The sequence below is a fragment of the Schistocerca americana genome, chromosome 3, assembly GCF_021461395.2.
Source record: "Schistocerca americana isolate TAMUIC-IGC-003095 chromosome 3, iqSchAmer2.1, whole genome shotgun sequence".
Lineage (NCBI taxonomy): Eukaryota > Metazoa > Arthropoda > Insecta > Orthoptera > Acrididae > Schistocerca > Schistocerca americana.
This window is the reverse complement of record NC_060121.1, coordinates 854062129-854206307: the sequence shown is the minus strand read 5'-3', so window position 1 is coordinate 854206307 and position 144179 is coordinate 854062129.

Sequence of the window (144179 nt, the reverse complement as noted above, 5' to 3'; positions counted from 1 at the left end):
CATCTCGTCTCTTACTCTTACCCTACTCTTTCTCGCTCTTCCTCCGATCACGCAATTTCTTATCCTCATTTGTCCTTCCGTACGGGTGTCACACATTTATGATGGATGTTATTACTCACGTTCCATAAGAATGGAATCGGAAAATTAATTAACACAATATTGGTAAGATGGAAATTTTCCGCATTGCACATATATTCATTACAATATACAGGGCGCTCAAAAATTCAGTACCCAAACTAACAGGAATGATGACAGAGACAGCCGGCCGGAGTGGCCGAGCGGTTCTAGGCGCTTCAGTCTGGAACAGCGCGACCGCTACAGTCGCAGGTTCGAATCCTGCCTCGGGCATGGATATGTGTGATGTCCTTAGGTTAGTTAGGTTTAAGTAGTTCTGAGTTCTAGGGGACTGATGACCTCCGTTAAGTCCCATAGTGCTCAGAGCCATTTGAACCATTTTTTTGACAGAGACAAAAACAATTGTCACGATGTGATCGAAAGTACGTTTTTCACATTACGTACATTGTGTTGCAACCTTCTGCCAGGTACTCCATATCAGCGACCTCAGTAGTCATTAGACATCGTGAGAGAGCAGAGTGATGCGCTCCGCGGAACTCACGGACGGGGAGTCCCATGTTTCCTGGAAAATGCGAGGTGTGCGAAACGCCATGAGGCACAGTTGTGGTGATGGACAGGGAATAGAACCCAGTACCTATTGAACTGTTAACTAAGCACAATCAGATGTCAGATATTAAGTATGTTCACAGCTATCGTGATACTGGAACCTGAAATGGCGATACAATGATTTTTTCCTGGTGGGGATTTGAATCCGACTCCTTTCGCTGTCTTATAGCTAAGAATATACATGAAATAGTTGAAACAGTTCTTATTCTTTCAACAATTGCGAGATGTGCGCATGTTCAGCTAGAGGCAACGCAGCGAATAGTTCTGTGCTGCCTTTGACACCAACTCCGCGCATATCGCCATTGTTGACCCCACACGAGGAGGTGTCAACTGTCAAATTCTCTTACACTGGTAGTTAGGATCGCGCCGTTTACCGGGATCTGGAGGAGTTCGCATCGTGATGAAGAAACGAAATGTTCCATCTAGAAGGGTTCGAATCTGGAGAAAAATTGGAATGGGAGCTTGAATCCTGGTCCAGCGCAAATATTTTCAAAATCTCAAGGTCACTTAACATAACGATTGTTTCGTGAATTAAAATAACATTACTAGAGTATGAAAAGTTAGTCGAGACAGAGTTGTGCAAAAAAAGATAACCGCCTCTGAAACCCAAAATTAATCCAACTCTCTTCCGGTCAGTAGCAAATGGTCATGTTTGAAGTTGATCTGGAACCACGATACAGTCCTGCGTTCTTTATTTGGTATTACTGGAGGTGGAGAAGCTGTGTTTGAGGCTGAAGAATATAGCATCCGCAGCAGGAATCGAGCCCACATCTTAACCATCACAAGCTAGCCTCAACTAACGAATTTCACATGTGTTAGCATTATGTTTCTTGTCATAAAGGGGTACGCAGTACGCGGTACGAGAAGTGTTGACTTCCATTTGAGCTGTTGTTGTGAGTAACCTATTCGTCGTATAGTAGTCAACGTCATACTGTGCGAAAGCAAAGTCGTAACATCAAACCCATCCTTTTCCATTGTTTTTTAAGCCGTATTCTGTCATTCTACTAAGAGTCTGATAGAAGGTCAGAGACAGTTTCGTTCATTTTATAACCAGCCAGTCATAGAAAAAACCTTGCGAAAACATGTTTTTGAAGGACTTGTGGGTGCCTTGCCATGGTAAGACCAATTTCAGCGCCATCAGCCAGCGGCCGCTTGAACCCACCGCCGTCCACCCAAGTGATCGCAACGCATCGGGCATAGAACCTATGCCGGCTTTTCTGCGCTCGAATTAGCGAGTACAACATTATGAAAGATTGGGTATTTTATGATACTATTTTTCGGTATGCTGGTGACGATTTCGTATGGCATGCTGCTATAAGCGTATTTAACTATGGGTTTATTTTGTTCAAGTTCCTAGTATAGCTCGTGCCATGACAAACTGTATGATTCTCATTTTTGACGCTTCGAGGAGCGTCGTTTATGCACTAAAAACGGAGTCCAAAACGGTGTAATGTCGTATAACATTTGTGACATTTTTTAAAAAAGGATGAAAGCAGTGGAGGCAATTCGGAACTCCCGGCCCTGTATGGAGTTAGTGCTATGATGAAAGTCAAGTTGTATCATTTCAAGTACGATAGTTTTGAGATAAATTAAAGACCATTTTCAGGAAAACAAATACCCCTTGACGAAGGACGTTCCTGCGATTTACTGTTATGGTCATTGGCAGTGTGTTCGATAACTGTCAAGTGGGATGACGAATTAACCTTCGAGCGACACTCGCATTCAGTAGTCATATTGAGGTTAAAAGAGAGGAAGGCGGATTACGATACGACGTTTCGTGAAAAACGAGATTAGACGCGAGGTAGAATCTATAACTGGGAAGGATGGGGAAGAAAGTCATCTGTGCCCTTTCAAAGAAATGTGCTTCGTATTTGCCGTAATAGATTGAAGGAGATCATTGTAAACCTAAATCAGTGCTATCTGAAGTACCGTACGGTAACTTCATAGGGAAAAAATGGTGGGTAAGCCATAACAAACATCTGAAGCAGTAAGTACTCCACGACGGAAATTAAGTTCTGCTGAGGCACATACGTTACATCGCAATAATACACGATTACGATGTAATTCAGAACTAAGTGTTTCGTAAAAGGTTCACAGAATCGCTTCAATTTTTCGACCTTCCACTCAAGTACAAAGCTCGAGAAAAAAGAACACCAAAATCTTTATGCGCGAGCTCTAATTTCTACTACGTTATTACAGCTGTAATGTCATCCTGTCATCCTTGCTATGGCGCTGGCAACGAAATCTGTTTGCATTCGGAGGAGAAAGATGGTGGTTGAAATGTCGTGGAAATGATGTGCCGCAGTGAAAAACCGTTTGTTTTGTTGTTACGTCCCCAGCTCGTCTCCTTGCCCCCTCTCACTCCAACGTCAAGAAAAAAAAGAAAAACATCTGCGACACTCTCTCCCCTAATTCGATGTACTAAAATCAGCTGCCTTCTTTCAACGTTTTCGATGTCCTCCGTCAATCCCGTAAGATAATGGTCGCCTTGTGGTCAGCAATATTTTAGAAGAGTTTGAACAACCGTAGTCCTGGCAGTCTCTTTAGCAAACTTCTTGGGTGTGCTAAGGATTGTGTCAATAACTTAACATTTGTTTCACCTTTCCTACAACATGTGATGTTTCCCACTTCCGTTGTTTATGTCTGTAACCCCTAGAACTATCATTAATTCTACAAACTTCAAACTTGTTTTACTTATCTATTTCCCTAAGCTTGAGGAAACCTTCTTAGTAATCATGTGGAGAATCTCACTAATTTTATTATTTAGAGTCAGTTGTCACGTTTTGCACCGCGAAGATACGTTTTAATTATTTATTAGCGAATCCCCTTTGCTCTTCTTTGGATTTTACTAGATGGCAGCATTACTTGCCACAAATCTAAGAGAAACTTTCTGACTGTCTGCTAAATAGTTAGCAGAAAGCCCGTATCACTTTACTTGAGGAATCAAACTAATCACTTCCGTTTCACTAGATGACGTCCCTTCAGTTACTGTGAACTGTGATCTCCCAGACAGGAGATCGCGAATCCAGTCGTAGTCGGGTAAAGTTACATGAGTATGACAAAAGACTTCACATTTAATTGAGATAGCCATTCGTTGTATGGTATTATGATGAGACACCAGTGGTATTAGTGTAGTGCGTATTAATAGCGTTTCGCTTTGGGTTATTGAACAAAATAGACGTAAATATTACAGAAATTGTCAATATTTCTCCCCGTTATCGAGAACCGTCTGATGATGCACATCTAGTTTTTCGATTCCACGCATGTAGTGTCTTGCTGATTCTGAATTAAGCAAAAGTAAAGCACAATCTCCAAAACAAAACAAGAAACAAACAAAAGAAAAATAAATCTAATTTCTTAGTGGCGAGAAAGGCAAACACACGCGGGTGCCAGATTAGAAGACGTGCGGCAGGCATGTTTGCCAACGAAGCTCCTGCTTCAAATAGTTCTGAGCGCTATGGGACTTAACTTCTAAGGTCATCAGTCCCCTAGAACTTAGAACTACTTAAACCTAACTAGCCTAAGGACATCACACACATCCGTGCCCGAGACAGGATTCGAACCTGCGACCGGAGAGGTCGCGCGGTTCCAGACTGCAGCGCCTAGAACCGCTCGGACACCCAGGCCGGCACCAAGCTCTTGGCTGCTATCTTCCAGGTCGCATTTGTTATTCAGCGATTGCAAGGGATCGAACTTCAAATCGCCATCAGGCCGCACTGATTTAGGTATACGATGATCTCCATAAATCTGTTACGGTAAATGCCAAGATCAGTCCCTTGAAAGGGCACAGACAACTTCCTTCCCCATCCTTCCCAGTTCTAGATTCTGCTTCGTGTCTAATCTCTTTCCTTTCTTTTAACATCAGTATTACTGCTAAAGGTAACTATCGTACGAAGGTTAACTGGTCAACCACTTGCTAATTATCAGATACACTGTCATCGATCTTAGTAGGAAATCGCAAAGACGTTCGTCATCAATGCCTATTTGTCTTCTTGAATATGATAGTTAATTTATCTCACAGAGCAATGTTAAATGTATCGTCATTTATTTCCAGGTTAGGACATTCGGTGTTGTAAACTGATACTGGTGAACATTTCGATATTTGACGTCTCTTTATTCCTAATCGAGTCTCGATCAGACACTCGAGCCATCTGGACTGACTGGCACAAAGAGCAGTGTTCTCTAGTGGTCTGTTGTGGTAACCACTGTGTATAGTCAAACGACTGGGTTTAGAAGTCCTGCTACACATCTATGCTATGTAAGTCGGATACAGTCAGTTGTGGCCTATACATTGGAATTTCTAGGGTGGCCCGCATTTTGTGCAGTCGCGTATACACAGTATTCATGGAAGTTTACCTGCCGACGTTATTGAAGGAGGTAAGCCTTGATGTCAGGAGGAAGAGGAGGATAAAAGCGCACCAGCGTCCTTTGAAGAACCAAATCAAGCCGTAATAACCAGTACTTTTGGCAATATACACTCCTGGAAATGGAAAAAAGGACACATTGACACCGGTGTGTCAGACCCACCATACTTGCTCCGGACACTGCGAGATGGCTGTACAAGCAATGATCACACGCACGGCACAGCGGACACACCAGGAACCGCGGTGTTGGCCGTCGAATGGCGCTAGCTGCGCAGCATTTGTGCACCGCCGCCGTCAGTGTCAGCCAGTTTGCCGTGGCATACGGAGCTCCATCGCAGTCTTTAACACTGGTAGCATGCCGCGACAGCGTGGACGTGAACCGTATGTGCAGTTGACGGACTTTGAGCGAGGGCGTATAGTAGGCATGCGGGAGGCCGGGTGGACGTACCGCCGAATTGCTCAACACGTGGGGCGTGAGGTCTCCACAGTACATCGATGTTGTCGCCAGTGGTCGGCGGAAGGTGCACGTGCCCGTCGACCTGGGACCGGACCGCAGCGACGCACGGATGCACGCCAAGACCGTAGGATCCTACGCAGTGCCGTAGGGGACCTCACCGCCACTTCCCAGCAAATTAGGGACACTGTTGCTCCTGGGGTATCGGCGAGGACCATTCGCAACCGTCTCCATGAAGCTGGGCTACGGTCCCGCACACCGTTAGGCCGTCTTCCGCTCAGGCCCCAACATCGTGCAGCCCGCCTCCAGTGGTGTCGCGACAGGCGTGAATGGAGGGACGAATGGAGACGTGTCGTCTTCAGCGATGAGAGTCGCTTCTGCCTTGGTACCAATGATGGTCGTATGCGTGTTTGGCGCCGTGCAGGTGAGCGCCACAATCAGGACTGCATACGACCGAGGCACACAGGGCCAACACCCGGCATCATGGTGTGGGGAGCGATCTCCTACACTGGCCGTACACCACTGGTGATCGTCGAGGGGACACTGAATAGTGCACGGTACATCCAAACCGTCATCGAACCCATCGTTCTACCATTCCTAGACCGGCAAGGGAACTTGCTGTTCCAACAGGACAATGCACGTCCGCATGTATCCCGTGCCACCCAACGTGCTCTAGAAGGTGTAAGTCAACTACCCTGGCCAGCAAGATCTCCGGATCTGTCCCCCATTGAGCATGTTTGGGACTGGATGAAGCGTCGTCTCACGCGGTCTGCACGTCCAGCACGAACGCTGGTCCAACTGAGGCGCCAGGTGGAAATGGCATGGCAAGCCGTTCCACAGGACTACATCCAGCATCTCTACGATCGTCTCCATGGGAGAATAGCAGCCTGCATTGCTGCGAAAGGTGGATATACACTGTACTAGTGCCGACATTGTGCATGCTCTGTTGCCTGTGTCTATGTGCCTGTGGTTCTGTCAGTGTGATCATGTGATGTATCTGACCCCAGGAATGTGTGAATAAAGTTTCTCCTTCCTGAGACAATGAATTCACGGTGTTCTTATTTCAATTTCCAGGAGTGTACTTGTCGGCTGGGGAAGACCTCTAAATTGATCTGCAAGATCTCCTGGCCTCATCCCATCAGACTTTTTTCTTTGGGGCTACATTAAAGCCGAGGTGTGTCCTACTCTGTTGACTGTATCATGGTATTAAATTAAATCTGGAGTGACTGCCATAATGAGCAGTGGTTACCATTGTGTATAGTCAAACAACAGTACCCCACCGGGTTCCGGCGTTTAGAGAACCTGCAACACAGCTCTGTTATGTTCGTTGCACTCAGCAGTGGCCCAATGTTTTTGCTCTGAAGTGTGCATTGGCTGCCTGAGAAGTGCAGGGCTCAAGTAAGGCCCAAGTATGTAGTCGCCCACGACATCAGCAGATACGCAAAACGTCAGTATAATACGTGTACACATGCTCGCTGCTAGTGTGATATCGGTCTCCGACGTATGGCCACTTTACGAAATATATTTGTTTTTGTCTCTTGTTAGTTGGGGCGCTGAATTTTCGAACATTATGAATATCGTCTTAATAATAATAATAACGCCTGGATTTCCTTCCCCGTGCTTCCCCAATTCGCCTTGCCTGCATTTATAATGATCTCGACATCTACGTGACGTTAAACTCTAGATTTCCTTCCTTTCTACGAATTGTTGTTTCTATGATGTAAATAGTAGGGCAGGCAAACTAGACCGCCATGTACAAGCACCTCGAACTCTTTCAGCTGATCTAACCCCAACTGCGAACATGTAGAAGGTATTGTGCACGAGACAACTGTCCAGACTGAAGAGGATCTCCTACCAAGCATTCCTCTGTCTGTGACATAGTTCGTGTAACACTGATGTTGGAGTATGTAAATTTGGACGCAAGTGACATCACTGTATAGAAGTTGGGGGATGCCAATCTGAAAAATTTCTGTGATTGCTGTACATTGTGCAATTAAATAAAACATTGCTTGTACGGGGCCAAACCAAAGTTCACAGGGAAAATGTCGGAGGTTGTTTGAGGACAGGTTCTCAGTATTTTGGTATAAGGTACCCGCCGACTCTGGCAGCTCGTTAGAGAGCACTCGGGTGTCGTTTGACTTCTTATCCTCTTCTATTTTTTTATTTTTATTGCAACGAAAATAGCTCTGCAATACTGCAAATGTGGACGGTATGCGCTGTGAAAAATGTCAAATCGGACACCTTTCAGCCGTCTAAATTTTCAGATAGTTATTTTATTGGGCTTCCAGTTGCGGCGATGTATTACGCTATTTTCACGCCGCTGGCCGACGTGTAGGATTCCCACTTCCGGTCCTGTCAAAATAGCGGCTAACATTCAGTGAATGAAAGATGTTTGACTTGACATTTGGTGCATTTGGTGCTAAACAGACGAGATACCGCTACCATCTGTGAGAAGATGGATATACTGCTGTGTGTTTGGAAACAAACTTGTTCCATTCACTCACAGTATCTACTATTGGCAATAGTAGTGGCTAATGTACTCTTCAACCTAATGATTCCATTGAGTACTGTTCGGTTCTCTCTCCGATATGTTTCCAGCACTTTTAATAGCACATTAACAGTGATAGACAACGATTCGCTTCCAGTTTTTCCATAATTTCCAAAGCTGTGCCGGAACAAAACCACAACCAGTAACGAGATCCACAATATGTATAATATTGGGTATATTTTTGTCAACCACGCAGATGAGTGTAAAATAGTGACAATAATCAACTAGCTTTGTGCAAAGTCAATGGAAGCATGGCATACAGCTACTGTGAAAAGGAAACCCCAAAACCAAATACAATCCCATGACATAGCAACACAGTTAGACAAAAAGCAGCAATCACATGTTTGTCATTTACAAAGAAACGACAGAAATAATCATATTTTATACGTGCCACATTAATCCACGCACAAATCCATAAACTAAGATTATCTAATACGTCGCGGACTCACTGAACAAACTTCCGTTTAATATTAAAAACCATGAAAAATAAATAAAGAAAGTATACTCAGAAACAATAATTGCATCGCGCACATATTGCGAAAACTCAGCACCAGGACTTAACTATAAAAAAAGGCGAAGGTAACCGGATCATGAAGCGCACCTTACATAGACGTACGACACAAACAAGAACAGAAAACAGAAACAGGTTCCTGTCTGTTGTTTGTTGGGGGACTTCCAGAATCCTCTGTTGCCGATATGGACCAGGACAGGTCCTCTCGATGGTTTCACCCATTAATGGCCTGAATTTTGGTGTTATTAAGCAGTTACGCTGTTGTATATATTACGAGAATCGTGTGGCGAGTGTCTAGTGTCATATTAGTAATTGATGCTGAAAATATATAACCTGGAACTGTATTTAAAATGGATAGCCGTTGACCGACGCTCCGGTCAAAAACCGGGAACTGTAGCGGCACTTCCTGGCATCCCCGGCGCCGCGGACCTCATGAAGCCTGAGGTGAATGCCGTGCCCCAGGCAAAGGACGCGCTCGGGCTCGTCGTACGGACCATCATTGATGCCGTTACTGCAGCAGCGACCGCCGAAGTACGGGTGACTCTGGAGACGAATGCGAACGAGGTCCGTGCGCTGAAACAAAACAGGGCACGATTGCTAGAACAGAAGCCGATCGAGGAATCAGACGAGCTTGAAGAATATCAAGACGAAGTGATCTCAGATTGCTCGGGATTCCTAAGAACATCAGCGAGAACACCGAGAAGTTAGTGATTCTTGCCCTAGAGAATCTAAGCCTGCGAGTAAACACTGAATGTTATAGAGAAAAGTCATAGAATGGGGCTACGGCGCCAACACCTTCAAAACATAGAACAAAGAATAGTGTAATTTGTAGCGTACAGGAAAACATCTGAAACCTTTAGAGCGAAGAGGAATCTCCCGAAATCAGGTCTGACGATACGCCAGAATCTCATTTCTGAAAGACTACCTATTTTGAACAGCGAGATCTCGTGATTTGGGCAACAAAACGCGTGGGCGATGGCAGGATAATGGTGAAGAGTGAAAATGGGAAAATATGTCTGCAGATGAACTCTAAATGCTAAAAACATGTGAATTCTCGCTGTCTCTAGTCTATATGTTTATTATTGTGTCTTTATTTCATAAAGAAACAATTTATATTTGTAAGACTTTCCTGAAAATGATTTCTTGTTACTAACATTAGTTTTTTAGCTCTGCCTGTAGTACTAATTATAAATTATCTGCCGGCCCTGGTGGCCGAGCGGTTCTAGGTGCTACAGTCTGGAACCGCGTGACCGCTACGGTCGCAGGTTCGAATCCTGCCTCGGGCATGGATGTGTGTGATGTCCATAGGTTAGTTAGGTTTAAGTAGTTCTAAGTTCTAGGGGACTGATGACCTCAGAAGTTAAGTCCCATAGTGCTCAGAGCCATTTGAACCATTTGAACCATAAATTATCTGTTCAATTTTGACACTTCCAATACCAATATAGTTCGTTATCTCACTATTACCTCACAACTCTCACAGCGCTCTGATTCCATTTTATTTAGCAGCTTACTTTCACATTACTGTTGTTACTCATCATTAGAACAATTAACAGTACTCTCTATTCTATCTTGCCTTTAATACTGATGTGTCAAGATTACTCTAGCTCTCCTTAGCGAGTTCTTCTTCAGTCGGCTGGTCGTGGCCACAAAACCTCTCTTCTCCCTTTTACTTTTGGATATACCACTCCCCTACCTCAAAGTGCCCCAGGATGCATTATTCCCCCCACCCTCGGTGGCCCAGTGTCACTGATATCCTAAGTGCCATCCTTGCAAGATTTGCATATGAGCGTACTAAGCTCCATATTACACACACAAATGTCTAGTTTATGCCAGCAAATCTCGACGACTTCTGTCATTGTTTCAAGATGTAGATACCCATGTAATACTTCTGTCGTAGATCTGGCTCAAACCAAGTATTCCTATAAGACTGGTAAGCCTAGAAGGCTGTATCTTGCCAAGACACGACAGATGTAATCGATGGAGGATGGGGCATGGGTTTAGAGCACACATATGTTCTCATTTGTCACCTACTGAGCTACACGCATCCAACAATAATGAAGATAAACAAGTGGAATATATGAAACTTCCTGGCAGATTAAAACTGTGTGCCAGACCGAGACTCGAACTCGGGACCTTTGCCTTTCGCGGGCAAGTGCTCTACCAACTGAGCTACCCAAGCACGACTCACGCCCCGTCCTCACAGCTTTACTTCTGCCAGTACCTTCTTCCAGGAGAGCTTCTGTAAAGTTTGGAAGGTAGGAGACGAAGCACTGGCAGAAGTAAAGCTGTGAGGACGGGGCGTGAGTCGTGCTTGGGTAGCTCAATTGATAGAGCACTTGCCCGCGAAAGGCAAAGGTCCCGAGTTCGAGTCTCGGTCTGGCACACAGTTTTAATCTGCCAGGAAGTTTCATACCAGCGCACACTACGCTGCAGAGTGAAAATCTCATTCTGGAAGTGGAATATATTTTCATAGAGATCAAATCCCTTGCGGGGACTAGTACGTGAATAACTGTTCAAAAAATCGATTTTTAATTTTTGTCTTAAAAATACCCTGTAGTTTTCTGAAAGAGAAAAAGTTTACTTCCAGGAAAATGGACCACAGGAAGAACCAAAATTAGAGGAATTTAAAAGTGGCTGCACACACCACGACGTTCCCATGGCACGCAGTCAGCTGTGTTAAAAATAAAGTTTTGCTCTCATTTGTTTCATTTTTATGACGTTTTAGTCCCTTAAGTTGGCTAACCTGCGAAAGCTTTACAGTTGCTCATATTTTGTTTATACAGAGAGTTTACTCGTTATCTGCTGGTGTTTTGGTGCGAATTTTTGTTTACAGCGAAGTAACTGTGTGTATGAGTTTCTTATTGAGTGCGTGAGTTTCTTATTCCACTTGAAAACAATGGGAAGAATTAAGAAGCTCGGTGTTAAACAACGTAAATTTTATCGAAATCGGTTCACCGAACGGATTAACACTGCTAATACTCAAATAGAACATGATACAACACTTGAATCAGCTTCAACTAGTCCAAGTGCTTCGAAGCTAAAACTGAAATATTTGGACAATGGGATTGACAGTATTAATGCTAATAATACTGAGACGCCAACTATTGATTCAGGCTGAGTTATTGGTGAACTCTCTGCTCTATCTGAACTAACTTTACATGGTAGGACTCAGAATCGAAATGAAAGTTTCAACAATTGTATGTGGGAACGGATTCCTAAAACTTTGAAAATAGGTGTGCTAGATGCTGTTCTATATTTCAGTGACGGTGCAGTGTCAAGTCTTAATGTTATGTAACTGATGGAAATGCCTGGTGGACTAAATATGCAAAGAGCTCTAACAGCCATTGACCGAAGGAGACTGCTTGAAGCAGAAAAATCATTGTTGGAAGCCACCAAAGAAGCAATAAGAAGAAGAAGAAGCGTGGAAAAGAGAAGGGAGCAAGAACAACACAGGAAACAAGATGAATATGGACCTGGGATGCATTAGTGCCAAGCAAGTTTGACAGAAAAAGCAAGTTTTAACTTTAACTTGAATTTCCCGAAAGTTAAATTATTTCATGTTCTGGCACACTTTGGCTAAAAAATATTAAAGATAGAGAGCTGAAATTTTGTATACTGTCTTCAAATAAAAAGTAGACAACTCCTGTGACTTAACTTCGAAAGTAAAATTCTTTTTTTGAGGAAAAACCCTGAATTCATTTCCAAAATTTTTGATAATCATACTTAACATTTTTCGTACCACAGTTTATGACAGCACCATCTTTTCAATAGTCTGCTTTAAAGATAAGAGGGTAAAGAACTTACAGGAAGAAATAAACCTTCTACTTTGTTTGAATTTTGAATAATGTGTACCTATGATGTACATAAATAATTAGTACGATTTACATCATTTGCAACGAAAAAATACAATTAAAAAAAAAGTTAGAGCTACAGCTGCGGTTCACACGTAAAAATGTTCCCAAAATATGTCTTTAAAAAATGGTAAGTATTATATGGGCTTACAAACCTTATTATTTGAGTTACACTGTTTAGAAAACTGACAATTTTTTCAAGTTTTCCCCTGGTATTCACGGACCAGTCCCCTTAACAGGACGTGCCTGTGTCATCTACAAACCTTCTGCGGTAGTTGGATTTGCCTGCTTCGAAATGGCTCTTTCAAGTATAGAATCGACCATCGAGCATATAACTGTACCTGGTGACGCCGACACATGTTTTCTGTACAACTGTCCTTCCAGTGTGTAATTTAAGTTGATGCTTTCTTCTTCAAAGCATGTCACCACGTCAGCTTGTTCCTTCCTACCACACGAACAGTAGTCACACTCTCATATATATATATATATATATATATATATATATATATATATATATATATATATATATATATCTGCAATGAAATCCCCAAACAGAGTAATTCGTGCCTCTGAAGTATCTGCTCCTGCTCACAACGAAAAGCTTCATGGATTCACTAACAAACTTATTCAGCTATATACTATAATAAGCTTCCGTAGCTCATGAAACTGAGATGCTGCATATTAGGCATACTAGCTAGCTACACCCCACATCTGAAAACCGTATTGTTTACAATCAGAAGCGGAACATAGTTAAGCTGTGGGAAATGAATAACTCAGGCATGCTCATACATCAACCGACAACAGAAATGAATGATGAAGCTTATTATTAACTCACTACTGCCCACTATCACATATATTTTCAACCCCTCCTTAACCAAAAGTGTTTTACCTGAGCCCATGGAACAGGGACTAGTTAAATCATTACCTAATAACATCGTTGTCACAGCCCCTCTGATTACCGACCTATCGGCGTTCTTCCTGCACTGTCCAAGGCCCTAGAATATATAGCCCACGACCATCTAACAAACTACCTACCTACACGCGTCCCACTAGACGAATATCTATCAAGTATCCATAAACATCGCAGCACAACATCTGGCCTAATAAACTTAACAGATTATCTGAGCTTGCCATGGATGCACAAGAGGCTACTATTATAGGCATCTTTGACTTCAGCGAAGTCTTTGACATTGTCGACTTGGACATTTTACTTGCCAAATTTAGTAGCTTAAATTTCTCGCCAAGTGCAATGGAGTTGTTTCGCTAATACCTGACGTTGTAATGTCCCCGCAGAAAATACCCTCTACCACGCACTAATTACTCATTTTCAATCAAACCATCCACATTCATTCACTTTGGAAAAGTTATCTGATCTGATTTTCTCGCAATATATGCGGCGACAGCTCGACGACGCCAAAGTATTTTCTAGTGCGTTTATTCTTTGAAATAACAGAGATGTATATATCCATTCTCCATGATTGTTAGAGTGGTAACTAGGACAGCTTCTGGAGCATCTGTTGAGGGATTGACGTGTTTCTGAGAGATACATATTCTGCTTTTCTTCTCGCTGAGGCGAGCCAACTAACATTTGTGCCGCTAGCGGTTTGTTTGAAGAGAAAGAGACTGTAAACGGAAAATAATTAAGACGTGGAATCACCGGAGATCTGGACAGTAATGGAGATGGATTTAACACACGATTTCCTTCATATATAAGGTTTGTGACTTTTTTGTTCAGGAGTGAATGAACGAATGAGTTTTTTCTGAATCATTTGATGATCACGTTGGCCCTGTAATTAGTGGGGAAGTTTCAGCTGTGTCGAAGAGAGCCTGCAATCACTGAGTCTGTGTTAAATCGTCCAAAAAGGCTTCGTACACATCTGGAATTCGCAATCTTTCGTAAAAGGAACAAATTGTCCACACGATTGATTCTCCCGACTGAATGCAGTGTTTAACAGTAATAATAAATGTAAAGATCTCTTACAGCAAGCCAGCCGCTGATTACCAAGACGAAGGACTCCACCAAAGATTATATTTGGCTGATTTCACGTAATGAAATATTATATTAAAAACTGTACATAGATAAAGGAGAGAAAGAGAGAGAGCGAATGAAAATAGAGATAATACTAATAATCCTCCATTAGTCTAACTTTTCGCCTGTCTTATCACGGATCAGCCAAGAAATGGGAGGCCCTTACTTTACTGTATAGATTTATGTGTGAAGGTGAAGGGATCTTAAAGGCAACAGATACACGTCTATACAGACAAGACAATACACAGAGTTAGTGGCTAGCTGCATTCATCATCTATTCTTAGATGAAGAGACGGCAACTTATTATCCGAACATTTAAAAATGTTAAAATGGCGACCGTGACAGGACACGTTTTTGGACGTTGCTAAAATAATTTTGTTCTCTGTTTCATGTCAACTACGACGAGCTAACCTAACTGACGCTTGGAAAAGACTGGAAAGACTCGCAGGTGATATAATTGGATCTACGAATAAAGCCGAAAGGCAGCACACTGGGTGCAGAGAAAAGGCCAGATCTACTTTTTATTATTAAAGCTTGCTAGTACAGTTGACGTATATGCTTTCCTGTTTAGTGTTATTTGTTATTTGGACATAAGTACTCTTGTGTGAAGGGAGTTATATAAAGTGACAGTAGAACATTTATATGGTTTTGACCAGGGCAATGTTTAGGATGAGTCAAGCAGAGCAAAGCAGCACGCAACAGCCTTCAGCTGTTAGCACTGATAATAATGATGCAGTAAGAAGTGTTGCAGGACCGATGGCTACAGATAGCGCAACAGAACGCTCTGTAGACACGGCTGGAGGTGTAACAGTAAGTACGCAGCAGGGATTAGATCCATTGGTAATTATCATGAGACAGATGCAGATGATAACTGAGAGCATGAATACTTCGAAAACCGACATTAACGCGAAATTAGCCTCAGCTACTGAAGGGCAGGAAAATCTGAAAACCGATATTAAAGCACAATCAGTGACAGTCACTCAAACTCAAGACGAGATGAAATTAGTCCAGACTGAGATTAAGCAGCAGTTACAAGACAGTTTTTCCGAATTAGAGCAGCGGATAGAGGCGAAGACCAAGGAACTCAAAGATCAGGCCGAAGAGACGGAACGAAAATTAACTGCACAAATAGAAATGGTGAAAGCACAATGTGAGGAATCTACTCACCGCGTACTTGTCGAAATGAAGGAGTATGTGAATATTAAGATAGATACTGTATGGGAACAAGTGGAAATGATTCCGCAATTAGTACAAAAGCAAGACGCCATGTCATGTGCAATTGCGCAACTTCCTGAATTGGCACGTACACAGACTAACCTAAAGGAAAGCGTTGAACATCTGACAGAACGTCAAGACGTTATAGACCACCAAATTAACGTATTAACGGGTAAATTATCCGAAATCACATTAGAAAACAAAAGGCTAATGTGTGAAAACGTTGAGCAAAATGTTAAGGCAGCATTCCAGAGTTTATCTGGCAAACAGGAAGAGAATTTGTTTGCGAAAGGACTTGAGGAGGTGCGACAGCAGTTAGGTGCTGATTTGGAGCATTGGAAACAAACGATAGAAGAGTCGACGCGCGCTTCACAACAAAGCTCAGAACAAATGAATGCAGGGAAGCAGCAGAAGTTGGCAGCGACTATAGAGCCAGTTACTGCCCATTCGCACACAATACCGACTTGTGCAAGTAATTCAAACATTAAATTGCCACGAGCTGGTTGTTCGCGTGAATTCTTATCTAACGGAGATTACGAAAGCCTTTGCCATGCTGAAGAAAAAATGATAAAGCATCGGCAATTCCAGATTTTTAACCCTGACAAAAGGGGGGGGGGTCCATCCAATTGTTTTTATTCGTAGTTTCAGAGGAGTGCTACCCAGAAATTGGTCGGAGCGGCAGAAGATCAGTTTTGTTACAGGATATATACAAGGTTCGGGGGCGATCTGGGCCTCGGACATGACTTCTGTTTGCCCGACATATGACGATTTTGAGAAGGCGTTTTTAGCAAAGTTCTGGTCAGAAGGGGTACAGGAACGCCTAAGGCAGGAGGTGCTCTACCGAGAACCTTTCTCCTTTTCGAAGGGAAGCCTTAGAAGGTATTTCGAAAAATATATAAATAAAACGAGATACTGGGACAGACCTATGCCCTTGCCAGACATAATAAACATACTTAAGGCAAGACTACCAACTAGCATCCGGAATCAATTGATTTACGGCAACGGCAACGATTTTGGAGTCGTTCCTCACGACGTTAGACCATATAGATATTATCGAAGAGAACAACCAGAAAGCCCGTGATAACAGATTCCAATATAGGGCGATAGAACCTCCGCCAAACGGTAGGAAAGGTGTAAGTATGTGTTATACCAATGGCGATCAATCGACACTTAGAAGGAATGAACAGAGATCGTTAAAAAATGGAGGAACCCCTCACAATCTCAATAGTAATCCCGGCAATGGCCTTGCGAGGGGCTATTCAAGGACAACAGGAACGGGAAAAGATACAACCCCGTGTGGGGGAACGAAAGAAATTTCAGACCCCAAGCCTGGAATAATAACAAAAATTGAAATTGGAATCAACCGGGAGGAATGAATTCAAATAGCCAACATCAGTGGGGACGGACATCCACGAATCAACCGGTAATTACCGAAGTGACGGATGATGTCAACCAGCAGACAAATCAAAATCCAACAAACTTGTAAGGACCCACTCGTGCCCCGGAGAAGCGGTCAACAATTGGTTGAGGGGCAACAGGATATGTGTACCCATGCTAACGTATAATGATGGACGATTACTGGCAGATGAACTGACCGAGGACCTAGAACCACAAGATGAGGATAAGGAACAGGTGGCAGTAGCCGAAGTGCAAGTCATTATGGAGACCGTACCTATAGTGGCGGTTTTAGACACAGCTGCAACCACAAATGTTATTTCGGAGGCACTATTCAACAGGATCAGAAATATAAGACGAGTGCCAATTTTTCCAGTTCAAAACTGCAGAATAATAGGCGCCGTTGGGGCTCGATCGGCTAATGTAAAGGTGCAGTCACTACTTGGTGTGGAATTCGGAAATGTAGCAATATTAAGCACATTCCTTGTGAAAGATTTGGTAGTAGATTGCATTATCGGAGTCGACAGCCTACGTCAATACGGATGCAGAATAGATTTTAAAACAGGAAAAATTTGGTTGAACGTTAATAAACAAAAAATTGAGTTGGAGTTGTTGAAAAAAAAAAAGCCTTACGAGAAATATAATTGTGGGATCAGTGTGCAAGTAATCAGGACGGCCCAAAATTCTAAAGAGCACGTAATTAATGAGTTCGAAGTCAAAGACGATTTCGGTCAATTAGTGTTTGAAAAGTTAAATGAATCCGGTTGCATTATCGAAGATCAGAAGAAGCAGCTCAATGAATTATTATTAATGTATGAAAACGTTTTTGATGAAAGGCCATCTCTACGTTAAGCCGCACGAAACGTATTGTAGAACTTTCAATCCTGTTCCCTGGAGGTTAAAGGCTCAAGTTCAAAAGGAAATATTGAGCAGATATACAACAACATGCCCCACTCCTCCACTGGATATACACCTGATGAATTGATGTTCGAGGAAAAAGAAGAAAACTTCTGGACTGAACATATGCCCAAAACTCAGGAAACTGAGATGCGTTGGGAAGAAAAAATAAGACAAGTCATCATAAATATGACGCAAAAGGCTGATCATAGAAAACAACAATATGACAAATTAATCAAGAGGGTACAGGCGTACCACGTCAGAGAGAAGGTACTAGTTAAAAGACATACCAAATCATCCTTAATAAAGAAGAGTATAAAGAAATGGGAGTTATTATATACTGGCCCATACATCATTCTACAAATTCCGAACCCTGGGGCTTATCTGTTAGCCTACGCGGGATCTAACAGAATTAATGGGTTATTTTCCCATAACGACTTGAAAAAATTTAATGAAGATTAGAAGATAGGGAGGAATGGTGTTGCGAGTGCCAGAGATGAACGCTCGTAAAAACATAACAATAAACTGTGTGTGTTTAGTGTTAGAAAACTTTAAACTGAAATAATTAATCAGTGCCACAGATTGTAGAAATAGTGACTAACTATTACTATCGAGTGCTGCAAAGAAGATAGTGGAGATAGGCTTCACCAAGTGTTTGGGTAAACATAGAACTTTAGCATTGCTAATGTCATCAAGAATTATAAAGGATCTGAATGACCTTCAAGAAGAAAGAAATATTTCCCGAAAATGGCGCCGCATAATCAAAAGAGGTTCCCAGTGAAGGTTCATATATAATTTCAAGTGCACGCTTAGATGTGTAAACGTGTGAAGTGAAGTTTTGTGGTTAAGTAGTGAACCATGAGTGACGGTTAACGCCGCAAAGATAATTTCCCGCGCAAAACAATTGACGTCGGCGCGAGAGTTAGAATCGATATAGACGACACAGATATGCTTTGTAAGAGACTCGCATCAAACGCGAGGGGAAACTGATTGATGTTGAACTTCAAAAAAAGTGTCATAATTAGAGGTTAAGGGTTCTTGATTTATTGTTGAAAGTCAAAAGAAATTAATATTCATAGAATTAGTAGTTATTTAATGGGTCTTGTTCACTTTGGAATTTTGTTTGAAAATCCATTTCCATATATGTGCATGTATGAATGCCAGATGAATCAGAGAATAAATGAAAGAAGTGAATCCACATTCCTCACTACTAACAACTTTTACATTACAGCAATCAAGCAGAGAAATATATGTATTTAGGATAAAATTTTTATAAGTATAGATAAATGATATGACTTTGCAAGGAAATGATGGATTATGTCTCTGGATAAAATGAACCACACTTTCCATTATTCGATGATTTGAATCCAAAATCTACTGCAAGTTGCATGAATCCTTTAAATTACAAAGAATAAATCATTGACAGAATATATGTCGGAATTTTTGGACTTTAAGCACAAGTGGTGATGCGAAGTCCGAAAGAAAATTCAAACTAGAGTAAATATTATGATGTTTTCGGCAACAGCATTAGTCAATGGATAAATGGAAACCAAAGTCAATGGCTAAATTCCTTGCAGTACATCGTAAGAAAAAGGATGCACGAAGCCATAGGGATTTTGTTTTCAAAAGGAGAATCTTGGACGGTGCAACCTAACCAGTTCTTTTACAGGAAGAGTTTCCCTTTCGGTCATTACTAATTCTTTTGGAATGAATGTTGCATGTAAAATCTGGTATACCTGTCCCTTCTACTCTTCCCATTGTGGGCCGCGTAGAAGACCGACTACAAATGTGGACGTCGGGGACATGCAAGATCCGGGGGAGTTTCAGATATTGTCCTGGGAACAAGATTGTAAACAAAAAACTCGTGTTATTGATTGTAAAATTTTTTTTTAGCTAGAGGCACAAATCACTCTTCTCCAAATCGTTATATAAATCGATCCCTATCTTTCATTTAGAGATCAATTTCAAAATTACTTTTACTCTTCTGTAGGCTTTCCTATCTTCTATGTACCGTAGGCTGGGGGTCTAGGCTTAAGAGGTTTTCCAAGGTTTCCCTGCTTAAGAAAGTTCCCGAATGGGTAGACCCTGATAACAGTTTCATGAAATATCATCTTCCTTGGTTGTGCACAGCAGACATAACACCTTGATGCACGTAAAAGCAATACAGCCGCGGTACCTGTCTCCTCATTTCTATTGCTATTTTTTTTCAGTCGGAGGACTGACACACATCACTTCCGGGTTACCCACACTAATAGATAGCTCGCGAAGTGTGTTCGGTAAATCAAAATTAGGCTCGCAAACTTCGCTCGCTGCGAGGGGATTGTAATGTCCCCACAGAAAATACCCTCTAACACGCACTAATTAATCATTTTCAATCAAACCATCCACATTCATTCACTTTGGAAAAGTTATCTGATCTGATTTTCTCGCAATATATGCGGCGACAGCTCGACGACGCCAAAGTATTTTCTAGTGCGTTTATTCTTTGAAATAACAGAGATGCATATATCCATTCTCCATGATTGTTAGAGTGGTAACTAGGACAGCTTCTGGAGCATCTGTTGAGGGATTGACGTGTTTCTGAGAGATACATATTCTGCTTTTCTTCTCGCTGAGGCGAGCCAACTAACATTTGTGCCGCTAGCGGTTTGTTTGAAGAGAAAGAGACTGTAAACGGAAAATAATTAAGACGTGGAATCACCGGAGATCTGGACAGTAATGGAGATGGATTTAACACACGATTTCCTTCATATATAAGGTTTGTGACTTTTTTGTTCTGGAGTGAATGAACGAATGAGTTTTTTCTGAATCATTTGATGATCACGTTGGCCCTGTAATTAGTGGGGAAGTTTCAGCTGTGTCGAAGAGAGCCTGCAATCACTGAGTCTGTGTTAAATCGTCCAAAAAGGCTTCGTACACATCTGGAATTCGCAATCTTTCGTAAAAGGAACAAATTGTCCACACGATTGATTCTCCCGACTGAATGCAGTGTTTAACAGTAATAATAAATGTAAAGATCTCTTACAGCAAGCCAGCCGCTGATTACCAAGACGAAGGACTCCACCAAAGATTATATTTGGCTGATTTCACGTAATGAAATATTATATTAAAAACTGTACATAGATAAAGGAGAGAAAGAGAGAGAGCGAATGAAAATAGAGATAATACTAATAATCCTCCATTAGTCTAACTTTTCGCCTGTCTTATCACGGATCAGCCAAGAAATGGGAGGCCCTTACTTTACTGTATAGATTTATGTGTGAAGGTGAAGGGATCTTAAAGGCAACAGATACACATCTATACAGACAAGACAATACACAGAGTTAGTGGCTAGCTGCATTCATCATCTATTCTTAGATGAAGAGACGGCAACTTATTATCCGAACATTTAAAAATGTTAAAAGGTCTCGCCACCAATGCGCCATGAACAACACCATAAACCACAGTGGAGGCTTCTTGTGTCAGGCGTCCCCCAGGGTTCGGTATTAGGCCCTATACTCTTTTCGTTGTATATAAACAATGTGTCATCAGTTTAGTTCTACTGCAAATACCGCATGTACGCTGATGGCCCTCGGCTATATGCAAGTGCAAAACCAATAAGTCTGAAGACAACCATCAAGAATGTCAGTACAGACCGGTGTGCATTATCAAAATGGGTGCAGCATGTAGGGTTAAGTTCAACCCATCCAGAACCCGAGAGGTACTGTTGGTCATTACAGGCTCAATAGCCCGACATATCGGGAATCCCCACAATATTTGACCCACTAATGGGTCAAACATCAACTTCTCTCCTTCAGCAAAGAGTCTAGGAGTAATAACAGATGAAAGTATAAATTGGAGTGAGCACTTAAATGCAGTGTGGAAGAAGGCATCAGCACCTCTCCATGTCCAACAAAACTATCAAAACTATAAAAGACTCTTCCCTCTTAACCTGAAAATGAAACTTATACAAACTCTTATACTTGCAATTATTGATTACAGTTATGTTATTCTCGAAGGCCTTTTTCAGGGAAGCACGCGGCTCTTGGAACTTGTTATGAGTGCCTGTGTACGATATATCTGAAACGTTCGACTGCTTGATCATATTTCGCCATACTATGTACCTGTCCTGGCTGTGTGCGCCCAAGCGCATAGATTTCCATACCGTATGTCTTCTCTACTGTCTTATCAACGAACACTATCCCTCAAATCTCTTCCCTACTTTAACACTCTTCTCTGAACAACATCCATTCCTATCAGAGGAAAATCCTTTCTGTCCCACCCGTTGTTCAGTCGCTTGACTGAAGCCCTTGTCAGTAGCGGGAATCCGACTCTGGAATAACCTCCCGCGTTGTACTAGATAATTGAATAACATCTCCTGATTCAGAAGACAGTTAATTACATGTCTACTGAAGCATCAATAATGACTACCACTGTCCCTGTATGCACTCCTTGTCTTTATACATACTTCTTTCTAACCAAATCGTCGTCATTTCCCAATATTCCTGGCTGATGTAGTCTCCTTAAATTTCGTTTCCCCAGAACTCGCTGTACCAGAAAACATCTATTTTATATAGCTACAAATCCTTTTTATGTCTTCCAATATAATTAATGTAATTATTGTAATTCTTATTATGATTATTATTATTATTATTGTCACTACTAGTGGCAGCAGCTGCAGTGATAAAAGTACTGCCAGTATTAACTCTATTAGTTCATAGTGGGTATTAGTTGCTCACATTGCCGCTTCAGGCACTCAAATCCTTTTAATACTATTTGTCGTATTAAAAGCGTTATTTCTTAGGTACTTATGATGTAAAAAAAAAGGCACTGTATTTGTGGAGTCCTGGTCCGATGTAAGAGAGGACCTGATGGCCCTAATGAAATCAGGTTAAATAAAAAAAAAAATATCTAACAAGGTACATGTTTTCATGTGAAGCTAAATTTTTGAAAGAAAAGTTTTTGTCTATAGAGTCATTTTATCAAGACGGAAAATATGGAAAAAATTATAAGAAATCAATTCAAAAACATATTTATTCTCGTGACAATGGAAAACGTGAAATATGCACACACACTGTGAAAATAGAATTTGAAGGTAGCTTTCACATATCACACACAACCATTTTATATACTCTATGAATCTGTTGGAGCAAGTATGTCCACTAAATACAGTTCATGAACAAACCAGTAGAATTACTGAGGCGAGTAGTCTATGATGTAAAATAAGACACAGTTACTTCAGAGTTTCCTGGAACGGAGGAGATGGTGATTTGAAATGATTTATGGGGAAAACACGCACTGTGCCACGTACAAACGCAAGCCCCTCACTTGATAGCTCATATATTTTATATTTACACCTCAAGGGCCGTAATATTTCTCTGCAAGTCCGAAAGCTTCTTGCTAGATAGTGTGAAATATTTAAATAATCGACTGTTGGTTAGTGAAGCTAAGTCGATCATGACATCTAGCAACACACTATTTGACTCTAACCTAAACTGATATTCGGTTTCTTATACATAAGACATGTTTATAACAACGGCAAAATATTTCTGACTGCCTGTCGACACAGTAGATAGTATACACTCCATCTGCAATTGTGTTTTAGGATTCCTGTAAGAAATCTATATTTCAAATATTGAGACCAGTTAAACTTTTCACGCTATATTTTGCTCCCATGACGGATCTATAACACAGTTCCATTGGAGGAACCACTAATTTCGCTGGTTTCAAAATGGTATCAAGTTTCAACGAAGGAAGTTGTAGTTCAATACCGAAATTCAATTAAACGACTGTGCTAAAAAGTAATATTCATAGTAAAGGACAAAAGATAGTGATGACAACTTACTGCTGTAACCAAAAAGCATTAAGTAAATAAATATTTAATAAAATATTAATCTTAATAATTCTCCATAACTTTCGAAATATTACAGACTCGTAAAATCTAAAAGCAGTTTCGGAATCAGCATAAAAATTCCTTTAAGATGAGTTCTTTTACACTTCTTTTCGTAGTCATTTTAAATTTCGTATAAAGCACATTTATTTTATTCGCTGAGATGGTAGAACGAGTAACGAAAAGAGTGGTTGACTCAAATATGGATGCTGCAACATTACTATACTTTCCGAATTATTTATTACACAAGGAAAAACTCTTTTGACTTAAAAATAATATAACTTGAAACTGCGCTAGCCATCAAGCAGTTTAATTCTACTCCCTTTTTGTGACTTCACATCTTTTAAACAGTTGACTAGAGGCATGTCTACAAACAAGTGGTTTAGGAATGCCAAAAGGCATTTCATGGTGAGCTGATGTTGAAACAGGCCACAGAAACCAATTGTACTTGTATTCCTATGGATGCTTTCCAGAGGTAGGTTGGCAACAGTGGGAAACCTTGGCCGACGACTCTTATTACTGTGAGCTTCTATCGAGAGCTGTGTTGGTTGGTAGGCGAGGTCATTGAAACAATACTGGCGTTCTACGGATCGAAGGGTGGAATGTCAGATCCCTTAATCGGGCAGATAGGTTAGAAAATTTAAAAAGGGAAATGGATAGGTTTAAGTTAAGTGTAGTAGGAATTAGTGAAGTTTGATGGCAGTAGGAACAGGACTTCTGGTCAGGTGAATACAGGGTGAGAAATACAAAATCAAATAGGGGTAGAGCAGGAGTAGGTTTAATAATGAGTAAAAAAAAAAAAAAATAGAAACGCGGATAAGCTACTGTGAACAGCGTACTGAATGCATTATTGTAGCCAAGATAGACACGAAGCCCACACCCGCCGCAGTAGTACAGGTTTATATGTCAACTACCTCCGCAAATGAGGAGTAGATTGAGGAAATGCATGATGAGAAAAAAGAAATTATTCAGATAGTTATGGGACACGAAAATTTATAATCATCTGGTGTTGAAATTCGATAGTAGGAAAAGGAAGAGAAAGAAAAATAGTAGGTGAATATGGACTGGGGGAAAGAAATGAAAGAGGAAGCCCCCTGGTAGAATTTTGCACAGAGAATAATTTAATCATAGCTAACACTTGGTTTAAACATCATGAGAGAAGGTTGTATACGTGGAAGAAGCATGGAGACACCAGAAGGTTTCAGATTGATTATATAATGGTTAGACGAGATTTAGGAAACAGATTATAAATTGTAAGACATTTCCAGGAGCAGATATTGACTCTGAACACAATTTCTTGGTTATGAATTGCAGATTAAAATTGCAGAAACTGCAAAAAAGCAGGAATTTAAGGATATGGGACCTGGATAAACTGAAAGAACCAGAGGATGTAGAGTAATGAAGTAGTGAAGGCAGAAGAGGATCAAGTAATTAAAAAGACGAGGGCTAGTAGAAATCCTTGGGTAACACAAGAGATATTGAATTTAATCGATGAAAGGAGAAAATATAAAAATTTAGTAAATGAAACAGGCGAAAGGGAATAGAAATGATAAAAATGAAACTGACAGGAAGAGCAAAATGACTAAGCAGGAATGGCTGGAGGACAAATGTAAGGATGTAGAAGCATATATAACTAAGCGTAACATAGATACTGCCTACAAAAAAATTAGAGAGACCTTTGGAGAAAAGAGAACCACTTGCATCAGTATACAGTATGTGGAGGGTCTATACAATTTACGAATATGGAAGAGGACGTAGAGAAAGATGAGAAGGAATGTATGATACTGCGTGAAGAATTTGACAAAACACTGAAAGACATAAGTCGAAACAAGGCCCCGGGAGTAGATAACTACAGATAACCTTGGGAGAGCGAGCCTTGAGAGAGCGAGCCAAGACAAAACTCTTCCATTTGGTGAGCAAGATGTATGAGACAGGCGAATTACCTTCAGATCTCAAGAACACTATAATAATTCGAATCCCAAAAAAACAGGTGTTGACAGGTGTCAAAATTACCGTGCTATCGGTTTAATAAGGCATGGTTGTAAAATACTAACACCAATTTTTTACAATCGAATGGAAATACTGGTAGAAGCCGACCTCGCGGAAGATCAGTTTGGATTATGTAGAAATGTTGGAACACGCAAAGCAACACTGACCCTACAACTTATCTTAGAAGATGGGTTAAGGAAAGGCAAACCTACGTTTCTAGCACTTGCAGACTTAGAAACAGCTTTTGACGATGCTGACTGGAATACCCTCTTTTAAATTCTGAAGGTGTCAGGTGTAAAATGCAGGGATCAAAAGGCTCTTTACAATTTGTACAGAAACCAGATGGCAGTTATAAGAGTCGAGGGTCATGAAAGGTAAGCAGTGGTTGAGAAGGAGTGAGACAAGGTTGTAGCCTATCCCCGATGTTATTGAGTCTGTATATTGAGCAAGCAGTAAAGGAAACAAAAGAAAAATATGGAGTAGGAATTAAAATCCATGGAGAAGAAATAAAAACTTCGAGTTTTGCGATGTCATTGTAATTCTGTCAGACACAGCAAAGGACCTGGAAGAGGAGCTGAACGGAATGGACAGCCTCTTGAAAGGAGGATGTAAGATGAACATCAACAAAAGCAAAACGAGGGTAATGGAATGTAATCGAATTAAATCAGGTGAAACTGAAGGAATTAGATTATGAAATGAGACACTAAAAGTAGTAAATGAGTTTTGCTATTTGGGAAGAAAAATAACTGATGACGGTCGAAGTAGAGAGGATATAAAATGTAGACTGGCTATGGCAAGGAAAGCGGTTCTGAAGAAGATAAATTTGTTAATATCGAGTATAGATTTAAATGTCAGGAAGTCCTTTCTGGAAGCATTTGTATAGGCATGTATGGAAGTGAAACATGGACGGACGATAAACAGTTTAGACATGAAGAGAATAGAAACTTTTGAAATGTGGTGCTACGGAAGAATGCTAAAGATTAGATGGATAGATTACGTAACTCGTGAGGAGGTACTGAATAGAATTGGGTAGAAGAAGAATTTGTGGAACAACCTGATTAGAAGAAGGACCGGTGTGTAGGACACGTTCTGAGACATTAAGAGATCACCAATTTAGTATTGTAGGGAAGCGTGAAGGTTAAAAATCGTAGAGGGAGACCAAGAGATGAATACACTAAGCAGCTTCAGAAGGATGTAGGCTGTAGTAGGTACTGGGAGATGAAGAGGTTGCACAGGATAGAGTAGCATGGAGAGCTGCATCAAACCCGTCTCTGGACTGAAGATCACAGCAACAACAAGTTGGATTAATGACGTCAGTTTAATGGAGACTATTTTTTGTTGACGTCAAGCTAGTATACGACACTAGTGGCGCTGAACAGATATGGGATGTAATGTCACAACGCACAAAACTGCATATTACTTTAGTGGGGCAATATGTCCCACCAGCCACGAAAGGGTGCACGGATGTACACTACCAATTTTATACAAGCACCCTTGCGATGTTCAATACTGTAGCAGACGGTTGGCACGTAGGCGTTACTTCAGAAGTCTGGCAGAGGCAATAGGGGCCTTCGATTAGCCATCCTTTAGGAGCGGAAAGATAGGTGGAGGCAGACACGGGACGGAGCGATCTTGGTGTAGTGTGGTGGGGATGGGGGGGAGAGGAAGCAAATGCAGCCACTCCACAGGGGGCGGGGGCAGGCGCGAGCCCAGAATAGGGAAGCTGTTAAATGAAAGATTGGGAACACGATACACGTCATCACGCCTGTAATGAGCGTGCCCAGAACAGAAGCACATGGCGCTGAGCCTATGCACAATGACTAGCCACTTCTTTTATTTTGCTCCTCGCCGCGGACAGGTCCGGGCTTATCTCGCTATATTAACCTTTTGTCAGCGCAGACAGGCAGTTCCGCCGCGCGGCCTAGAGCCACATACTTGGCCACTCCTGACGAGGGGACACCGCCTCCCCGGGATTCGCCCATATGATACGCTCGTTATAATTGTTTATTGTGCGCGGAAATTGATTCTCAGAAACCGCGCGCAGGCCTGTGGGAAAGTCGCGTGCGGGTGTCTGCCCGCAGGTGACGGAGATGCGCCGGGGATAACAACACACTGTCCAATTCAGTGTCAGCCAAGGACAGGTATGAATTTCTCCAGTTTTACGTAGCGGAACGAACTATTTTATTTTGATACACGTCTTAAACTCTTTTCATGATTAATGCTTATAACGACCATAGAGCCAGACACGACACCAGCTTTGCCAGATGGGAGCTATATATTTCCACTGTTTGTGTAGAAAGTGACGAAACATTAAATCAGCGTGTTTTGGAGACATCTCTGTATAATCCCTTAACATGTTTTTAACCTTTGAATGATGAGCAGGTGGAAGTGCTAAAATGCAAGATATAGGTCTGTTAGATTCCTAATTTAAAACTGACCAAAACGCTAGCAATGAAACACTTTTAACGAATATGACGACAGAATGTACAAAAAAGTACTTACTACACTACTGGCCATTAAAATTGCTACACCACGAAGATGATGTGCTACAGACGCGAAATTTAACCGACAGGAAGAAGATGCTGTGATATGCAAATGATTAGCTTTTCGGAGCATTCACACAAGGTTGGCGCCGGAGGCGACACCTACAACGTGCTGACATGAGGAAAGTTTCCAACCGATTTTTCATACACACACAGCAGTTGACCGGCGTTGCCTGGTGAAACGCTGTTGTGATGCCTCGTGTAAGGAGGAGAAATGCATACCATCACGTTTCCGACTTTGATGAAGGTCGGATTGTAGCCTATCGCGATTGCGCTTTATAGTATCGCGATACTGCTGCTCGCGTTGCTTGAGATCCAATGACTGTTAGCAGAATATGGAATCGGTGGGTTCAGGGGGGTAACACGGAACTCCGTGCTGGATCCCAACGGCCTGGTAACACTAGCAGTCGAGATGACAGGCATCTTATCCGCATCGCTGTAACGGATCGTGCAGCCACGTCTCGATCCCTGAGTCAACAGATGAGGACGTTTGCAAGACAACAACCATCTGCACGAACAGTTCGACAACGTTTGCAGCAGCATGGACTATCAGCTCGGAGACCGTGGCTGCGGTTACCCTTGACGCTGCATCACAGACAGGAGCGCCTACGATGGTGTACTCAACGACGAACCTGCGTGCACGAATGGCAAAACGTCATTTTTTCCGATGAATCCAGGTTCTGTTCACAGCATAACGATGGTCGCATCCGTGTTTGGCGACCTCGCGGTGAACGCACATTGGAAGCGTGTATTCGTCATCGCCATACTGGCATATCACCCCGTCTGATGGTATGGGGTGCCATTGGTTACACGTCTCGGTCACCTCTTGTTCGCATGACGGCACTTTGAACAGTGGACGTTACATTTCATATGTGTTACGACCCGTAGCTCTACCCTTCATTCAATCCCTGTGAAACCCTACATTTCAGCAGGATAATGCACGACCGCATGTTGCCGAACCTGTACGGGCCTTTCTGGATACAGAAAATTGTTCGACTGCTGCCCTGGCCAGCACTTTCTCCAGATCTCTCACCAATTGAAAACGTCTGGTCAATGGTGGCCGAGCAACTGGCTCGTCACAATACGCCAGTCACTACTCTTGATGAACTGTGGGAACTGTGGTATCGTGTAGAAACTGCATGGGCAGCTGTACCTGTACACGCCATCCAAGCTCTGTTTGACTCAATGACCAGGCGTATCACGGCCGGTATTACGGCCAGAGGTGGTTGTTCTGGGTTCTGATTTCTCAGGATCTATGCACTCAAATTGTGTGAAAATGTAATCACTTGTCAGTTCTAGTATAATAAATTTGTCCAATGAATATCCTTTTATGATCTGCATTTCTTCTTGGTGTAGCAATTTTAATGGCCAGTTGTGTATGATAATGTGGTCTTCACTTTAACATAACATAAAGAAATCTTAAATGACGCTATAATTTTCCTGATATTAAAGAGCAAACTTCAAAGTTGGCCGTTAATATTTCTTGGGAAACTTGGCCACTGATTCTGCTGTGGTGTGGATACACAAACTCTGAGATATTATTATCGCGAGTAGTAGCGGGCGAACAATTGTTGAGAAGGGTCGGAAGTGGTCGGACGCATGGTGAGTTGGAGAGAAGCCACGCGACATGAGAGGTCGCAGCCTGCCGTGATCGTGCTAGTAACGTCGAAGGAGACTTTGGTATTAATTTGAGGATATTTTGGTAATTTGCCTTTTTGCCATACGTAGCTCTTGCTTGCTTGCGTACAGGAGGAATTTTCTCAGATTTGTGTATGCACACATTGAGAGTAATATTCACATCTTTGTTGTGACCAGATATGTGAGTATCGATTATAGACATTGTGGAATAATTAAAGTTGTTGTTAATCAAATTGTCGAAGAAAAGGAAAGTCCGAGTAAAGTTTGTCAGTGTTTAAATTGTCAGTTTTCAAAATATGGTAAATTAGACGCTTTTATTGGTTTATTTCATTTTTTGTACCACTGAAGGCTTGTTGGACCATTCTCTCCTGATCATTTTGTTTCTATATACATATATAAATGGGAGTAGTTGTGTCTGTAGTTGTGACCATGCATTGCACTCTGCATGGATCTCAGTATTTCTTTTGAATTATTTTAGCATGTTGCTGGATGCAGAATATTCACGCTGTTGCAGCGGCAAGACGGGGCAGGTTGTCTGTTGCGTGCAGCATTATTGTATTAATTGTTAGGAGTTGTTAGAAAATATTTCTACAATCGCTGTCAGATACAATAACAAATTTTTGCTGTTTTTCAATCAGAATACTAATATTGTCAGAGATTGAGCTTTACACATTTACGCACGTCTTTCACCAGAACAATAATAATTACAAATATATAAAGTAAACGATTTCACAACTTCAAAGTTTACTAGGTCCACAAATTGCTCTCAAGAAGACACACTGTTTACACACTTTACAGAGACTTACACTGTTACTTTGCAAATATATTTTTGTGCACTGCAGTATGCCTGACCACTTTTTCTATTCAAATCATATATTTCTGAAAAAATACTAAATATAAACTATGTGATCAAAAGTATCCGGACACCTGGCTGGAAGTGACTTACAAGGTCGTGGCGCCCTCCATCGGTAATGCTGGAATTCAATATGGTATTGGCTCACCATTAGCCTTGATGACAGCTTCCACTCACAGGCATGCGTTCAGTCAGGTACTGGGGGGTTTCTTGGGGAACGACAACCCATTCTTCAAGGAGTGCTGCACTGAGGACAGGTACCGTTGTCGGTCAATGAGGCCTGGAACGAAGTCCGCGTTCCAAACATCGCAAAGGCGTTTTATAGGATTCAGGTCAGGATTCTGTGCAGGCCAATCCATTACAGGGATGTTACTGTCGTGTAACCACTCTGCCACAGGCCGTGCATTATGAACAGGTGCTCGATCGTGTTGAAAGATGTAATTGCCGTCCCCGAATTGCTCTTTAACAGTGGGAAGCAAGAAACTGCTTAAAACTTCAATGTAGACCTGTGCTGTGATAGTGCCACGCAAAACAACATGGGGTGCAAGCCCCCTCCAGGAAAAAACACGACCGCACTATAACACCACCGCCTCCGAATTTTACTGTTAGCACTACACTCGCTGGCAGATGACGTTCACAGGGCATTCGTCCTGCTGTCGGTTCGACACATTGTGTACCGTGATTCGTCACTCCACATAACGTTTTTCCACTGTTCAGTCGTCCAATGTTTACGCTCCTTACATCAAGTGAGGCGTCATTTGCCATTTAACGGCGTGATATTTGGCTTATGAGCAGCCGCTCGACCGTGAAATCCAAGTTTTCTCACCTCCCGCATAACTGTCATAGTACCTGCAGTGGATCCTAATGCAGTTTATAATTACTGTGTAATGATCTGGATAGAAGACTGCCTATTACACATTATCACGCTCTTCAACTGTCGGTGGTCTCTGTCAGTCAACAGACGAGATCGACCTGTACACGTTTGTGCCGTACGTGTCCCTTCATGTTACCACTTCACTATGACATCGGAAACAGTGGCCTAGGGCTGTTTAGGAGTGTGGAAATCTCGCGTGCAGACGTATGACACAAATGACACCCAGCCACCTGACTACGTTCGAAGTCCGTGAGTTCCGCGGAGTCTGTTCTCTCACGGTGTCTAATGACTATTCAGTCTGGAACCGCGCGACCGCTGCGGTCGCAGGTTCGGATCCTGCTTCGGGCATGGATGTGTGTGATGTCCTTAGGTTAGTTAGGTTTAAATAGTTTTAAGTTCTAGGGGACTGATGACCTCAGATGCTAAGTCCCATAGTGCTCAGAGCCACTTGAACTATTTCACTAATGATTACTGAGGTCGCTGATATGGAGTACCTGGCAGTGTGTGGCAGTACAATGCACCTAATATGAAAAAGTATATTTTTTGGGGATGTCCGAATACTTTTGATCACTTAGTGTATATGAAACAGCCTCTGAAGGGGGGAAGTTGTTCACCTGTTTTTAAAATAAAATTAGGATGCATCCGTTGTCAGCAGTTTTCTGCGAAAACTTCCCAAACGTAGCAAACTGGTGCATTATTCTGACTTTCGTTCCTCATGTCTCTGGTCTATTTGTCATCGAAGGTCAGGACTCGTAACAAACCTTCCAATCACTTAATTGAAACTGTGGTCAGTTAGGTAAGGCCGGTAAAGCTGCAGTGAAATAGCTCTGATTTGCACGTTCCAGTTTCCACCATTACTAGCATTAATCACGAGTCCAGAAATGCTTTCATTTCCTAACAGGTAACACTGTACCATTTTTTCCCTTTTACTAGCAACACACCTAGCATCAAAATCAGAACGAACGACGTATGATTTTTTATGACATTCTTTTTCTAGGCGCTACAGTCTGGAACCGCGTGACCGCTACGGTCGCAGGTTCGAATCCTGGCTCGGGCATGGATGTGTGTGATGTCCTTAGGTTAGTTAGGTTTAAGTAATTCTAAGTTCTAGGGGACTGATGACCTCAGCAACTAAGTCCCCTAGTGCTCAGAGCCATTTGAACCAATCCCTTGCTTCCTTAGAGGAGACAGTTATGCGCACAGTCCTATTTAATGGATCAGTTGAAATTTACGTGATATTGTCTACTAGAAACCGCTCAATGGTGGAGGCGTTTTACTGAACTGAGTTCCATCATGACCGGTAAGGAAATCAGCACTTATATAGTCTGTTTCACAGAATTGTCCACTGCTTTCTTCACATGGCACACTGGTAGAGTCAGTATCCTAGGAACCATCAGAGTCTGAATCACTGTTGTCTTCCTGCTCAAAGGAAGATTTAGCTGCAAAGCGTTCAGAAACTCTTGCTTCAAAACTCCTGTCGCTTGTGCCAGACTTCATATGACGTTTCCTGTCTCTTGCACGAAATGTTGTGTTCATTCTGTAAATGACAAAAGTGTCTGGCGTAATTATCCTGTTCATGGAACTTGACTTTTGTTAATCTCAACCTATTTCAGCATTAAGAAGCACACTTGCCTTACAAAAGAATATTTGGATATGGTTTGCGCAGTGCTTCTGGTTCTACAACAATTATTGAAGCTTTACGAAACTGCTAATTGTTGTCAAAAGTCTCGGCAACATAGTTTGCTACTTAGATTAATGATAAATAACGTGTTCGATCGCCCACCTTGACGTTATGAAGTTCAAGAGACCCTTGTCATTGGTTACTTGAAGGATTACATAATTAATAAATAAAAATAAATAATTTAATATGCTTGAATGAACTTTTTCCTGTAGAACGTCAATTGTTTTTCCAAGGATTAGGCAGAACGTAAACGAAAATAAAGTAATTTTAAGGGAGTTAATCGAGAAAATGAAAGGTAGCTGGATACAAAAGACCACCATTATCCGTACATAGGTTAAGAAAGCGTATTCAGTTGAATTCTCTGAAAGTTTTCTGATTACACGATTTAATAAATAGAAAAAAAATTATTTCACTAAAATTTTAATGGGTAACGCACTATCACGATCGTGCAGATCAAGTGTCATTTCAGCTTAATTTACCTCTTATTTACTATAAACGTGTCTAATATTATGAGGAGCAGAAACAGATGAAAGCTTTTTCTTATATTACTTTTAACTGATACAAATCTTATCAAAATATTACACAATTTACAACTCCTATTTTAGGGCATAAAATGTAATGATCTCAACAAATTTATAATTTTTGTAGTACAAAGACTTGGTTAACAGTCCGCTTCACTCTTTATGGAAGAGTTTGAAACAATCCTTTCTCTTTGTAGGAGAGAGGCACGGTTCACATTTTGTGCGCTATTAGTTTTGTTACTGCACCGATCACATTGACATATTTGCGTTGACAAAATGTTATCGACTGCGGATCAGAGATCATACTCAGCGTATCGCTTGTCCAGGCCTGGTTTTTGTTGAGGATTGTGTATTTTCACCTTTTTTGGGATGTGTAACTCATCCACATAACTCATCCACACTCTTCCGCCTCCCGGTCCCCCCCCCCCCCCCCCCGCCCTCCCTCCTTCTGTCTGGACAGGCCAAAAGAGCCTCTCTCTGCGAGATACACTTAAAATTGAAGAAACTCAATAAAGCTCGTCTTCGCATTCTGGGTTTCACGGCAGTGCTCTCTGTACGGAAACCAGCATCTGACAACCGGAAGATCTACGCAGTGCAGTAAACACTGACGGAAGAGCACTTAATCACAATCCTGTAATACACAACAGATCTTCCCTTCTATTAGACCAGCATATAACAACGCTGATGTGCCTGAAAATTCTCGCATAAAGAAATGTAAAATAAGCAGCACACAACCATGTCACTTCATGGCTAGTCACCTATTAAATATCTAACCCACACAGCCGTGCTAACAGAAATTTGTAGAAAAATTACTAAGCATAGACTTGAGTCGATACTACAGTATATACCGATCTGGTGGTGGCATGGTGCCTTCGTCTGGACAAAACTACCATATACCATAACATATATTGGCCAGACCCTTAGGAGCATGAAGGACCGGTGTACTGAGCATAAGCTTCACACATGCTTACAAAACCCGAACAAATCTGCTATGGCAGAACATTGTCTTGGAATCGGTCATCCTACGAAATATAGCAATACGGAGATTGTGGAATGTACTTCCAGCTATTGGTATAGTGTTATTAAGGAATCAATTCAAATGAAATTACCAAGTGACCTTATACGTAGATGTGGACATTTTTGGTTAAATTCTGCGTGGAATCTTGCTCTCCCTTCGTCAAAACAGAGTGTGTCAGAGTTAATACTAGCTCAGTCGTTGGTTATTATTTCCCACCATCGATAAATTCCAACGTCGGTCATCTTTGGTTGTGTGGTGATTCTAGCGTTTACGGTGTGTGTGTGTGTGTGTGTGTTATCTTTCCGCATATGCTCTGCAAACAGAGGTTTTAAATTCCCTTGCACGGCGCTTCCTTGCTACATGTTTCCCTTGAAAATGACAGCATGTGCGCCTGTCGAAATGTAGGCGGTTATCGAAGTCCTCTCCGGTTCAAATGGCTCAAATGGCTCTGAGCACGATGGGACTTAACTTCTGAGGTCATCAGTCCCCTAGAACGTAGAACTACTTAAATATAACTAACCTAAGGACATCACACACATCCATGCCCAAGGCAGGATTCGAACCAGCGACCGTAGCGGTCGCGCGGTTCCAGACTGTAGCGCCTAGAACCGCTCGGCCACTCCGGCCGGCCAAGATCTCTCCGGGCTGCATTCCCGGAAGTTATTTGAATAAAGTAGGTTGTGTTTCAGACTAGTAGTTTTCCTGTATGACTTCTGATCTTCAGAAATCAACTTCTTTACCTGAAGGAACATCATAATATTCGATTTTAGTATGTGCTATAGCTTCCTATAAAATTACGTACTATGGCAAAATCTGTAACTCTGTGCCTCCATTCTTTTAGAGTTTTTGTGAACAGAAATGCCTTGCGACCATTTCCAGTTTTACGGGTGTGTTCACTGGAAGAGAAGTTCTCGATAAATAAGAACTAGGAAAGAGGCAAATTCTTCAGAATAATCAATGTAAAATGCTGAAAAATTTTGTCGGGTTTTGTTACCTTACTCTTCTTTAGAAGTCTTAATATTTCTTCTTTGGATTGTGGTAGTGTTGCATAACCGCTTGACGCTTATTCACTGAGATTAGACCAGTGTCTAGTGGCATAAACGGTAAACAGTGAAAGAATTTCTAGCTCGTGTTTTAAATCCTAGTGCTCGGCATGAGCTACATGGGTTGCAAAACACGTTGAAGTTAGAGGCCGTATATTTTTAATATGAATTTTCAAAGAAAACCTGTGATAAAGGAAGAGAATAAACACCGTGTATTTTCCCAGTATGTAGTAGTTTTTAAATAATTTATTTACGTAACTTCGTCGAATGTAGCAAGTGTTTATCTCGAGTCATAAAAGAAAGGAACAAATACCTTGTATTGTCCCAGTATGTAGTAGTTTTTACATAATTTACTTAGAAAACTGCGTCGAATATAGCAAGTGTTTGTCTCATGTTTTCCCTTCATAATCGCTACGTTACCACTTTTGAATGTGCAGTAAGATTGTTCCAATAAATACGTAAACTTTCTATGCTGTTGCATGGTGGGTTCGATTGCATGTAAATACCGGAAACTATATACAGCTCCCAGTTCGTTGTCTGTTTCGAATGGACTGTCTGGAAGTGCTATATAACCTGCAGAGCTGCTACAGGGCTGAAGGTACTCCTTCGGTTCTCAATCCTAACGGAAAACGTTCATCTTATGCGTAGAGACAGCTGTTTCCCACCGGGAATCGTGTTAGTTGGTAGTCCCGGCGAGAATGGAGGCATACTGCGAACGGCGTCGAGAACAAAAGCTCGTCCACGGATCCCAATCACAGCCGTAACAATAGCCGAAGGGAATTTATAAAAATAGAAGGGTACAGATCCCCGGGGGTGTTAACAATGGCGTGATGAGCTCGCTCGGGTTTTTATGTCCGCCTGATTGCGAACCAACAGTAGTAGATGTAGTAGCATATATTGTTGTCGAGAGATGGATGTTGGGTTAGCGCCGTTGAGTTTCCATAATTAATCACCTTCGCCGCACGGAGCGAGCGGGGAGGAGTAGGATCGTCAGGAATTGAAAAATTAATCAAAGTGTAACAAGACAGGTGGGGCTAATGAATGTTCACAGGGTGCTCATCGTGACACAGCCAGCGGGCGGGCAGACAATGCCTGCCCGCTGCTGCCGCCTCCTGCCTCCTGCCGCCTCCCCGTTCATACCTGGGACACCCGCCCCCAGCCCCCGGCGCTCTGGGCCACTGACTCCGGTGCAAGCGCAAGGTCGCCAGCCACTTGCTGACGTCCGGACCGCAGTGGCAGCGAGAATCGCCTCCAGTCCCTGCCATTTCGTTTTGGAGGGGCGCCGTCCTCATGTAACCAAAGTAGTGAGGCAGATGCGCCTACGACCTCCCTACATGAGACCCATCTCTGCAGCCGAATTCTCTCAGGCCGCACTCAGACGGGTCGAGGCACTTAGCGGTGACGTGGACGAGGTCGAGGAATCTAGTTTCAACAGAAAAAAACGTCCGCGTCACATGAGACGTACTACTCATAGTTCTTTGCGACTGTGGCGCTCGCCATCGGCAACTGTCGGCCGTATCTCGCTCCCAAACCACACAGATTGTTTATGAAAATGGACGCACGTAAAATTTCTACCTTGAAGAACTTCAGTAACCAAGAACATGATACGAGGTCTGTTCAAAAAACTTCGGAACATTCGTAATCTCGCGGCAATGGTGTGTTGGAGCGAAATGCAGTTGGCATTTCTGCACACGCCTATGTTTAATGTGCCGGAACTTTCGTTGTTGTATGTCTCTTGGTTATTGTTCAGGACCGTATTGAGTAAAACGTTGTGTCGTACAGTCTGCGAATTTCGAGATGGCAGAGTTAGAGGTTCAAATGGTTCAAATGGCTCTGAGCACTATGGGACTTAACTTCTAACGTCATCAGTCCCCTAGAACTTAGAACTACTGAAACCTAACTAACCTAAGGACATCACACACATCCATGCCCGAGGTAGGATTCGAATCTGCGACCGTAGCGGTCAGGCGGTTCCAGACTGTAGCGCCTAGAACCGCTCGGCCACCAACGGCCGGCTAGAGTTAGAGGAGTAACGCATCTGCATTAAATTTTGGTTACTCTCTACAAAGCTTTTACAGAGGCACACCAAATGATGCAGGAAGCCTACGGTGATGAGTGCTTCAACCGTACTCGGTGTTACGAATGGTTCATACGGTTTAAAAATGACCGGACGGATGTAACATTCCAGTTGGAAGATGTCATTAAATCCTGACACAGCATCTTGGAATGCATCGTGTTTCTGACAAGTCCGTCCTACGAATCATGAGTCGAGATCTGAAAGACCTTCGCCTCGCAATCCGTGAAGAGCTTTTGCATAGCGCAAATGAGAACGAGATGTTCCTTAAGAGATTCGTAACTATGATGAGACTTAGTTCTACGGTTACGATGTTGTTGTTGTTGATGTTGTTGTCTTCAGTCCTGAGACTGGTTTGATGCAGCTCTCCATGCTACTCTATCCTGTGCAAGCTTCTTCATCTTCCAGTACTTACTGCAACCTACATCCTTCTGAATCTGCTTAGTGTATTCATCTCTTGGTCTCCCTCTACGATTTTTACCTTCCACGCTGCCCTCCAATGCTAAATTTGTGATCCCTTGATGCCTCAGAACATGTCCTACCAACCGGTCCCTTCTTCTTGTCAAGTTGTGCCACAAACTCCTCTTCTCCCCAATTCTGTTCAATACCTCTTCATTAGTTATGTGATCTACCCATCTAATCTTCAGCAGTCTTCTGTAGCACCACATTTCGAAAGCTTCTATTCTCTTCTTGTTCAAACTATTTATCGTCCATGTTTCACTTCCATACGTGGCTACACTCCACACAAATACTTTCAGAAACGACTTCCTGACACTTAAATCCATACTCGATGTTAACAAATTTCTCTTCTTCAGAAACGCTTTCCTTGCCATTGCCATTCTACATTTTATATCTTCTCTACTTCGACCATCATCAGTTACTTTGCTCCCCAAATAGCAAAACTCCTTTGCTACTTTAAGTGTCTCATTTCCTAATCTAATTCCCTCAGCATCACCCGACTTAATTCGACTACATTCCATTATCCTCGTTTTGCTTTTGTTGATTTTCATCTTATATCCTCCTTTCAAGACACTATCCATGCCGTTCAACTGCTTTTCCAAGTCCTTCGCTGTCTCTGACAGAATTACAGTGTCATCGGCGCACCTCAACGTTTTTATTCCTTCTCCATGGACTTTAATACCTACTCCGAATTTTTCTTTTGTTTCCTTTAGTGCTTGCTCAATATACAGATTGAATAACATCGGGGACAGGATGTTAAGACGTTCAATCTTCACAATGGGTCAGGAAAGGTTCTCACAGACGAAAAAAAGTTCGTCAGCTCAGGTCGAATGTCAAAGCCATGCTGATAGTTTTCTTTGAGTTTGAAGGATTAGTTCATGACGAATTCGTGCTACAGTAGAAACTGTTAATTAATGGTACTATCGGGGCGTGTTGCGACGCCTGCGAGAAAATGTGAGAAGAAAATCGCTTGCAATGTAGCGAGACATTTTATGGCCAATGCATTACGATAACGCGCCCGCACTTTCATCCTTGTTGGCGCGGACTATTGCGCAAATAATGAAATCACTGTGCTGGCCTCATCCTTCGTACCCTCCAAACCTAGCCCCTGCGGACGTTAATTTGATTTCCAAAGTTGAAAATCCAATTGAAAGGACGAAGATTTGCAATGATAGAGGAGATAAAAGAAAATTATAAGACGGTGCTTCGCTTGATCCAGCAAGAGGTGTAACAAGACTGCTTCTGGAAGTGGAAACGGCGTTGGGAGCGGTGTATCAATTGTGGAGGGGAGTATTTCGAAGGAGACCATGCACAATAAGTGAAAGGTAAGCGTAGAAAATTTTTGTGGACAAAGTTCCGCCTCGTATAAGCCAAGGAAGAAAGTTCCACGCCCAGTAAATAAGGGCATTGACTTATAAAACTTCACAAAATCGGACAGACTCACTCCTGGAAGAGAGCGCACGTGTATTTACGTAACATCGAACATTACGGAAAATATTTCTACTAACATAGGGAATTCCTATAACCTCTCAGAAAACTCGAAAGTGGAAAAAAATTGATACAGGAAGACACGAACCCGCTACACTTAGTCTGGTGACTCAGCATCTTTACCAATTACACTACACTGAACTTCTGCAACAGATGACATAGTATCTTAGTCACGATCTTCTGAAATCTGTAATCGGCGATTTGTTCTTAACTGACATTATAGGATAACAAATCCTACCAGGAACGACGCGTTTTTGATGATTCTTCAATGTGCCGTCACCTTAAAACGGCCTTCGCGAGCTATAATACGAAAATAACGAAATATGAAATTTGCTTAGCAACAAATATGACTGTCCCGTCATTTTATTACGACAAATCGTACTAATAACGACGTGCTTTCGAGATATCCTCAACGATTTGGTGCTTAGAAACAGCGTATAACCGCTAGATGTAAGTTGTAATGTAAAATCCACCAAATACGAGGCTGAGCTGAAAAAGTCAAATACGCAAGTTCTGTCTGTGAAGTAGAGTGCTTTCTTTCCTCTTATTGAGTCAGTCTTCCGTAGCATGTTACCGAAATACCTCAAAACTTAAGTTTCACACTGTGGTATGGAGGGAGCGGGAGGGGTGGATTTAATATCGTCACCGTTTTACAAGAAAGCGGAAAACTATTTTTGCGGTCAGCCAGCAAACGCTGGAGAATATTCTGACCTTTATTTCCAGTCTGGAAGTCCACATTATTCTTGTGCTCACTGTCTACTCAGCGGGATCAGGAACTATGACTATAAATAAAAGTTTTGAGTTCTGATTGATATATTCATACACACAAACATAATAATATTTCTGATGATAATCATAGTGTCCCTATCAGAAACAACACTATTAGTAGTTCAGAGGCGACCATTACGGTAAGTTCCTAGTAAAACGGTCTATCGCTCTGACTTCTAATCATCAAAGTTAACTGCCCGCCACAAAAATGGAAAATAATCTCACCACTTGCCACGTGGTTTTGTCGACATTATGGGCAACACATAGACAGTTACATTCGTGAAAACTAAGCAACGCAGGACGGTGTAGAGTCATCGTGAGTTCACTTCCTACATTTACCGAAAAACTGCGTTTGGAAGGTGCCTAGCTCTGACGTCATCCGAGGCGCGGTTTGTACCGCCTTTTGACGCCGACAATTGATAGCTTGGTGCGAAGTGTCTCTTTCCACTGCCTCTGGGGCTGTATTTATATGTGCGCAGCGGACCGCCGAACGCAACATCTGCTATCAACCGCCCTAGGCTCAGGTATCAGACTTAACAATCTTTATATAATTAAAGTTAAGCTTGCTTTAGTTAGTGGAAAACTTTTAGCTCGACTGCATTTAAACTTTACGGCTAGAATTTTTAGAGCGGAAACGAAGGTAAAACATAACCACTGAACTACATCTTTAAGAGTCCTTGTATTGATTGTTGCTTACACTAAAGCCTTGAAACTTGGTACACCTGTATTATTTAATGAATGTAATGAAGTGGGGCAATGAGAACTTTCTATCATAAATGCACATGATACCTAATCTATTTCGAATACGGACATTTATGTTCCAAATTTGGTTTTTAGTAAATAACTAATAGAGGTAGCTTAATGGAATCACACAGTTAATGTTTTTATATCAAACTGATGCTACAAACGAATTTTCATTTTTCTGAGCCGAATATTTAGCGTCTTCAGTTTTTCGTAAAAAAAAACGATTTTCACCAAAATACTGCTCCAATCAAGTTGGGACCAGTAACTATTGATTGTGACATACATTTGCACGTTCTGAACAATTTTTTGCTTCCTAGCTGCATTATTTAGTGCCACTTATTTTTTTCTTAAAATAATATATTTAGCGGAACTTATTCATTTGATCATTCTGAGATTTAACAATTTTAACCTTAATAGAGTGAAGCATACACTGACATAGTTTGGAAAAGTTACTTTTATTTTCAACTTCATTCTTAGATAATGGAATAATACTTTCTATGTCATGCAGAGGCGCGTTATGATGACATGGCGCGAGTGCCAGTCCTCACACACTCGCTCGCCTCTGTATCTCTCACAATGATACAGTGCGTGTTTCGCCACAGCAGAGGCAATGGCTCCTCAATGTGAAGTAATGTGAACCGACACAGAATTCGTACAGCTCCACGTCGACATTAGCTAACTTATGTCTTACGAGAGTGGTATAAGTCTTATTGTTTCGTTGCCGCTCACTTGTAGAGTTGGCCGTTATAATACTATTGTAGTAACATACAGCTGCAGGAAACCTTGTAGATAGGGCAACCGTGCCTTATCATCTTGGGTATTAAGAAAACACTTCAGCTGCATTAATCTTTTTTTATCGTCAGATCACAGCTAAGGGAACGGCCTTATCGCAGTGGCTACACCGGTTCCCGGGAGATCACCGAAGTTAGGCGCTGTCGGGCGTGGTCGGCACTTGGATGGGTGACCATCGAGGCCTCCACGCGCAGTTGGCATTTTTCGGGGTGCACTCAGCCTCGTGATGCCAATTGAGGAGCTACTCGACCGAATAGTAGCGGCTTCGGTCAAGAATACGATCATAACGACCGGGAGAGCGGTGTGCTGACCCCACGCCCCTCCTAACCGCATCCTCACTGAGGATTACACGGCGGTCGGATGGTCCCGGTAGGCCACTCGTGGCCTGACGACGGAGATCACAGCTAGTTTCGTGGCACTAAAACCTCATTATCAGGTGACAATAACCAAGTCATAAGAGCCAAGTAGCCCAGAACATGGAACCCAACATTCGTTCTCAGAACAAATTGTTTTTGGTTCATTGACATATTGCCATTTAGCGGTTTATTACTTTGGTTTGACAACAAATGTTGTGTTCCATGCTCCAGGCTGCTTGGCTCCTATGACTTAGTTACACGTCACCTGAGGGTGTGCTTTTCAATACTACTAAATCGATTATTATCTGATAGCTAAATACAACTGAAACGACTTCTTAAAACCAGAGACAGCATGTAACTTCTGGGCTACAGCCGTCGGTTTGTGCTGGTCGCTGTTATACGAGGGCTATTCGGAAAGTGCGGAACGATCAGTCGCGAAATTGAAACCAGTGTTAAAATCCGATGAAGCTTTTCACAGATGTTTGGGGCAGTGTCTCTAGTATGCCCGTCGATCGCATCAAGACACTCATTTTCAGTTGTGAACGCACTGTGAGTGAGTAAAGGTGCCTAGAACAACAATGTCTCCCGCCAAGTAGGAGGCCCCGCTGAGAGGCTTCGCCTCAATGAATGCAGCCCGCCTAACACAACTGCCACGCTCTTCCTTCTTCATGGCAATTCTCAACCGCGCTCTGCAGGGCAGTGAAGACGCTCCTGCAGCCTTTTAACTGGGAAGTGTTCGATCACTCACAACACAGCCCTAATTGGGTCGTTCTGAGTATCATCTCTGTTCACATGAAACGCTGGATACGAAGAGAACACGAGCTATAGCCCAGCGTAGAGAATTATCTGCAAGCACAGGCGGCTGCCTTCTGTGACGATAGTGTTGGAAATTTGGTATAACGCTCCGACAAATGTCTAAGTCGGAGCGGCGACCATGTAGAGAAGTACCTGAAAGGTGAAGCTAAGTGTGTGGTTTCCATTTCGCGACCGATCGTTCCTTACTTTCCGAACAACCGTCGTAAATAGAAGCGCTGGTTTTCGAGTTTAACGTGACGGGGGCCTGTTCTCCAGCCTGTGGCACAAGCTTCCTTTTTCGCCTCGGTACTAGAAGCGGGAGGGTGGCCGGCCCACCGCTCCGGCCGCCTTTTTTCTAGCTCCCTCTAGTAACACGGAAATCATTCCCTGATATCTTAACACGTGTTCTAACATCCTGTCCCTTCATATTTTCAGTGTTTTCCATGTACTCCTTTCCTCGCCGATTCTGCAGTGAATCTCCTCATTCCTTACCTGATCAGTTCAACTAATTTTCAACTGTTATATTGTAACAAATAAGCCCTCGGTCACAAATATTAAGTCAAAATTGACCTGGTTTCGACGCTACTATGAGCGTCGTCTTCAGAATTAGACTAACTGTACTAAAACATTAGGAATATAGTACATTAATAAAATTAAAGTTTTTACTGACTCGAAAAGATGCAGTACTTACAAGTCACATATTAAAAAAGATCTAACAAGTGTTCATGACGTCGCCTTTCCGCCTTAGATCTTTTTTAATATGTGATTTATAAGTACGTGTTTCATTGCCATTCAGTGCTGTGCTACAGAAAGTACATTCTCAGAAACTTATTCCTCAAATTAAGGCCTATCTACCATACTGCTATTGGCCAGGAATGCCCATTTTGACAGTGCTAGTCTACTTTTTATGTCCTCCTTGTTCCGTCCTTCATGAATTATTTTGCTGCCTAGGTATCAGAATTCGTTAACTTCATCTACATCGTGATCACCAATTCTGATGTTAAGTTTCTTAGTATTATCATTATGCTCCTCCTGATCACTTTCGTCTTTCTTTGATTTACGCTCAATATATATTCTGTACTCTTTATACGGTTCATTTCATTCAACAGATCCGGTAATTCTTCTTCAATTTCACTGAGGATAGCAATGTTATCAGCAAACCTTAACGTTGATATCCTTTCACACTGAATTTTAATCCCACCCTTAAACATTTTCATAATTCCGTCACTGATTTTTCGATGTATAGATTGAGCAGTTGGTGCGAAAGACTGCATCCATTTCTTACACAGTTTTTAATTCGAGCGCTTCGTTCTTGGTCTTCCCGCCTTATTGTTCCTTCCTGATGCTGGTACATATTGCAAACGCTGAGGTGACAAAAAAATGGTTCAAATGGCTCTGAGCACTATGGGACTCAACTGCGGAGGTTATTAGTCCCCTAGAACTTAGAACTAGTTAAACCTAACTAACCTAAGGACATCACAAACATCCATGCCCGAGGCAGGATTCGAACCTGCGACCGTAGCGGTCTTGCGGTTCCAGACTGTAGCGCCTTTAACCGCACGGCCACTTCGGCCGGCGAGGTGACAAAAGTCATGGGATGCGCCCCAGTGTCGTTTCGGACCCCCTTTGCGCGGCGTAGTACAGGAGCTCGACGCAGCATGGACTCAGAAAGTCGTCAGAAGTCCACTGTAGAAATATTGAGTCATGCTTTCTTTATAGCGGTCCATAATTGTGAAATTGTTGCCCTGCAGGATATTGTGCACGCACTGACCTTTCGATTATGTCCCATATATTTTCGATGGGATTCAAAAAGAAGGTGGCGAAACCATTCCCTCGAATTGTCCAGGACGTTCTTCAAACATGGCGCACTATCAATCGTGAAAATTCCATAATTTTTATTTTAAGTCTATTAATGGCTACTAGTGATCTCCAAGTAGCTGAAAATAATCATTTCCACTCAAAGAGCGATTCAGTTGGACCAGAAGACCCAGCCCATTCCATGTAAACACAGCCCACGCCATTGTGGAGCCATCACCGGCCAGCACAGTGCCTTGTTTAGAAGTTGGGATCATGGCTTCGTGCGGTTTGCGTCACTCTCGGACCCCACCATCAGCTCTTAACATCTGCAATCAGGATTCGTCTGACCAGGCCAGAGTTGTGCAGTCGTCTAGGGTCCAGCCGACATGGTCACTATCCCAGGAGAGGCGCTGCAGGCTATGTCGTACTGTTAGCAAAGTCACTCGCGTCGGTCGTCTGCTGCCATAGCCTATTAACGCCAGATTTCGATGCACTGTCCTACGGATACGTTTGTCGTACGTCTGAGATCATGTCACGCGGTGCTGCTTGTCTGTCAGCATTGACAACCCTACGCAATCGTCACTGCTTTGAGTCGTTATGTGAAGCCACTAAGTTGTCCGTGTTGACAGATAATGGCTGAAAATTCTTGGCACACTCGTGACACTGTTGATCTCTGGAATACTGAATTCCCTCACGATTTCCGAAATGGAATGTTCCATACTTCTAGGTAGAACTACCATTCTGCGTCCGAAGTCTGCTAATTCACGTAGTGTGGCCATAACCACATTGGAAACATTTTCACATGAATCATCTGAGTACAGATGATAGCTCCGCCAATTCACCGGCTTTTTATACCTTGTGCACGCGACATTAACGTCATCTATAAAAGTGGATATCGCTATCCCATGAGTTTTGTCACCTCAGTGTATCATTCCTCTGTCCCTATGGGGTGGGTCACCTACTTTCCTCATAATTTCGAACGTCTTGCACCATTTTACATTGTCTAACGCTTTTTGCAGGTCGAAAAATCCTATGAAAGTGTTTTGATTTCTCTACAGTCATGCTTCCAGTATCAACTGCAACATCACAACTGCTTTTCTGGCTCCTTTAAATTTCTTAAAACCAAACTGTTCGTCATGTAACAGGTCCTTAATTTTCTTTGTCATTCTTCTGTATATCATTCTTGTCAGCAGCTTGGATGCATGAACTGTTAATCAGTTTGTGCGATAATTCTTGCACTTCTTGGCTCTTTCAACCTTCGGAACTGCGTGGAAGATATTTTTCCGAAAGTCTAATGGTATATCGCTAGTTTCATACATCTACACATCAACGTGAATAGTCGTTTGATTACTATTTCCTACAATGATTTTAGAAATTACGATGGAATTTTATCTATCCCTTCTGCCTTATTTTATCTAAAGTCTTCCAGAGCTCTTTTACATTTTGACTAATATTGGATCCCCTATCTCTTCCCTAGAGACTACTGTTTCTTCTTCTATCACGTCATCTATCGGTTTCGCTCCCTCACTGCACCCTTTCCACCCATCCGCTCTCTCCTCTGCAGTTAACAGAGAAATTTCCGTTGCGCTCTTAATGTTGCCGCGTTTGATTTTAATTTCACCGAACTTTGTTTTGACTTGTCTATGTGCTGAGTCAGTCATTGCGACAATCATTTATTTTTCGATTTATTCACTTTTTCAATCAGCCATTCATCTTAATTTCCCTGTGTAATCTTACCCTCCCACACATCACCATTAAAGTTCTCATTCACTACACAAATTCTGGAAACTTCGAGAGGAGTAAGACTACAAAAGAAGAACTTTTTTGCTTACCTTGATTATCTCGTTGTTGTTGTTGTTGTTGTTATTGCTATCTCTAAATCTTGTTGTGTGTATGAGTACATTGTTGCTACCGAAAATTTTGATTTAACGTTGCGGGTTCTTGAAGACAAAATAACTAATGAAGAGTTGCCTGTTGCTATGAATATTATTCTTTATTTTATCCCATTCTTCTAAATCACACCGACCATATAATTTCCACATTAAAAAAAACCAATAACACAAGTCAACAGCCATTTTGCATCTGGTATGTGATACAGCAACTAGTATGTATTTTGGTGTGTAGAATCCGAATATACCTTTCAAAATGTTCTTGCACGTACCATTTCTGAGTTTTTATAGGTTTTTTATTTTTCGTATTCAGTATTACGCTTTTTGATGTTCTTCTGTTTTGAAGTTTAATTGTTTGTTTTTGATTTGCAGAGAAGAGCTAGAAGATGTACAAATCGTCGGTAAGTGGTTGGTATGGTAATCCAGTGTTGTGAGAGAGATCTTCAGTGGGTGTTTTCTGTGAAAGATAGTCCAAACTTTTTGTGTTTAAAACTTACACTAATAAAAATGCCAACTAGTAAATCTCGTTGCTTTCTAAACCACCTTAACAACTTTTGTTATGTATATGGGTAATTCACACGAAAATCCCAAAGAAAACCAATCACTGATTTGTTTAAGAAAGCATATAAATTGTATTTTGATTGTTCTGCTGGTGATCAAGATAAAAATTCTGCACCTCATATTGTCTGTATAACCTGTACTACAGTCTTAACCGAGAGGTTGAAACGAAAACTCTGAGCCATGCCATTCGCTGTTCCGATGGTGTGGCGTGAGCCCAATGACTATTATTCAGACTGTTAAGTCGGTCTTACAAATATTTCGGGACATTCAAGCAAAACTAGACATAAAATAAAGTGTCCAAATGTATCTTCAGTGCATTTGCCTGTGCCCCATGATGAGGGGTTGCCTGTTCCTGTCTGTAACTTTAAAGCCACGAAACCAGACACCATGTCAAGTGAATCAGAAAGTATGTGTGTATGTAGAGATGTCAGTGGTCTGATGATGCAGCTAGTTGTACAACATTATCCACGGGAGTGGGGGCTATTTATTGACTCCAGTAAAACCAGCTTGAAAGCAGTACTACCGCATAATGGTAACGCATTTCCATCAGTACCGTTGGCTTACGCAGTAGACATGAAAGAAACTTGTGAAAACATGGCTTTGCTGCTAGAGGCAATCAGACACAAGGATCATGAATGGCAGCTCTACTGCGATTTCAAAGTTGTAGCACTCCTTACAGATTTACAGATTTCACGAAGTACTGCTGCGCTTTGTGCCTTTTGGACAGCCGTGACATCAAGAACCACTGTACAGTCAAGGAGTGACCTATAAGGAAGTCATATGTTCCTGGAAACGTAAATGTGAACAACGCCCCATTGGTTGAGCCCGATGAAATCATTTTGCCTCCCCTTCATATAAAGTTGGATCTTATCAAGAACTTTGTAAAAGCTCTGGATAAAGAAGGTGAGGCCTTCAATCAGTTAAAAGAAAAGTTTCTTGTTGGACCACAAATAAGAACATTGTTGAAAGATCCAATCTTTGATACCAAACTCACACATATACAATTAGCAGTTTGGTCTTCTATTAAAGCAATTGTGAAAGGCTTTTTGGGTAAAAGAAAAGACAAAAACTATGGTGCCATTGTGAATGATCTGTTGGACAACTATAAGAACATGGGGTGTAAAATGTCGCTTAAAATTCACTTTTTACATTCTCACTTTGATTTCTTCCCGGAAAATTTGGGAGCCGTAAGCGATGAACATGGTGAACGCTTTCACCAAGTCATTCTTACCATGTAACACCGTTACCAAGGCCATTGGAACCCTTCGATGATGGGTGACTACTGCTGGGATCTTGTTAGGGAGAGTGATAAGACGGCAAACAAAAGAAGAGCTCTGTCGTCGCATTTTTCAAAAACCAATCACGATTAAAGGAGAAAATATCTTCTGAAATAATTTGTACCTTTCATTGGAATCATGCCGATATAAACATACAAAATGGTATTGATTCAAACGTTCTGAATGTGTATTTTTGTTTGACTTGAGTATGTCAGTTTTCGCTGTTACCATTTTTTATTCTGCTGTGTATCTAGGAAATGTGGCGTCATAGAGAAAAACTGATTTTACCAGTGTATTCAGCACCCAAAAACTAGGTAAATACACCCACTTACAAAACCAGATGCAGAAAAAAGTTTGAATCTGTTGACTAATGTAATTACATTGTTGGTGACAAACTTATAAATACGTCTACTTCCTTCTGAGGCATGCTTCCTCCTACTTACATTTTGCGGCACTCACAATTTCCAACGAGCTTACAAAGCAAAAGAGTTTACAAAATTTCTCGACAGGAGAAGAATCTTTTCCAAATTATATCATTATTTCATAAATAAATCCAGAAACAAATTTAATAATTAACATTTGATTGCGCAACTAATAATATGAAATTTAAGTATGACATAAATTTTGTAATTTTAATTATTCTTAAAAGAAGAGTAATTTTAACTGTTAGTACATATCGATTATAAAACACTAATTTCTTTTTTATACATTTTAGCCTGAAATATAATACATCGTATACAAAATCATATGAATTCTTTTAGTGAAACAGCTGAGATAAATTTAACCTATGCAAAAACGATAGTATATATGGTATCGGTTATTTCTATAAAAAAAGGTAATGTTCGAGGAGGATGATTCATTATACCTGGCACTTCCTATTTATTTCATTCCTAAGAGACTTGTATGTCTGTATTACTGAATTTCACTGAGCATTTTAGTTCTCCCTTGTTTCGTCGATCAACTGAAGTATTTCTTGTGTTAGCCATGAATTCCTCGGAGTTGCCTTCTTTGTACCTATGTTTTTCTTTCCAACTTGAGTAATTGCTCTTTTTAGATATGTCTATTCCTCATCAACTGAACAGTCTAATGAGTTATTCATTATTACAGTAGCTGTAGGCTCAGAGAACTTAAAGAGTATCCCTCCATTCCTTAGTATTTCCATATCCCACTTCTTTACACACTGATTCTTCCTGACTAGTCTCTTAAACTTCAGCCTGCTCTTCATCATTACTAAAATGTAAACTAAGTCTATATCTGCTCCTGAGTCGCCTTACAATCCCATATCTGACTGCAGAATCTCTGCCTGACCATGTTTGAAATCTTCCCGTATCTCCCATCCTTTCCCTCTTCCTCTTGCGATTCTTGAACAGAATATTCGCTGTTACTAGCTGAAATTTATAGCTGAACTCAATTAGTCTTTCTCTTCTCTCATTCCTAGAACCAAGGTCATATTCTCCCGTTACCCTTTTATCTACTCCTTCCCCCATCACCGCATTCCAGCCCCCCACCATGACTATCAGATTTTCGTCTCACTTTACGTGCTGAATTACCCGGTCAGTATTCTTACGCACTTTTTTCTCTCTCTTCATCTTATGCTTGCGACGTCGGCATGTATACCTGAACTAAGGTTGTCCCAGCCGGTTTACTGTCGATTCTGATGAGAACAACCCTATCACTGAACTGTTCACAGTAACACACTCTCTGCCCTACGTTCCTATTCATAACGAATCCTACTCCCGTTATACCATTTTTTGCTGCCATTGATATTACCCTATATTCATCTGACCAGAAATTCTTGTCTTCTTCCCATTTCACTTCACTGAATCTCACTGTATCTAGATTGAGCCTTAGCATTTCCCTTTTCAGATTTTCTAGCTTCCCTAGCACGTTCAGACTTCCGACGCTCCACACCCAGACTCTTAGAAAGTTATCCTTTCATTGGTTATTCTCATGGTCACGTCCATAACAATGCCCAACAACTTTTACGAAAGCCTAATAACTCAGCAGTGGTCATCCGAGGCCATTATGCAACAATTTCCAGACAAAGCATCGTCTGCTCCGTCCGAGTGCTCCTCTTCCATTGCTGCCTACGGACTTTGTCCTCTCCTTCCCGCTCGCTCTACAGGTGGCGCGCCAAAAACCCAAGCCACCTTTTACGCTTCCCACAATAACTTCCAACTGTACACAAGCACTACATCGTTTACATAACACAGATCCTACACATTGTCCCTAATCGTTTATCATTTTGTACAAATGACACCTTGGACAAATATATAAAATTACATACACGAACATTTTCATTTCATTAATCCATGAGAAAATATTATTTAGTAACTTATGAATTTCATATGTTTTTTACGTAAGTTACAAACAAGCATTAGCAGGGCACTCTAACATCATATACTCTAAAGAGCCAAATAAACTGGCACAACTGCCTTATATCGTGTAGGGCCCCCGCGAGCACGCAGAAGTGCCGCAACACGACGTGGCATGCACTCGAGTAATATCTGAAGTGCTGCTGGAGGGAACTGACACCATGAATCCTGCAGGGCTGTCCATAAGTCCGTAAGGATACGAGGGGTGGAGATCTCTTCTGAACAGCATCCCAGATATGCTCAATAATATTCATGTCTGGGGAGTTTGGTGGCAAGCGGAGGTGTTTAAACTCAGAAGAGTGTTCCTGGAGCAACTATGTATCAATTCCGGATGTGTGGGATGTCACATTGTCCTGCTGGAATAGCCAAAGTCCGTCGGAATGCACAATGAACATGAATGCATGCAGGTGATCAGACAGGATACTTACGTACGTGTCACCTATCAAAGTCGTATCTAGACGTATCAGGGGTCCCATATCACTCCAATTGCACACGCCCCATATCATTACAGAGCCTTCACCAGCTTGAACAGTCCCCCGCTGATATTCAGGGTCCGTGGATTCATGAAGTTTTCACCATACCGTGCGTGTCTATCCGCTCGGTACAATTTGAAACGAGACTCGTCCGATCAGGCAACATGTTTCCCGTCATTAACAGCCCAATGTCGGTGTTGACGGGCCCAGGCAAGGTTAAAGCTTTGTGTCGTGCAATCATCAAGGGTATATGAGTGGGCCTTCGGCTCCGAAAGCCCACATCGATGATGTTTCTTTGAACGGTTCGCGCGCTGATGCTTTTTGATGGTCTAGGACTGAAATCTGCAGCAATTTGCGGAAGGGTTGCACTTCTGTCACGTTGAACGATTCAATTCAGCCGTCGTTGGTCTTGTTCTTCCAGGATCTTTTTCCGGCCGCAGCGGTGACGGAGATTTGATGTTTTACCCAATTCCTGATAATCATGGTACACTCGTGAAATTGTAGTATAGGAAAATCCCCACTTCATCTCTACCTCGGAGATGCTGTGTCCCATCGCTCGTACGCTGACTATAACACCACGTTCAGACTCACTAAAATGTTGATAACTTGCCAGTGTAGCAGTAGTAACCGACCTAACAACTGCGCGAGACACTTGTCGTCTTATATAGGCGTTGCCGACCGCAGCGCCGTGTTCTGCCTGTTTACTTATCTGTGTATTTGAGTACGCATGCCTATACCAGTTTCTTGGGCGTTTCCGTGTGTATCACACTTTCCACGTAGTCTTTGCATATCACAGTTATATTATGAGAAATTTTAAAGGCAAAAATTTTCAATAAAGTGGGTAACTGATTGAAAGAGTTATAAGCCCGGGAGCTCCGGGGCAGGACACAAGCGCTCTGTCCGCTAGATCCCCATGGCCAACAGGTCTTCCCGTAATCTGGGTAAACGTTCGTTGTCTGAAAGGAGCATAACGCTTTCAAAGTATGGCACGTGTATCCTAATACCTCTTGGAAAAGAAACTTCTCAGACGATTGGGAGGAAGCAGAACTGTGTTGTTGCATCGAATGATGGCATATGTCACATGCTTCTGTTTCTGAGCAGTCGTGAGGAAATGGAGCGCCCATTGTGCACACATCATCTTGATTTTCAAATGGCCATGGATTGTGATGAGGAAGGTTCCCCGTGATAGATCTGTTGCTTTCTCTAGTTCATCATCATGATTCGCCTGCGTCTCATTATCAAATCGTTGGCACGCTGGGCATTGTTAGATTTGCGTGAAGTTGTTGGACGCCCGGTGCTTCTGCACGTTTCACCACTGCCCCTGCTGCCTCTGAACTGTGACACCCAACTGAACATGGATTTGCGATTTGGTGCTGTTTTAGCATATATGGCTACCAAACTCTTGTGGATGTCTCAAGCTGTCACTCCTTCCGTCCAGAGAATTCACTCTGTCCAACGTTGCCGATCCGGCTTTTCGATGTTCACATACGTACTCGCAAGCCAGAAAAAGTGCTGGTGCAATGCGCCACCTATAGAATGCAGCAACACCAACTGGTGGCAGTAGAGAGTACTATAGTCTATGATTACGCGTGATTTGACATACATTTAAAACTGCTACTTTGCAGGAGTTATAGCAGGAGTACCAATCAGTACTGAACGAATGTATAAGTTCGCCATATAAAGTCGGAAGCTCCTTAAAGTTGTTACCTAATGATGTTTGGCTGGTTGGTTGATATGGGAGAGGGGACCAAACAGCGAAGTTATCAGTCCCATCGGGTTAGGGAAGGAAGTCGGCCGTGCACTTTCAAAGGAATCATCCCACCATTTGCCTGAAGTGGTTTTGGAAAATAACGAAAAACCTAAATAGGGAAGGGCTGAATCGGGTCTGAACCGACATCCTCCCCAATGGAAGACCAGTGTGCTAACCACTGCGCCACCTCTCTCGGTCGCTAATAATGCTCTTTTTATTATATGTAAATAAGGTCTGTCTTAAGAGCCGCCAGGTGCATTTTTCTGGCGTTTCGGCAGATATTTGCAATTTCGATTTTGATGGGGTGTACCTGTTGTCAGCGCAAACAAATCCTGCACAACACGTCTTTCATACGATGCCCAGCATCGACTGAGTGGGTCGCTCGGTTTGCTCTTTTAAACGAAACGACTTTTAAATCGTGATTGTATGTGCACATCCCATAGAGCTGTACCAGATTAGTATAGTGAGGTATTCGTTCCACCGATATGCATTAACAGGGACAGTAAAACACGAGAAATAACGAGTACTCCAGCAGTGACAGGACCGCCCTAACCCGTGCTAATTACTACTAACTACTACCGCAATGCAATAGCGTGCTGCCCAGTTGCTACTAGAGTAGTGGTTATTCTTGATATTTCACTGTTCCTTTTAACACATATCGATAAAACAAATATCCCAGTAGACTAATCTGGTGTCAATATATGGAATGGGCATCTATAATTACGGTATGAAAATCATTTTGTTTGAGAGAGGGAACCAAACGACGCATTCAGTCGACTCTGGGAATCGTATGAAAGATGTGCTGCGCAGGATTTGTTTGCGCTGACAACAGCGACACGTTGCAAATATTTACCGAAACATCAGAGAAAATGCGCCTCACGACCCAGAGACGCCCGATATATGGTAAAGCAACTAATATACTAGTTCGGATTAACGGGACTCTACTGTGAACTCATTGGGACCGGACCTTGTTCGGATTAACGATTTGTTCGGATTAGCCGGAATTACGGTGACGAATTTCTCGAGTGAACTATACCAAGCAGATAAGCACGTACACCATGGTAACAAATGGGAACAAGTGTGGGAACAATGACTCACTCTCACTCCCTGTCCTTGTTGTTGTGCGTTGTTGAGACCTTTGTAGTGTCTGAGGTCAGTGCACTGCCAGTTGGCTCGCAAAGCGCATAGTTATGTTAGTTATCTATCGCTGGCACTCGTAACAGTTGTATTCGTTCGGGTGTAGTGGTGTACGTATTTTCGTCATAAGTAAACGGAGACCATGGCGCAACTATGGGTCATATAACAGTCTTCATTAAACCAAAAAACGATGACTGAGTTGTTGTCATCTAAAAAGTAGGGATAAAATGTCCGCTTTATTTTAGTAAGTTTGACCGCTTTTCTTTCATTCTTATGCATTGTTTAAACCTAATTCTTTCTTGCCAATGTTTCTCATACATGTTTACTGTACTGTGTAAATTAAAACAGCTTGTATGTACAGCAGTTTAACGCACAGTTTTCCATACTTAGACTAACATTCTTCATGTTCGGATTAGCGGGACTCTACTATATATATATATATATGAGGGTTATTCGGAAAGTAAGAAACAATCAGTCGCGAAATGGAAAGCACAGCGAAAATCTGAAGAAGTTTTGCACAGGTGTGTTGGGCAGTGTCTCTAGTATGCCAGTCGATCGCGCTACGTCGTTCTTTTTAGTTCTGAGCACACAGGAAGCACATAAAGACACCTTGAACAATAGTGTCTCCCGCGAAGTACGAGGTCCTGGTGAGAAATTTCGCCTGAAGCTATACAGCCAACATTACATAGCTGTCGTGCGTTTTCTTCTTCAAGACAGTTCTCAGTCGCTTTCTGCAGGGACAACGAAGATGCACCTGTATCTGTTTCAGTTAGAAATGTTTGTTTACCCACAATATAGCTCGTAGTTGTCTCCGTCTGAGTTTCATCTCTGCTCACATGAACCGCTGGTTATGAAGACAACATTTTGGCACAGACAACGAGCTGTAGGCCAGCTTAGATAATTGGCGGAAAGCACTGGCGGCTGCCTTCTATAATGAGGGTATTGGAAACTTCGTTCAAAGCTACGATAAACGTCTAAGTCGGATCGGCGACTATGGAGATAAGAACTTGGAAGTTGTAGCTAACTGTTGCAAATAAAACAGTTTTGATTTTCACTGTGGTTTCCATTTCATGACCTATCGTTCCTTACTTTCCGAATAGCCCTCGTATATATGGTGCGTCACGTAGGTCATAACACGCCTCTTATTTCGTGAACGGTTACACATATCGAAGCGCGGTTTCTGGAAATTTCTTTACAGCTGGTAACAACGGCGATACTGAAGCAAGTACGATTTCTTTTTTAAATGCAACCGTGTACTTATTATAACTGCATTCGATAGCTCTTGAGATGATAAGTGAATTGATATAGTGTTTGTTGATGTTGACGTCGAAACCTCTCGTAAAATAATTCGAGAAAAGCCCTAGAATTTGAAAGAACGATGGTCGGAATCGGCATTAGCGGTGCAAGCAGACACGTATACTAATGAGAAGGAGTGCTAAATACAATTTTTATATGGTTAACGTTAAATAAATGCCGTAAAGGCAGTACAGCGTTATAGGGCTATCTATACGGGTCACCAATGTCCGACGCCAGGTAATTGATGAATTATTAAGGCGCTTGTGCGGACAGGCTGCCTGAATGTCAAAAAGAGGACAGAAGAAGACTGCAATTGCCAGAGAAGACAAAGAAACTGTTCTCACTACGACGTTAATGAATCAGATCGGTGGTACGAGACTTATTGTCAAGGGCCACGCGGAGAGGCGCCGTGTCACGGTTTGCGCGGCCCCTCCCGCTGGAGGTTTGAATCCTCCATCGCGTGAGACTGAAATGTGTGAGGAAAATTTAATTGTATCAGATCTGTAGGTCACCTGCGCCTGAGATACAGGCAGGATGTCTCCATTACTTCAAACGCTGATGTGTTGTTCCTATACAGGAGAGCCTCGGCAACAGTGACCATCTACGAAGGGGAAAATAAGCTTAAGATGTGCGTTGAAGTTTGTGTTAGGGAGGGCATTGGACTACCTAGGGCAGTCCGTGCAGGTAGGTTAGTTACAGTTACAACTTAAAGTGGAACGAACACATAGAAAATGTTGTGGGGAAGGCTAACCAAGGACTGCGTTTTATTGGCAGGACACTTAGAAAATGTAACAGATCTACTAAGGAGACTGCCTACACTACGCTTGTCCGTCCTCTTTTAGAATACTGCTGCGCGGTGTGGGATCCTTACCAAATAGGACTGACGGAGTGCATCGAAAAAGTTCAAAGAAAGGCAGCACGTTTTGTATTATCGCGAAATATGGGAGAGAATGTCACAGAAATGATACAGGATTTGGGCTGGACATCATTAAAAGAAAGGCGTTTTTCGTTGTCACGGAATTTGGTCACGAAATTCCAATCACCAACTTTCTCCTCAGAATGCGAAAATATTTTGTTGACACCGACCTACATAGGGAGAAACGATCACCACGATAAAATAAGGGCAATCAGAGCTCGTACGGAAAGATACAGGTGTTCGTTCTTTCCGCGCGCTATACGAGATTGCGATAATTGTGAAGGTGGTTCGATGAACCCTCTGCCAGGCACTTAAGTGTGATTTACGGAGTATCCATATAGATGTAGGTGTAGATGCTGTGGTGTAATGGCCAGCATTCCTGCCTGATAAGGAAAGAGACCTCCGTTCAAATCTCAGCTGTGGCACGAATTTTAGTTCATTTCTTCAGGTTCCATCATTGTCGTAGAAAATATCGTTGTTGTTCACCTACACTACTAGCCATTAATAACTGTAAGGAGTTAGAACCATAAGATGCACTGCCTGCCGCGAAAAGTGAAGGAGCCAGAAGACATGAACCGGTGTCAATGTAACTTCGTAAACATAATCGGTTGCTATGTAATCGATCAGAATACCAATTCTCTGTGACAGCAGAACTATCAAAAGAGTACATTAGTGTTGTTACCGATTGTGGTAGGGTATATAAGAGGCGTAAGAAGAGTCAGAAGTTGAGTGATCACTGTGAGGGATATGGAGATATTGCATACTCGTGTGTGACAGTATTATTATAACTTGATAGACCAGACAGCCTCATGGTGAGTTTTCATTGGTCTGGCTGGTCGAATCGTGCTACAGCCATATTTGTGGGCATTCTGATGTATCAGTGGTCCAATGTTGGACTGCGTGGGAACGTGACGGTAGGCATATTTGTCGTGAACGTTTCGGTCTACCACATCTGACCAGCATAAGGCAGAAACGCCGAATTACGCATCAAGCACACGTCAGCGCCTGCCGTCCGAGAGCGAGTAATGAACTGTTCGTGACATCCTTTATCATTCAGCACTATTAGTCATTGGCTACCAACAGCCAGTCTGAGGAATAACCTTCCCATGCGTAGGTTCAAAAAATGGCTCCAAGCACTATGGGACTTAACATCTGAGGTCATCAGTCCCCTAGACTTAGAACTACTTAAACCTAACTAACCTAAGGACATCACACACATCCATGCCCGAGGCAGGATTCGAACCTGCGACCATAGCAGCAGCGCGGTTCCGAACTGAAGCGCCTAGAACCGCTCGGCCACATCGGCCGGTCCATGCGTAGGCTGCTGTTAACACACCACCACACAAACGGCTGCGTTTAGAATGGTTCCGTAACTGGGACACAAGGACCGCTGACAAATGGCTAGTTGCGTTGTTTTGACTCATATACGCTGCAGCCAGTGTTTGCAAAGAAATGTTTAAATGTGTGTGAATTCTTAAGGGACCAAACTGCTGAGGTCATCGGTCCATAGCCTTAAACACTACTTAAACTAACCTATGCTAAGAACAACACGCACACCCATGCCCGAGTGAGGACTCGAACCTCCAGCGGGAGGTGCCACGCAGTCCGTGACATGACGCCTCAAGCGGTTCCGCCCCCAGTGTTTGCAAGTTATGGCCTATTCGTGTAGCATCTCTTACGCAGTTTCGTTAAGTGGGAACTGATAGTGAAAAAGTTTTAACTACAGTGGAAACATACCCCTGGAAGAATGCTGTGGAACTGGAATTCGCCAAAGATAACGAGGGGCCAACAGCTCTCGAAGACCATGAAACAGTAACTACCTACATGGAATTAACTGAGATGAAGTAAACAACGTGCAACTTAATACTAACAAGTCGACGTACTATTTCAAATTTTGCTCCCACTTAGTGTACGAGCGATTAATCCGTAAGTGTACCAGTATCTTTTAAGTTAAATTAGCAATAAGTTCTGTCCCTAAGTTTGCCGTTAGACCAGTCGAAGACAACATGACAAATATGCGTGCATTTAACATTTCCATAAAAGTTCCAAACGGAGTCATAAATATCAAACTGTAAACCTATGGATATGATCGTACAATTCTGAACGAGGTTAAGGGTGGATTTTTATCGGTTCCCCGACCCAGTCGGCCGCCGTGGACGAGCGGTTCTAGGCACTTCAGTCCGGAACCATGCGGCTGCTACGGTCGCAGGTTCGAATCCTGCCTCGGGCATGAAAGGTTTAACTAGTTCTAAGTCTAGGGGACTGATGATCTCAGATGTTAACTCCCATGGTGCTCAGAGCCATTTGAACCATCCCCGACCCAGTCGGAATAATATCTAATTGGAAACAGAAGTTAAAAATCGATCGCTTCCGTAATAAGTACTGGGACCTGTCGCACATATATTGGTTGGTTGGTTGATTTGGGGGAAGGGATCTAACAGGGAGGTCATTGGTCCCATCGGATTAGGAAAGGATGGGGAAGGAAGTCGGCCGTGCCGTTTCAAAGGAACCATCCCGGCATCTACATGAAGCGATTTAGGGAAATCACGGAAAACCTAAATCAGGATGGCTGGATGCGGGTTTGAACCGTCATCCTCCCGAATGCGAGTCCAGTGTGCTAACCACTGCGCCACCTCACTTCGTACATATACTGCATACGTGGGGCAGCTACTACCACGTTTCGCATGTAACAGAGCGCGTTGAACAGGACTGTCACAGAAGAAAATTCCAACTCTGGCTCAAACCAAATAAACGTAAATTTTTATTTTCCGGCCTCATTGCAAGAATGTGTTGGGAACCGGTAGCAAACTGTGCCACACTAGCTGAAAGTAATTCAGCTGCTGTACCTTATACCGAAACTGTAAGCAATAAGCCTGAACACAACAGTGATGTTGCAGATGAACATCCATTTACGTCTTCAGGCCTGTGTTTCTGCACGCACGGTATGTCCACCCCAAGCATCTGCAAATTCCCCAGCTGTAACAACAGAACGATCACAGATGGACACAGATACGTCTGCGGGCACAGAAAAGGCGAGTCTGGTTTCGACTGACAAGTATAGGAGGAAAATTTTTGCAAGTAATAAAGAAGAGTGGCGAACCGATGTAAACTGAGAACGTTCAACACCTTCCATCAGTGACCTAGACAGGAGAGAGATTGAAAACGTACGATCTCTGTCTTGTAAGTGAACTTTCATGCTGAACTCCAATTCTCTGCGGACAGTCGTAATGGTGGAAGGAAAGTACAGAAGCTGGGTATTGTAAGTTCAAATAGAACGAAAGAGGAATTTAGAAAATGAGATGCGGTGCCTATTCTCAGCCCAACATACAGATCAGTTACCTAATCAGGAACAACAAGTATAGACAACGGAATTTGAGAAAAAGCTATTCACAACCATAAAGTACATTAATGGACTATAAAAAATTATAAAATTTTTACTTTAATTATTAATTGAATATCAAATAATGTAAAACTGAAATGTCTTCAAGGGTTCTCACACGTTGCCAAAATTAAGACAGCATTATTTCAGAATGTTAAAACTAACAATCGAGATGAAATTGGAGGATATCACGTAATTCTCAACAGGCACAGTGATATTAACGAAACACGATATTCAAGTGGTAGAAACTGGGATCTTTAAGTGGCAGAGGAATATCAGAACAGATATAAAAGACAGTCTTTGTAAATGGGTATGTTGCATCTGGAAGCATCCGCAAAGTGACCAAGAGTTACTGTTCCAAACAGGAAAGTATATTCGTTTTACCAACTACATGGAGCGCCGGCCGAAGTGGCCGTGCGGTTCTAGGCGCTGCAGTCTGGAACCGCGAGACCGCTACGGTCGCAGGTTCGAATCCTGCCTCGGGCATGGATGTGTGTGGTGTCGTTAGGTTAGTTAGGTTTAACTAGTTCTAAGTTCTAGGGGACTAATGACCTCAGAAGTTGAGTCCCATAGTGCTCAGAGCCATTTGAACTACACTCCTGGAAATGGAAAAAAGAACACATTGACACCGGTGTGTCAGACCCACCATACTTGCTCCGGACACTGCGAGAGGGCTGTACAAGCAATGATCACATGCACGGCACAGCGGACACACCAGGAACCGCGGTGTTGGCCGTCGAATGGCGCTAGCTGCGCAGCATTTGTGCACCGCCGCCGTCAGTGTCAGCCAGTTTGCCGTGGCATACGGAGCTCCATCGCAGTCTTTAACACTGGTAGCATGCCGCGACAGCGTGGACGTGAACCGTATGTGCAGTTGACGGACTTTGAGCGAGGGCGTATAGTGGGCATGCGGGAGGCCGGGTGGACGTACCGCCGAATTGCTCAACACGTGGGGCGTGAGGTCTCCACAGTACATCGATGTTGTCGCCAGTGGTCGGCGGAAGGTGCACGTGCCCGTCGACCTGGGACCGGACCGCAGCGACGCACGGATGCACGCCAAGACCGTAGGATCCTACGCAGTGCCGTAGGGGACCGCACTGCCACTTCCCAGCAAATTAGGGACACTGTTGCTCCTGGGGTATCGGCGAGGACCATTCGCAACCGTCTCCATGAAGCTGAGCTACGGTCCCGCACACCGTTAGGCCGTCTTCCGCTCAGGCCCCAACATCGTGCAGCCCGCCTCCAGTGGTGTCGCGACAGGCGTGAATGGAGGGACGAATGGAGACGTGTCGTCTTCAGCGATGAGAGTCGCTTCTGCCTTGGTGCCAACGATGGTCGTATGCGTGTTTGGCGCCGTGCAGGTGAGCGCCACAATCAGGACTGCATACGACCGAGGCACACAGGGCCAACACCCGGCATCATGGTGTGGGGAGCGATCTCCTACACTGGCCGTACACCACTGGTGATCGTCGAGGGGACACTGAATAGTGCACGGTACATCCAAACCGTCATCGAACCCATCGTTCTACCATTCCTAGACCGGCAAGGGAACTTGCAGTTCCAACAGGACAATGCACGTCCACATGTATCCCGTGCCACCCAACGTGCTCTAGAAGGTGTAAGTCAACTACCCTGGCCAGCAAGATCTCCGGATCTGTCCCCCATTGAGCATGTTTGGGACTGGATGAAGCGTCGTCTCACGCGGTCTGCACGTCCAGCACGAACGCTGGTCCAACTGAGGGGCCAGGTGGAAATGGCATGGCAAGCCGTTCCACAGGACTACATCCAGCATCTCTACGATCGTCTCCATGGGAGAATAGCAGCCTGCATTGCTGCGAAAGGTGGATATACACTGTACTAGTGCCGACATTGTGCATGCTCTGTTGCCTGTGTCTATGTGCCTGTGGTTCTGTCAGTGTGATCATGTGATGTATCTGACCCCAGGAATGTGTCAATAAAGTTTCCCCTTCCTGGGACAATGAATTCACGGTGTTCTTATTTCAATTTCCAGGAGTGTGCATGGAGCAAAGTCGCAACTGGTGATGATTTTAACTCTGTTATTATCTAGAAAAACCAAAATACGAATTTCAGTAGGTGCGTGTAACTGAAATACATGACCAGGAGTTTAAATATGATTGACACATGGGAGGCAACAGACGCAGACTCATTTTTGTAAACCTACTCTGGGGCATAGTAACCCGGATTTACATCTCACGAGATTTAGAATGTGAAAAATTACATTTGAATCTGGCCTATATATTTTTACGATAATTGTGCTTATTTTACCAGACTAAACTTAAATAAGCAAACGACTTTCCATGGAAAAGGGTACTCGAAATTAAATTCTTCCTTACATAGAAATGAGGAATTAAGAATGATGCTGCTGGGTAAATGGAAGGCTTGCGCCAATAACGCAAGGAAATACCCCAGCAGATTAAATTGTGTGGAGCGTGGAGTTCCCTGAGACAATTTGGTTACAACAAAAGTAACTGACAAAAAAAAAATACTGAGGAATTTTATTTTAGGTGTTTCAGAGAACTGTACCAAAATACACGAGATATAACTATTAATAGTTCATAAATAATGCAGAGTAAAACGCAGATATTGTTAATATAGAGAAGGAAACTAGAGGGTCTGAAGTGAGGTCAAGAGCAGACAGTATAATAGAAGAGAAGAATGAGTCACTCTATCATATTGCAAACACCGAAAAGGACATCAACAATGAAAGTCGAGAAACTCAAGCTAGGAAACGAGAAAACACAGCTGCAGGCTAATACCAACAGCAGAGTGCTGTATCATTTCTGTCAGGTGTGTAATGCAATAGGCGTAAATGAGAACCTTGAATCAGTTTGTCTGAGTGACAGAACGTGTTGACAGAATCGGACAACAGCTCTCTCAGCGAAGAATTTACAGAGGGGGAAAGATGAGAAGCGTTACTGAGGAGCCAGAAAGAAAAAATTACAGGGAACAGTTGGCATACCAGCTGAACTTTACATCAGTTATTGGGACATACTGAAAGAGCTAATTAACATATACCAAGACACAAGGAATGCCGAACAGCTTCATACAAGCTGCTCTGGAGGGTTCATCGTACTGGTACCAACGAAATACACAGGAACAAACGTCGTACCCTTTACGCCGATAACCTTCATGAACACTGACTACAATACACTAGCTTGAGCCATAAACGCAAGATTAAGGGTCGTAATTAAAAACATGAAAGAAGATTACCAAACGTGTGGGGTCCCTGACTGCAGTACGAACAACACTCTTGGTGACTGTCGTGACATAATAGCCATCACGCAATTCTGCAAAAGAAAAATCTATGATAGCTATTACTTTTTCGAAAGCTTTCGATTGGATGTCTTATGGTTTTCTAATAAAGCCAATGCGGAAATTTGTAATCTGGAACATATTCTCTCAAACTATCAGAGTAATTTTCGAGGGGGCCCACCCCAAAATCGTGAGACATGGGCAGCTAACGGGGCCATTCGATATAAAACGGCGGTTTCCCACTATAGATAGCCCTATACACAGTTGTGGTCGAATCTCTCCTCAGGAAACGTAACAGCCTAATCCCAGCGTTGATGATCTTATTACACTACTGGCCATTAAAATTGTTACACCACGAAGATGACGTACTACAGACGCGAAATTTAACTGACAGGAAGAAGATGCTGTGATATGCAAAAGATTAGCTTTTTAGAGCAGTCACACAAGGTTGGCGCCGGTGGCCACACCTACAGCGTTGCTGTGATGGCTCGTGGAAGGAGGAGAAATGCGTACCATCTCAAAGGTCGGATTGCATCCTATCGCGATTGGGGTTTATCGTATCGCGACATTGCTGCTCGCGTAGGTTGAGATACAATGACTGTTAGCAGAATATGATGTCGGTGGGTTCAGGAGGGTAATACGGAACGCCGTGCTGGATCCCAGCGGCCTCGTATCACTAGCTATCGAGATGACAGGCATCTTATCCGTATGGCTGTAACGGATCGTGCAGCCACGTCTCGATCCCGGAGTAAACAGATGGGGACGTTTGCAAGACAACAACCATCTGCACGAACAGTTCGACGACGTTTGCAGCAGCATTGACTATCAGCTCGGAGACCATGGCTGCGGTGATGTACTCAACGACGAACTTGGGTGTACGAATAGCGAAACGTCACTTTTTCGGATGAATCCAGGTTCTGTTTACAGCATCATGATGGTCGCATCCGTGTTTGGCGACATCGAGGTGAATGCACATTGGAAGCGTGTATTCGTCATCGCCATACTGGCCTGTCACCCGGAGTGATGTTATAGGGTGCCATTGATTACACGCCTCGGTCTGCTCTTGTTCGTATTGACGGCACTTTGAACAGTGGACGTTACATTTCAGATGTGTTACGACCCGTGGCTCTACCCTTCATTCGATCCCTGCGAGACCCTACATTTCAGCAGGATAATGCACGACCGCATGTTGCAGGTCCTGTACGGGCCTTCCTGGATACAGAAAATGTTCGACTGCTGCCCTGGCCAGCACATTCTCCAGATCTCTCACCAACTGAAAACGAGCAACTGCCTCGTCACAATACGCCAGTCACTGCTTTTGATGAACTGTGGTATCGTGTTGAAGCTGCATGGGCAGCTTTACCTGTACACGTCATCCAAGCTCTGTTTGACTCAGTGCCCAGGCGTATCAAGGCCGTTATTACGGCCAGAGGCGGTTGTTCTGGGTACTGATTTCTCAGGATCTATGCACCCAAATTACGTGAAAATGTCGGTTCTCGTATAATATATTTGTCCAATTAATACCCGTTTTCATCTGCATTTCTTCTTGGTGTAGCAATTTTAATGGCCAGTAGTGTGGGAAAAAAATCGTATGTCGAGCATTAGTAGATGAACTGGACATATTTGTGTCAGCAGAAGAGCAGATAAGACACGCAAAACGTTTACCCAACACTTACTGTGAATCAGCAGGCGACATGGTAATGAACCTACGGAAAGGGTTTCAGCTGGACAAGGTACAGTGATTAGCTACAGCAACAAAAATACGAGATTTAAGCTAGATCTGGTGTCGGACTAGCTAGATCTGGTGTCATACTAACAAAAGATGTAGAATACCAAATGGCGCTCAGTACTGAACAAAGTTAGGGCCAGGAAATAGCTACATCGCGAACTAAGTCTCTATATGATCCAGAAATGAGCTTTTTGGGCCGGGATATCCACTTTCGGGGTTCGGCCGCCTTAGTGCAAGTCTTTTTAGTTGACGTCACTTCGGCGACCTGCGCGTCAGTGATGAGGAAAATGTTGATGAAGGACAGACACCCAGTACCCTGCTGGGAATCGAACCCGGGCCCCCTTACGTGGCAGGTGGTAACGCTACCGCTGCCCTACGGAGATGGACCGGAAATTAAGATTAATGAAAGATTTCATCCTATCTACAATTTATTACACTGCGTCTATCACCGCACAGCTGGCATGGACTGTAGGAGAGACGGCATACAGTTCAGCTAGAAAACCAAATACCACCCGTCATTGTTAGAGAAATAAATTCAAAGCCTAGCTTTCTCAGAAGCCCTGTAGTCGAGACTCTGCGAAACTGAGTATAAAGCTGCTATCTTCGAAAGTCGATAAATGGAGATACATGATTATGTATAAGATTTTTTTTTCATTGTACTAAGTGCCAACCTCACTACTCCACATGCTTTAGCCTATTGCCGGCTTATGATCTACGAGAAATACAATGTAAAATATATTAACATTTTCCGCACGCAGAAAATTTCTCTGCGGACTGCTTTATAACACCAGCGCCCCAGCATTCCGGCATAAACGTCAAGCTACGGTGCTTGAACTGTAATATACTTAACGACTGCAGAGCAACACTCAACCTTCTTTCGCAGTACCAAAACTGTCTCGAAAACTGAATATATTTGTAAAAGATTTATGCCGCCATCACTATGAAAGTAATATTTGAAAACAGTTGTTCCTTTCAGAAATCTTCTCCGTACGTCTGCACCAAACATATTGAGGGCACTTACAGTCAGCTAATATCACTGTATTAAATATTTTAACAGGTGGTGATACATCAAATACAGTGGTATTCGATCTTCCCTGTTAAAACATGAAACAACATTTTCTGTCGGAGACAGTTTGGGGCAGTTACTGTGATACCTTAAGGATATTAGTAAAGTAAGCAGACAACACGCTAATAAAGAGCCACCCCGACTGAAACTCTCATAATTGCCTCAGTTCGATGAGTACGATAAAATGTAAATGTCGTGTGACTAGGGCCTCCCGTCGGGTAGACCACTAGCCGGATGCAAGTCTTTCGATTTGACACCACTTCGGCGACTTACACGTCGATGGGGATGAAATGATGATGATTAGGACAACACAACACCCAGTCCCTGAGCGGAGAAAATCTCCGGCCTAGCCGCGAATCGAACCCTGGTCCTTAGGATTGACATTCTGTCGCGCTGACCACTCAGCTACCGGGGGCGGACGATTAGTATGGTGGACCACCACTTTCTCCAAGTACGTCTTATGTTGTATACTACTTCGTACACGACGATAAAGTTCAAAAGGCTCTGAGCACTATCGGACTTAACATCTGAGGTCATCAGTCCCTAGAACTTAGAAATACTTAAACCTAACTAACCTAAGGGCATCACACAAATCTATGCCCGAGGCAGGATGCGAACCAGCGACCCTAGCGGTCGTGCGGTTCCAGACTGAAGCGCCTAGAGCCGCACAGCCACAGAGGCCGGCGACGAAAAGGAGAGGTGAGCTACAGAATGGTGCAATAGCTGTCGCTGTAAGGAGGGTGGACGGAGGAAGTTTTACTTAACTTGCAGCTTTCTCCAAGAATTGCGAAGAAACTTTACAATAGAACAAACAATAGTGATGTGCAGCTGTTACAAGAAGCTAAGTAATGAGCTTCATGCAGTGTGAGGCTCCCACTCGTAATGCACGAGTCAACTGTCTTAGGTTGGCTAAGACTGAGGACTGTCGAAGAATGGTGCTGAGACTGGACATGTAGTTGCCGCCGGCAATCCTACATCGCAGCGGCAGAGGGCGCTCATAGTCGGAGCTGCTGAAGTCGTGGCTCAGTGGGCACGCATCATTGGAGCCACTGGGTCCCCGCGCGGCCGTTGTCGTCATCTGTCAGAAACGTGTACAAAGAGTGGAGATAAGATGTACTTCAAATAGATCTAAACATTTAGTAAAACACTTATCAGAACCAAAATACATTAATATAGGGGTTCCGCAAGGTAGCATATCAGGACCAATACTGTTCCTGAGATACATCAATGACTTTCCCAGCAGTGTTACTCATAGCGAAAAAATCCTCTTCGCTGATGACAGCAATATTATAGTCACTCAGAAAACAAGAGAACTCCTTGCCGAGAAAGCAAATGAAACTCTCAAGGAAGTTTATGACTGGTCAATAAGTAATAAAGTGGCATTGAACATAAAGAAAACTAATGCCATGAATTTCAGTTTGAAGGGGAAAAATGAAAATGTTAAATTAAATGTAGATGGCACTTCTGTAGACTGTGTAACAAATGCAAAATTTCTAGGAATGAATATTGATTCTCAGTGAAGTGGTATGAACACACAGAGGTACTTGCAAGAAGAATGTCGTCAGCATGTTATGCACTTAGAATCCTATCATCAGTGTGTAACAGGCAGCGTCTTTTAGTTACATATTATTCATATGTACAATCAATTCTTAACTATGGCATTCTTTCTTGGGGAACAAATGCATAAAATATGAACAAAATTATCAAACTCCAGAAAGGAGCCATAACAATAATAACCAAAAATACTAGTCGAGCTCATTGTAAAGATCTGTTCAGAACAATGGGGATTTTAACTGCTCCATGTGAATACATTTACCAGTCAGTTGTACACGTCAAAAATAACATTGGTAATTACTGCACAAACAGCTCTGCCCATGACCATGCAACAAAAGATAGACTCGACTTACATTTAAGAAGAAAAAATAAAGATAAAACTCAAAATAGCATTTTCTACCAAGGAATGAAACTGTACAATAAATTACCAAAAAGAGATTAAAGAAATTGCAAAAATACACTTATTTAAAAACGCAGCTAAAGAGTACCTGTTATGCAATTTATTTTATACATAGAAGGATTACATAGCTAAACCGGAGTAGCGGTTTGATAAAAAATGTTATGCAAATAAATAATAATAATAATGATTATAAAATATCCAACATTCCACATAACACCTTCACTTTATGTTTTTTGCTTCTTTTTTTTCCTTTTTAGAAACACTTACCCCCAAGCTACGCGTGGCACAATACTAACACCTCTTCTTTATGGAGGGATGCTGACTTAGTTTTTCAGGATGGCAAATAGGAAGTTGCGGTACAGAAAATGGGGCAGATATCACCAGTGTATTTGTGTGTGTGTGTGTGTGTGTGTGTGTGTGTGTGTGTGTGTGTGTGTCTGTAGTGAGGGAAGTGTTATGAAACAATGCGTGTATAGTGTGTGCAGTGACTGATAGTGAGATATGAGTGAACAATTTGGTATTACATTATTTAATAAGTTACTTGTAAAAATGTATTGTATACCAGGAGTAAATCTAATGATTGTCTCTAACCAGAAGTCTGTAAATATATGTGTATAAGAATCATCTTATTTTACATTGATCTAAATCTGTAAATACTTTGACATGTCCTATATTCTTGTAAAAAGAGATCTACGGATGAATAAAGCTACTACTACTACTACTACTACTACTACAGTTGTCCACTGTGAGACGTCATTGGGGGGTGGTATCGATCTATGATACCACATGGTCCCGGCGGAGGCTCGAGTCCTCCCTCGGGCATGGGTGTGTATGTGTTTGTCCTTAGGATAATTTAGGTTAAATAGTGTGTAAGCTTAGGGACTGATGACCTTAGCAGTTAAGTCCCATAAGATGTCACACACATTTGAACATTTTTCTGATACCACAACTTATCCAGCCGAAGTAATCCACTGATGATTAGATCCCATAGAGCTACGAAATTATGAAGACGTTGATTGCTACATTTTATCTGCTGCTCCAGATAATCCCAGACACTTTCTACGGGATTAAAATCACTTCGCCCGCATCTCGTGGTCTTGCGGTAGCGTTCTCGCTTCCCACGCCCTGGTTCCCGGGTTCGATTCCCGGCGGGGTCAGGGATTTTCTCTGCCTCGTGATGGCTGGGTGTTGTGTGATGTCCTTAGGTTAGTTAGGTTTAAGTAGTTCTAAGTTCTAGGGGACTGATGGCCATAGATGTTAAGTCCCATAGTGCTCAGAGCCATTTGAACCATTTGAAAATCACTTCGTTTAGTGCACTATTCGAGTTGCCAATGGGTGATTGGGTGTTCGTCAAACCTGAAACCAGTGTAAGCAGTCCTGAGAACAAGGCTGTTGTTATCTTAAAATACAGGAGTGTCCACAGCACACTCATCATGAAGCTGTATAGTAAAGGTCACACTGAGAATGTTAAATTGTAAATATACGAGACCTTGCCCACTCGTTGCTTATATGGATGTTGCGTTCTCGGAATGCTATACAATTCAAACAAATAACGTCAGTAGTTTTGTTTCTAGAAAGCAAATTGACAATATTTAACTTTGATTACAGTAAAAGTCGCTGGCGAGAGTTCTTGCTATACACAAAGTCCAAGTAAGCACTTGATACGGATCACGACAATCTGACAGCGTAGCACTTATGTCCGTCGCAGGCTGGCGCGATCTGAGCCGCTGAGGCTAGCAGGGCGGCGCTTGTGTCCACTTCTTCCACGTGTCGCTCTTGGCGCGGCGCGGTCCAATTCTGTGCACCATTGGCCGCCGTTTCCTCACCGCCTTCCCTGGTCTTGCGTTCCTCATCTTCGTTGCTGCGCTTGTGGTTACGCCAGAACAATATATATGTATGTATGTAATGCAAATATGCTGGTTCATGTTCATGGCATACACAGAACCGCCTACTGTGAAAGCTGGGGTGTCCATAAATTATCTTTGCAGCTTAAGACTTAATAGCTGTAAAACTGTACTACATATTAACAAGTGGTTTGCAACACGTGATAACCCATTAAAGATTTTTCTTCCTTACGAGTGATGCAGTTTTGATGCAAAACTGAATTTGAAAACTTCATAAAATGTGTACGCCACATGAGAAAGCTCAGTGTGTGTAGCCTGATTCATACAGACGACGTCCGATACCCAAATGCAAAGACACTTTCGAACATGCTATGGAAGTCAGTCACCGTCCCGACCAACTATTCGCGCTTGGGATACGTCATATATACAAACAGGTACTGTTCCGCATAAAATTGGGCAGGTCACCCGGCTGTGTCACACACCAATCTGGATAAGGTACGGCAAGTATTTGCAAGGAGTCCAACAAAGCCAGGGCCTACTTCGGCCAGAAAGTTGTAAATGACACGTTCAATAGTGCACAATGTGTTGCGTAAAAGGTTATGGTTATATCTCTATAAGGTGTCAACGGACAAACTTCAGAGCGAACTGTTTGCAGTTAATATGCTAGACAAGACTGACGCAAACAATAACTTTTTGGAGATGATTTGCTTCTCTTATGAGGCAACGTTTCATATATTAGGCAAACTGATTTCATAACGTTCTCATATGGGGTTCACAGATCCTCATGATACACAGGAAATACAATTACATCACTGGTTCATCCATTCTCATCAGTTCTGACGTCGAAGGTGATGTTCACCGCCGGCCGGTGTGGCCGTGCGGTTTTAGGCGCTACAGTCTGGAGCCGAGCGACCGCTACGGTCGCAGGTTCGAATCCTGCCTCGGACATGGATGTGTGTGATGTCCTTAGGTTAGTTAGGTTTAATTAGTTCTAAGTTCTAGGCGACTGATGACCTAAGAAGCTACGTCGCATAGTGCTCACAGCCATTTTTTTTTTATGTTCACCAGGACATGTTCAAAGGAGCCCGCTGTGCCATAATTTGAACACCTGCAACCTGATAATTTCCAGCAGGATGGGCCACCACCCCACTGGTACTTAAATGCCCCAATATCTACATGAAAAGTTCCCGAATAGGTGGATAGGACGAGATGGTCCAATTCGATAGCCACCATGATCCGCTGACCTCACATCACTAGACTTCGTATTGTGGGGCTTTGTAAGGAAATGGCGTATCGAACCGAGGTTAGAGACCTACAGGACTTGTAGGCACGCATTCTGAATGCATTTGAACATGTCACCTTGGAGGACTCGAATCGTACGTGGAGAGAAACGAAATTCTGAGTAGACAACACTCGTATCAGTAATGGTACACACATTGATGTGTATGGCTGAGGAATCAAAACTCTATTGGTTATCTTATCACCTGCTGAAAACCATTTGTTAAACTCTTGTATAGTTTTAAAAGTATTAAAGTCTTAAATTGTAAAGAAAATTTATGGACACACTGTACATTCTTCACACACTACGAGTTCATCGCCTCATTGGACTGTCGGTGCGCTAGATGCCTTGCATCATTTGGAAAGAGGCAGAATTGTGACTCGTTGGACTACACTACACGCCTCATGTCGTCTATTGTCTATCGAAGACGTAAAGTCTACATCTACATTTATACTCTGCAAGCCACCCAACGGTGTGTGGCGGAGGGCACTTTACGTGCCACTGTCATTGCCTGTCTTTCCTATTCCAGTCGCGTATGGTTCGCGGGAAGAACGACTGCCGGAAAGCCTTCGTGCGCGCTCGAATCTCTCTAATTTTACATTCGTGATCTCCTCGGGAGGTATAAGTAGGGGGAAGCAGCATATTCCATACCTCATCCAGAAACGCACCCTCTCGAAACCTGGACAGCAAGCTACACCGCGATGCAGAGCGCCTCTCTTGCAGAGTCTGCCACTTGAGTTTGCTAAACATCTCCGTAACGCTACCACGCTTACCAAATAACCCTGTGACGAAACGTGCCGCTCTTCTTTGGATCTTCCCTATCTCCGCTGTCAATCCGACCTGGTAAAGATCCCACACTGATCAGCAATACTCAAGTATAGGTCGAACGAGTGTTTTGTAAGCCATCTCCTTTGTTGATGGACTACATTTTCTAAGTACTCCCCCAACGAATCTCAACCTGGCCCCCGGCTTACCAACAATTAATTTTGTGTGATCATTCCACTTCAAATAGTTCCGTACGCATACTCCCAGACATTTTACAGAAGTAACTGCTACCAGTGTTTGTTCCACTTTCAAATAAACATACAATAAAGGCTCCTTCTTTCTATGTATCCGCAATACATTACATTTGTCTATGTTAAGGGTCAGTTGCCACTCCCTGCACCAAGCGCTTATCCGCTGCAGATCTTCCTGCATTGCGCTACAATTTTCTAATGCTGCAACTTCTCTGTATACTACAGCATCATCCGCGAAAATCCGCATGGAACTTCCGACACTATCTACTAGGTCATTTGTCTAGTCTATTGTGCTGCTATGGGCTATGTCCCTTTTCGGGGGTACACAACTCCACATGTGATGTGCTTTGCATTCGGTTTCCTTCACGATGTTCACTCAGGAACTGGTCGAAACGGACCTACATTTACTAGCAGCAGCGAATTCTGCCGGGTACGAAACAGACTTTCGTTGACAAGGTGTGACGCTCTGCTCCGATCCCTGTCGGCTAACATCTTTTTACAACCGCTGTTCTTATGTCGTATTACATGGTAGTAAGTGGCACGCAATTCTGTGTAGACAAGCTGGGCAATCCGCGTTGATACACCGTCAAATCGAGCAACGTAATTCACTACCGACATTACTTATTAAGTCAGAACAACTTTTCAGAATTCTGTTTGATATTTCATGAACACAGTAAGAGCATTTGTGGTTCAGAAATTTTGTAATTCTGTTATTTTCAGGGAAAGATGTTGGTGCTACTTCTAGCTTTTTCAAATTTTGTGGAATGACATTTTTAACATTCTGTTGCTTCTTCTACTGAACCAATTAACACTACTTTTGCTGCTAGATTTAGAAGGCGATTGTTAAAAAGTTTCCAACTTGTTAGTTGTCAATCACTACATCGTCATTTAGTTTAATTGCTACTGTATCTTGAACATCGTCTGGTTGTCCTGTCCCCTGTTCAACAATGTCACACATACAGGGTGAATCACCTAAAATTTGCGCCGGCAATATTGTGGAAATGGGAAATGCTATTGATGTGGGATTTTCACAGAAAAGATCGGTTGTCAGTGGCTCATATCGTTAGCCAGTAAACAGACTGTAATAATACTTATAAAGTGCATTTTTGTGAAAAGATACACTTTTTTAAATGGAACTATGCCTGTTGACATTAATAAACTAAAAGTAGGGTAAATAAGAATGTCAGTGGGTTTGTTACAGGATTCTACTGCAAGTCGTTTACGAGATATCGTATTTTGAGAAGTTTCCACGCCGACACGTGTTTGTGCAATTCAGCCTGCATAATTGCTAAGTATGATGTTGTTATGTTTGCTTACAGTGTGCTTCTGTGTTTCCCGAGTGCTTTGCAACTTGACAGTCATTTAGTTATTAAAAGACATCTTCAGTACACCATGAGCTGCACTAGAACTGTTTTATTTGCCTAAACCGGTTTTGTAGTTTATAACTCGTCATCACTGGCATAGTGTGAAATTCTTCAGAAATGCACTTCTATAGCACTAGAATTGTTTTATTTGCAAGAGCCGGTTTTCGGGTTTGCAACCCATCATCAGTGGCATATTATGCACATCTATAGCAATTAAATTGCTACACAAGCGCATAATATACCACTACGATGGATTATATGCACTTCTACAGTAATGAATATGTCTGTAGTATTTTAATAAATATCTGAAAGCTGTGGAGCACCAAGCATTCAAGATTTTTGGTCAGTTAGTGACTGACAGTCCAAGCAGCATGTCGTGAGTGGACTATGGGATTTACCAATGCACAAAAAGCCAACATCCTCATGGTGTACGGAGAGTGTAGGAAGAAAGCAGTTCGTTCTTGTACGGTGTATGCGGCAAGATATCCCAATAGACGTCAACCATTTCGGCCATTATTTATCACCTCCCTCAACCAGTTACGTGAAAGTGGTAGTGCAACTCCTAGAGAACGTAACAGAAGGAAAGAAATGACAATAGAAGAGGGGAAAATTAGTGTTCTTGCTGTTGTTGCAGTTGATTTGCGCGTGAGCTCCCGAGCAGTCGCACGAGGAAGTGGCATCAATCATGGAAGTGTGCTACGCATTCTCCATCGACGTAAGTTCCATGTCTATCACATGTCTCTCCATCAAGAGATGCATGTAAATGATAATGAGAATCGGGCTAACTTTTGTACATGGGTATTAAGACAGCATACTCCAGATGTGTCATGTACCTTGTTTAGTGATGAAGCCACAGTTACCAATCATGGCCAAATAAACATCAGTCACATGCACTGCTGGTCCGTTGACTCTCCCCATTGGCTTCATAAGGTGGATCGTCAACTTCTATGGAGTATAAACGTTGTTGTTGTTGTGGTCTTCAGTCCTGAGACTGGTTTGAAGCAGCTCTCCATGCTACTCTATCCTGTGCAAGCTTCTTCATCTCCCAGTACCTACTACAGCCTGCATCCTTCTGAATCTGCTTAGTGTATTCATCTCTTGGTCTCCCTCTACGATTTTTACCTTCCACCCTGCCCTCCAGTACTAAATTGGTGATCCCTTGATGCCTCAGAACATGTCCTACCTACCGATCCCTTCTTCTAGTCAAGTTGTGCCACAAACTCCTCTTCTCCCCAATTCTATTCAATACCTCCTCATTAGTTATGTGATCTACCCATCTAATCTTCAGGATTCTTCTGTAGCGCCACATTTTGAAAGCTTCTATTCTCTTCTTGTCTAAACTATTTATCGTCCACGTTTCACTTCCATACATGGCTACACTCCATACAAATACTTTCAGAAACGACTTCCTGACACTTAAATCTATACTCGATGTTAACAAATTTCTCTTCTTCAGAAACGCTTTCCTTGCCATTGCCAGTCTACATTTTATATCCTTTCTACTTCGACCATAATCAGTTATTTTGCTCCCCAAATAGAAAAACTCCTTTACTACTTTAAGTGTCTCATTTCCTAATCTAATTCCCTCAGCATCACCCGACTTAATTCGACTACATTCTATTATCCTCGTTTTGCTTTTGTTGATGTTCATCTGATATCCTCCTTTCAAGACACTATCCATTCCGTTCAACTGCTCTTCCAAGTCCTTTGCTGTCTCTGACAGAATTTCAATGTCATCGGCAAACCTCAAAGTTTTTATTTCTTCTCCATGGATTTTAATACCTACTCTGAATTTTTCTTTTGTTTCCTTTACTGCTTGCTCAATATACAGATTGAATAACATCGGGGAGAGGCTACAACAATGTCTCACTCCCTTCCCAACCACTGCATCCCTTTCATGTTCCTTGACTCTTATAACTGCCATCTCGTTTCTGTACAAATTGTAAATAGCCTTTCGATCCCTGTATTTTATCCCTGCCACCTTCAGAATTTGAAAGAAAGTATTCCAGTTAACATTGTCAAAAGCATTCTCTAAGTCTACAAATGCTAGAAACATAGGTTTGCCATTCCTTAATCTTTCTTCTTAGATAAGTCGTAGAGACAGTATTGCCTCAAGTGTTCCAACATTTCAACGGAATTCAAACTGATCTTCCCCGAGGTCGGCTTCTACCAGTTTTTCCATTCGTCTGTAAAGAATTCGCGTTAGTAATTTTGCAGCTGTGTCTTATTAAACTGATAGTTCGGTAATTTTCACATGTGTCAACACCTGCTATCTTTGGGATTGGAATAATTGTATTCTTATTGAAGTCTGGGGGAATTTCGCCTGTCTCATACATCTTGCTCACCAGATGGTAGAGTTTTGTCAGTACTGGCTCTCCCAAGACTATCAGTAGTTCTAATGGAACATTATCTACTCCCGGGGCCTTGTTTCGACTCAGGTCTTTCAGTGCTCTGTCGAACTCTTCACGCAGTATCGTATCTCCCATTTCATCTACATCTACATCCTCTTCCATTTCCCCAATATTGTTCTCAAGTACATCGCCCCTGTATAGACCCTCTATGTACTCCTTCCATCTTTCTGCTTTCCCTTCTTTGCTTAAAACTGGGTTTCCATCTGAGCTCTTGATGTTCATACAAGTGATTCTCTTTTCTCCAAAGGTCTCTTTAATTTTCCTTTAGGCAGTATCTATCTTACCCCTCATGAGATAAGCCTCTATATCCTTACATTTGTCCTCTAGCCATCCCTGCTTAGCAATTTTGCACTTCCTGTCGATCTCATTTTTGAGACGTTTGTATTCCTTTTTGCCTACTTCATTTACTGCATTTTTATATTTTCTCCTTTCGCCAATTAAATTCAGTATCTCTTCTGTCACCCATGGATTTCTACTAGCCCTCATCTTTTTACCTACTTGATCCTCTGCTGCCTTCACTATTTCATCTCTCAAAGCTACCCATTCTTCTTCTACTGTATTTCTTTCCCCCATTCCTGTCAATTGTTCCCTTATGCTCTCCCTGAAACTCTGTACAACCTCTGGTTTTATCCAGGTCCCATCTCCTTAAATTCCCACCTTTTTGTAGTTTCTTCAGTTTTAATCTACAGTTCATAACCAATAGATTGTGGTCAGAGTCCACATCTGCCCTTGTAAATGTCTTACAATTTAAAACCTGGTTCCTAAATCTCTGTCTTACTATTATATAATCTATCTGAAACCTTGTAGTATCTCCAGGGTTCTTCCATGTATACAACCATTTTCCGTGATTCTTGAACCAAGTGTTAGCTATGATTAAGTTATGAGTGTAAACGTGTGGTGTGGAATAGTGAACCATCAGCTCGTAGGTCTGTTTGTCATAGATGGTACACTGAACGGGCACAAGTATGCCTGTCGCAGGCTCCAAACCGACCCTCTTCCACGGATAACTAGAAGACGATGCTCTGCAGATTAGGAGGAACCTGTGGCATCAACATGACCGCTGTCCGCCCATAATGGACGAAGTACTGCAACATGTCTCCACGAATATTTTTCCAAATCGCTGGATTGGTCACAGACGAGCTGTACATTGGCCAGCTCTTTCACCGGATTGGACGCCTGTAGACTTTTTTCTGGGGGGGAAAGCTGAAAGACGCTATCTACAACGACATACCAGCTACACCCTATGATATGCAACGATGTATGACTGCAGTCTGGTCGGACATCTCCGCTAAAACGTAAATGCCGTGTGGCTATGGCCTCCCGTCGGGTAGACCGTTCGCCTGGTGCAAGTCTTTCGAGTTGACGCCACTTTGGCGACTTGCGTGTCGATGGGGATGAAATGAAGATGATAAGGACAACAGAATACCAAATCCCTGAGCGGAGAAAATCTCCGACCCCGCCGGAAATCGAACCCGGGCCGTGAGGTATGAGATTCCGACGCGCTGACCACTGAGCTACCAGGGGCGGACACATCTCCGCTGAAATCCTAGCACGTGTGCAGCAGTCGTTCCAAACCAGACTGCAAGCGTGCATTGTCGCTGCCGGAGGCCATTTTTAACACAAAATGTGATGGTCAATTGGCCGCGCGAGATTAGCCGAGCGGTCTCAGGCGCTGCAGTCATGGGCTGTGCGGCTGGTCCCGGCGGAGGTTCGAGTGCTCCCTCGGGCATGGGTGTGTGTGTTTGTCCTTAGGGTAATTTAGGTTAAGTAGTGTGTAAGCTTAGGAACTGATGACCTTAGCAGTTAAGTCCCATAAGATTTCACACACATTTGAACATTTTTTTTGTGATGGTCGATTGTCTCTTCACTGGTCACATAACTAGTGTATGCACTATGTTGGTTTTTTTGTGTGTGTGCTACCACAGCTACTGTGCAAATGTCGGTATTGTAACTTTTCAAAATACGATATCTCTAGACGACTCTCACTATAATCCTGCAACAAACACCTCTGACATTCTAATTTACCTAAGTTTTAGTATGTTAATGTAAATATGCATTGTTCCATGTAAAGAAGTGTATGTTTGCATAAAAATACACTTACTAAATATTATTACAATTTGTTTATTGACTAATGATAAGAGCCCCTGACTAGCAATCCATTCTGTGGAAGCAGCCCATCAATAGCATTTTCCATTCTTCATTATTTGCGGTGAAAGTTTTAGGGCATTCACCTTGCAGTTTAGTCTTATTATCTGTGTTGTTAACTTCTGTCACGATGGGCACATTTCTGAACATTTTAATGACTTTCTTTAAAATTTTACAGTATTGTAAGTAGGATGCAAATAATGATCTTTACTTATTCCGCCCTATACGTAAATTTCCCTTTTCCTCGTACATGAGAGTTTAATACGTTTAGTTACACACCACTTACTTTTTTGTCAATGGACTTTCTAGATAAATTTTTTAGGAAAGCTCCTTTCAAATACTGACACAAATTTACTGTGCAATATACTGAATTTCACTGCAGTATCCCTTCCCATATGCACCTCATCTCATGCCCCCTCTCTCAACTTATTCTTAATAGCACCGAACCCAGTTGTCATGAATAAGTTTATAAACTCTGATGTCTGGCATTCCCATCATACGGTTAACGCAGAGGTGGCCTTTGTATCCCAAAGCACCAACTTGTTCTAGGGCTCTATCTGCTTATGTCTCACAAACAACAATAAGTAAACGATGCTCCTGAATTAACCTGCGTGCCTGGCGTAAAGTAATGTGTAATGAGGCATGAGTTTTCTATAGATCCTCGAGATCTGCTTTCGAGAACAGAAAAACAAGGTCGGCTAAAATGTTGTAGGATCTAATCCACGGTGCATACCTGTGTGGATCATTGTGCAATATACGGGAAATCGTAACGGTGCCGAGAACGGTAGCAATACACGATGTCTTATTAGCCCCACTAGAGAGCGTAACGACCATAAATTGAGTGCTGCCCAAAATAATAGGCTGTAAAGGGAAGGCGACAATCAGATTGCGGAAGCAAGAGGCCACGATTATGATTTGAAGGTTTCCTCAAGCCAAGTACCAATGTAACTAGCGGACACAATTAGAGATAAGGAAATGGTAGCACAGCAATGAACTACTTTTTGTGGTCAACACGATTCCATCTGGTTTTATGACATCTTCCTATTTCTCAGTCGCTACATCGTGCACCACACAGCTCCCTTGTAATTTGTGATCTTTTCCTTCCAAGAAATCATTTACCTTCATAAAAATTGGCTGTTAACATATGAGGTCATAAATCCCCTACACTTAGAACTACTTAAACCTAACTAACCTAAGGACATCACGCACATCCATGCCCGAGGCAGGATTCGAACCTGCGACTATAGCAGCAGTGCGGTTTCGGACGGAAGCGCCTAGAACCGCTCGGTCACAGCGGCCGGCATACCTTCACAGACTTGCAGCTAAAATTCTCTAAAATACGTTCTTAATCTGCTGATAATAAGATGAAAAAATGTTACATTCAGTGGTATTGCACCATTGTTAGTCAACGTAGCAAACAAATACAGTACAAAGGTAATAAAAACGTTTTGGTTACAAGATATGTACATCACAGGCTATTGTTAACGATATTGCCTTCGCTTTTTAAATTACATGAAACATTTGTGTAATTAAATTCTGAGCTATACACTCATTTCAAAAGCAGGGAGTTATGCTGGTATTGGCCCCAACTTCAATTCACTTATCTCAGTCTTCATTAAACCTATCTTGAACCTGTTTTTTTTAATTAATTGCGGCACTACTTTTTATTCGCCCTTCAAGCTTCAAGTCGATCAGTAGCTGCAATAATTTATTCGCCTTAACTAACACAGGTGAGAGTATCATTAACCAACAGGGTGCCCCATTAGGAGAAGATCTGGTATTAGTAACTACAATCGAATTCACCATGTAAATTTTCTATACAATTGCTCATTGAATGTTAGAAGTGTACCCAAATATATAGTAGGAGTAATCCATTTATTATTATTTGTCATTTTAATTGGCTGGCATTTGTTTCCCTGATTATATTACAGGTCTGGGATGTGACTGACGGATATCACCCAGGGCGGACAGGGGTGTGCTATCGATATGCAATCGTTATTTGGATCTGTCCTTATTCGATATCAAAACAGGTGACTGTCACTAATAAACGAATAACGGATGCCTTGCTGAACTGGTCGCTACTGAAGAAATTTGATGAAGATGCACAGATTATTTTATAATATGTAGATGAAACGCTAATGGCAGTGTCATTTATACAAAGCGTCAGAAGTTCGTAGAGCAGATCCAGCAAGTAATGTAAGTTCCTGTATCGGAAGTACATACCTTTTCGTTCCCTTGCAGCTACAGTAAGACATATGCGTATTATATGTTCTTAACTATGATTTATAGAAAACTTATATTTGCCCATTTATAAATACACTGGTCAAGCGGTTACTGTTTCATAAGTTACGACAACGGCAAGATCTCGTCTATACCTAAGTTTTATATTTTTCCTGGAAGAAAATTAACTATATGTCTCAGTGCTTGGACTGAAGTACGGAATAGTAATACTCATATGGATAACAGCTACGTAAATTGAAGAAAATCCCTTGTTGTCTGCAATAAGGTCAATTGTACCTCAATATTCAGAAATAGAAATATTTCTTACTCTTGAAAAATATTGCTGAAGGGACGGGCATAATTATTGTGAAAGCTTTTGCAAAATTTAGTAATGAAGCTCACAAATATGTAATTGTCTAAGATGATTAAATGTGTTAAATTCTTTATGGAACGGTTCCAAGAAAATTTTTCATGACGGGTTATGCTTACTGAAATATATGCTGGAGTGCAAAACCTAAATGATGAAAGTAACATCCGCATGATGTGTAACAAATAAGTAACATAGCTCGACGAAACTAGGACCACACATACACTACTGGCCATTAAAATTGCTACACCACGAAGATGACGTACTACAGACGTGAAATTTAACCGACAGGAAGAAGATGCTGTGATATGCAAATGATTACGTTTTCAGAGCATTCATACAAGGTTGGCACCGGTGGCGACACCTACAACGTGCTGACATGAGGAAAGTTTCCAACTGATTTCTCATACACAAACAACAGTTGACCGGCGTTGCCTGGTGAAACGTTGTTGTGATGCCTCGTATAATGAGGAGAAATGCGTACCATCACGTTTCTGATTTTGATAAAGGTCGGATTGTAGCCTATCGCGATTGCGGTTTATCGTATCGCGACATTGCTGCTCGCGTTGGTGAGATCCAATGACTGTTAGCAGAATATGGAATGGGTGGGTTCAGCGAGGGTAATACGGAACACCGTGCTGGATCCCAACGGCCTCGTATCACTAGCAGTCGAGATGACAGGCATCTTATCCACATGGCTGTAACGGATCGTTTAGCCACGTCTCGATCCCTGAGTCAACAGATGGGGACGTTTGCAAGACAACAACCATCTGCACGAACAGTTCGACGACGTTTGCAGCAGCATGGACTATCAGCTCGGAGACCATGGCTGCCGTTACCCTTGACGCTGCATCACAGACAAGAGCGCTAGCGATGGTGTACTCAACGACGGATCTGGGTGCACGAATGCAAAACGTCATTTTTTCGGATGAATCCAGGTTCTGTTTACAGCATCATGATGGTCGCATCCGTGTTTGGCGACATCGCGGTGAACGCAAATTGGAAGCGTGTATTCGTCATCGCCATACTGGCGTGTCACCCGGCGTGATAGTATGAGGTGCCATTGGTTACACGTCTCGGTCACCTTTTGCTCGCATTGACGGCGCTTTGAACAGTGGACGTTACATTTCAAATGTGTTACGACCCGTGGCGCTACCCTACATTCGATCCCTGCGAAACCCTACATTTCAGCAGGATAATGCACGACCGCATGTTGCCGGTCCTGTACGGGCCTTTCTGGATACAGAAAATGTTCGATTGCTGCCCTGGCCAGCACATTCTCTAGATGTCTCAGCAACTGGAAACGTCTGGTCAATGGTGGCCGAGCAACTGGATCGTTACAATACGCCAGTCACTACTCTTGATGAACTGTAGTGTCATGTTGAAGCTGCATGGGCAGCTGTAGCTGTACACGCCATCCAAGCTGTGTTTGACTCAATGCCCAGGCGTATCAAGGCCGTTATTACGGCCAGAGGTGGTTGTTCCGGGTACTGATTTCTCAGGATCTATGCACAAAAATTGCGTGAAATTGTAATCACATGTCAGTTCTAGTATAATATATTTGTCCAATGAATAGCCGTTTATCATCTGCATATCTTCTTGGTGTAGCAATTTTAATGGCCAGTAGTGTACAAAGAAATGCTACTATGTAGTACAGAAAGAAACTGAAAACACGCAATGAGACAAACAGAAATGAGACGTTTATTGAAAGAGACCACTTACAACGAAGTCACTGTGATTTGTGATGGTTCACTGGTAATTACAAAAGGCGGAATATGACAGTTAATAGGATGTGTGAGAACCATGAATGGCAATGCATGCTTTGCAACATTCTCCCATCCTGACCACAAGGTTGGTATGGAGTTTTTGAGGCAGGGCCTCCCAGCGCTCCACCAGCGGGCTTGACAGTGCTGGTTCATGTGAACGTGCTGCAGAACGTCTCACTTACGAGTCCCACACGTGATCGACGGGATTCAAGTCGAGGGAAACGTCAGGCCAGTCCATTCGCCAAAGATCCTTTCACTTCGAGGGCTCCTTCATGTGCGCTGTTCGATGCGGTCGCGCATTATCATACTGAAAATAAAGTCAGGGCAGGGCAGAACCGCGAGTGAGGAAGGGGCGCAGTGTCAAAACAACGGTGACTCGTGAGTGTACTACATTCAGATATCTGGAGGCTAGAATGGCCATAAAATGTTGCGCCTCCCAACACAATAACACCTAGTTCTCCATACTGACCATGTCCGACAGTGTTCCCGGGTGCCCTAAGTGTTCGTACATCTCACTATATGGGATTGTCGAAAATTACCTTTTTGGTGGACCAAGTGTTAAGGTACGGTAAGGCTTAATGTTGCGAGTGCGTACTGACCTCCAAATCTTTGAACACGCAACGCTCACCAGTCACTGTGATTGTGGTACTGTACTCCTTATGAATGTGCTTCTTTTCTGGGATGTATTCAGCGCTGATATCATTTTTGTGGGTGACAGTGTGCTACCGCTTCGAACAGCGCAGGTGGAGGATCCCTTGAACTGAGAGGATCTTTGACGAATGGACTAGCCTGCCGTATCCCCCGACTTGAACCCGTGGATCACGTGTGGTATTCATTGGGAAGACTTGCACCGGCAGTTGTCAACGGCAAGGGTGGAGCAATGGAACGCTCCACCACTGGTGGAGGAATGGAACACCCTACCAGAAGAACACCTTACCAGTCTTTTGGTCAGCGTGGGAGCACACTGCAGAGAGTACATTACCATCTCCACTGAAGCGCCAAAGAATCTGGCATAGGAACGCATATTCAAATAAACAGATATGTAAATAGGCAGAATACTGGGCTGCTTTGGCAAAGCCTATATAAGACAACAACTGTCTGGCGCAGTTGTTAGATCAGTTATTGGTGCTACAGTGGTATGTTATCAAGAATTAAGACGTTTTGAACGTGATGTTATAGTCGGAGCAAGAGCGATGGGACACAGCATCTCCGTGGTAGCGATGAAGTGGGGATTTTCGCGTACGACTGTTTCACAAGCGTACAGTGAATATCAGGAATCCAATCGAACATCAAATCTCCGACATCGCTGCGGCTGGAAAAAGATCCTGGAAGAACGGGACCAACCACGACAGCAGAGAATCGCTCAACATGACAGAAGTGCAACCTTTCCGCAAATTGCTACAGACTTCAACGGTGGGCCATCAACAAGTGACAACGTGGGAACCGTTCAAGGAAAAATCATCGATATGGGCTTTCGGAGCCGAAGTGCCACTCGTGTACCCTTCCTGACTGCACAACTCAAAGCTTTACTCCTCACTTGGGCTCGTCAAAACCGACATTGGACTGTTGATGACTAGAAACAATTGCCTGGTCGAACGAGTCTCGTTTCAAATGGTATCGAGCGGATTCACGTGAACGGGTATGGAGACAACCTCATGAATCCATGGACCCTGCGTATCAGCTGGGGACTGTTGAAGCTGGTGGAAGCTCTGTAATGGCGTGGAGAGTGTGCAGTTCGAGTGATAAGGGGTCCCTGATACATCTAGATACGACTCTGACAGGTGACACGTACGTAAGTATCTTGTCTGATCACCTGCATCCATTCATGTCCATTGTGCATTCCGACGGACTTGGGCAATTCCAGCAGGGCAATGCAACCCCCCACAATCCCAGAATTGCTACAGAGTGGCTACAGGAACGTTCTTCTGAGTTTAAACACTTCTACTTTAGCATAGCTGGCGTGATGTGGAACCCCTGATACGTCTAGATACGACTCTGACAGGTGACACGTACGTTATCTTGTCTGATCACCTGCATCGAATCATCTCCCTTGTGCATTCCGACGGACTTGGGCAATTCGAGCAAGACAATGCGACACCCCACACGCCCAGAATTGGCACAGAGTGGCTTCAGGAACACTCTTCTGTGTATAAGCGTTCCGATAGCCACCAAACTCTCCAGACATGAACATTATTGAGCATGTATGGAATGCCTTGCAACGTGCTGTTCAGAAGAGAGCTCCACCCCCTGATGCTCTTACGGATTTATGGAGAGCGCTGCAGGATTCATGGTGTCAAGTCCTTTTAGCACTGCTTCAGACATTAGTCGAGTCCACGCCACGTCGTGTTGCGGCACTTGTGCGTGCTCGTGGGGGCCCTATACGACATTTAGGCAGGTGTACCAGTTTCTTTTATCTCTTCAGTGTATGTTGGTCACAGACCCTGTTAAGAACCATGTCTCACTGTTGTTCAAATGATTCAAATGGCTCTGAGCACTATGGGACTTAACTTCTGAGGTCATCAGTCCCCTAGAACTTAAAACAACGTAAACATAACTAACCTAAGGACATCACACACATCCATGCCCGAGGCAGGATTCGAACCTGCGACCGTAGCGGTCACGCGGCTCCAGACTGAAGCGCCTAGAACCGCACAGCCACACCGGCCGGCTGGCTCGCTGTTGTAAAATTCAGGTGACCATCATGGATAGCCGTGTCTTCAGTGTAGTTATTGTCTTTGAGTAGAAGTTATAAAATAAATAAAATAAAATAAAATAAAATAAAATATTAATTATTTTTTATCTGTCTGATTGGCTCTCCTATGAGTCGTCAGGTTTTGATTATTCGGTATCAGACGCTTGACAATGGCTTTTTCGTAAAGGCAATGTTACTCGTAGTTGACCGTGAAATAAAACTGAAATAATCGGACTTCGTAATTAAATCGTTTCCAAAGACTGCTGCGGTAGGTGCGGACTCATAATCTAAATCTCAATATTACAATAATTTGCCAGCCATGCCAAAACGTCGTACAGAGGTGATTGTCTACTAAACAAAAAATTACACAGTTAGTTAAATCAGATATATTCAATGAATAAGCCTACAGTTCATAATCCTACTTACTTTTATAAATATAAATTCTTTACAGAATCGAGTGCCTAGTATGGTTGCAATTTTCTATATCATGAAATATGGCGGTGTGCCAGACAATAAACTAAAATACGTGCTTCTCGCACCACTTCAACGAGAGCTCTTCCTTTTTTTTTTTAATCAAACATACGACTAACGAAAATGTACTTTTGTTTTATCAGCGACACAGCGCTGCAGTTGTGTGCCATAGGCTTTATTTATTTGTCACTGATTATTTATTTAATTAATATCTCGCGTTTCCGAGGAAACTCACGCTCGGCATGCAAATGTGCCTTTATATTGCCCCCTGAATTGCGAGGCGAAAGGACACACCTGCAGGCGAGCAATTCACCTAAAGGCACAAGAAAATCTAAGTTATCTACAACTATTTACATGACTTACATTATACTGTATATTATACACAAAATTTGAATGACGCGCGTGCGCCGAAAAAGTTCTTATGTTGGCAAAACAGAGTGCGCGCATGCGCAGAAGCGTCTGTGTAACTACGGCACTGCCGTTATTTCGTAAATTTAGATCACGCGGCACAGTATTGCAGTTCATATTGTTCGTGTGCGCGCGCATTTCTTAGTCGTTGCACAAAGAAAATATTCCACCAAGATTACATATGAAGACTACATTCTATGACAGGTAACTTAGTTTTAAAATTACAATATTTGTTATAATACAATACAACTTTAGATTGTTGAATGTTCTTAGTTACATAGCATTGCAATGAAATGCTTCAAAGAAAAATGTCCGTATTTTTCAGGTGCGTTGACCTATACACATGGTGTCGTTATCACAGTTCATATTCATCTGCTGCACAATAATTTTTTACAGGTTAGTATCGTCGTGGTAAAGTTTTTTTTTTTGATCACAGTAACATCGTTGTATAACAACGTGATTGATACATAAGCATGTCCATTTCCTATTTCCATTATAGTCGTTGTGATGCAGTTCGTTGTGACAAAAAGCATTGTTTATTACAGATCAGACGTGACCCGTCGAGTAATTAGTCCATATGCAGTTCGTTTTCGATATTCCGTGGAAGCTTGGTTGCAGAACCTCGGACGGCACATAGCTGGCGTCGATCCTTGGACAGTCCAGGTAAGCGTGTCCGTCACATTTCGAGAACATTTCATTCCCTGAAGTTCCAACCAAAATTCTTCCACCCGTCGTGTTGTTTTCTGGACAGGCACTTTGTGTCCATTTAATCCAGTTAACATCTTGAAGTTGGGTACAGTAGTAATGTCGCTAGACGATGCACGAATTATGCACTTCACATATTCAGTTTTTTTTTTTTTAAATATAGCTCACCTAAATGTTCGTGGTTACTCATCGAAGAAATCGTTCATCGCGTTAACAAAGGTACGATGCATCATGAATGTCATTAACAGTTTCTTTCACATAGGTTTCTGCGTAGTTGCAGACTTAGTAATGTACGTTAATGTCCGTGAATAGTGGTTCACTACGCAATTTTTTTTTTTTTTTTTTAAAAAAAGTTTTTCACATTTTGGCACTCGTTATCGTTCAAATTTTCACACAGTAACAGTTACATTATACATCAGTTTAAAAAAAACATAAGTAATAATACATACACACGTCACATATTTTCTTAGCATAAACATAATACAGTTGCACATAAACATGTTTACATCATCATTACATCGCTATAGGTTATTACATTGTGTCACATTTGATTACATGAATTGCAGATATTTACATCCTCTTTAGCGGTTTTGCTGGGATATTATCGATGTTTTTTTTTTGTGATGTCATCTGAAATTAAGATAGGTTAGACACAACATTCATTACATCAGTAGGCAAGACCAGGCGTTTTCACTACTCAATAAATATCCAAAATAGTAAGAGAGAGAAAATGTTCGATTCCTCGCGTTTTGTGCGTGTGTGTAGAGTGTCTGTGTGGCCTTGACTACTGATAGATGCTTTTCGTGTTGAGAGATGTGCGTCTAATCTATTTCTCAAAGTAAAAGATCGCTTCACAGATGACGTCTGTCGGTTCGTCAGGTGTCATAGCAAGTCAGTGGTACCTACAGTCACAAATGTTCCGTGAAAAATTTATATATCATTCACTGCTATGTAATCATAAATTTTACTTTAATATTCAGTCTTCTCGGTGGAACCGCGGCGTTGAAAGAAAAGTTCTTCTGTCTTCAACTGCGACTCTGGAACGCTGAAATGAAAATTTCTATACTACTTATTATCTGTGTTGTAGCAACAGAGTTTTTCGAGTTGCTTAGCAATATTTTGATGGGTATGACTTTTACATTATTCAGCATGAAATGCTCTAAGATCTCGGTGTGCGTATAGCCCAATAATTTTGTTAGTTCTACGATGTTGTAACAGATACGCACCAGGGTGCGGTATGTTAACAATTATATAAGGTCCTTCATATAGCAGACGCCACTTAGCGTTGCGTCGTTTGAGTGCAACAGATTTATGATGAGTACGAAGTAGTACAAGCATTCCTACCTCGAATTTTTGTTTTCTTTTTATTATGTTTCTGTGATGTTTGTTTCGTATCTGTGCGTGATGTGTCAGCGTAGTCAATACTTCTTTTATTTTCTGTTCAGGTGTGATTTCCTTGTCTGACAACTTAGGTAATGGTTCTATCCACTGATCGTTCTGTTTGCAATTGAACATGATCTCGTTAGGTGTGTAATTTGTATCGTAAATATTTAAGTTATTGTGTACGTCTTCGAAAAGACTTAGGTAGGACACCCAATTAGTATGTTTTGATGAAATATAGGTCCTCATGAATCGATTTAATTCTCGGAAAAGTCTCTCAGTCGCGTTACATTGTGGACTAAACCTCGAAATAAATATACTTTTAATGTTATTGTCCTTCAAGAAATTTCTCCATTTGTACCCAGAGTAGTATGCTGCATTATCTGACAGAATTGCTTTAGGTTTTCCCACGTGCGTCAGGTAATCACTTGAGAATCTTCGTATTATAGCATTTGCAGTGGCGGATTTTAAAGCATAAAGTTTTACGTGTTTAGAAAATATATCGTAAAAAGCTAAGATATATTTGACGCCTCCAGAGCTTGCTGGATGCGGTCCACTAATGTCAGTACACAGAATTTCCAGGGGTCTACCAGGTAAAATAGAATGTAAATCTGTTTTTGTGGATAAATTCTGAGGTTTTGAATTTTGACATATGACACATGTTTTTAGTTCCCTGTAAATATTTCTTCTCATATTGCTAAAATAACAGTATGTACTGAGCTTTGCCAAACACTTTTTCGTCCCATAATGACCCCAAACTAAGTGTGTGTGCCAAATTAGATTACGTTCAGACTCTTTGGGAATGCATACACACCAGTTAGTAGCATTTGGATGTCGGCGGTAAAATAACACATCATTGTGTAACTTGTAATACTGAGTCAAAGGATGGTTGTGTTTTTCTACCAGTAATGTTATTATCTTATACCAGTGAGGATCAGATTTTTGTAATTCAGCCATGTTTCTGCACATATCAATATAATATTGGTGATACTGCTTGTCTTGCATTAAGAGAATCCAGTAGTCATTTATATTTTCTAAGTCACTGTTGGTATCATTCATACCTTGTGGAAGTCTAGACAAAGTGTCTGCAATGGTGTTGTCCTTACCTCTTATGTACTTAATTTCAAAAGAGTAGTTCTGAAGTGTAACTGCCCATCGTGATAGTCTAGGATGTACAAGTTTACAAGTTAACAAAAATGTCAGGGCCTGGTGATCGGTGTAAATTACCGTATGTTTTCCAAATAAATAATAATTGAATTTCTTGAATGCCCATACTATGGAAAGTGTTTCTAACTCAGTAGTGGAGTATGTACGCTCACATTCAGTTAGAGTGCGACTCGCAAACCCAATAATTCTTATCTGTTCCTCCTCTTTATTCTTTACAACTTGAAATAAGCAACAGCCCAAGCCAGTACGTGAAGCGTCACAAGTCATACAAAAATCTAAATTGAAATCTGGATGGCTCAAAATGTTAGCATTCACTAAAGCATGTTTAATTGTATTAAAGTCATTCTGGCACTGTTCCGACCAGATCCAAACTTGATTCCTTCTGAGTAGATTTAGCAGATGTTTACTGTTCAAAAGTGGTTGTGGCAAAAAACGTCTGAAAAATGAACATAGCCCAAGGAATGATTTTAACTGCTTTTTAGTTCGAGGGCTAGGAAAGTTTCTGATAGCATCTAATTTACTGGGATCCGGACGTATGCCCTGTGAATTAATGATATGTCCTAAATACTTTATCTCACTGCAACCAAATTTTGATTTTCTTAGGTTGGCTGTGACTCCAGCTTGTGCAAATTTTTCTAAAATTCCTTGAAGTGTGTCAACGTGTTCATTCCAGGATTGTGTAGCTATCAGTATATCATCTACATAGTGTGTGACTGTCTCAACTAAATCGTCGCCAAGCACGGTATCCAGGGCTGTAATGAATACCCCAGAGCTGACATTCAGTCCGAAGGGTAGAACACAAAACTGATAGGTTCGCCCCCCGAACATAAATGCAGTATATTTCCGAGAATCAGGAGTGATACCCACCTGCCAAAACGAATTAGCGAGATCTATTGTGGAAAAATATTTTGCATCTAGAAATTTCTGTAATTGCTCTTCTAAATTTTCAGGTTTTGTGTGAACCGGTAAAATTATTTCATTAATAGCTCGTGCGTCTAACACTAACCTAATGCCTCCATTTGATTTTTTGACAACAAGTAGAGGACTACAATAAGGTGAGGTGGATGGTTCAATGACCTTCCAGTCTAACATTTGTTTTAATTCTTGCCACACAGCAGGTCGTTGAGATAACGGTACGTTATATGTCTTATGGTAGAAGATCTTGTGAGGCTTAACTTCAATCTTGTACACATACGTGTTGATAACACCTAATCGTTTGGAAAAAACTTGTAAATATTTGGATAACACTTCCTGTAGTTTTATACGTTCATGTACACTGAGAGCTGTAGCTTCACTTATCTTATGATCAAGCAATGTTTTCAAGTCCATTAGCTCTCTGTCAGATGAGTGTGTTTGCATGTCTTGAATGTCTTTGTCAAGTACTAACTGTACCTTGTACCCTGTACAGTGTTTGTCATGCTTTAGAGTTCTCCTGTCCAAATCAATAATAATTACACTGCCTTTATCATTTAAAATACATTTACCTTTGGAGAAGTCTATAATGCAGTCCTTCTCGCTCATAATATCTATTCCTAATATGCAATTTGTCACAAGGTTTTGTACAACCAGGAATGGCCATTGTACGGTTCCATTACCTATTTTAACGTTTACAAAAACTTGCTTCGTAACCCTACATGACTTATTACCTAGTGCAGTAGTTATTTTACAGTTTTGGGCAGGAAACTCAGGCACAGGTTCCAATTCACACATCTTTTTATAAAAATTAAAAGATAAAACGCTCACAGCTGCACCTGTATCTAGGATAATAGTAGTTGGAATCCCACCTACTACACCAGTAGTGGATGCTAAAACAATTTCATTTGTGTTTAAACGACATTGTGTACTGTCTTGTAAAAGTTCATCTGATATATTGTTATTGTGGTTGTATCTTATAAATAAAACAGGTAGTTTTTGTTTAGAATTACTCGGCATATCATTATTCTGTTGTTCAAGTGTGGTGTCAAATAACTGATTAACATTGAAGCCGCCCCCCAAGGATTCTTCAGCCACGACCTGGGGCAAAGTAGTGACTGTTTCTAGTTTGTTGGATTATCATTTGTACTAGGTACTGACACAGATTGAGGTTGTGCATCAGGTGTCATTTCTATTATATTCACATTCGGATATTGCCTATTATGATCTCCAAACTTTTGCGGTTGTTGTTGCTGTTGCGCATTATAACTTACCTGTCGGTCGTAAGGTATGCTCCAATTTTGACCTGGTGGCTGCTGTGGTAAAGCAGAGTTTGAATGAAAGTACTGATCGTTACGAGTCCAACCTTGATGCTGTCTTGGCTCGTAGTTATTATTATTTCTATTTCTGTTTGTGTTTTTGTTATTACCTTTGTATCCGTTGTTACCGTTGCAGTTATTACCGCGGTGCCTTTTGTATGGATTGCCGCATGAAATGTTATTACTGTTGTAACTATTGTTCGTATTGGAATACGCGTGTTGATTTTGATTTCCGTACTGAGACGGCATGTGAGTTTGCTGTTTTTGTTGTACCGCGTATCCAACTGTGGGCGCGCCAGAATTGTGTTGGCAAGCCTGCATGTTTTGCATACCACTAGTGTAAACATTGTGGCTGCTGTTTTGCCGCGCGAAGCGCTGATCTTCAAGTAACATGTCAACCGAATCTAAAGCTGTTAAAAAATAATCTGAATCGTCATCCGGGATATGTAGAAGTTTTTCCTTAATGTTGAAAGGCAATTTGGCCTTCAACGCTCGGAGTATATCACGTGTTGCGACTGGTTCGTCTAAAAAATGTCCCATGTTCAAGTATTTTTCAAAATATCTGCGTAAGTTACCATTTTTACTGTTAAAAGTTTCAGGTTCTAAAATTTGTCTCCTGAGTCGCTCCTGGACGGATTGCGACCAGAATTTGTTCAGAAAAGCACGCTCAAACTCACTGTACGTGGTACATACGTCAGCTTGACTGTATGCCCAGACAGCTGCATCGCCTTGGATGTAACCGACAATATATGAAATCTTTTTCCGGTCACTCCAAGTGCGTGGAAATGCGTTACTAAAAGATTTAAGAAAAATCACCGGATGAATGGTTCGTTTCTCTGGGATAAAAGCCTGAAATTGCCTGTGTTTTATTAAGCTTTCTTCTTCCTTTGCATTATGATATGGATTTGTTCCACTGTAATTACTGCAATGCTCAGCTGGCGAGTAATTACGATAATGTTGCTGTGGTTTACCATGATAAAAGCTTGTGTTTGTGGTTGCACGTCGTGGTATGTGTTGTAGTCGTGGTGTGTTTTGTTCTTGTGTGTTTGTGGTGTGCGGTATGTGTGCGTCATACTCGAATGTATATTGGTTTCTGAACTGTACATTTTGACTGATATTTTCGTTACATTCAGACTGTGGTTGATCGGTGAATTGTCTCATGGGTGCAGTGACGGATTGTACTGCGTCACTAATCAGCTGTTTGTTATTAGTGATGTATTCCGCTACGGAGTCGTGCACAATTGTTGGTAAATTTTCACGTATGCATCTATCAAAATGTTTGTCTTTGTTCTCTACCCAATCATGAAATTCTTTATTAATATTTTGAAAATGAGCTGTGGCATCAGATTGTAAGATGTCAGTCAGGTGTTGTTCAACATCGTCAAATTTATTCTGCACGTCAGTAATTCGTTTTTCAAGGTTGTCGTGTACTGAAGGATATGTTTGAATTTGTTCAGTAAGAGCTTCACACGTGACATTAAGGTTTTTTAATTGTGTCTGTAAAAGTGCTACGTCATTTGTAGTCTTTTCTTGTCTCGTATTAAGCTTGGAAAATTTCGTACTGAGTTCAGTCATCTGTTCGGTCAGTGTGGCGTCTATAAGTTCCACACGTTTACACAAAGTGTCATTACATGCCTTGATTGCTATGAGATCAGATTTAATTTCGTCATTTTGTGTCTTTAACTGTTCATTTTGTGTCTTTAAGGTTGCCATGTTTTCCGCGTTCTGCATCCTTAAGGTTGCCATATTTTCTGCGTTTTGTTTCATTAGCATTTGTAACATGTTGGCAATGTTTACTGTTTGCAAGGTCTCTGCCCCCGCCGCGTCATTAGACGTGACGTCATGTATTAACATGGGCTCTGACTGAGACTTTGAAATTTTTGTGGTGGACGGCCTATTGTCAAAATTTCCGTTGACACTTGCGTCAATATTTGATGTATCGTCACTACCGGTTGCTGTCGTAAAGTCATTTTCTAACATTTGTCTCTCGTCCGAGTCGGATTGCGTCTGAATAGTACGTCTTTGCTGTTCCATTTTTGCGTATTGTTTTCTAGTTATTACCATGCCACACGTGCTATATATTTCAAGAAATTAATGTTTGACACTGGTTTTAAAATAAAATGCAGTTGAGCATGAATCGGTCGTAGCAACAATGGCTGTCTGTTAATTTAAAAATATAAACTGAATTTGAGATTATTGGTAATGGCTGCTGGCCATGTTACATGATATCGTACAGAAGTCGGCCATATTGTACACTCGTGTATTGGTATAGTTGCATACGTTATTGTTTAAGGAAAAATACTGAGAATGGAATTTATCACTGAAACTGTTATGCGGAAAAGAAACACTACAGAATTTTACTGAAAAGCTAATACACTGAATTATACGTCTGGTCAAGCCTGCTAATGCAAAGATGCTGCGTCTTACCTTATTTTGCTGGAAGCTTCTTTGCGTCTTCCCGCAAAATTTTATAATTGGCAAATATCTTCTGATTTTTTTGTTATTTCTCATATAGTCAAGTCCAGGACCAGAAGGTTGATTTTTCACATGAAACAAAGAGAACAATGTAACAAATGACAAAATAACAAGTCCGACACGCAGTCGCCAATATAAAATAAATAAAATAAAATAAAATAAAATAAAATAAAATATTAATTATTTTTTATCTGTCTGATTGGCTCTCCTATGAGTCGTCAGGTTTTGATTATTCGGTATCAGACGCTTGACAATGGCTTTTTCGTAAAGGCAATGTTACTCGTAGTTGACCGTGAAATAAAACTGAAATAATCGGACTTCGTAATTAAATCGTTTCCAAAGACTGCTGCGGTAGGTGCGGACTCATAATCTAAATCTCAATATTACAATAATTTGCCAGCCATGCCAAAACGTCGTACAGAGGTGATTGTCTACTAAACAAAAAATTACACAGTTAGTTAAATCAGATATATTCAATGAATAAGCCTACAGTTCATAATCCTACTTACTTTTATAAATATAAATTCTTTACAGAATCGAGTGCCTAGTATGGTTGCAATTTTCTATATCATGAAATATGGCGGTGTGCCAGACAATAAACTAAAATACGTGCTTCTCGCACCACTTCAACGAGAGCTCTTCCTTTTTTTTTTTAATCAAACATACGACTAACGAAAATGTACTTTTGTTTTATCAGCGACACAGCGCTGCAGTTGTGTGCCATAGGCTTTATTTATTTGTCACTGATTATTTATTTAATTAATATCTCGCGTTTCCGAGGAAACTCACGCTCGGCATGCAAATGTGCCTTTATAAAGTGTCATTTCTGTGCGTCTCATTGAGTATTTATTTTCAGTTACCTTCTGTACTATACTATGGCAGTTCTATGTAAGTATGTTCCAAGTTTCATCGAGTTATGTTACTCGGCAGTGGCACATCATGCGGAAGTAACTTTCGTCCTTACGTTTTGCATACCACTATATTTCAGTAGGAGTGTTTACATTTTTTCATATATCAAGTCCCAAATTTCATAAATAACTTTCAGAGAATAAAGTAGCACGGAACCTAAGTGTCTCGCAAAAGTGAGGAACTCTATAAATCACAAGCTATATTTAACACAGGATACATTTCAGGTGCTTGTGTTAGGGACTGACCATGTGAATGGGGTGAGACTGGACCGTCAAACTTGTAGCGAGGTAAAAACGCCCTTCCCAAACTGGCCGCATTTGCTACCGGCAACAAGATGGACACAGTTCGTAAGTCCACAGATTAAAGAGAAAAACCATAGAAAGTTAAGTAAGGAAAGCCATAAAAGAAAAAAACCTCCGGTAATTGAAAAAAATAATAGAAAGACTGAGTTGCTGAACGTAGGTGGAAATGACTAGAAGAAATAACAGTTCCCTCAATCACACGCTAACATAACCGTCGCAATACTAAGTGAATTACTGATAAAGCTGAGGGCACATTTTGATATTATACTGTGTAAATTATGGTACTCTCAGTGCTGTTAGAGTTTGTTACTCTTAAATTAATCACTTGACGCACGTTATTCTGAAATTTTTGGACGAATGTTTTTAAAATGACATATTTCTCTAAACTGCAATATCTTACATATTATGCTGAAACGAAGTGCGAAAGCTCTGATCTATGCTAGTTATTATTATATTAAAATACTTTAATGATTACTATTAAAATTCCTAACAATCTCTGGAATGTTAAAAATTTGAGTGACTGCAAGTAATATCTTGGGAGGCGAGAAGAAAGTAAGGAACTGTGAACCGCCCCCTCCCCCCAGAATCGTACCCTGGATGCACACCTGAGTTCTTAATCCAGTGTTTAGCGAAATGTATCGAATAAATAAAATAATAGCATAACCGGTGGTATTATGTACATATATTGTGACCATTTTGTCAGAAGAGCACTTAATTTAGATTTCTAATCCTGATTGGCAAATTTTTTAGTTCTTCATATCGCTTGTATCTTTTTTTCTTTGGTTCCTCATCGTTTTCATTTGTTCATTATTTTGAATTAAATTTTTATAATTATTATCCAAAGGCGTAGCAAACAAGTTTTCTGTAATTTTCTGTTTTATTTTTCAGATCACACAGAGAATCACAATTTTTTACGGAAAATTTATTTTTAACCACTATTTACGAATTACGAGCATGTGACGTTTATAAGGTATTGGAAATAGTAACAACAACTGTACACGAATTATCTTTTAATAAAGGCATGTTCAAATATATTTATAACTGGTGTTAAAATACAAACATCAAAAAAAGTTTTGCATCACCCTGGTTCCCAGAACTCCTGAGGATAGACGTTGACTGTGGATATTGAATCACAGACACAGTCCCTTTGACTGTTCAGAGATGTCACTTAACCTGCCCAAAGATCTAAACAGCCATGCATGAGCAGCGCCTATTAGACGGATGGGGTCCGACAGCCATCAATTCTAGTCATTAACTAGGAAGGAAGTACACGGCTCGTGTTGTCTGTAGTTCAACCATGCCTAGACGGTCAATACTGCGGTTCGATCGCGTCCCTTTATTACTTTGTGCCAGGAAGAACTCTCAACAAGAGAAGTGTCCAGGCATTTCGGATTGAACCAAAGTGATGTTGTTCAGATATGAAGAAGATACAGGGAGACAGGAACTGTGGATGACATGTCTCGCTCAGGCCGCCGAAGGGCTACTACTGCAGTGAATGACCACTATCTACGGATTACGGCTCGGAGGAACCCTGACAGCAACGTCACCATGTTGAATGATGCTTTTCGTGAACCCACAGGACGTCGTGTTACGACTGTGCGCAATAGGCCACCAGGTGCGCAACCACTTCTGACGTCCATGGCGAGGTTCATCTTTGCAACCACGACACCATGCAGCGCGGTACAGATGGATCCAACAACATGCCGCATGGACCGCTCAGGATTGGCATCACGTTCTCTTCACCGACGAGTGTCGCCTATGCCTTCAACCAGACAATCTTCGGAGACGTGTTTGTAGGCCAACCGGTCACGCTGAATGCCTTGGACGCACTGTCCAGCGAGTATAGCAAGGTGGAGGTTCCCTGATGTTTTGGGGTAGCATTATGTTGGGCCGACGTACGCCGCTGGTGATCATGGAAGGCGCCGTAACGGCTGTACGATAGGTTAATGCCATACTCCGACCGATGGTATATTGGCGAGTCATTCGTCTCCATGGACGACAATTCACTCCCCTATCGTGCACGTCTTGTGAATGACTTTCTTTAGGATAACGACATCTCTCGACTAGAGTGGCCAGCATGTTCTCCAGACATGAACCCTGCCGAACATGCCTGGAATAGGTTGAAAAGGGCTGTTTATGGATGACGGGACCCGCCAACTACTCTGAGGGATCCACGCCGAATCGCCGTTGAGGAGTGTCTTGATGAACTTGCGGACAGTATGCCACGACGAATATAGGCATACGTCAGTGCAAGAGGTCGTGGTGCTGTGTGTTAGAGGTATCGGTGTGTACAGCAATTTTGACCACCACCTCTGAAGGTCTCGCTGTGTGGTGGAACAACATGCAATGTGTGGTTTTCATGAGAAATAAAAAGGGCAGAAATGATGTTTATGTTGAGGTTCCGGAACCCTTGGAACCTAGGTGATGTAAAACTTTTTTGATGTGTGTATATGGTACACAATAATCATATATATTTTTAGGCCGTAAGATGTTAGTGGACATGAATATGAATGTGCCCACCCTCTTGCCTTGACGACTGTCTGAACTCCGGTGGCTACAGTTTCAATGATGTGTCTGAGTGTTTGTGGAGGAATATCCCCCAAGGCTTCCTCACGAGCCGAAGCCAGAGTAGGTAGTGGTATTAGACGCTGGAGACCAGAGTGAAGGCGACGTTCTAACTAAAGGCAGACCTGTACCACTGGTTGTAGGTTGGGAGTCTGGACAAGCCAGTCCATTTCAGGATGCTGTTGCCCACATACAATCGCGTCATACATATCTGGTTCATTGTCATACTGATGCAAACAACAATCATGTCAGGAATGTTTCTCTACTGTAAACACTACAAAGTGCTCGAAAATGTTCATATCCATTCACATTTAGTGTTTTGCGAAGCGCAAAAAGTGGACTACCCCCCTAACTACGAAAAACACCCCCCATACTGTAACACTACCTCTTTTGTACTTCACTGTTGGCACTACATACGATGTCAAGTAAAGTTCAGCAGGCATTGACCAGACACAAACCCTTCCAACGGTTTACCGCAGGGTACAGCGTGATTTATTACTACAAGTGACTCGTTCACAGTCAACCACTGTCCACTGGCGTTGCTCTTTACTCCGTACCAAGCGTGTCTTACGATTGACTACGGAAATGAGTGGCTTGTAACCTCCTCCTCACTTATCGACCTTAATGACAATGAAAAATTAAACCGCGTGTACCTAATGGAAATTTTGGAAAAGCAATCGTCACCGAAGTTAATCTGTCGGTAAAGAGGGAGGAAAGGGTTACATCTAAATGAAAGGAAAAATGCAACTGAAACTGGTGGAAATTAATTTTGAAAAGGGGTTAAGTTAACAAAGAAAGTAAATGTGCGGCCGTTACGTTAACAATTAACTAGCGGTAATTAGATATTTGAGATTTGGGGAACATTACGGTCGCCAGTCCTATGGACAATTACTATAGTAACTGAAAAAGAAAGGTTATTGCACATATAATTAGCACTAGAAGCGTGGCAGCTGAAGGTTCAGAAATGGTTCAAATGGCTCTGAGCACTATGGGACTCAACTGCTGTGGTCATAAGTCCCCTAGAACTTAGAACGACTTAAACCTAACTAACCTAAGGACAGCACACAACACCCAGCCATCACGAGGCAGAGAAAATCCCTGACCCCGGCGGGAATCGAACCCGGGAACTCGGGCGTGGGAAGCGAGAACGCAGCAGCTGAAGGTTGACACGTGTAGTGTGAAAACTGATTGTCAGAAGTAATCAATTTCTCTACACTCTGACTTAATTTAGCAAAAGAATTAAAAACCCGGAAAATTGAAAGTTAATTTAGTGACTGAAATTAATAGTGAGCTTTGTTTTGAAGCACATCGAAATTCAGTAAAATACGGTTAGTCTTGGGGTACCTCAACAATCATTTCAAAAGCAACTCGAATCTACGCAATTTAGAAATAAGAGATTTAACTTTGAACTTGAATTAAATGATTCTGAACAATTAACAATAGCAAAATTTAGTACGTACCAGTCACAGGTAAGCTAAAACACGGTAACAAAACTCGCACTCTTAATTTGTGCTTGTGTAATCTAAATATTGTAGACAGCTTTGAATACCTTAAATGAACTTTGAAATTAAAGCAGTGAAATCGAATGATATTACTTTAATGCTGGCGTTTGAATTTCAACGACACTCGAGTTCATTCCGGAAAAGGAAGGGACCCTGCTTGGTAATGCAATTGGAGAATGAGCAACAAAGGTTCATGCTACGTTGCTGTAATTTAGTGAGAAAAATTTAATAGTTTGAAAAGCTGAGGTCTGCCATACAGTTCTAAAACTTTACGTGCTACCAGTCTTCCTTGTTGGTTGATTGAAGGTTTGAAGTCGTCGATCGATGAGGCGGCAACAGTCACTCATTGTCGGCCGTCGCTGTTGCAGAAGCTGGATGTTGGCGCGCCTTCTTCTCGACACGGTCTCCAGCCGAAACGGGCTCTTGATGTGTGCCAGCTAACGCTTCCCGTCCGCGCCACCATGTCAGAAACTAACATAGCAAGTCGGGCGCAATTACATGCTGCCAAACTCCGAAAGCGCGGCAACTCGCGGGAGCGTCACACAACACACCTGCTCCACTGCCCTCCTCCAGCCAGACTTTCCTCTGCTTGCGCTCCGCGCGGCAGAGTTAACACTCTCAAAGATCGTAAACACTTTGGTTCTCCACACGACCAATCAATGTAATGGTTCGATAGCATAATTTTCCCTATGCAAGACCAGCGTAAAAATACAAATAATATTTACAAAACAAACCAATTATACATCGACATAAATGCATATATATATATATATATATATATATATATATATATATATATATATATATATATAGTAAAACAATTACAATATATAAAGGCACAGAAATGTCATATCTTCAAGTAACAAAATAAGGAAAAAATTCATAGTACATTAGATGGAAATAGGAGGATATGCATTTCCGACGTTACAGGCTTATTTGAAACTTCTCGACCATTGTATCCTGTTCAACTTCCTATGCTCAGTTATTGTGCTAGTTGGGCCACTGGTAATACTATGGAACTCATGAGTGGGTTCTTCGGCTTATTTCACCCGATTTTTTACAACCACCCTCGTCAAGCTTCGGCGGTTATTATCTGTGAGTGCATGAGGTCTGTCTGTTACTGGTTCAGCTGTGATTGTTCTTTCGCATTTCCACTTCACGATCACACCACCAAGAATTGTCTTAGGCAAGTTAGAAGCGGAAATCTCTCTGATGGATTCGCTACTCAGGTTAGATCCAATTGCTAGTCCTTTTGTAGGTACTGAACACCCCTGGCCGACCCAGTTGACATTACTGCTTCACTGTTCCCTACCTCCTTTTATGTCTCGTAACATCTAGTTGTTAGTACCACGTCAGGTAGGGGTGTTCTGATACTTTTGATTCGATAATATATGCGTGCACGGAAACTTGAGCTCGATGCTGGAAGCCTGCAATCAACCCAACCTGTGACAGAATTTGGAAGTCCCGTTACCTTGTGAAGTCGGCATGATATAATTCGGCCAACTGCAATATGAAGGTACGACACGGCCCATTAGCACGACGATCAACCTCTGATCTGACAATATCGACAGAGGAAGTCGTGGAAACTTTGGAGATACAAGCGATGAACATTTATTTATCCAATGTCCTTCGACTGTTATCTGGTGACTTTTTGCCCAACAGAGGGCCGTGGCACGCACATTCGCCTGCCTATTGTCCGCTCGGATCCTGACCGAGTGTGGAGGTACGGGAGAGACGGTCTGTGTGGGAATGCGGCCAGGTGGGGGTGGATGCGCAGCACCTGTTGATGCTACCAGCCATCAGCTTCCCCCCCCCTCCCACCCCTCCCCTTCTGCCTCCCCGCCCATCTCCGCCCGAGTCGAGACCCCTGCCGAGACACTAATAATCTCTGCTATAATAAGAGACCACTGACTTGCACTAATAATACACTCGTCTCCCCGTAAAATGAGTTAGCGATAAAAAGAAAGTAATCCGCCGTGGGCCCAGATACAAAGCACGGCAGTAGCTCTCGGAACACGGCCAATACTGTCGGTGGGGCCCTCTGCTGACGCGGCCGTAAGCCGTGTTGTCCATCACGGCGCTCATAATCAATAATAGAATGCCAGTTGGTCGCCTCCGTTGTCGATGACGGAACGGGATAAGCTCGTCGTTCGGCACACAAGACGTCACTGACCTACGCTTCGATACCTATCCGAGAGCGGCGTAAATATTGACTGTTTGTTTTAGAATCTTTCGGTAACCAGTGTACGATTTCGATTCAACTACCGTGTATTCGTACACTGTTATCGTTGCGGCCATCGGTTCAAAGACTGTTTTGTAACACCTCTATACGCTTTTGCATCTTGCACAAATTTCTTGATCTCTGTTTAACTTTTGCAACCTACATCCAAATGTCCCGTCTTAATGCGGTGAAGTCTGTATTTCCTTCCGTACTCTTTATCCTGCACCTCCCTCCATTTACAAGTTACCTTTATCTCTCAGTTTTTATGACGTCTATCAATCAAACTCTTTTTTTGTCAAAGACCGGCCGCGGTGGCCGTGCGGTTCTAGGCGCTACAGTCCGGAACCGCGGGACTGCTACGGTCGCAGATTCGAATCCTGCCTCGGGCATGGATGTGTGTGATGTCCTTAGGTTAGTTAGGTTTAAGTAGTTCTACGTTCTAGGGGACTGATGACCTAAGATGTTAAGTCCCATAGTGCTCAGAGCCATTTGAACCATTTTGTCAAAGTCAAATTGTAAAACGAATTTATTTTCCCGCGTTTCAAAAATGTTTCAAATGGCTCTGAGCACTATGGGACTTAACATCTGAAGTCATCAGTCCCCTAGAACTTAGAGCTACTTAAACCTAACTAACCTAAGGACATCACACACATCCGTGCCCGAGGCAGGATTCGTACCTGCGACCGTAGCGGTCGCGCGGTTCCAGACTGAAGCGCCTAGAACCGTTTGGCCACACCGGCCGGGTCCCGCGTTTCGATGTAGTACATCTTCGTTAATTATCCATCCCACTCTCTTTTGCCTGTAGTGCCACATGTCAAAAGCTTCTGTCCTCCAATTGTCTGAGCTGTTCATCCTCCAACTTTTACCACCTTACAAGGCTATGATCCAGACAAACACCTTGAGGAAAGTGCTATTACGCGTTTATTGACATTCGCCGTGCATGTGTCAAATTACAAATTAATTCCTACATAAATTAGAAACAGGATTATCTACTGTTAATAATGCTATTTATTAGCAAGAAACGACGCCGTTCCCGTTTTCTAACCGACAGTTTCAAAGGATTCAATGCAAGGCGCTGTTCACATACAAATTTGCAGTACATTATGCTGTACATTTGATGATGGCTGATTTTCGCTGTGGCATTGTTAACAGCGGCTGGTTGCAATTTTTGTTCTAATAATTAACCTGTATTTCGACAAAGTCACGGTCTCACCACTTCAGTTTTCGACAAAATAGCAAAGCATGACTCGGTGCTATTGAAAGATGTAATTTGAGTTCAACAAAGACTTCCCTTAATAGTCACTACCACAAGCAATACATTAAATGTATTGGCAACTGTGAATAATGACTACCATGAGCTGTGGATTTAAATGACGACAATGGAAATTTATGCCTAATCGAGCCTTGAACCCGGATTTTCAGCTTACCGCGAGCTGTCGCCTTACCAGTTGGCTATTCGTGCACGAGTCATGGTCACACCTACAGTTCCATGTATTGTTAACCATGCGTCTACGACCTGGACTCTACATCCATTATGTATATTCCCGTTCCGGTCAGACGTGGTACTTGAAAGTCGCTTGCCCGGTATCGGCAGAGAAATACGATACTGCAGTGCTGTGTTATTCTGATTACGATGCAAAGTTACTTTGAACATGCATACATGCATCGTAATCAGAATAACACAGGCATTGCAATATCGTACAACAAGCAATGTGTGTCCCCGGTGTTAACACCAAATAACATAAAGCTAAGATTAATACCAGCAGTGAAAGCAAAGACAAGATCTGATATATTGCTTTCACTGCTAGTATTAGTCTTAACTTTATGCAGTTTGGTGTTAACAGAGGAGACAGGCATTGTTTGTCGTAGTTAGTATTGAGGGAAGTCTTTGTTAGGCTCAACTCACAATACACAAAGAAAAGAAAATGCTCCTCCACAAACAATCGTATTACCTACACCTGCAACCTTAAAGTTGCCCTTCTAACCTACAGCTCTATTATATTCTAGACTACCTTGATAATGTAGTTGAAAAACATCTGAAAACTATATCCATAAGAAAAACTTGAAGCTCTGAAAAAGAAAAATGGCAACTACATTGCCAGCAGCAGACGTAAAAGCCCACAACAGTTAATCGAAAAAGTTGTTGACCTCTTCAAGTGTTTGTGTGACACTAGGAAAGTATCCAGTTCACAATCTGAAGAGATAGAAACATTTCGAAGATGAGCTGTACAATTCGTTTGCTTAGTTAGTTTGTAAAGCTTGCTCTCATACAATTTACTCTTTCCACCCTCTCCCTACCTCTCACTTTCTCTTTCTCTTCCTCTCGCTCTGCTTCCAGCATTTCATATCTATCTGTGAATCCCAACCAAAATTATTATTAGTGTATAATTTATTTCTGTAGCCAGTATGGTTATTGTACTAACGTTTGTAACATTCCACCTAATTGTATAAACTAGTATTAAATTTAAGCTATTTTAACTTGTCAAAATCGGATTTACATACCACCTGGAGTAGTTATTCCAACGCATGTATTCAACACCTTAAAACAAACATCTCCAAATCCTTTAAAATTTACTCTGTAATAATGTTGTTACGATGTATGTTCTTTTTACTTTATGATAATGCTTTCTCTTCTGCTATACGATTCTTGCACCCAACAGTTTCCAGGCGCCATATTTGTTTACAAAATATGGTAGTATACATGCGATGTGCTACGACAGAGAAACGAACCTGCGACCACTGGAGGTACTCTATTCGTTTCTGCACTAGACAGTGCCACAAGTTTCTCCAAAAAATCGTAACACAATACACACACAAATATCATACTAACAAAGTAAATGCACCTGATGATGGAGGTTTAAACCTTTGAAACGCGTCATTGAGATAAATAAACAGTGACTGGCAACAGTGAACTTGTTGTTTCATTTAACACTTAGTTAGTGTCATAATGTTGTAGAAAAGCTCACCAAACTGCGATGGTATACCGGAAAGTGTCCACTAAACCGCGCGAGTACACATTAGCAGCTACCTGAAGGAGACGTAGTGCTTTCGATTTCGAACTGGGAGACTGGTTTGGTAACTGCCTCCTTCCAGTAGTACCGTCCAGTGTCATCTTATAGCAGTCTGTTGGATTGTCAACACCATTGTCCGAGCAGTTCTTAAGTATTGAGTATCAGTATGGGACGCTAACCCAGTTGGATTGACTGAAGCGATACAAACTTTGAAGAAGAGATTCACAATATGTCACGGATTTGTTCACCACGGCGTCAGCTACAGGTAAATGGGTAAACACCATGCTACAGTACTTCTGATCTTTTGACTGCGTTATGTAAAGCTTCAGCCAAATATCACGCTAAACTTTTTCTGATCTTTTGTAGCTGTTATGTAAAGGCTGACTTCCCTAATTAACAATATTAGTCTGACGTTGTTCCCAGCTAGGCATAAGTGCCAAAGGCTGGAACGTGTTTTATTTTATTTTTGGCTTGAGTATAGCTGCTCTAAATTCTGACCAACGCTTTCTCGCAATGTAATTTTACGGTTTCTCAAAATTTCATTCTGATGAAGACACCCTTAGTAGGTGTCGAAACCTAGGTCAGTATACCAAACAGTTACTTGCAACCGGTTGGCTGTATAATTCCTATGTTTGAACATTACATACGGTTGCCGAGAAACAACCATGTTTAAAACTATATTTTACATATTTGTTTAAAGTTAGTTAAGAGTTTATACAAGGGCCGTCCACAAAGTAAGTTCCGTTTTGTTATATAAAACAAACGTGTACAGATACAGAAAAAAATATTTATTGTACAAAAATCTGCAACTGTTAAACTACTTTTCTACAAAGGTTCTGAAATTTTGTAGGCACTTGTCATAGCGTGGCACAAGCTTTTGTATGCCTTCATCATAGAAGGTTACCGACTGTGTATCCAACCGTGTGGTAACATGTTCTTTCAGCCCGTCATCATCGTTGAAGTGTTGACCACCAAGAACAGATTTTAGTTGTAAGAAGACATGGAAGTCGCTAAGAGCGAGGTCCGGGCTATACGGAGGATCTTCTCTTCAATTGTGTGAGCCAGTTCATCAGTAACCACAGACGGGCGTCCACTTCGTTCTTCATCGTGCACTTGATCACGTCCTTCATTGAACTGTCTGACCCATCTTCTAACCATTGAATCACTCTTAGCATTTTGTCTGTAAACCTCGCAGATTTGCCGATGAATTTCCTTTGATGTAACTTTCTTTGCATTTAGAAAACGAATCACAGATCTGATTTCACACACGTCGCCATTTTCAGTTACGGCTGACATTATAAAGAAGCACTGCAAAGCTGAAAATGGCCTACATGTCTTCTCCTTGATTCAGAGTAACTACCGCGCATGCTCGGAACTGCGATCGTAGCGCTGCCGCAGATAGAAACAGAAAAGGAACTTACTTCGTGGATGTTCCTCGTCAAAAGAATTACAAATAATTTTAAAATTTTTAGTATTTTTTTATCGCTTCACTCACCCTATAGTTCCAATATACTTCTTATAAATTTCCCATCATTACTTAATCATATTTTTTATTCCTTTTATTAAATTAAAACTTTTGATTAGAAACCCTCATGTTGTACAGAATTTCTCTCACACTGTAATTTACTTGGAATTGATTTTCTTTCTGTTTTTCTCCCACCCAATTGTGATTCAACTGTTTTTCAAGCATTGTAGTGCTGATAATTTCAAGCAACATAGGCATAACGTCTACTTGCAGTGGTATTTTACATCGATACAAGGCCCCTTTATCGTAGTTGTCATGTTGTTTTCTACGTTCGTCTGCGACGGCCAATCGCTATTGCAACCACAACATCATCATGGAAAGAGCCTCCGATAAATACAAAATGGTTCAAATGGCTTTGCGCACTATGGGCTTAACTTCTGAGGTCATCAGTCCCCTAGAACTTAGAACTACATAAACCTAACTGACCTAAGGACATCACACACATCCATGCCCGAGGCAGGATTCGGATTCGAACCTGCGACCGTAGCGGTCGCGCGGTTCCAGACTGTAGCACCTAGAACTGCTCGGCCGATAAATACATCGTTAATCATTAACGGCCACCTAAACGACGTCTCCATGGTAAAAGCATTCTCTACATGCACATTACACAGCGTCTCCATGGAAATGGTGTTTTACTTGATAATCTTCGACTACCAATAGTCGTCCTGTCGACACTTCCATGGAAACAGCATCACTCGAAATACCAAGAAGCGCCACCAGCCGGTGTTCAACAATCCTACAGCTGTTTCTACTGGCGTTTCACATTTAATGCCCTTCATATATCTATAGGAAGATTATTAAACACTTGTATTGTTTGTTTGAACAGTTATATTTTCATAATGCTACACACACAGCTGTCCTATTATTTTTACACTTTATTCACAAGTCGTAATGTTTTTCACATTAGTTAAGTTCCTATTTGCTGCAGTTTACGTAATGCAGCAAATGCGCACCTTCGTACACTTTTTGACCCGTGGCAAAACAGCCACTAGTAGCAGCTACCGTTGTGACCACATGCAGCTGTTCACCACGGCCCACCCCCGCCAAATGGGCAAACACCACGCTACGGTATCTCTCACCTTCTGTTTACGTTATGCGCTGTAAATCTCCGGCCAAATACATGCTACAGTATTTCTGATCTTTTGTACATGTTGTGTAAAGGCTGATTTCCCTAATTAACAAACACGTTCATATTTTTACAGACTGCCGATAAAACGTGCCGAAATCGGTCATTTTAATACATCAGATATTCAGCGATTTTAACGCTTTTTGCTGATCATCAAGAACAGATATCTGTGACCTCCTTACCATGCAGGTTAAAATTATGTTTAGCTGGCGTCAGAGTATACAGAAATGCTCATTCAATGGCAACCGGGAACGTTACATGTAAATCACTCTGTAGAGGAGGATGCTCTAGCTTGATGCACTTCTACATCTACATCTACATCTACATGGATATTCTGCATATCTAAGTTAAGTGCCTGGCAGAGGGTTCATCGAACCACCTTCACAATTCTCTATTATAACAATCGCGTATAGCGCGTGGAAAGAATGAACACCTTCATCTTTCCGTACGAGTTCTGATTTCCCTTATTTTATCGTGGTCATCCCTCCTCCCTATATAGGTCGGTGTCAACAAAATATTTTCGCATTCGGAGGAGAAAGTTGGTGATTGGAATTTCGTGAGAAGATTCCGTCGCAACGAAAAACGCCCTTCTTCAAATGATGTCCAGCCCAAATCCTGTATCATTTCTGTGACACTCTCTCCCATATTTCGCGATAATACAAAACGTGCTGCCTGTCTTTGAACTTTTTCGATGTACTCCGTCAGTCCTATCTGGTAAAGATCCCACACCGCGCAGCAGTATTCTAAAAGGGGACGGACAACCGTAGTGTAGGCAGTCTCCTTAGTAGGTCTGTTAAATTTTCTAAGTGTCTTGCCAATAAAACGCAGTCTTTGGTTAGCCTTCCCCACAACATTTTCTATTTATTCATTCCAATTTAGCCGGCCGCGGTGGTCTCGCGGTTCTAGGCGTGCAGTCCGGAACCGTGCGACTGCTACGGTCGCAGGTTCGAATCCTGCCTCGGGCATGGATGTGTGTGATGTCCTTAGTTTAGTTAGATTTAAGTAGTTCTAAGTTCTAGGGGACTGATGACCACAGCTGTTAAGTCCCATAGTGCTCAGAGCCATTTGAACCATTTTTTTGAACCTTCCAATTTAAGTTGTTCGTAATTGTAATAGCTAGGTATTTAGTTGCATTTACGGCCTTTAAATTAGACTGATTTATCGCGTAACCAAAGTTTAACGAGTTCCTTTTAGCACTCATGTGGGTGGCCTCACACTTTTCATTATTTAAGATCAACTGCCACTTTTCGCACCATTCAGATATGTTTTCTAAATCGTTTTGCAGTTTGTTTTGATCTTCTGACGACTTCATTAGTCGATAAACGACAGTGTCACCTGAAAACAACAGAAGACTGTTGCTCAGATTGTCTCCCAAATCGTTTATATAGATAAGGAACAGCAAAGGGCCTATAACACTACCTTGGGGAACGCCAGAAATCACTTCTGTTTTACTCGATGACTTACTTCTCAGACTTTTGTCTCTAGTCAGCTCTGTGATAGACTTTTAATATATTTTCGTACTTCATTTTTAAACGATGGTATTCACTTTTTATGTGCTGCAGTCTTTTTCAGAAATAAGAGTCATTATTCCGGAAAATTAAAATTTTTTCAAGTGCGAAACATGTTCCAAGGTACGTAGGAACAAATATTTTATTGAAATTTAAAAGCCCTGCAGTCAAGAAAGTCTTGTCAGTATTGTATTTAATCGTCTATTTTACACATTATTCCTCTACTGCACACCAACAATCAGCACGTGAAGTCAAACTGAAGAGATGTGAATGGACATTCCGGACAAATGGAGAGCCACAATCAGGCCCCTTCTGAGCTCTGATACCTTCTGATAACACTGCCTTACACAAGCACACAATATTTCCGTGTTCTTCATCGTGATCACTCAGCATCTGACACCGTTAACGAGCCTACTACCCCCCTATCAGGTCTGGTAACAACACTGAACACAAACAACACTAAGGCTCGCTGGTGGTCATTCTACCTATCGTAGGGAATCGTTTATATACCCATAGATGGTGTGAACGTGTACAGAGTTACAATGACCACGGCTTTTGGTGTTTCACTTTTTCTGTCAGGTAGTGTATGATGAGATAAAATTAATTCAGATAGCTGAGGAAGACGTAAATTTAATAGTGATACGGGAGTGGAATTCAGTAGTAGGAAAAGTGGGAGAAGGAAGAATATTAGGACATGAAAGGTAGGAAAGAAATTAAAGGGAAATCTATGTAGTAGAATTTTGCACAAATAACAATTTTATTGTTGCTAAAACTTGGTTTAAGAATCATGTAAGAAGATTTTGTATGTGCAGTAGACCTGGGGACACTGGAAAGCTTCAGCTGTTGTTGTTGTTGTTGTTGCTGTGGTCTTTAGTCCGAAGACAGGTTTGATACAGATTTTCATGCTACTCTAGCCTGTGCAAGTCTCTTCATCTCTGAATAAATATAGCAACCTACATCCATGGGTACCTGCTTACTGTATTCACTTCTTGGATTCCCTCTGCAATATTAACTATCCACACCTCCCTCCCGTCTCATAACTGACGGCCCCTTGACATCTCATAATGTGTGGTATAAACCGATCCCATCTTGTTGTCCAACTCTGCTACAAGTTTCTTTTCTCTCCAATTCTGTTCAGTACTTCCTCATTAAATGTGATCTAACCATCTAATCTTCGGCATTCCTCCGCAGTGTCGCATTTAAAAGGCTGAATTGCTAATCGTCTATAGGATGCTTCACTCCGGTCGAATACCTTCAGAAAAGACTTAAGAACACCTAAATTTATATTCGGTGCCATAAATTTCCCTTCTTCAGCAGTTATTTTCTCGCTATTATCAGTGAACATTTTATACCGTTTGCCGGCCGGAGGGGCCGTGCGGTTCTAGGCGCTAGAGTTTGGAACCAAGCGACCGCTACGGTTGCAGGTTCGAATCCTGCCTCGGGCATGGATGTGTGTGATGTCCTTAGGTTAGTTAGGTTTAATTAGTTCTAAGTTCTAAGCGACTGATGACCTCAGAAGTTAAGTCGCATAGTGCTCAGAGCCATTTGAACTATTTTTTATACTGTTTCTTCATCCGTCAACCTGTGATGTTACTCTCCATATACAAAAACTCATCTACTATTTTCTGAGTCGCGTTTCCTAATTTATTTCCCTCAGCATCACTTGATTTAATCCGTCGACGTTCCATTACCCTTGTTTTGCATTAGTGGATGTCATCTGATACACTCAAGACACTGTTCATTCCATTTAACTGCTCGTTCGAGTCATTTGTTGTGTCTGACAAAATTAAGCTGTCATCGGCAAACTTCAGAGTTTTTATTTCTTCTCCCCAAACTTTAATTCCCTTTCCAAATTTTTCTTTGGTTTCCTTTATAGCATGCTAAATGTAAATATTGAATAACATTGGTTGTAGGCTGCAAACCTGTAGCGCTCACCTCTCAGCCACCGCTTCCCTCTGATGCCCCTTGACTCTTATAACTACTGTCTGGTTTCTACACAATTTATAAACAGCCTTCCGCTCTCTGTATTTTACCCCTGCTACATTTAGAATTTCAAACTGTTTATTAAAGTCAGGACTGTCAAATGCTTACTCTAATTCAACAGATGTTATGAACGTAGGTTTCTCTTTTTTTAACCTGTCTAGTAAGATAAGTGGAGGATCAGTGTTGCCTCACACGTTTTTACATTTCCTCGGAATTCGAACAGATCTTTCCCAAGGCCAGATTTTCCTTTCTTCTGCGTATAATTCGTGTCAGTATTTTCCAACCATAACTTATTAAACTGATTTTTCGTAATGTTCCTCACCTGTCAGCACCTCCTTTCTTTGAAATGTGAATTATTACGTTCTTCTTGAAGTCTGAGGGTAGTTCACCTGTGTCATACGTCTTACACACCATGTTGAATAGCTTTGTCGTTGCTGACTTACCAAAGCCTATCAGTACTTCTAACGGAATGTCGTCTACTGCAGAGGCCTTGTTTCGGCTTAGGTCTTTCAGTGCCGCATCAAATTCTTCCGCAGTATCATGTCTGCCATCTCATCTTCATTTACTTCCTCTTCCCTTTCTATAACACTGCCTTCATTTCCCTTGTCTAGCCGCACTAATACTTCTGTCCCCTTCCAGGTTTCCCTTTTTTGCTTAATTCTGGTTTATCAACTGAGCTCGTGATATTCAGACAGCCGTTTATCTTTTCTCCAAATGTCTCTTTATCTATTGGCGGTATCTATCCTTCCCGTTGTGTACTGTATTGTGTATTGAACTGGGGATCTACAAACGACGGAGAGGCTTCGTCCCGCATTAGCCCTCAGTGGTTCACAACCCCACAGCAGGCCATAGCAGTTCACCCACCCCTCCACTACCCCACAAAGAACCCAGGGTTATTGTGCGTTTCGGCCCCCAGTGGACATCCCCCCCTCCCCCCCTCCCCCGGGAACGTCTCATACCAGACGAGTATAATCCCAAATGTTAGTGTGGTAGAGTAATTGATGGTTACGCATACGTGGAGACAGTGTTTGCATAGCAATCGCCGACATAGTGTAACTGAGGCGGAATAAGGGGAACCAGCCCCCATTCGCCGAGGCAGATGGAAAACCGCCTTAAAAACCATCCAGAGGCTGGCCGGCATACCAGACTTCGACACTAACCCGCCGGGCGGATTCGTGCCAGGGACCGGCACGCCTTCCCGCCCGGGAAGCAGAGCGTTAGACCGCGCTGCTAGCCGGGCAGGCTATCCTTCCCATAGTTGTATATGCTTATATAGCCTTGCATTTGCCCTCTAGCCGTTACTGCTTAGCAATTTTGCACTTTCTGCGAGTCTGGGATTTGAAACTGCATATCATTTACAAGTGCAGTCGTGGCTTATGACCGTTTCTGTCGCATCTCGTTTTCACAGGTTTCCATTTTTCTGGCTGGATACGGCTAGTGTGCGCAGGCGTGGCAGTAGCTGAAGGGGTGCAGTTAGAGTTGCGTTCTGCCGAAAGTACGGTTCAGTAGGTTTGGTACAGCAATGGAAACGTTAGCGCTGCAGGGGTAAAATGGTCAGTATACCTTGTACGCAAGAAGCCCTGGGTTCAAGTCCCGGCTGTAGCACAAATTTTAGTTCATTTACTCAGCTTCTATCATTATCATAGATAAAAATAAAACTTAAATGTCTCGATGAAAATCTAATTATAAGATCTACAGTATATAAATGACGCAGTAAATGGTATGATTACCTGTAGTATTGGTAACACTGATAGGAAATAAACACGAATGAATGTGTGAAAGAGGAACTGGGAGCCGACGACTCCTATTTGATTTTTGTTTGTTTTAGGCATAATTAGAACCGCACATCGTTCAGTTGTTCGTCCACTGAGTATTGTATATGGTTACAAATTTAAATTGCATTTTATAATTTAAAAAATAGCTGCTCGCGTAAATACTGCGCTTTTATGTAATCAAAACCTTTATTTCTGATGCAACTGCATTTTACATACACAAACGCAAAAAATCTTTATTATTATTGCTGTTATTCCGTACACAACAGAATGTTATTCATCGTGATCAAAGACAACAGTTCGTGTATTAACTGATAAGCGCGAAAGTTGTTTAGCAATAACAGAAATATGACATCTTGGGTTGTCGGGTTTTCTGCCGGATAATAGCGTCGTACTTCCACGATAATTCGGTAACGAGCTACGCTACCGAAATATCGTGCAAGTACGACGCTATTATCCGGCAGAACACCCGACAACCCAAGATGTCATTAGATCGCCGGGAAAGCCTGAAGAATTACAACAGAAATATGTTTTAGGTAAGCTCGAGGAAGTATTGATGCGATGTTTAATATACGTGGTGTGCCTAAAATGTTCGGTGAATGGTTTCATACCCGAACGGCAAGTTGGTGCATGTGTGCGTGCATGAGCTTGGGTCTTCAGAGACTTGAGGCGTATCAATACAAGGCATGCACTGCATGTGACTGGCTGTATAAACAGACTGCGACCATGAACGTAGGCTGTGTGAGTCACAGCGCAATGGAGCAACGTGCAAACATCAAGTTCTGCTACAAATTGCGGAAGGCAGCAGCGGAGACACATGAAATGTTGGTGCAGGTGTACAGGAGAGAGGCCGTGAGCAGAAAATGTGTAACCGAATGGTTTAAATGCTTTCGTGAATGGAAGGAGACAACTGAGGATGAGCCACGTTCAGGTCGGCCATCGACAAGCAGAACCCCAGAAAATATCGAGAGAGCGTGACAAATGCAGGGACAAGATAGGCGACGAATTCTCAGATGGATTGCGGAGGAATTGGGCATTAGCAAGGACACGACGCACACCATCCTCCGCGATGATTTGGGTAAGCGGAAGATCTACACCCGATTTGTGTTGCTCAAGCTCACAGACGAGCAGAGAGGAAAACAGATGCAAACTGATGGTGGTTTCATTTCCATGTGTGACCAGGATCCAATGCTTCTGAACACCATCGTCACGGCAGGTGAGATCTGGTGCTACCATTTCGATCAAAACGACAATCGATGTCATGGTGTTCACCGTCTTCCCTGCAACAAAAAAAAAAAGCTGTCTGCCAAAATCCAAGTTGAAAACACTGTTGATCGCCTTCTTCGATAACAACGGCATCATCCACAAGGAATTTGTTCTTGTAGGTCAAATCATTAATGCTGCATTTTGCCAGTCCGTTTTGAACCGATTGCTACAGCATATCCGGCGGTTTCGGCCAGAGTTGCACAGGACTGGAAAATGGATGCTGCTCCATGATAATGCCTATGCACACTGCGCGATCCGTGTGGGCCAATCTCTCGCGCAGAAGATGGTAACTTTTCCCCTCCCTACTCCCCTGATCTGGCTCCTGCGGACTTCTTCCTGTTTCCCCGCTTGAATGCGGCCATGAAAGGTGAACGTTGTGCAGCCGTGAATGCAATCAGAGATCGTGTGACAGCCGTTCTGCGATCGATTCCACAAGAGGCCTTTGCTGATAGTTTCTAGAAGCTGTACGAACGTTTTCATAGGTGTGTTGTACCGTCAACATGGGTTTAGAAAACATCGTTCCTGTGAAACACAACTAGCTCTGTATTCACATGAAGTGTTGAGTGCTATAGACAAGGGATTTCATATCGATTGCGTATTTATGGATTTCCAGAAGGCTTTTGACATTGTACCACAGAAACTGCTCATAGTGAAATTAAGTGCTTATGGAATATCGTCTCAGTTATGTGACTGGATTTGTGATTTCCTGTCAGAGAGGTCACAGTTCGTAGTAATTGACGGAAAGTCATCGAGTAAAACAGAAGTGATTTCTGGCGTTCCCCAAGGTAGTGTTATAGGCCCTTTGCTGTTCCTTATCTATATAAACGATTTGGGAGACAATCTGAGCAACAGTCTTCTGTTGTTTGCAGGTGACACTGTCTTTTATCGACTAATGAAGTCATCAGAAGATCAAAACAAACAGCAGAACGATTTAGAAAAGAGTTCTGAATGGTGCGAAAAGTGGCAGTTGACCCTAAATAACGAAAAGTGTGAGGTCATCCACATGATTGCTAAAAGGAACTCAAACTTCGGCTTCACGATACATCAGTATAATCTAAAAGCCGTAAATTCAACTAAATACCTAGGTATTACAGTTACAAACAACTTAAATTGGAAGGAACACATAGAAAATGTTGTGGGGAAGGCTAACCTAAGACTGCGTTTAATTGGCAGGACACTTAGAAAATGTAACAGACCTACTAAGGAGACTGCCTACACTACGCTTGTCCGTCCTCTTTTAGAATACTGCTGCGCGGTGTGGGATCCTTACCAGACAGGACTGACGGAATACATCGAAAAAGTTCAAAGAAAGGCAGCACGTTTTGTATTATCGCGAAATATGGGAGAGTGTGTCACAGAAATGATACAGGGTTTGGGCTGGGCATCAGTAAAAGAAAGGCGTTTTTCGCTGCGACGGAATCTTCTCACGAAATTTCAATTACCAGCTTCCTCCTCCGAATGCAAAACTATTTTTTTGACACCGACCTACATAGGGAGGAACGATCACCACGATAAAAGAACGGAAATTAGAGCTCGTACGGAATGATAGAGGTGTTCATTCTTTCCGAGTGCTGTACGAGGTTGGAATAATAGAGAACTGTGATGGTGGTTCGTTGAACCCTCTGCCAGGAACTTAAATGTGATTTACAGAGTATCCATGGAGATGTAGATGTAGATATTTTGAAGGGCAATAAAGCACTTTTTTGTATCTTTCTTTTGTGTAGTACCACTCACTGAACGTTTTAGACACACCACGTATTGTTGTTTTGCTTTTTTTTAATTTTATTTTTTTTGAGTAAATTGCGTTTTCTAACGCTATACGACAGCTCCGAATTTTTTTAAAATCAATCTGTTTCACAATACATATCAACAGTTTTGGAATAAAACCTAAATTAAACAGCGACAATTTTAATTTTTTTATGAATAATGTTTATTTTCAAGTAACTGCCAAGAGGATAACTTTATGGTTAAAAAAATATTCCGTATGTTACGCGGCCATTTATATATCCACACTCAGTTTCTAGACTGTCTGCCGCTTTCGGTTTCTAGGGAAATCTGCACTGAGATGACAGAAGTCATTGGATACCTCCTAACATCATGTCGGACCTCCTTTTGCCGGGAGTTGTGCGACAACTCGACGTCGCATGGACTTAATAAATTGTTGACAGTCCCCTACAGAAATACTGAGCCATGCTGCCTTTATACCCGTACATAATTACGAAAGTCTTGCCGGCGCCGGATGTTCTGCACGAATTGACCTCTCGATTGTGTACCATAGACGATCGATGGGATTCGTCTCGAGCGATCTGGGTGGCCAAATCATCCATTCTAATCGTTCAGAATGTTCTTTAAACCAGTCGCTAACAGTTGTGACCCGGTAACATGACATCGCTGTTTGGGAACATGAAGTCCATGAATATCTACAAATGGTATTCAAGTAACCGAACATTACCACTTCCAGTCAGTGATCCGTTCAGATGGAACAGACGTGCCAGTCCTTTCCATCTAAATACAGGTCACACCATTATGGAGCCACTGCTAGTTTGCACAATGCCTTGTTGAAACTTGGGTCCATGGCGTCGTGGGGTCTCCGTCATGTTCGAACTCTAACATTAGTAAAGTTTTAAGCATGGCTACTTGGTTCAGTGACCGTTTATAAATTTAAAATTAAACAAATGAGCCCCCGGTCACAATTTTTGGTCTTATTGACCAGGTTTCAACACTTCTAAGAGTGCTTTTATCAGAATTTAGACATGCAAAGTGGTTTATAACATAATTACAAATTTATGAAGAAACATTTTTATATATAAAAAAGTTTCTTCGTAAATTTGTAATTATGATATAAACCACTTTGCATGTCTAAATTCTGATAAAAGCACTCTTAGAAGTGTTGAAACCTGGTCAATAATACCAAAAATTGTGACCGAGGGCTCATTTGTTTTATTTTCTACCATTAATTCTTACTAACTTAAGGCGGGAATCATCTGAGCAGGTCACGGTTTTATAGTACTCTAGGGTTCAATCGATCTTGTCAAGAGCGCAGGAGACGAGCTGCAGGGGATGTCGTGCTGATAGGAAAGGCACTTGCGTCGGTCGTCCGCTGCCACAGCCCTTTAAAACCAGATTTCTCCGCAGTATCCTAATTGATACGTTCGCGTACGTCCCACATTCATTTCTGTGGTTATTTCTCGCAATGTTGCATGTTTGTGAGCACTGACAGCCTACTCAAATGCTACTGCTCTGCCAGTGCATTGTCTGTTGTGAAAGGTAATGCCTAAAATTTGTTATTCTCTGCACACTCTTGACACTGTGTATCTTGGAATAGTGAATCACCTAACGAGTTCCGAAATGGGATGTCCCATGCATCTACCATTCCGTGTTCAAAGACTGTTAATACCTGTCGTGCGGCCATTTTCACATCGGAAACCTTTCCACATGAGTCGTCTAAGTACAAATGTGAGCTCCACCAATGCATTGCCCTTTTGTACCTTGTTTATCCGATACTACTGCCGTCTGTGTATGTGCATATCGGTATGTCATTACTTTCGTCACCTCAGTGTGATAAGACACTGATTGTATACGCAAGCAAATTGGTAGAAATGAGGTAACGCCCGATAGGTATGCAACACACCGAACGTACAGGTAACGCGGATACTAACTTAAATGACCAAAGCTACTAGGAAAAGTACCGTAATCAACGGTTTCTTACGAGGGTCTGCGGTAGCCTGTGGTAGTTTTACACCTCTAGGCGCAGCCCATTCCAGTCCATCCGGCAGTCCGGTCGAGTGGCGCAGAGCATCATCCGCCAGCCAGGCAGCGGGCAACGCCTTCCCGGGGCGCCCAGCGACGGCTACCGGCTACCGGCTGGAGGCGCGGCTAATCATCGACCTAATAAAGGCCGGTCCCCCGCCAGGCGAGGCCGCCACAATGGGAGCGCATTCCTCGGGAGCGACTCCGCGGGGATCCGCCGGTGGCGCTGGCGGCCCTCACAACACCGGCCGCCGTCACCGCCGGCGCCGCCAGCGGGCCAGTGACCGCGCTTCTGCACTTCTACTGACAGCAGCGCCTGGCCAGTTGTAACTGGCGGGTCGCCTTTTTATAGGGTCAGGTTGGTGTGTGGTTCGGATCGTAAGAGAAAGGACAATTGAGTTTAGAGTTGGCATAACGTACAGCGTATAGGATCTATCTATATCCGAATCCCGCTCCAGCTACTGCCGGGTCTGGGTGCTGACGAGTCCTCTCCATTTGGCTCAGTCCTCCTACCTCTTTTCTTCCTCCACTTGCTGCCAGGTCACACCTTTACTTTCTACAGATATTTTCACTCCCATTTTCCACCGTGTTCTTGGACGCCCTCCAGGTCTTTTCCCATCCATCTTTAGTTCTTCCATAATTTTGGGGAGTCTCTGACCATGCATCCTCTTAACATGCCCATACCAACTGAACCTCTTTTTTTCAATTTCTTCTCTCATACTTTCTTGTTTAAGATCCTTTCTAATCTCTACATTCCTTAGTTTGTACATTCTTGTTTTTTCCTTAACTGCTCTGAGAAATTTCATTTGCCCTGCTTGCAGTCTGCTCCAGTCCCTTTCTGTCATTTTCCATGTTTCTTCCACCATAGGTGACAATAGCGGAAGTAATAATTCTTATACATAAGGAGTTTTGCTTTTTCTGAAACTTCCTTATTCCAGATCAGGTGTTTTATTGTTTGGTGTAAATTGCCTCCGTTCTGTAACCTCCTATTAATTTCGCTAGTTATTCTTCCATCCCTAGATATTTCACTCCCCAAATAAGTGAAACTTTGAAGGGTTCTCCATTCAAGGTAATATTTCCGTTGATCCCTTTCTCTCTTCCAAATACCATTACTTCACTCTTATCTTTATTTATTTTTAATCCATGCCTTTTCATTATTTCCTTCCACACATTAAGCTGTAACTGTACATCTCCCTCTTTATCACCCCATATTACCATATCATCTGCAAAAATCATCTTTTTGTTTTTTTTCTTTTATTATATCTTTAACTGCCCTATTCATTCACTCCATCACAAAATTAAAAAGTGCACGAGTTAGAATACTTCCTTTCTTCAGTCCTTGTCTTATTTCGAAGTATTCAGAGTTCCCCAATGGTGTTATAATTCTACAATTGTGTCCTCTGTACATTGTGTTTATTACATTAATGTATCCATCTTCTATATATATCTTCTTCATTTCTTCCCAGAGTCTTCCCTGTTAACTGAGTCATATGCCTTTTCTATGTCTATAAAAACCATTATCCCCTTTTGTTATACTCCCAACTTCTTTCCATCAGTTGACGGATAGAAAATATCAGGTCGATCGTGCTTGTTGCTTTCCTAAACCTATGCTGTTCTTCACTCAGCATATAGGATATGCGAGGAAATCGTGAGTTGTCTTCTAGGAACAATCTCTGCATTCGTCTTAGGTGATTTAAGCCACGGATGAGTGTCTGGTTCCAAGTCACCATGGAGCACGATGCAGCCCTGCTAAAAAAGTGGACTAGCATTTCGGACGGCAGTTCAAATAACCATTCGGTCACTCAGATTGGGCTTTTCCAAAGTTTCACTAAGTAACTTAAGGGCAATATTAGGATGTTTCTGTTTATGAATCGGTTTGCGCCCTGAAATATATCCCCAGACACTGAATACGATCCATTAATAACGCCGTTTGACTTAAAAAATCAGAAACGTACGCAAATCGCAAAGTGGATGGGGGAGGGGAGAGGGGGGTTTGACTGCAAACTGCATGCTACACTGTCCCAAAGTGTGTTAAAACTTGAGCTTCATACGCTCAATTTGTCTATGAACAAAGACGTTTGTTATCATCTGCCTACACTACCTAATAATGTGAAAATCAACACCAGGATTAAAGATATTGCAGGCTGGGGCCGGTGAAGAATTCGGTTGTGCCAGAACACGCGCTGTGTGACTGTGTGAGACCGACCACATAGTATGTCCAAAAAAAAAAAAAAAAAAAAAAAATGTGTGTGAAATCTTATGGGACTTAACTGCTAAGGTCATCAGTCCCTAAGCTTACACATTACTTAACCTAAATTATCCTAAGGACAAACACACACACCCATGCCCGAGGGAGGACTCGAACCTCCGCCGGGATCAGCCGCACAGTCCATGACTGCAGCTCCCGAGACCGCTCGGCTAATCCCGCGCGGCGACGATCGCATAGTAAAATTCGCCGATACGGAAGTTCTGGCTGTAGAGGAGAACTATCATACCCGCTTGTTCAGAAATACACAAACACGAGAGTAGTTTCAACAAGAAAGAATAAAGCGTCAAGGTAGACGGATCCTGGCTTCCCGTGCTGCGGCGAACGACCGTCGCAGGTAGCAAGAGAACCGCACCGGAAATGACCGCGGAGAAGGCCTTGGACGATGGCGAGCCAGGTACATATAGTTTGCGGCCGAATCGACCACCAGAAATCGATGGCCAAACATTGACAATGCCACCCACTCGTGCCAGCGAAACGTCAGAAAAATAATCGAACATCGGCCGAAGAACCCGAGACAGGCAGTTTGTGAAAAGGGGAACTTGAATGGTGGAAGCAGTATTTTACGATGACACAATCTCTGTCGCCGTATAACTCGATGAATTGCGCGAACAAATCCTAATGCAAATTGCTGAACATTTCTTACGGGACATAAATGAAAACGCTGTAAGCATAAGTAGCGTAGCCCCTGAGCAAATTGCAGTATAACTGAACGGAATACGTTATGTAGCAAGAAAATCTGAAATATTAAAACACGTAGTGGAATTTCTGAACAAAAAAAATATGTAGGATGATAAATTTTCGAAACGCAAAAGTGTGATAAATCCATTATGATGTGTAAATAAGTTAAGGGGGGTAGGACGTCAAACGGGCCGACTTGGAGCAGGAGACGCATCACACGACATTTCAATTTCCAGTGTCTATACTTTTACAAATAAGTTCATAAAACTTTATCAGCATCACCAGGAAGGATTCAGAATTCACGCTCATTGCAGTGGAAGTTCGAAAACATAACAAAATAATTTTTTTTTTACGTGCGAAATTTCATTGTTTTTCCATTTACTAATGGCTGCATTTGTTGCTATAGGTACACTTTTCTTCATAAGTTAGAGAAAGTCTTCAATGAATTTTACACAGAATACATACCATACTTACAGGTGTATGAAACCCTAGAATTTATTTAATTTATGAAAACACGAATGAGCTGTTTTATTTTAAACTTCATGTTTATAAAAAACACAAATTTTGTAGTTAATTACCTCAATTTTTACCACAGTTTTTAATAGATTTGGAAAATTCTAGAATTTCATACACCTTTAAGTATGGTTTGTATGGTGTGCAAAATTCATCGAAGAATCTCTCTTACTCATGAAGAAAAGTGTACCTATAGCAACAAACGCTACCATTAGTAAGTGAAAAATTGATGGAATTTCACATGCAAAAAAAAAAAAAAAATTACTTCGTTATATTTTCTAACTTCCACTGCTATGAGTGTGAATTCTGAATCCTTCCTGGTCATGCTGACAAAGTTTTATGAATTTATTTGTAAAAGCATAGACAGTGCAAATTAAAATGTCCTGTGCTGCCTCTCCTGCTCCAAGTCGGCCCGTTTGACGTCCTACCCCCATTAAGTATACAAATACAACCGTTATCGATAAAGACAAACATCGGATTAGAACATTTAACATCTCCTCGTATCATAATAACATAAAAACAATTCTTAAAAAATTACATACTTCTGAAGAATGTCGCTGCGAGTGAGAGACAATGTTTCAAAATCATATAAATTTATGGGAGGTTTACTCAGAAATTGATACCAATGATGAAATGATGAGATCAATGTTCCTAGATGCATTGCGTGGTTCCACCTCTCGCCATATGAGAGTACGTCCATCATTGCCGAACAGGATTGTTTTTGTCATCCAGATGTTATGATGTGCGAAACCATAATGTAGCATGGTTGTAATGACATCCAAGTACTTGAATACGATACACTCATCAGTCAATGTTATTATGATACTGCACTCCTTTCCGACGTGCATCTTTTTAGCGGTGCGTTCATACTTGACTTCAATTCTATGGATGACAATGCGCGAACGCTTCGAGTAGCGCAGGTGGGTGACCTCATGGAACGAGAGGATAATCGGACTTGCCTACACGTTCCTCCGACTTAAATCCATCGAGCACGAGATGGACGCGTCGGGGAGACATATTTCACCGCGTCGAAATGCATCAACGACCGTCCAGCAATTGTCAACTGTACTGGTGTAGAAATGAAGCGCACAACCACAAGACGTCCTTACCAACCTCGTGGTCAACAAGTGACTACGTTGCCGACCATGCATTATCGTCCGAGGTGGTCACATACCGTATTAAGAACCATGTCCTGCTGTTTGTAATATCTAGAGAACCATCATAAATCGCTGCGACTTCACTGTAATTATTGTCTTTGAATAAAAGTACCATTTTTGTTGGTTTCATTACTTTTGTATCCCGCCTGGAAGGCGGCGCGTGGATCTCCTACTGAAAACTTGGCAGAATGAAGGAATCGAGTAGGAGCATGTGAGGTAAAACACGTCGGTACTGCAAGTAAGTAAAAGGGGTTTACTGGTGCATGAATACAGGGTGCGCCAAAAAAATGTATACACACTTTGAAGCGTCATATGGAAAAATAAATGTACTTTGCAAATGTGATTAATGTTCAAACTGGTGGCCTTCAGCATCAATACATTTCTGAGTACGGGTCACCACTGTTTCCGTACATCGTACCAAAAGTGTCCAATGAGATTTCTGCGCACACCGCCTGAATCTAATTCCAAAGTGTGTCCAGGTTACGTGGTTTACGTTTGTACACCTCACCTTTTACTGTTCCCCATAAGAAGAGATTCAGCGGGGTGAGATCTGGAGAGCGTGCAGGAAACTCGATCGGTCCCCTGCGTCGTATCCACTGGCCTGGCACATTGTGATACAGGTATGCTCGTACGTCCCTATGATAGTGCGGCGAGACGCCATCTTGTTGGAAATAAAACTCATCATTACCGTATAATGCACGAGTGGCATAGAATATGGAGTCAGCAAGCATTGTTAGGTACGTTTCTGCAGTAGCAGTGCCTTCAAAAGCAGAAAGGCCCAATGAGTCCCCTTGCAGACAAACCACACCACACATTTACACCAGGCAAATTCACAGCCTTTTCAACTGTAATGTGAGGATTATCTTCAGCCCAGTACACACAATTGTGCCTATTGACAGTTCCATTGAGTTTGAATTGGGCTTCATCCGACCAAATTATGCTACCCATAAATCGCGGTTCACGTCTCACCATCTCCTGAACCCATTCACAAATTCTAACCTTCGATCTGGATCGTCGTCACTTAGCTGTTGCACCAGCCTTGGAATGTACATACGAAACTTGCATTTCTTCAGAATGCGTAGCACACTATTAGCACTTACATTACTCTCACGTGCCGCTTGCCTTGAAGATTTTTGAGGCGAACGCTCAAACAGTACCAAGACCGCAGTTGTGGAATCATCACTTGTAGCTGTACGAGGTCGCCTTATCGACCTTTATGCACATAACATACTGTTCCATGAATTTCGAATTTGTCTCGTGGACGTGTGTTAACCTTGAAGGTGGTTTTGTACGTGCGGTTAAAGGCGCTTCAGTCTGGAACCGCGTGACCGCTACGGTCGCAGGTTCGAATCCTGCCTCGGGCATGGATGTGTGTGATGTCCTTAGGTTAGTTAGGTTTAATTAGTTCTAAGTTCTAGGCGACTGATGACCTCAGAAGTTAAGTCGCATAGTGCTCAGAGCCATTTTTTGTACCATACTCACTTCTCCACTGTCTTCGAACCGGAGCTACATTCTCAAACTTCCAGTATCACTTAATTATCTGCTTGCGCGCTTCAAAGCTCAAACGAACGTCCGCCATGTTGCAGTTACTTCCTTGTCACCTGTTGAAGAACCATAACATTACTTTCTCACAGATATTTAACCTTGTAGAACGGAAAATAAATTGTCTATGAGAGTTCAAAGTGTGTATACATTTTTTTGACGCACCCTGTATATACAGAGTCATACGTAACTTTGTACAGATAAACACGTAGGTGCGAAGCCTTAGACCCGTCGTAAGTAGTGCAAAGCCTCTATTCCAAGCGAAGGTAAACCGAAGTATCCCGGCCGTCTGCTCTTGATGAACTGCCCAAAGGCGCTGTGGTCGGTGAAGATCTTCCGCTCTCGTAGTGCCAACCTAAGAACAGGTACCTACGCTGTGGCATCGTAGCTATCGATATCACAATTACCTATTTCTCTTTGTTACCTTCTGTATTACACTGAGGTGACAACAGTCATAGAATAGCAATATGCGCATATACAGATGTAGGTAGTATCGCGTACACAAGGTATAAAAGGGCAGTGCGTTGGTGGGAGCTGTCTTTTTACTCAGGTGACTCATGTGAAAAAGTTTCCGGCGCGATTTGGCCGCACGACGGGAACTAACAGGTTTTGAACGCGTAACGGTAACTGGAGCTATACGCAAGGGACACCGTTACGCGAATCAATATTCCGAGATCCACGGCGTCAGGAATGTGCCGGTAATACCAAATTTCAGGCATTATATCTCTGCACGGATAACACAGTGGCCGACGGTCTTCACTTAACGACCGAGAACAGCGGCGTTTGAGTAGAGTTGTCAGTGCTAACTGACAAGCAACACAACGTGAAATAAGTGCAGAAAACAATGTGGGACGTAGGCGAACGTATCAGCTGGGACAGTGCATCGAATTTTGGCGTTAATGGGCTATAGCGAGTGCCTTTGCTAGCAGCACGACATCGCCTGTAGCACCTCTTCTGGGGTCGTGACCATGTCGGTTGGATCCCAGACGACCGGAAAACCGTAGCCTGATCAGGTGAGTGCCAATTTCAGTTGGTAAGAGTTGACGGTATGGTTCGAGTGGTCCGCAGGGTGCACGAAGCCATGGCCCCAAGTCAACAAGGCACTGTGCAAGTGGTGTGGCTCCATAATGGTGTGGGCTGCGTTTACATGGAATGGACTGGGTCCTCTGGTCCAGTTGAACTGATCAGTGACTGGAAACAGTTATGGTGGACTGTTCAGAGACCATTTGCAGCCACTCATGGATTTCATGTTCCCAAACAACAATACAATTTTTATGGATAATAATGCTCCATGTTACCGCCCCAAAATTGTTCGCAGCGGGTTTGAAGACCATTCTGGACAGTTCGAGTGAACGATTTGGCCACTCATATCGCCAGCCATGAATCCTAACTAACATTTTTGCGACATAATTGAGAGGACAGTTCGTGTACAAAATTCTGCACTGACACCACTTTCGCAATTACGGACGACTGTAGAGGCAACCTGTCAGTATTTCTGCAAGGAACTTCAACGACTTGTTGAGTCAGTGCGACGTCGAGTTGCTGCAATACGACGGGAAAGAGGAGATCTGACCGATATTAGGAGGTATCTCACGACTTTTACCGCCTCAGTGTATACTGTAGCAGCTCTTTCAATGCATAGTTCAAGTTTCATCGAGCTACGTTACTCGGAATTGACACATCGTGCGAAAGTTACTTTCTTCCACAAGCTTCGCACAGCAGTGCATACGCAGTGCCACGTTGCTGTATTGCCATATTGCTTTAACTTGTTGATTCTAATCACCACTCAGAGCATTCTCATGCATCAGAGGCCACACACTGAATTAAGTCTGCAACTGCAAACCCATAGCAATGATTAGCTTGACTTTGCATGAAATTAAGTTTCAGATGCACAAAAGGAGGTCGATGACCGCTGTTGCCGTGGTTGGTGTTCACTGAATGGACTGGATAGTGATCTGGCACTTTGCTCAAGTGGTAGATGGAAATGGTATTCACAAATTATGCGCTGAGTTTGGTGATTCAGTTATCGTTCATGCTTACAAATCAATGATTACATGTTTGTGAGTGACGTTCTCATCTGTACTGCTGGACGCAGTAAGCATAAAGCACACACTGATTCAGTTCTTGGTCAGTTTCTCGCTGAAACATTACTTAGTGCTCAATCATCAAACGTTAACTATGTAAAACACGGTTGTGCTTAACTTGCGTAAGCGTGCGTGTGCGATGGTTATGTTATGGTTCAGACTGCGTTACCAGTTTCACGGTATGGTTTGGAAGCTCATATTTAATACATTGGTGAAACGTTCATGGCTTTTTTTTCCACTGCTCATTTCTTGCCAACACAGGATTTATAGGGGGAAATAAAAAAACTATCCTCTCGAAGTCCAGACTAACCCGTTGCCTACACGTCGGTGCTTATATGCCCGCAGCGGAGTCGCTCTGGGCTGCACATATGCTGCAGATATTTCCTCAGACGAAACCCTTATACAACTGCTGTATCGTCTCTGCCATGAGATGATAGAGCTCCGTAACAAACCGTAACAAAAATAATATATCCGTAGAAAAGAACCTTCCACAGTTCGAGAGTAATGGCTGCATTCACAAATCTAATACTAGGAACAAACATAACCATCACTATCTATTATTTAAACATACCTTTGGGCGGAAAGGAGTTACGTACGCAGTCGTAAAAGTATTTACCCTAAGTTTTGTAGAATTTAAGGTACTAACGGATAACAATTCCAAATCTCTTCTTAACAACTCTTTCTGCTACAAAGAACAATTTTAATAGATTATATTTGTTATCTGGCGGTGTTTCATTTACACTACTGGCCATTAAAATTGCTACACCAAGAAGAAATGCAGATGATAAACAGGTATTCATTGGACAAATATACTAAAACTGACATGTGATTACATTTTCACCCAATTTGGGTGCATAGATTCTGAGAAATCAGTACCCAGAACAACCACCTCTTGCCGTAATAACGGCCTTGATACGCCTGGGCATTGAGTCAAACAGAGCTTTCCAGAGTTGGATAACATGCCTGCCATCTCCACTGCTAGTGATACGAGGCCGTTGTGATCCAGCACGGCGTTCCGTATTACCCTTCTGAACCCACCGATTCCATATTGTGCTAAAAGTCATTGGATCTCGACCAACGCGAGCAGCAATGTCGCGATACGATCAATCGCGATCGCGATAGGCTACAATCCGACCTTCATCAAAGTCGGAAACGTGATGGTACGCATTTCTCCTCCTTACACGAGGCATCTCAACAACGTTTCACCAGGCAACGCCGGTCAACTGCTGTTTGTGTATGAGAAATCGGTTGGAAACTTTCCTCATGTCAGCACGTTGTAGGTGTCGCCACCGGCACCAACCTTGTGTGAATGCTCTGAAAAGCTAATCATTAGCATATCACAGCTTCTTCTTCCTGTCGGTTAAATTTCGCTTCTGTAGCACGTCATCTTCGTGGTGTAGCAATTTTAATGGCCAGTAGTGTATAATTGCTGTATTGTGTCTGGCATGAGATGATAGAGCTTCGTCTCATTTGTGAAGAACAAACCGTAACAAAAATAATATATTTGTAGAAAAGAACCTTCCACAGTTCGAGAATAATAGCTGCATTCACAAATCTAATACTAGAAACAAAAATAACCACCACTGTCTATTACTTAATCTTACCTTTGCAAGTAAAGGATCTATGTACGCAGTCGTAAAAATATTTGCCCCAAGTTTTGTAGAATTAAAGTTGCTAACGGATAACAACTCCGAATCATCACTTCTTGACAGCTCCTTCTGCTACAAAGAAGAATTTTTTAATAGATTATATCTGATATTTGGCTATATTTCATTTATATAATTTTCTTGTAGATAAAGATTACAGTAAAAAGTCCTATTATGTAAATGGATAACATATTGTCATGTTTTAATAAATAAAATAGTTTTATTTCGTAACTTGAGGTAAATTCAAGGATTATGTAGGTAACAAACACTCTGAACCGCATCGAGAAATTTTGTGACGCAGAATCCCTCTCTAGCTGTCACGAAAGGAGTACATCTACATCTACATCCATACTCCGCAAGCCACCTGACGGTGAGTGGCGGAGGGTGCCTTGAGTACCTCTATCGGTTCTCCCTTCTATTCCAGTCTCGTATTGTTCGTCGAAAGAAAGATTGTCGGTATGCCTCTGTGTGGGCTCTAATCTCTCTAATTTTATCCTCATGGTCTCTTCGCGAGATATATCTAGGAACGAGAAATATACTGCTTGACTCCTCGGTGAAGGTATGCTCTTGAAACTTCAACAAAAGCCCGTACCGTGCTACTGAGCGTCTCTCTTGCAGAGTCGTCCACTGGAGTTTATCTATCATCTCCGTAACGCTTGTGTACCCGCTAGTGTAAAAGAAGCGTGTGGAGGAGGAAGTATTGTGTTACTGGAAGAAAGTAATAAGAGGAGAATAGGTCGGTCGGGAGAAATTCGTGACTTCGACCGTCGACCAGTCACTGCTGTTACCTGAGTAACAAATGCACCAGAGACATTTCAACGACTCTAAACCGGAACAAGTCCACTGTTGGCAATGTGGCTGAAACAACCACAGCTAAACAAGGACCAGGCACACATCGTGTTCCGACGGACAGGACCTTCGAGGTTGTGGAGAGGGCTTGTAAAAAATCGTATACAATCAGCGGAAGGAGTTCCACAGTGGTACCATCAGTTCAGCTAGCACAGTGGCTGTGCACAGAGAGTAAAAAAAAAGGGGGTACAATGGTGGAGTAGCTTCTCTAAGCCACATAGTTCCGTATTGATTTGAGATGGTGCAAAGAGTGGCCCCCACTGAACAGTGGACGACTGGAAACGGGTGATTTGGAGTGAGATATCACGCTATATCATGTGGCAGTCCGACGGAAGGGCTTGGGTTTTGTGAATGCCTGACGAACGTTGACTGTCATTGTGCGTAGTTCCGACAGTGAGGTGATGTTACGGTATTGGCATGTTTTTGATGGTTAACGTGTGTTCTTTTTACTGCGCTTACGTAATCGCTAAATGAGAAAGGATAGGAATACATTTTGCATCATTATGTATTTTGTACAGTAGACGAAGAGCTGGGGACGGTGGTTGTCTCAGCATGGCAATGCACCTCTTTGTAAAACAGCATATTTTGGGGAACAACATTCCTGGAACGGATTGGCCTGCCCAAGGTCCAGATATGAATACAAAAGAACACCTTAGGGAGTTAGGATGTTGATTTCATTGCAAACCCCAGCTTTCGACATCGCTATCTTCTCTGGTTTCAGCACTTGAGGAAGAATGGGCTGCCATTCTTCCACAGACATTCAGACACCAGACTGAAAGTCTCCCCGGTAGAAATCGAACCGTCATGAGTGTACACACCTCGTACTAATGTTCACTGAAAGTTGTCCGGATATTTTTTATCAGATAGTGTACTTCCATGGTGTGAAGTACTGAAGATTTTCACAGCTAATCATGAAATCAGATGATTTAAGCTTTACAGTACATATATCCACATTTATAAACGGAATTAAAATTGAAGGAGAAGAAAAATTTTGGTTTTCCGCAGACAGTTTAAGTCTGTCAGAGGTGGCGAAGGACTTGGAAGAACATCTGAACGCAATGGATAGTGCGTTGAAAAAACTTCAACAAAAATGAAACAATGGTAATGGATTGTGGTCGATTTAAATCTGGAACTGCTGAGGGAATTAGACGAAGAAGTGAGATACTAAAAGTAACAGAAGAGTCTTGCTACTGCGGCGTGGCGGGTTAGAATTCCGTCGTTGTCTCTGTGCAGTCTGCAAATTAAAATTCACCTACCTCATAACGGCGTCTGCTCGATGTCCCTTCACTCGGCAACGTAGATTCTTACAATATGATGTATCTACAATTACTGAGGCGGAGCAACTCGAGTAAGGAAATAAAGTTTTGTAGAAAAACTGTCATAAAAAATTTATTGGGTGGTAAGATAATGGATTGGCTTCTGGAAAATAATGTCCGAAATTTCCACACAAAAAGGTTTATTTTGTCCATACAGCCAAAAAAAGCTACTATTCAGTCCACATTTAAACTATTGCTTATTTTCGTCAAGTTCACAATTCATACACTCATTTCACATGCGCACAGCAGCCAGGAATCTGTCCAAACCTGACCTGAATTAAACAACATTTTTACAGTCACTAATTTCACCACTAATTTGAGTTAATACATTTGGTCCTTCTTATGGATTTCTGAAGAAAGAAAACTGCTCGCCATAAATGCTCAGTGGTTGAATACTGAAACATGCCTCACGGATACTATGAAGGGCAAATTTTCACACGCGAATATCTGTCCAACAAAACAATTCTAGAGCTTCCAAACTTCACAAAACGGTCCGTAACTACAAGGGGCGTTCAGAAAGTAAGCTCCGATCGGTCGCGAAATGGAAACGACTATGAAAATCCGATAAAGCTTTGCACAGATGTGTTGGGTAGTGTCTCTAGTATAACCCTAGTTAGCATCACGTCGCTCTTCTCATTTCTGAGCTCGCAGTGAGTGCGTAAAGATGTCTAGAAAATAGTGTCTGCCGCCAAGTACGAGGGCCTGGGGAGAAATTTCGCCTGAAGCTATGCAGCTAACATTACATAACTGTCGTGCTGTTTCGTCTTCACGACAATTCTCTGCCGCATTCTGCAGGGGCAATGAAGATGCTCCTGCATCGTTTTCAAATGGAAATGTTAGATTACCCACAATACAGTCCGCAATTGTCTCCCCCTGAGTTTCATCTCTGGTCACATGAACCGCTGTCTTTGAAGACAACATTTTGACACAGACAACGAGGTGTAGGCCAGCGTGGAGAATTGGCGGAAAGCACTGGCGGCTGCCTTCTATGATGAGGCTATTGAAAAGTTGGTACAACGCTATGACAAAAGTGTAAGTCAGAACGGCGACTACGTAGAGAAGTAGCTGAAAGGTGTAGCTAATTGTTACAAGTAAAACATTTCTGATGTTCACTGTGGGTTCAATTTGGCAATCAATCGGAGCTTACTTTCTGAACAGGCCTCGTACATCAGCGTTAGCCACGAAACGTATCCTTCATTTTACACATTATTTTGACTGGCACTAGTAAAATGATCGTCCGCGTTCAAATCTAGCGAGCGACCCCCTTCTTGTGGCCTCATTCCCAGTGCAACTACCAGGTAAAGAGTGGGAACTGTCTCAGTTCTGATTGGCTAACCATACTCGCTGCCAATCAGAATGCTCGCTCATGATCATACTCGCGCAAAAACTGGCCTGCACCAATCCTTACATACAGACGCATCTACGTTATTCTGATATACAAATATTGAAGCAATGTTTAATAAACGAAAACGAAAAGGCAATAAACCTGGAAATATCCTTTACATACAGATAATACTCAACTGGACTTCCTGGGTGCTCTGTTACAATAGCAATCACACCTAGACATACGTCGTCAGCAAAGTGGGTAAATTCCCTATGAACATTTTCCCACTACAGGCTTGCGTAACTTTTGCAGGTTACTTAAGACGCTATATAATGCAACATTAAAATTTGACGAATGTCCCACGCACACACTCTTATTGACTCACATATACTCCCACAACAATCTTAGACACCAATAATAATTTTGTCTGATTTCTATATTACGAAAGCGAAAAATAATTTATGTTTTAATATGAAAATCTCAATTAATTAATTCTGCACACTGAGAGTTCTGTTTAGGTTTTCAAATTATACCAAAAGATAAACTATTATATTTCCTAACTGAATTTAGTTACCTAAGCGGCGGTTTATGATTTTTTAGCAATTTTTTCTATCTCTGAAGCTATGTTGGTTATAACGCTGAAATTTGGATACAATCTTCTCCTGAATCTCAAACGCTAGAGTACCGATTTTGAAAATGATTGAATAATATCTAATATCATTTATTTAGGTTCTTACAGATGGTGAATGAACGGTTGCCAAGAAGAGCCGTTCTCACGCCGCCGTAGTAGCAGATGTACATGACTCATTGGCTAAGACACAAATGGCGGTTTCTTCCACAGCCTCCGGCTCCACTACTGCGGGCTGTATAGCAAGGAATGTTATCGCGCATTAACTCGCGACGTTACACTACTTGGGCAGTAAAAGAAGAGATGATGTCAGAAGCAGGAAGAATATAAAATGCAGACTGGCAATAAAAAGGAGAGCATTCCGGAACAAGAGAAATTTGTTAACATCGAATATAAAATTGTGTTTCAAGAAGTGTTTCCTTGTAGGTGTTCGTCTGAAGTAGAACCTCGTACAAAAGTGAAAGATGGATGATGTCGTGTGACTAGGGCCTCCCATCGGGTAGACCATTCGCCGGGTGCAAGTCTTTCGATCTGACGCCACTTCGCGCGGCGATGGGGATGAAATGATGATGATTAGGACAACACAACACCCAGTCCCTGAGCGGAGAAAATCTCCGACCCAGCTGGGAATCGAACCCGGGCCCTTAGGATGGACATTCTGTTGCGCTGACCACTTTTTTCCGCAAATTTAAAGCAACAGGGATGTTTCTTTTATTTATTTATTATCAATAAAATGGTTCAAATGACTCTGAGCACTATGGGTCTTAACTGCTGCGGTCATTAGTCCTCTAGAACTTAGAACTACTTAAACCTAACTAACCTAAGGACGCCACACACATCCATGCCCGAGGCAGGATTCGAACCTGCAACCGTAGCGGTCGCGCGGTTCCAGACTGTAGCGCCAAGAACCGCTTGGCCACTCTGGTCGGCTATCAATAAAGATCACTCTGTTAAAAGGAACATGTAGATCATTTCATGGTATAGTATGTGCATTACATATTGAGTGGTGAGAGAAGCGTGAGGTTCATTATCAGCTGTCAAATGTGCACACCGACTACACCCGGCACATCCCAACTGCGTGGTGGGTTGAGGAAGACTGCCTGAAGATAGTTGGCAAAGGTTTTCCGATAGTGTGACGATCTATGAACCTCATTGTGGGATTGCTGCAATAAATACCAAAAGTCAAGTCGCGACTTGTCAGCATTCCCATAGAGGTACGCGATCGTCCAACCTTTGACTCAGATGATCGACTGTGATTTAGTCGCCGGAAAGTCGTCACGCTCCGGATGTAAGAAGGAAGCAGGTGTAATATGTTGCGGGGTCACATGGAGGTAGCAAGCTACTGTCTGTCTTCCTAGGAGCCAGACGTCCTCCACCGCGGTACAAGTTCAGTGGCGATGGCCGTCATCCACTTGGCGACATTTCGGGCATAGTGGAGTGTCCTCTAGTCCAATTGCATGGAGCCGTTGGTTGGTGTTGAACATGCCACAGGCGACAGAGAACCACAGTGCCCGAACGAAGGTAGGAAGGAATTTTTGGTGCATATGCCTCCAGATCTTCGGCCTCCACTCAGCTACAGGGGACGGACAGGAAGTCGATAAACAGTTCGGACAAGAACAGAATACAAGGCTATGAAACGTCGTGCTACGGAAGAATGTTGAAGATTGGATGGATACATCGAATAAGTAATGAGAACCTGCTGAACTGACGAGAAAAGAAATTTATGGTACGTATTGAATAGAAGAAGGGATCGACTGATATGACATATCCTGAGGCATCAAGGAATAGTTCATGTAGTAAAGGTGGAAAGTGTGCAGGTTTCAAATTGAAGACATGCGCGGAAAAACGGGCTAACCCTCAAATATGAAAGCTTAGAGATATGTGCTGCCATCTGTTGCTAGGTACTGGAACTATCAAAACTGACATTTATCTCATCCTTATGGGTGAGAACAGTGTCAATTTTGATAGTTCCAATACCCAGCAACAGATGGCAACACTTATTTCTAAGTTACTACGTTTGAGTGTTAGCCCGTTTTTCCGCCCATGTCTTCAATTGTAAATGTATGTATGTTGGCGTAGTTATGCAGATATGAAGACTCTTGCACAGGATTAACTATCGTGGATAGCTGAATCGAATCAGTCTTCAGGCTGAAGACCTCAACAACAACATCCGCATTCATTAATTAAAACTTCCGGGCTGAATTGCCGTGGTCCATATATAAAACTTCTTCTCCTTCTTGACGTTTCGTTGCCTACTGCGGGCAACATCTTCTGAGGTGAGTCGGCGACTGGCTGCTAGGCGCTGGAGGTCCCGCTTATATAGAGCGCTTAGATGGCGCCACCACTCGTCACGTGCTTTCGACTTTAAAACTATCTCTGGCTAGTGGCATCTCTCTCGATTACAGGTAATCGATTGTCACTTCGTCGGTACAAAGTCGACCGCCATATCCTGTCTAGTTTTAATCCTTCTTCTTTTCTATTAAAATTATTTCCGTGCTTGTAGATCTCTATAGCTTCTCTATACATGCGAGTATAACAATGTGAGATCCTAGCTATCACGTTTGTCTCACTAAATTTTATTTCGTGATCACTGTCTTTGAAAACGTGTTCCGCTACAGCTGATTTGTCCATCTGTCCCAATCTACAGTTCCTTTAGTGTTCCGTTAGGCGGGTATTAACACTCCTTTTAGTTGTTCCAATATAAACCATGCCACAGCTACACGGAATTTTACACACTCCTGGGGTAGCTAAGGGGTGTCGTGTGTATTTCACCGATATTAAACTTTCACTAATTTTTTTGGTAGGTCGAAAGATTGCCTCCACTTGAAACTTGACCAAAACTTTACCAATACAGTCCGTGATGTTATGAATAAATGGAAGAAAAACTTTTCCAGCCGACGGTTGTTGTTGTCGTGTATTTTCGGACACTTTTCTTCTAGGGTGGAGTGCTCGATCTATTTCCTTGTCAGTGTACCCATTTCTCTTGAAAGCTGTTCGCAAATGGCTTAATTCATCTTGCAAGTAAATTGGCTCACAGATGTTATTAGCTCTGTCCACTAAAGTTTTTATGAGTCCTCTCTTCTGCCTAGCATGATGATTCGAATCCTTATGTAGGTAACGATCGGTATGTGTGTCTTTCCTATATACCTTGTGCCCTAAAGTCCCATCTGCCCGTTTAATAACCGATACATCCAAAAAATTTAGTTGTCCATTACTCTCTTTCTCCATGGTGAATTGTATCTTTGGATTGAAACTGTTTATGTGCACCAAAAAATCACTCAGTTCCTCTTCAGCATGATTCCATATCACAAAGGTGTCATCCACGCATCGATACCATTAAAAGGGCGTTTTATAGCAGGCTGCAGCACCTGTTGTTCGAAAAATTCCATAAATAGATTAGCAATATCAGGGCTTAGAGGGCTACCCATGGCCACCCCATCAATTTGTTCATAAAACTCGTTGTTATATTGAAAATAGCCGGCCGCGGTGGTCTCGCGGTTCTAGGCGCTCAGTCCGGAACCGCGTGACTGCTACGGTCGCATGTTCGCATCCTGCCTCGGGCATGGATGTGTGTGATGTCCTTAGGTTAGTTAGGTTTAAGTAGTTCTAAATTCTAGGGGACTGATGACCACAGATGTTAAGTCCCATAGTGCTCAGAGCCATTTGAACTATTTTTTATATTGAAAATAAGTCGAGGATAGACAATGTCGAAACAAAGCTATTATATCAGTAGGAAACATATGTTATGTTATGAACATCAGCATTGACAGAGAGCTGCCATTCAGCCCATCGAGTGGGTAATTTTGATCATGCCTCTCTTCATTTTGTTGCGGTCATTGAACGACGATTCTTCGGTGCAGACATCAGCATCGTCAGAGAACAGTCTTGCGACTGTGCGTCATTAGTCCATCCTGCGCCTCTAATTTCCACACCGTCAATTTTCGAGGAGATGGACGGTGCTGCCGGCTCTCCCGGTCCCACCTTCCGCGTGAAGACCAGTCTCTAGCTGCTCGCCGCTGAATGAGCCGGTGGCTGCGCGGGCAGGCGCGCGCACGGCCACGTCCGGCAGGCCGACGATGTAATTCCGGGCAGGTGACGGCGGCCGCTATTGACCTGTCTCGTTAACGCGCCCCTCACGGCCATTGTTTCGGTCGCCCGGTCCTCGCCGCGGGAGAATTGATGGCCGTGATTGTGCACTAATGCCGCGTCCCGAAGACGCGCTGGGCCGCTCTTGCCGAGCACACAGCTTAGCTGCTAGCGTGAGGCTTCGAGAGTGGTGGCTGATTGTTCTCCACTCCGTTTTCACACATCGTACTGTGCCACAGTCTGCACAGTGTAATCTGGAAGCCAAATTTGTGGCACTTGATAGAGAGGTATTAAGAGAGGCGAACTACGACAGTTTTTGGCTGAGTTGCCTACATACACAGTAACAAATGTCCATCACCGTAACTCTAATCACATTTCTGGTACTACAACAGTCTTTAAATGAATATTTGATGAAGCAAAGATACCCTGACGTATATCTGAATTAGGGAAGTCCTTAGGCCCGAAATACACATGCATGCCTCAGTTTTGTTCGTCGCAGTTGATCAGAAGATATGACGTTGGCTTCCGTTGCCAGAAAGGCTTGACGTGAGGGCGCACTTGTTTACTGAACGTGGGACGGAGAAGACGTTAGAGCCATGTCGTTTGGCGTTGGTAACGAAATATCCTCATTATTCTCGTACGTGTTTTGAAAGCCCATCAGCCTTCCTGTCATGTAATAGGAGCGAGTTTCGACTTTTTTGACGATACATACGTATAAGTGGCGATCGGAAAGTTGCTGGAGCGTGTATGCCGCGTAGCGCGACTTCGAAGCTGGTATGCAGGATGATTCTTATTGTTGTGGTCTTCAGTCCAGAGTCTGGTTTGATGCAGCTCTCCATGCTTCCCTATCCTGTGTAAGCCTCTTCATCTCCGAATAACTACTCCAACCTACAACCTTCTGAATCTGCATAGTGTATTCATCTCTTGGTCTCCCTCTACGATTTTTACGCTGCACGTTTCCCTCCATTACTAAACTGATGATCCCTTGATGCCACAGAAGATGTCCTACCAACCGATTCCTTCTTCTAGTCAAGTTGTGCCACAAATTCCACTTCTCCCCAATTCTATTCAGTACATCCTCATTAGTTACGTGACTACCCATGTAATCTTCAGCATTCTTCTGCAGCATCACTTTTCGAAAGCTTCTACCCTCTTCTTGTTTAAACTATTTATCGTCCGTGTTTCACTTCCATGCATGGCTACACTACATAGAAATACTTTCAGAAAAGACTTCCTGACATTTAAATCTGTACTCGATGTTAACAAATTTCTCTTCTTCAGAAACGCCTTATTTTCCATAGCTATTCTACATTTCATATCATCTCTACTTCGACCATCATCAGTTATTTTGCTCCCCAAATAGCAAAACTCATCTACTACTGTAAGTGTCTCATTTCCTAATCTAATTCCGTCAGCATGACGTGAGTTAATTCGACTACATTCCATTATCCTCGTTTTGCTTTTGTTCATGTTTATCTTACATCGTCCTTTCTAGAAGGTGTCGATTCCGTTCAGCTGCTCTTTCAGGTCCTTTGATGTCTCTGATAGGATTACAATTTATTTCTTCTCCATGGTTTTTAAATGGTTCAAATGGCTCTGAGCACTATGGGACTTAACATCTGTGGTCATCAGTCCCCTAGAACTTAGAACTACTTAAACCGAACCAACCTAAGGACGTCACACACATCCATGCCCGAGGCAGGATTCGAACCTGCGACCGTAGCAGTCGCGCGGTTCCGGACTGCGCGCCTAGAACCGCTAGACCACCGCGGCCGGCATGGTTTTTATGGTTTTTAATTCCTACTCCAAATTTATATAAACTTAAAAAAAAGCCCATAGCGATATAGATGACGCTGAGACAAGTAATTTAATATAAGACACATGGTGTCGCAAATGTCAGGAAACACCTTAAAAGTAGATGAGAAATGCTGTATATGTGACGTCACCAGGTTATGTACATCGCCGCATGTGCAGCCACTGTGTTTGTCTCTCCTACCCTAGCCAGAGGTGGAGGGCGGGGGGGGGGGGGGGGATGCTATACTACTACATATCACTCCTCTAGGCTACTCTGTTTTCGGTTCTGTTGTAAACGTAGAAGTTTCAAAATTATTGTCCTCGCTGTAACCAAGAAAAAGCTGTTCTTATTTTGTATTTCTTTCCCTTGATTCCTTCTTTTTTTGCTTACATGCTTTATTTGGTTGGTTAATTCGTTGAAGGAGGGTACCAAACGGCCTGGTCATCGGTGCCATCGGATGAGGAAAGGATGGGGAAGAGGAACCATCCCCTCATTTGCCTGAAGCGATTTAGGCAAATCACGGTAAACCTAAATTAGGAGGACGCGGATTTGAACCGTCGTCCTCCCGAATGTGAGTCCAGTGTGCTAACTCTCGATCTTTGTTTAGTAAAGAACAGTAGGTCATCTACTGCTACCGATGCAGTTCGGAAGATTAGACCCATGTACTTGTGACGCAATATTGCAGGTTTTCGTTGTACTGTACTTTGAAATTAACCAGCAGGGACTGCGAGAGCAGTAAATAAAATAGAAAATCTTACCTCAGTGTAAACACATAACTGTCTAACGCAAAAAAAAACAGTCAGCCAGACGCTGGACTCGAACACTGAGTATTACGTGCTAAATTCGCGAAAGTAGGTTTGGAGCCGTACCGAAATGAATACTTATTTGACTTGGATTCGAATGATCAGATGCGACAGACCAATATGTTTAACAGCTGAACGTGCGGCGATGAACGTCAAATGATGACATCACATGTTCAATATTTGTCATCCACTTTTGGGGTATTTCCCTATATTTGCAGCTCCATTAGCCTCATATTAAACTACTTGTTTCAGAGTCATCTACGCTGCTTTGAGGGTTTATGAACGTTAATATGAGTCACCTCAGTGTAAGCACCGATGTGAAGGCTCGGGATCAGTGTGGCATTCGTGTCTTTCCTAGCAGTGTGCGGTAAATGCGGAAACGTGATCTATGGCGACCTCACTACCAAACGCGCCCAAACAGGACCAACATGCTGCTATTCTTTTCATGAATGCTGAAGGACAAGCAACGGTAGACATCCATCACAGATTGAAGAGTGTTTATGGGGCACCATGTGTGTCAAAAACAACAGTTGCGGAATGTTGTGCCAGATTCTGTGCTGGTCGCCTTATGGTAAGGCACGAGCCCATTCCGCAAATATCATAATCGGAAAGTTAGGCCAACTCAAGTCGGAGACATTCGAGCACTTGTCTCTCTACCGTACGGTTATCACTGCTTCGGTCCCTTAAAAAAAAGCCTTGAAGGATCGATGATTTCTATCGGACGAAGGTGTGCAGTAGGTAACAGGACACGGTGGTTTTGCAAACGGGTGTCTTCAACTTGGTGTGTCAGTGGGATGACTGCCTGAACGGTTGCAGCGATTTTAGCAAATTATCCTACCGATTCTGGAGTGTACGGCCTTCGATCGCCTATTAGGTATTATTGCTATAGACGTCTAGTAACCAACGTTATGATGAGCATGTGAGGCTACGTTGTGAAAAACTGCTATGTGTTTCGTGAGTCTAGTATCTTCTTCATCCTTATTATTGGTGTTATCAGCCACAATGAAAGTCACTTTCTGGGCATAATACAGTCACTGAATTTCTATTAATTGTTTTTCGCGGGTCCGCAATTGTATCTTAACTTTCTTTGGAGTGGGGAGGGAGGGGGAGGGGTTGAGGATCATCAGTGCTCTCGTTTGTTGCAGCCCGCCCAGATTCCTCTCTTGTGCAACTTCCACATCCTTAATTATTTGTTGGATATGTTGCAGTCTCTGTCTTCCCTCCAGCTTTTACCCTATACAGTTCCCTCCAGTACAATAAAAGCTATCCACTGATGTCATAACAAATGTCACATCATCCTGTCATTTATTCTTGCCGGTGTTTTCCACATATTTCTTTCGTAACTGATTCTGCGGAGAACCTCCTCGTTCCTTATCAGAACACCTGATCTGTTTCGGTTGTCCCAGGCATCGATTCACTCCTGGTCAATACTGTTCACCAAACACATATCGTCAGATATTTCTTTCTCGTATCAAGGGTCCACAGATCGTGGTCTAGTGGCTAGCGTTACTGCCTCTGGATCACGGGGTCCCGGGTTCGATTCCCGGCCGGGTTGGGGATTTTCTCTGTCCAGGGACTAGGTGCTTGTGTTGTCTTAATCATTTCATTATCATCATCATTCGTGACAGTTGCTAGATTGGGCTGCGTAAAAAAATTGGACTGTGTAAAAATAGAGATTTTGTACGGGTGCTGATGACCGCACAGTTGAGAACCCCACAAACCAAACACCATCATCTCATATCAGAGACCATGTTTGACACTAATAGGCTTCTTTCAGTGAGGAATGCTTTCTTTGCCTGTGCAAGTCTGCTTTTTATGTCCTCCTTATTTCGTCCGTCATGTGTTACTTTACTTCCAAACCAGCAGAATTCCTTAAATTCGTCTACTTTGTGGTCCTCAGTTTTGATGGTACGTTTCTAACTACTGCCATCTCTGCAACTCTTTGTTATCTTCGGATTTGTTCTGTTTACTCTCAATCCCTAATATGTACTCAGCAGACTTATGGTCCCCTAGAACTTAAAACTACTTAAACCTAACTAATCTAAGCACATCACACACATCAATGGCCGAGGCAGGATTCGAACCTGCGACCGTAACGGTCGCGCGGTACCAGACAGAAGCGCCTAGAACCACTCGACCACTGCGGCCGGCGCTCAGCAGACCATTCCATTCATATATCTTGTAATTCTTCCTATCTTTCAAATATAATACCAATGTCTTCAGCGATATATCCTTTCACCCCGAATTCTGATCGCAATCCTGAACTGTTGTTTTATTACCGTTATTGCTTCTTCGATGTAGGGTATGAACTGTTGGCGAGAAAAATGCATCCCTTTCTTACACCCTTTCTTATGCGAGCACTTTGTTCTTAGTATTCCATTCTTAGTGTTTCCTCCTGGTTCTTGTACACATTGTATACTGGCAAACCTGGCAATACTTCGCAACCGATAAATGTGTATGGGAATTGGAGATATGTACTAATCTCCTGCCCCGCCTTCCCTCTCTCCATAACTCCTTGAAACACGTATGTATTCAGTAGCAGCGATGGCGAGGCATGACAGAATCTCTGACCAGAGAGTTATTTATCGTTGCTAGTCTGCGCTTGACCGCGCGAGAAGTTAGTTGCGAGAAAGTAGTTGTACCTAGCGACTCGCGAGAGCATGTAGTTGCGAGTCGGAAGTTGTGTGTGTGAGGAGTCGGCGGGCGTCGACATGGGTCTCTGGTCACGGTTCGGGACGAGGTATATTGTTGAATAAGGTAATGAAGCAGCATTGCGCTCAGCTAATAACATCTGTTAATTGTAATTAATTTGTTCAAGAAATGCCCCAATAATAATTTTGTTTTCAAAGCAATCTTTTTTAAGAAAAGAATCATTCCAATTGAAACAATATTTCCTATGCTTTTCCTCCCAGAATCAATTTACCAGATTAATTATTGCACAGGGCCTAAGGTCAGCGATGCTGCCCGATTATTGTGGGTTTAATGATTAAATTTCATTTCTCAATTTTTGTGTCGAGTTTACATTGGGCAATAATTTTTCAATATTTTTGTAGCGAAGTTACAGTCACTTTTATTTCAATTTAACGATGTTTTGTGGGAGCTCAACAACATTTGCCTCTATTTCCGATTAACATTCAAATATAGTCATTTAAATTATTTGCCAGGAAAATATTGTCATTTCAAATATTTGTGGGGAGGCTACAATTGGTTCTATTCAATTCTTTTCAGTTTCATATTTTTACGGGGCGGTTACAGATAGCACGATGTCTAATTATCATTTAAATATTTTCATTTTTTTATATTTTTTTTAATTTTTGTGGGAAGGTTACACTTGGCGACATCCGGTCCAGGATCGTATTTCTTTGAGAATGTTTTGAAAAGTAGTCAGATATCTGCTCTTATTTACTTAATATAACCAGCATTTGGCGCAACGCTTTTACTAATTTTGTGACTTTCTTTCCTCAGATCATCGGCAATTCGTTGCTCTTTGTTGTATTTTTGTTTGTTGCTTTTGTATTGTCTTTGTTTCATTTGTGAATAATTGTGACTATTGTAAAAATGCCGCGAAAGACTATTAATAGTGCATCGCGAGGTATAATGAGTGAAATAACGGAATTAAACAACTTGACCGATAGTAATTGTGACACGCAATGTAATGATGACAATCATGCGTTCACTGACAATCAGTGCGTTCCAACCACTAACGATGATTTTTATCTTAATGATGAACAGACGAATTCAATTGTGTCCTCTGTTAATTTGACGACAATTGATGACGGGGGGCGTTCTGTTGTAACGAGCGCTGCCCAGCTTAACACAACCGGTTTGAAAAATCCAAGTGACGTTCAGACCAATTTTTCTAATGAAAAGGGAAAGGATACTCAAAGTAGGACGGATTTATTTAATTCCGAAATAGTGACTGAAAGTGCACATCCGATTGGCAAACAATTTTGTAAATTACAGGATGACCACATGGTCACACAAAACGCGACAATTGCAGGTACGGCATTAAACAGCACAGAGAATAGAGCCGATAATTTTGGCTGGGATCACATTGTGGCAATATTACGACTAATGAATGAAATGCAGAAAAACAGTCTCAAAGAACTTTATCTAATTAATGAAAAGTATAAACAGTCGAATGAAGAACAAGACAACATCAATAAAAAAATCAAACAACTTAGTGAACGGAATGAACAGCTTGATGAACAGATTAAAGCCATTGCCGCGCAATATTATAATACTAAAAGACAATTACGTGAGGATACTAAGGGTTGTGCTAATAACAGTAACGAAGAAGTTGGCACTGTTGCACAAGAATTAAGTAGTACACGTGTAGGCACAAAAGAATCAAATGAAGACGAAATTAATGCACTCACTGAACAATGTTCAGCAAACGCAACACAGATACACGAAATTAATGCAGTCTCTGAACAATGCCCTAAAAACGCAGTACAGATACGCGACGAGTTTAATTTAGAGTCACTGGAAGTTTCACACACTCTGAATACGGAAGTCGATAATAAAAGTGAACGACAGAACAACCAAATTGACGATAGTTTTAAAGTAACAGAAATGAAAACTATTTCAGTCACCAATACATCACAGAATCCGCCACGTTGCGAGCATTTGTCAGAGTCACGCAGTGCGTATAGTTTGGGCAATTTACAAAGACTACGCGACCTAAAATCCGAAAAGCTACGCGACTTAAAACCTGAAAATCTACGCAACTTGAAATCCGAAATGACACAGATAATCAGATTCTCTCACAAACCTGAGCGTGTTCTCAAATTCAGTGACGAGAACATAGATTACGAGCAAATTTTATCCGTAAGAAAATCGAAGGAACTTAATAATGACAGAGCACAGGTACACGCATTGAACTGGATACGACAATTTGCTATTGTATTTTCATCAGCATTGCCTATAATGCAGAAATTGGAATTAGCATTGGTACAGCAATTTATTTCTGAATTTATACCGCCATTGCCTGTAACGCAAAAGCTAAAACTTATTTGCAGTACGTAATAGACCTCAGGGGATTCATTACGCTTTAATGAATATGTGCCGTAGCGTGCATAGGGCCCCGAGCTGTAGTAGTGCTGTTTCATCTTTAGTTTTCTGCACTGCTGCCTTCTCTTCCACTATCCTTTATGTCTATCGATACAGCTCTTTAACTATCGCCCTATCTAGAATTAAGAAACGTAGTAATGAAAACCCGATGTGACAAGTTATACCGAAAGTGACAGTTCTCTTTAGGCACTCCCGTAATGACAACTACCGCCGTAATTTCAATAACAGATAAAATTTAATCATCAGTATATACAAAATTTTCAGCAGTCGCAACCACATTTTGGTAACAATAAATGTTTTTCACCACAACAGCATGAAAGTCAGCCGCTTAGCATACGTAACCAACAATGCAGTCTACAAGGTCAACCAAACTTTAATGTTTCGCCGCGTGCACGTATAGTCTCAGCTACAACAAATAGTAACGCGCAGCAGCAAAGAAATAACTACGTATAGAAACACACTATTTCAATTCCTATCGCAAATGCACCATATAGAAATGACTATCATGACAAACGCAAAATAATGAGCACAATTTTCAGCGTACATTTAATAACAGTCGATCTTTTCAGCAGCAAGAACATCAGCAACAACATATTATCATGAATGAACCAGACAATAGGTGTCATCAATAGCGTAATACGTCAGGAAGAAATAACAGAGCAGTTCAAATAGTGGATATGCCACAGCATCCTCCCGTAAATAACAGCACGTAC